General features: G+C 34.4%; 6 protein-coding genes and 1 long non-coding RNA gene across 13 annotated transcripts; 4 read left to right on the plus strand and 3 right to left on the minus strand.

Annotated features, from left to right (window-relative positions):
• Window positions 1–11,251: 11,251 nt before the first annotated feature.
• Window positions 11,252–16,925, plus strand: LOC128216019 (beta-1,3-galactosyltransferase 1-like; the record flags this gene model as incomplete). Its single annotated transcript, XM_052922614.1, has 2 exons — window positions 11,252–11,300; window positions 16,017–16,925. Coding segments are annotated over 2 exons (822 nt in total), but the record flags the coding sequence as incomplete, so codon positions are not given.
• Window positions 16,926–43,374: 26,449 nt separating this feature from the next.
• Window positions 43,375–69,670, plus strand: LOC128217498 (glutamate receptor-interacting protein 2-like). 3 transcript variants are annotated; one of them, XM_052924661.1, is made up of 19 exons: window positions 43,375–43,501; window positions 46,366–46,422; window positions 49,980–50,057; window positions 50,471–50,534; window positions 51,310–51,455; window positions 51,907–52,069; window positions 54,005–54,150; window positions 54,926–55,073; window positions 55,488–55,672; window positions 56,745–56,948; window positions 57,558–57,750; window positions 58,365–58,582; window positions 58,820–58,883; window positions 59,191–59,336; window positions 60,545–60,686; window positions 61,317–61,459; window positions 62,261–62,292; window positions 62,746–63,534; window positions 65,024–69,670. In XM_052924661.1, the coding sequence occupies exons 1-19, from the start codon at window positions 43,453–43,455 to the stop codon at window positions 65,348–65,350; spliced, it is 3,294 nt and encodes a 1,097-aa protein (XP_052780621.1). In that variant the 5' UTR covers window positions 43,375–43,452; the 3' UTR covers window positions 65,351–69,670. The 3 variants fall into 3 exon arrangements, with proteins under 3 accessions (XP_052780621.1, XP_052780622.1, XP_052780619.1); XM_052924659.1 differs by having other exon boundaries at window positions 43,413–43,549; XM_052924662.1 differs by lacking the exon at window positions 56,745–56,948 and having other exon boundaries at window positions 43,412–43,549.
• A 4,777-nt stretch (window positions 69,671–74,447) lies between these two features.
• Window positions 74,448–88,509, minus strand: LOC128216020 (ceramide kinase-like). The gene is made up of 12 exons (XM_052922615.1): window positions 88,362–88,509; window positions 86,679–86,960; window positions 85,666–85,794; window positions 85,467–85,533; window positions 82,782–82,924; window positions 82,027–82,101; window positions 81,506–81,658; window positions 80,905–81,010; window positions 80,196–80,293; window positions 78,842–79,092; window positions 77,777–77,982; window positions 74,448–77,354 (listed from the first exon to the last, which is right to left on the minus strand). The coding sequence occupies exons 1-12, from the start codon at window positions 88,507–88,509 to the stop codon at window positions 77,246–77,248; spliced, it is 1,767 nt and encodes a 588-aa protein (XP_052778575.1). The 3' UTR covers window positions 74,448–77,245.
• Window positions 88,510–102,406: 13,897 nt separating this feature from the next.
• Window positions 102,407–105,418, plus strand: LOC128216632 (uncharacterized). Of its 2 annotated transcripts, XR_008258105.1 has the most exons (5): window positions 102,407–102,619; window positions 102,900–103,080; window positions 103,580–103,680; window positions 103,870–103,975; window positions 105,238–105,418. It is a non-coding gene; the product is annotated as an uncharacterized LOC128216632 (long non-coding RNA). The 2 variants fall into 2 exon arrangements; XR_008258106.1 differs by lacking the exon at window positions 102,900–103,080.
• Window positions 105,419–110,476: 5,058 nt separating this feature from the next.
• Window positions 110,477–114,952, minus strand: LOC128218438 (uncharacterized). Of its 2 annotated transcripts, none has more exons than XM_052926104.1 (3): window positions 114,875–114,952; window positions 111,730–111,794; window positions 110,477–111,516 (listed from the first exon to the last, which is right to left on the minus strand). In XM_052926104.1, the coding sequence occupies exon 3, from the start codon at window positions 111,405–111,407 to the stop codon at window positions 110,730–110,732; it is 678 nt and encodes a 225-aa protein (XP_052782064.1). In that variant the 5' UTR covers window positions 111,408–111,516; window positions 111,730–111,794; window positions 114,875–114,952; the 3' UTR covers window positions 110,477–110,729. The 2 variants fall into 2 exon arrangements, with proteins under 2 accessions (XP_052782064.1, XP_052782065.1); XM_052926105.1 differs by having other exon boundaries at window positions 111,726–111,794.
• A 66-nt stretch (window positions 114,953–115,018) lies between these two features.
• LOC128216569 (probable oxidoreductase PXDNL) lies at window positions 115,019–130,669 on the plus strand. Of its 3 annotated transcripts, XR_008258088.1 has the most exons (7): window positions 115,019–115,244; window positions 115,751–115,834; window positions 117,566–117,723; window positions 118,847–118,958; window positions 119,547–119,692; window positions 124,679–124,894; window positions 127,448–130,669. XR_008258088.1 is itself a non-coding variant. In XM_052923163.1 (6 exons), exons 1-5 carry the CDS (start codon window positions 115,183–115,185, stop codon window positions 119,575–119,577), a joined length of 456 nt encoding a protein of 151 aa, XP_052779123.1. In that variant the 5' UTR covers window positions 115,019–115,182; the 3' UTR covers window positions 119,578–119,692; window positions 127,448–130,669. The 3 variants fall into 3 exon arrangements, 1 of the variants encoding a protein (XP_052779123.1); XM_052923163.1 differs by lacking the exon at window positions 124,679–124,894 and having other exon boundaries at window positions 115,742–115,834; XR_008258087.1 differs by having other exon boundaries at window positions 115,020–115,834.
• Window positions 130,670–134,682: 4,013 nt separating this feature from the next.
• LOC128218493 (uncharacterized) lies at window positions 134,683–143,491 on the minus strand. The gene is made up of 8 exons (XM_052926168.1): window positions 143,385–143,491; window positions 141,318–142,100; window positions 140,952–141,082; window positions 140,063–140,230; window positions 139,525–139,721; window positions 138,690–138,778; window positions 137,759–137,908; window positions 134,683–137,020 (listed from the first exon to the last, which is right to left on the minus strand). The coding sequence occupies exons 2-8, from the start codon at window positions 142,098–142,100 to the stop codon at window positions 136,907–136,909; spliced, it is 1,632 nt and encodes a 543-aa protein (XP_052782128.1). The 5' UTR covers window positions 143,385–143,491; the 3' UTR covers window positions 134,683–136,906.
• Between the last annotated feature and the right edge of the window lie 688 nt (window positions 143,492–144,179).

The raw sequence follows: 144,179 nt of genomic DNA on the forward strand, positions 1-144,179 counted from the left end.
CATAGAGTATAGGTTGTCGTGTCCGGGCTGTAACTTTCCCTTGTATGGACAGATTTTAAAATAACTTGCCACATGTGTTCCACATACCAAGACGACGTGTCGCCTGCAAGACCCGTGTCCCTACCTCAAAGGTCAAGGTCACACTTAGTGTTTATTCACAATGGAGTGCTGCATATAAGGACATAGAGTATAGGTTGTCGTGTCCGGGCTGTAACTTTCTCTTGTATGGACAGATTTTAAAATAACTTGCCACATGTGTTCCACATACCAAGACGACGTGTCGTGTGCAAGACCCGTGTCACTGCCTCAAAGGTCAAGGTCACACATAGTGTTTATTCACAATGGAGTGCTGCATATAAGGACATAGAGTATAGGTTGTCGTGTCCGGGCTGTAACTTTCTCTTGTATGGACAGATTTAAAAAAAACTTGACACATGTGTTCCACATACCAAGACGACGTGTCGCGTGCAAGACCCGTGTCCCTACCTCAAAGGTCAAGGTCACACTTAGTGTTTATTCACAATGGAGTGCTGCATATAAGGACATAGAGTATAGGTTGTCGTGTCAGGGCTGTTACTTTCCCTTGTATGGACAGAATTTAAAATCACTTGCTACTTGTGTTCCACATACGAAGACAACGTGTCATGTGCAAGACCCATGTCCCTACCTCTAAGGTGAAAGATACACTAAGTGTTTATTCACAAGGGAATTCTGAATATAAGGACATAACAGTGTAGGTTGTCAAGTATGGGTGGTATTTTTTTATGTTCAGAGGCAATTTAAAATAACTTGCCATATGTATTTGACACGTAAAGGCAAGATAAACTTTTCATGTACTGACCTTGTTCGTAGGTCAATGTCACATTCGGGGGCATTCGTCACATACTGTGACAGCTCTTGTTTTTTGATAATTTAGTACCGAACCAGAGCGTAAATAGAAAACCTTCGATAGCATCGTTTTTATCCCTATTCTTTAATTTCAAATAAAGACGGGCGAAAATATGTCAAGAAATATTTTTTCGTTATATTCGGAGTGTCGTTATATCCGGAGTCATTATATCCGTAGTTTCGTTATATACAGAGGTGCTTTATCTGGAGTCGTTATATTCGGAGTTTCGTTATATTTGTAGTTTCGTTATATCGTGAGTTTTGTGATATCCGGGTTTTCGGCTTTTTTCGGAGTTTTCTGTTTGTAAATACCTCGTGAGCGTTAAAAACAATTAACTTAGACTCATTTCAAGAATCACTAAAATCTGGAAAATAGATAGTAATTCTATACCGATGACTGCATATTTGACGGTTGAAAATTCATTTTTGCACTTACAGATGGATAGATATTATCATATGATGCGATCCGGATTTTATCGAACGACGGTAACTCGAAGGTCTTTTAAAATGCGACGTAAGTACGCTGTTTAATCGTCATAATAAAACCACATTTACGTTGCGTGATGTTCCATCCGAAAGAAAGGGTACTTACTGAAATATGATCGATAAAGGTGGTGCTGATTAGTATATAGCTCATAGCGTGCGTGTTTGTATGGGAATATTTGGTTATCGTTGTTTTACATATATGAAAGATCAATTGTAATATTCAGCCACTTCATCTATATATGTTCACCCTTACAAACCAATTCAAAAGACTAACAACGAAAACCAGTATGTGAGGTCTCGTAAAACGGCTTAACCACCAAAGAGACTTATGTTCTCACTGACAGTTCCGTGTGTCTTGAAACAAAAGCATTGTCAAATATTTGCTGCTTTTAGTTTCCATTTAAGTTTACAGATGCTCCAAATTTTTTCTTCCATTCTAGAAGAGAGATTTTTCCGAAGCCTAACAGATAGAAACAATGCGACTGGTTTACTGTATTTAGAATGATATATTTTTTTATCAAGAATGACCAGAACAAATATATTTACGCTGATGTCAAAAGTACTAAATACTGCATAGTATATGTAGTGTAAAACAAATTACAATGACACGATATGTAAGATTTGTTTGAATAAATAATCTGCCAAATAGATAGACTTGATCAGATTTCATGTTAAAATACCGCTAATTGAATGTTGGAAACTCAAAGGGCTTAAAAGCACTATGCCCTATTTATGATGTAATAAAAATAAATCATTAATGTCTTTCTGATTGCATTGCGTGATGTTGCCTCATAAACAAGGGCCAATCAACGACACACTGTCTATAAACATGCTGATGAATTTGCATAGTGCTAATAACATGTTCGATTTAAATGCATTCTCTAGACGGTAAAGGTATTCGATTTCTGTTTTCAACAAACATGATATTGCAATGGTAACATTCCGCATTATGTTTCCAAATAATTGTCTGTTATTCTAAAGTATTTAAAACTCTACATAGGCGTTTTGATTGATTGCAATGCTGATATTTCGAAAACGGGTTTAATGCCTCTAAAACTTAGTTAAGTTTGTATATTATGAAACACAAACCGCTCTAGTAAGAGATGTTTGTTATATTCCTTGGTTTTAGTTCGAGTTCTAGTTCTGAAGATCAGGGACACATTGTTCGCGACGGTTATGTCCGTTATTGTAGTAAATGGATGGCATGATCATATATGTCTCCGAAGTTATAAAACGTTTTACATATATTGATACACTCTAGTTTGTCAGAATATTAGGTAGTCCATCATTCGAAACCATATCAACATCATAAGAAACTATGGCATACCACGTAACCAGGTATAACGCGGCACACCCGATAGCAATCATGGTTATCAATAAAACTATCAGTATCAAACATAAAATCAACGGAAGGCGAAGTAAAATTTGAGTGCTAAATATTACACCTGTCCCTAAATTTTCATTATCCCTTATTGCGACTCACTTTCAAGTGTTTTTCATAAAACATAGTTTTTAAAGACTGAACCGATTGATCTCCTGGGTCATATATTGTTAAAGAACTTAAATTAGACCAACTTCTTCGATATCAACTGTAAATGATTGTGATTTACGTGCAATACACACAGTAATAAATATTTGAAAGTATAATAATTGTCAAGTCTTAAACATTAAGAAAAAGAACATGAAGTATAAAACTTCTAAACGTAAAAAGTCATTTTGAAGAAGAGTTTGTATGTGTGTTTTGATTATTGTATGAATTATTTCAACTGGATAACTGCACAACTTGTAACATAAAAATAAATTATATATAATCATATATTTCAAAAGAACATTTGCTTATGCCTCAGTGAAATGAGTTCCTAAAGTTCTTGATCTTAATTAAGTACTAAAATAATAATTATTTGTCCGCCCATAAACGAAAAAATTGTATATTAACTCAATGTCATGTTTCAGATGGGATATGTTAAAGTAAGATGTCAAGGACTTCTATACTTTTATGGTTTAACTTGATGAAAGGTTATTGATATTTCAGCAGCTTCTCCCAACAACGCCTTAGAAATTAGCCACTTATCTAGCAAGTGTTGAAATTAACCATGACTACATACTTACACAATACAATGGTTTCATTGATAATGTCCGCAAATAATCATGATAATACTTAAATGACTTCCTGTTCTAGATCTTTGTTATATACATATAATTAATAAAACAAAAGTTAATTACTGCACCATCTAAAAAGACACAGTTATTCTATCCTTTTCTTGCGTGATCTGTCAAATATTCCATTTTTAGAGAAGAGCTCAGTTATTTGCGGAGACTTAGGATTCATAGTCATGGTATTGCTTTCTCTTATATGATCGTACGTTAGCGACTAATACATTTAGACCTTTAATCACTCTTGAAAATAGAAATCATGGAACAACTCTGATGATTATGTTAACATGATAAGTAGATCGATAGTTTCAATTGCCTTTCTGGTTACACACTCTAGTTGGCTACTGAAAAGAGACTTAGTAAAACCAGTTATGGTTTATTCTCGATTCCGGGATTAACATACTGTTTATGCGTTTCACCACACTTTATTTTGTATGTATGTCATGCATTTATGTAACTCAAATCCTTATTTACATTGTTCAATGTATTCTGCAATAAATACTGGTTAAACAAATTTGCTACTCGAATTCTGAGGAGAAAAGCCTAGGCGATCATCTAAACCCTTCCAGAGTTCTTCTAAACATATTTAGACTGTAGAATAGTTGAACATAAACAATTCCACGTGTAGTTGTTTACAAAATCCACTTAAATGTACGAGAACTAAATCTGGACATGAATGTATGTATATGTGTCTGTGCGTGCAGTTTGTACGTTTGCATATCTAGTTCAGTGTCGCTTTGGCCCGTGGCTTGTATTCGATTTTTACTGCTGGGCTTGTACCTGTGTTAATTGCTGGGCTTATACATGTGTTCATAGTATTTTGAAGAAACGAGATACGTGATGGATGGAAATGCCCACATTTATAACAAAAAATAGTCAAATAGTATAATATAACAAACATGAACTGTGGGCAGATAGACGGACAAATGCATCCTCGGCACCCCAGCGTATCTAAACCTATGATTATGATACGATGGGGTGCCGAGGATGGTACAAATGGAACTTCGATAGCGTATGAGGATCGAGTTGCTTATGACACATAGACATTGGACGATCAATATACTCGCCCAGAAATAAATTTCTTGCAATCCACTTCGTTTTTTTACTTTTCAATTGATGGATTGACTTACCGTGCTTTTAAAACTTCTTCCTTTACACTCATTAGAACAAACGCCGCCTAACATCGACAAGGAGGGACCAGAATCAATGAAGGGCAAAAGAAAATGAAGATTCATCGCTAACTAAGCAACCAGTAATTGATCGTGAATATGCTCTTCCTTTTAATCAATATATAAACTATATATAGCTTTATTCGCAATGCAGATTAGTATCACGAGTACAAAAAAACACAAGAATTTCAACAACTAATCATCTCGTTTTAGAGAACAATAGAACTTTAACTTAAGAGATAAATATGCCAATAATTGTGTCCGTTTGTCCTTTAGCTGCGTACAATATAACAAAGTCATGGTAAGGTTTTGACTTATGTTCATGTCTCTGTGGTTTCAATCGGATAGTTAAAATAGCTTAAGATCCTTGGTCTGCGCTTGACAGTGGATTACCGTGAACTTAGATAGGGATGTTTTCGAACATTGCCATCCATTAGCCAGTGGAAGTAGGGTTTTATTTTCTAGACTGTTTTTGATGGAATATGTTAATAGTGAGACCGCCATTCTAGTCTTATTTGCCTTTACTGGGAAATTAAAGGTGTAATTGAAACATTTTTTCGTATACATGTATGCAAATAAAGAACCTTTTACAGGAAAAATGCTTGCAGCGATGTTAACTGTCTCTAAATGCTTCATGACTATAAGCTGACTGTATAATAGCGGAAGCCCCAACTGTATTAATAAAGAGAGAGAGAGAGAGGGGGGGGGGAAGAGACAGGGGGAGAAAAATATGTTGTGAGAAAGTCCCTATATGCTGGCATTTTAGGTATATTTGGTAGGCTGACAACCTTAATGAATTTAATATGTTTATAAATATTAAGGCTACTAGGTATTTCCTTACTCATTGAAAACTATATTCGTTCAGTTCGTCATTTAGATAACTACAACCGTACAGTTATGTGGTTACTTAGTGGCTGGTATTCTCAGGTTTAAACCGGGGCCTTTGTGCAGTTAACCCACTAGAATCATTTGATTAGATAATTAACATACTTACACTGAAGTTCCAGGGATAGCGGACAAATTTAGATTCTTTAAAGACCATCGCAAATGCTAAACAATGATAAGATATATTAAAAAATGTCTTTAAATGGAAGACGAGCAGCGGTCGGCTATAAACTTAAAGTGCTATGCTTATAAATACTAGTGGATTTATTGTTGTTGTTTTTTCCTTGCGAAGAGGACGCACGATGATGAAATGAATTCAATTCTGTCATCTATGAGGAACGAAATTGGTTCTATGAGAAACTACGCGACAGATTTGATTGAACTTGTCTTTTATTAGGCGGGAAAAACATTCAAGGGCAATTGTATAGTTCAGCTATGAGCAAATCAATTCCTCTCAGTTAAGTATTTTAGAAAGTTGAATTTTCCCAATAAACCTTTAACGCAAAAATGTCTGAAAGTAAGATATTTTGCAAAAAAAATTGTCTAGAAGATCGCTTTGTTCAGTTATCTGAGTGCATAGATTTGAACCTTAATAATTTAGACAATAGCTGATTGCATCTATTTGTGGAGTTAATTTGAACCCACGGTGCGCGGCCTCCTCATCAGAGAAGCCAATAAACTAACGAGTATTTTCCAACACAGTGACAGGAGGAAATCGTACAACAATAACAAGACTCTGATCAGACAACATATAACATAATAGTTAAACACAACTTTTAAATTTGAATAAAATACAACCTATAATTTTAGCCAATGAATTACAGACATGCAAACATTAAGTACTAGACTCAATCCTTCCGCGGGTGTTTAAATATGAACCTACTGTCACTCACCCGATACACAGTCATTGCGTCAAATTTTGCGTTGTCAATGTATCAGCCAATGAGGTTGTTTTCTAAGTCAGTAAGAAAACATGAAGAATTTTTTAAAGAATAAAAAGGGCTTGTTCACTACGCGCACTCCGCCCATTCTTAATCTAAAATATACTGTATTTCACCTAATTAGTACATAGTATATTTATAAATATTGAGGTTCACATTAGAACGGTCGCTGGAAACTACAGTGGTCATACCGCCACCCAAGTTCAAGCGTTATTGATGAAACACAGCTTTTAATGTACATAATGATGCAGCCTCAAGTTAAGAACATTATTATTCAATCAACACAAGGAATTAATGTCGAGAATGTTATTTAACACAAGAGTCGAGTTTAAGATTAGATATACAAAAGCGAAATAAAACATGATAATCTCAAAACATTACATATTCGCTTTAGAAGTAGGTTTTTGGTGTTTCAATAGCTCCTTCTAGCAATGGCTTCAATCAAATCACTGCACAGCAGTTTGTAACATTATTTTAAAAGTACAAAAGCTTTTGCCACACTAAAATGAGTTTTTGTTGTGAATCCGTGTTAATTACTCAAACGGAGAATCATTGCTGTTCCGTCTGTAAAAGTGCTCTCCTTGCGTGACCTGTCAAATAATCAATATGTTTCAGAGAAATGCTCAGACTAATTATAGGATAAAGACAACTGCATGTATTTATACTCTCTGTATTTTTGTATGTTCGTGCGTAAACGGCTATACATCCAGGCATATAATCAATCTTCATGACAAATATCATGCCGCATTGGAATACCAATGGCTTGTAACAAAACACAAAACAAATAAATTTCGGATCTTGGGGCGGGCCCAAGTAAAACAGTTACGCCCCTAAACTAGCCCCCCTCTAACGTCGAATCCTGGATTCGCCCCTGGGTTTTGTCTAGTTTTAGTGAATATCTGTTGTCTTAGTGCAGTTTACCGACTATAATCATTTTATTAGATGATTAACCTGATCATGCTGGAAACTGAAGTTCCAACGATTGTGGACAGATTAAGACTCTTTAAAACCCATCGTACATGCTTAACGATATTAAAACACATTAACGGACGTCTATAAACGGACGACAAGAAGCGGTCGGCTATAATCTTTGAGCGCTATGCTTATAAATACTCGTTAGTTTATTGTTGTTGAGAGGCGGCATGATAATGGTAAATACCAATTTCTCGTTATAAGGGACTCGCTCATGTTTTGGCACCAAACTTTTTCCCCGCCGCTGCTTCCTATGACAATTAAACAAAGAACAATAAAACAAAGAAATTGGTCGGCAACCACAAAATACAAACACGTTCATTAAGTCGTCTTCATACGTTTGATAATCGAACGTTGTTTCACTTAGATAGTTGGCGTTAATTATTTTAATAAACCAAACGCTGGTTCATACTCACATCAATAATTGTAACTGCATATCTCGACAAGTGTTTACTTATACATATACGCTGGTACTCTTAAAAGTCAATATATTAACAACCAGCAATTGTCAAGTGTGTCTATATAAGTAGAGATGACAATATACGATTTAATGTGTTAAGTAGCGAATGTGTTAGATTCTGAAATCCACCGTGATATTTCATAAAAAAAACTTCAAACGTTAGAAATAGCCGTTAATAATTGCTTTAAGTATTGTGTCTGTATTGGATTCAACAATGTATCACTTTCAAGTAGTTTATATCATCAAATTCATATATCATAATTATGTTGATAAAAGACAACTTGAATTGAACCTGCAACCCGTGTATTTACAGTCCAATGTCAAGCAATAAAGCAGCTAAACTACGGATCTGCCACAAATAAATTAAATAAATGTGACACACTAAATACAAACTACTCTGATTTTCTGTTTATTGCATAAAATAGCAAGCAATTGTCCTGTCTATAAAAGACGATGATTTTCATCTTGTACTGGCGTGAGCTGTCAGATATTCCGAGCAGCTTTGCATCATTTCCGGGGACTTAGCATCCACAGTCATGAAATATGTTTCTGCATCTCCATTTTTAAATACCAATGTTCGTACATCACATGCGAACACATCAAGACCTATACACATTCTTACCTTTTGACCTTTTTCTTGCTTATTGTAACACTTTTAGTGGTAAACCATTGGTAGTTTTCTTTAAATTTCACTTAGAAACAAAGTATTTTTCAGTAATTTGAGAAAGGTTCACTACGATGCTTTACAAATATTGCCCTTGATCATTATAATACCACGTATCATAATACATAAATAAATAAAGTCTTTCCGCTAATCAAACGCACGAAACAACCTACTTCCAGAGATTTTGTATTGCTTTCGTATTGCAGAATGCCCTCCATCCACAAACTTTGCTTGACAGTTTCTAACTGCTTTCTAGAATAAAAGCTTCCTACAAATAAGTGTTAGATAAAGCGGCAATCTATGTTTTCCTGTCCCTTCCTTAACCGGGAACTGTAATCACTTTTCTTGCTGCTGTCTGGATGTCATATCGATCCTACCGCCAATATCACTGCGAGCCATGTAAACACTGTTCCTAGGTCGAAATGGTGTTTGGTGTTTTCCAAAGGAAAAACAACTCGTTCATCTAAAACGTTGATGCCTTTGTGACTGGAATAGTTGTTGTTGATTGGACTTAGAGTTTTTAAATTATTCACGTTGCAATGATACTAAAATTGTGAGAATAAATATAAACTATCGAGGATTTCATGAATACACAACCAAGCAGAAAAAGGTACAGTACAAATACTAGTCTATTTGTATTAATAAGCTCCAGTTAAGCAATATTTCAAATTTAAATGCAGATGTTTTACATTGACTGTTAATGGGTACTTTTAAACAAATATTAATATGGCGTAGAAATTGGCGTTTGAATCTGTCTCCTAACATAGGAAAAACAACTAATACGGGTAGTGAAAGCCATAATAGTCACATTGGTCCCTCGTTAATGTTATGGTCAAGGCAACAGCCTCAAGTGTACAAAATCTGAAGCTAAATAATGATCAAGTAAGTTTTTAACCAATAAATGATAAATTAATTAACATTATAAATACCGCCTTGGAGCACAGAATACCATGCTGGAAAATGTACGGCAAAACAAAAGCAAGATAATAGTTATAGGAAATTGAAAACATAATTGAAAGGCCGCTTTGAAAAGCCGCTTTAGTATTCTAGTAAGTAAACAATCAAGTTCTATATGTAATAAATAACTTGATTTTAACTTACCATATTGGGGACTTTTTTCTTTGTTTTTGATTATACAGTATCTCTTCGATTGCTGCTTCATGTGTTAATTTTAATGTTTGCCTATTGTAGGCACTTGGCAAAATTATGATGTTATAGGAAGTGCACATTATTCAAACTATATTGTTCTTTAGACAACGGACATGTTATACAGATCATAGTTTTAGTGCATTTCTTGCATATTCTGAGTCACGATACTGCAGACGCGATCCTTTATATTACGTAAATGTGTCAAAACGACCACCAATAAATTGTAATAAACAACTCTGGGATATCTGTAATCGACATTAGATTCCTATAATTCCTAATAAACGTTTTCTCGTCTGAAACATTTTAAACGGGACACTGCCTTAAGTATCAAACTTTGTCGTAATGGTAATAATGCACCAACATAGGCCTCGATGGGCATATGCTGCTTGCTTAATTGTTTTCGGTATTCTTAATTGCCAATATGCAGTAACTGTACAGGATACGGTACTGATGTGGTTAAAACTTGATAAACAATAACAATACGGAACAAACAACAGAATGAAGACTTTAAGGTTGAATGAAAGGAATGGATATCAGCAAACAGTGAGTAAACGTTGAATTGTTTATTAGCATTTCTCGGCCGTAAGGGCGTCTGAAATCAACATTTCTTCCTAATGAGCTGAATAAAATTAAGATTTGCAATTGTTATTAAGCTTAAACCAGAAATCCCATTGTTCATTGTAAAATTTGTAATATGAAATAAAGGAGTATCGGAAACATGCTCTTTAGATTTATGATTGTTTAAAAGTTGAAAAATTTTCTTTCACCGCCAAAGTTTTCCCAAGATCGATCATATTCTAAGGGTAAACACAAGAAGTAAAACGCTAAAAAGTTAACACATTGTTTCGGACTTATTTTTTGTGAAATACGGTCCTGCTCTTTTCCCTTGCCCTTTGGACACTGATCATACCGCTGGTTTAACACGGCCGAGTATCTTTTTTTAAAATAGACTCATGTTTGAACTCTTAACTCATTAAATTACACTAATTCTTTTGCAAGATATGATAGGTATTCGTAAATAATACGTATGTATTTACCTTATTAAGATTTATACAAGCAATACATCGTCATCATTACCTATAGCGACAATAAATCCTAACGATCCAATTGATATCAATTAAGCTCACGATAATGACAGTATATGATAGCAAGGAAACCTTCCTTATAATTAGCCATTTTCGGATCAATATTTTGCTGTAGACATTTGCAAATGTTAGAGGCTGTTATATATTGGTGCAATGCTTAGAGTGTTGAACCACCCTGCTCTGATATGCGATTTATGTTAGGGTAGAGCTACTCCATTTATTGTTAGTGGTGGGCGTAGATTGTGTTTTTGTTTGGAGGAAACAAAACAGACTAGTAATGCAATTTTATGGTGTAAACGGCTATATTTCTACTTTTGTTAACATTAAATGGTTCACTTAAGTAAAAAATATACCAAGGGGGCCATCCTTGTAATTAAACTTTTCTGGATCAATGCTGTATACGGGACAATTCGAGAAATGAGATAATGTTAGTGCTTTCTAAAGTAAGTTAGTATGCACCAGCCTGTAATCTGATAACCAATGCTTCAGATGTTTTTTTTAGATGGGCGTCGCTTTTTTAGCGTTTATTAAGCTCAATAATACACGTTTGAAAGTAAAAAAGGAAGTTTACTATGTGTGTGTTTATGTTGCATCAATCAGCCAAATATAGCAATATTAACATAACTTTCAACATGCATTTAACAAGCAATACAATTAGGCAGAAACACTTGCTATCTTATTGGACAAATTTATTTTCGAACACTAGGTTCATTTTATTGACAAAGTAAAGATGCACTCTTTCTCCCAAATCAGATGTACCACACTTAATTCAATTGTTTCAATTTATCGAAAAGGATGAATACATATCGAAAACAAGGTTCTTATGAAGGATACCGTGTTGATTTTCAAAGAAAGGTGCATAAAACACGGTATTTCTATCTTATGAGACGATAGTAGATCACTGTAAATATTTTTACACTCACCAGTCATTTAATATTTGTGCGTTTTCAGCTATTAAATACACGGTAACAATCTTGTTATCAGTAATAAATATTTTTCATAAATGCATTATTTAGTTAGTAGTTAAAGGTTTATCCCTCAAAATGTATGTTTGTTAAACATGTGTATTTCCTGATTTTAAATACGAGTGTCACTTTAATATTTCTTCTAACATTAAACTGCATCCTGCGTTTCATTAAAACAAACTCAATTGATTGATAGTGTAGTGTTAAAGTGATGTATTATATTATTGCAAAATAATGTGCTCCGTTGTGTGGATGAATAATTGATTAAATTATTTCTTTAATTATGCTTCAATGCATAATACTCCTCTAAAACAATAAAATGTTGAATAAATTGATAACAAACTATTTCAAAATGCTAGACCGCAGGCATTTTATGTATTTAGTTAAATATGCAAATATTTGTACATGATAGCAACCATTAACTGGATTTTATAGATTCACAAGAATAAGAGACGGAAAAGATATATGATCTTAATTTGAATATTCTTCGTTTCCTACAGATGTTAACATTTATATGGTCCAATACGTTTGAAAAAAAACAACAACAGAACAACAACACTGTTTCACCTACAAGTGCTTTTCATTATCATAACACTTAAAAAACTGTATTAAGATCATTTAGACAAGTAAGGTCCAGTCTATCTATCAACAAGTATGTTTATATATGAGTTTAACAACATTTATAACTCAATATATTCAAATACCAAACTCTTACACTGATTGCCTACACGTTGCTAGCAAAATACTCATTAATCCTAGTTTTATCATTTTAAATATGATCTAAGACCATATTACTTGTACAACATAATATTTATTTGAATAAATTACAACGCCGATGACATTTTATATTCATTTCTCTAGATGATACATTTATCCCCCGCGCAAATAGAGCTCTTGCTACGCCAATGGCTTATCACGTGATATATGTGATAACGACTCACTCGTTTGTCGACAGTATCAATGTATATATTCACAGCGCTGCATTGTTCAAAGTACTTTATCAACATTACTTAATGTTCGTGAGCGAAATCGGACTTTGCAATTGAGATGGAGTAAATTGGTAAATAGTTTTGCGTTGTTTTGATGTGATTTAAAACTAGACTATAATTCTCTTCAATAAGGCATTGATATGATGCCATATATCTATTAGGATATAAGCTAGAAGTTGATTTAAGTAACGTTATTGCGGTAAGTTCTACGATTTCTGTAAAAATGCACGTTTGTAAAAAAAACATTATATGTATTTCATAGCGTTTTTTAGTTGATTGTTTTTCATTTATTTATTTTTTTCAACATCTATTCTGATAAGGTTAAGATTTTATATGTTTTCAATGTAAGTATTTCATGGCAAACTCTGCATTTCTTATGATTCATTCGCAACTTAATAGATGAATAATATTTAACAACAATTTGTGAAAGTCCGGAAATGTCAGATACATCTGTGTGAATGAATACTGGTCAGACCAGAACTAATGGTTTCATTCAATTCCAGAGCTACTTAGACGTATGAGCTTTTAGTAACGTTGAACTGTACATAGATGTGCTTAAGTTTTTTTTGGAATTTTCTGCCAAAAAAAATCATGGAACATTTCCACCGGAACAAGAGTTTGTGTATTCGACGTACCTAATTTATCTATTATTGTCGACTGAGTTTGTTGGTTCTGTACATGAAACACATATATTAACGGGGCTAGATATGACCCGATTGTGATAACTGATCGAGATTAGAATGACCATGATAAAACCCGTTAGAGTGTCAAACATGTTTTCAGGCCAAAACAAATTAATACAAGATAACCACAATACTGATCAATACTGATATACTGATCATAATACCGTGTAACTCAGGTATTATTTCAATCCTAGTTAAACATGAAAGAAAAACATATTTAAAGCCCACAAACTGTATTTGTCGTAGAAATAAAGTATAAACGACAACCAACATATCCACAGTAAACCAAGCGTACATAATGGATTCAAAATGGACACCGCATAACGGACAGACACATGCACAATGTAAATGTGCACAGAAAAAATACATCAATTTCATTGAACAATGATAGTTTATCGGTGGATATTTATATTTATCAGAAAACCAGTTTGCTTGTTTTCTTTAAATCGTATGTTCAATCAAGCTTGTTGAAGCAATGTTTGCCACAACAAAATATTGATTGGTTGTGTTTTCCCATCAACAACAAACACACAATTTACCTGATCACGAGACCGCAATTAGAAAAAAAATGCAATCGTGTTTAATCTGAAAAATGAACGTCTTCATGTTTTATGAATTAACAGGAAAATGGTGTTCAGTACATGGACAGTATATGAACATACTTTCTATTATATAACAATTAAAAGCAATTAATGTTCATGAATAAGAAACTCTGTCTTCTTTATATATATATATAAATACATTAAACACAAAGAGTTAAAAGCTATTACACTGGGATATTAGTTTTCATTTTACGAGTCTGGTAAGAAAAACAGTTTTGAAAGAAGAAATAAAATTGTTTCAATCGAAAGCATACATAAATTTTGAAAACAAATCAAAGGCAGAAAAAACAATCAAAAGTCAGATTGTAAACAATCGTTTTAACCGAAATGCTTTCAAAACAAATGCATGATTTAAAATCTATAATCTTTACCATCGACGATACATCTCATTCAAAAACAACAACATTATCAACAACAACAGAAAACAACACTACTTCAAACGCACTTTTTACAGAAAAACAGGAAGTTAAGAACATTTTATTTAGGTAATATAGTATACATTACAGAAAACCTACGTACTTCCAAAGTCGGAAGTGTATGCATGCGCTTGTTGGATAACATATGTTTATTGTTAAAAACCATACATAAATTCAAAGTCCGTGTAAAGACGCAATCTATATCCTGAATAAGATATACCACAATTTATAGTAAAGTTTTAATATTCCAAAAAGGATGAATAAATCTCGAAAAAAATGGTTCTTATGAAGGATACCGAGTTTAATTTAAAAGAAATTAGAATAAACGGTATTTCAACCTTAAAAGACTATAGTAGATCACATTAAATCTTTTAGCATTCACCAATCATTTTGCGCTTTCTGCTTTTAAATGCACGGTTACAATCTTGTTATCAGTAATTTATATTTTCCATAAATGCATTATTTACTAAGTTAAAGGTTTATCAGTCAAACGTTGTGTGTGATATACATGTGTATGTATTAATTACGAATAAGAGTGTCATTTTAACCATTCACCTTTCATATTATATCTAATTAATACCGCTTACTGTTAAAATCATTATTCGTGTAGGAAAAAATGTATTCGCTTAATCAAGTTTTCAAGCGTTTGTTTGGTTATTCGACAAATGATAAAATATAAAACACCTTTCTTTCATCGAGTAATTTTTTAAATAAATGTTGCAGTAAAATAAAAGTCCTAATTGCCATTTATCATCATTATTATATTTGCCAAGTACATCTAAAGACTGTTCAGTCATAAAACTGAAAGATATGTCTTTGTAATCATTGTTCAAATAGTTGCGTTTGCTTGTTTATACACAATTAAATAATGTTACTTAGGATGTATATTTTATATCTGCGTTATAAATGCCAATATTAATACAGCAGTCATCAAAACAAACCAAGACGGTATGGAAAATGGTGTACTGCAACCATGTTCTTAAAGAGTTGATGACTTGAGTGTGGCCATGTTATGGACAACTTTGACAAAAAAGAAAGTCATTTATATGAACGAATTTGATTTCGCTTTTCAGATCCCAATACTCTATGACTGGCACAAAGAGTTGACCGATGAATATGAACTGGAAATGTACCATGCGCCGGAAGCTCCCCGTGGTGTATAATGTTCCCAAGGCTGTCGTACGCGCAACGTTTACTGGCACTTATATTTTTTGTCAGTTTCATTATGGTATTCTTTAACTGCACGACCGTGGATTTCAGTGCAGCAAGTAGGCGTTTGTCATACATGGAACAATACTTGCAAAATACTTTAAGGGGTGGTAATACAGTACAGGATTCTCAAGAGTATATGGATAATATAACAGAAATGAATGGACAACAGAAGGGCTGGGACCAGTCAACTCGTACACCTCCTATTAATCCTCACGAGTTCAAGTATCTCATCAACCCATCATCTTTGTGTTACCAAAAGAATTTAACTTATTTTGTTTACGTCCATACTGCACCAGGGAATTTCAAGAAACGTCAGACGATTCGTCAGACATGGGGAGCGAAAACATTGATGCTCAAGTACAAAATGCGAATTGTGTTCATTATGGGGGTAGTGGAAGATTCAGTGACTGTGCAACGAGTGCATTCCGAAAGCAATCGCTATGGTGATATAGTTATGGAGGAATTTCAGGATAGTTATAGGAATTTGACATACAAAGCCATTGCTGGGTTAAAGTGGATCTCTAGCTATTGTTTGGATGTTACATATGTCATCAAGTCTGATGACGATATTCTCATTGATATGCATGCTTTAATGGAAACCATGAATTCAAAGGAAGTAAAGAAATATGGAACTAGACGGTTGATTATGTGCAATCAATGGCTTAAAATGAAAGTGATAAGAGACAAAAAGAGCAAATGGTATGTACCAAAAGAGGAATTTGATAAAGAATATTTTCCGCCCTACTGTTCTGGTTCCTTGTTCATAATGAGTTTAGATGTTGTTTTTGCGATGTATGATATGTCTTTGAACACGAAATTCTTCTGGGTGGATGACTTTTATATCACTGGATTACTAGCAGAAAAGCTCAATTTGGAACACAAACGTCTGAATGACAACTACATGTTGAACGCTAGAGCTGCTGTTGAAAAGTTTGACAAAGATGAAAAGCGAGAGCTTAAGTTTTTCCATGTTCATAAATTGACAGACATATTCAGAATGTGGAAGCGTCTACGTTCAGAAAAGAATCGTTCCTGTGATAATTGTTTTACATGGGTGCCGCCTAGATGACGGATGAGCAGCTGCAATGGACACAGAGGAGTGGAACGATCAATATACTCACCTTAAATAAATATCTCACCATGCACTCTCTTTTAGCAATACTTTTATTAATGTATACACCATACCAATAAAGCCTTTAACGCTCTCTTTTGATAATTAATCTTGCAAATTTCCAGAGAAAACTGCCCATGAACAACAACAAGGAGGATTATCATAATTGCAAGCGCAGTTGTTTCCTTTATCCATTGAATACGTATTGTTAAAACTAATTTGGTGCATCTTTGCAACATACCTGTTATATAAAAAAAAGTTTGACGATTTCAAATTTCACATAAAAACTAGGTTTGTAGTGCGTGTTCCAATATGCCTATTCGATGCCCCTTGTAGGTATTAGCTTTTTTAATAACACAAGCTAAATGTCGGTCTCACATGTTATTAACGTGTGATATATTTTGCATAGAAACATTTCTACAGTTCAATGTTACTTGAATAACATTGTTATAACAATGATGTATATTCAGAAATGCTATCTTACATGTGCGGAGTTTGCCATTCCGTCGTTGTAACAGACATGTCGATAAAATTATGTAAACAAGTTAAATTGATCTATTTTAATTATTTGAAACATTTATTCAGTTCGGTTCAAGTTCGGTTCGAGGCAGAATAGAGTGTTATAGAGGGCGCATGTTAATCGGATCTCATGTTGAATATAATTTACATAATTGAACGTTGATAAGGTTTTATAACTCGATGCGCTATTGAAGTTGCAATGAAGAAAAGCCCCATTAACATCTTTCTGACTGAGCTGTGTGATGTTGCATCTTAAACAAAGGTAATAACCACGTCAGGCCCATACAGAAATATGATGCATTAGCATATCTAACTGTCGAATGTCGTACTTGCAAAGCTGTTAAGTATGTTGGTGTATTTTGTTATCGATTGACGACAAAACAAACGTCTGGCAATGGTTATACTAAACTTGTTTTTACTTTATTCCAAACATGATTTTGCAATTTCTTTTTTAATAATTTAGCCAGAGCGTAAATGGAAAACCTTCGGTATCATCGTTTTATCCCTATTATTTTTTTAATTTCAATTAAAAATTGGCGAAAAACTGGCCAGAAATAATTTTTCGTTTTATTCGGAGTTTCGTTATATTCGGAGTCATTATATCCGTAGTTTGATTATATATAGATTCGCTTTATCCGGAGTCATTAAATTCGGAGTTTTGTTATATCCGTAGTTTCGTTATATACAGAGTTTCGTTATATCCGGAGTTTCGGTTTTCGGTTTGTAAGTTCCTCGTGAGCGTAAGAAACAAACAACTTTAACTCATTTCAAGAATTACTAAAATCTGGAAAATAAATTGTAATCCTTCGGTAACTCGAAGGTCTTTTTAAATGCGGCGTACGTACGCTGTTTACTTGTTATAATAAAACCCCATTTACGTTGCGTGAAGTTCCATCCAAAAGTAAGGGTACTTACTGGAATATAACTCATAAAGGTGGTGATGAGTATAAAACTCATAGCGTACGTGTTTGCTTGATTAGGATACCATGGGAATATTTGGTTATTGTTTTGTTTACATATATGAAAAAGCAGTTGTAATATTCAGCAACTTCATCCATATATATTCACCCTTAAAGATCAATTCAAAAGACTAACAACGAAAACCAGTATGTGAGTTCTCGTAAAACGGCTTAGCCCCCATCGGAACTTGTTCTCGCTGACAGTTACAATGCGGTAACATCAATTGTATTGTAACAATAGCTGTGTTTTAGAAACAGCAACATATTTAAGTATTTGCTGCCGGCCTTGTAGTATAGTTTCCATATAACTTTACAGATGCACCAAATATTTTCTTCCATTATAGAAGCTCTTCAGATTTTTCAGAAGCGCAACATATAGGAAGAATTCAACAGGCTTTCTGTACCTGAATGATATAATAGTTGATCCCGAATAACCAGAAAATAACATATTTTACGCTGAAGTCAAAAGTACCAAAGACTGCGTAATATATATTTATAGTAAAACAAATTACCAAGACACGATGTGTTCACTTGTAAGATACGTTTGAATAACTATTGCTCTGCCAAATAGATAGACTTGATCAGATTTCATGTTAAAATACCGCTAATTGAATGTTGGAAACTCAAAGGGCTTAACAGCAGTATGCCCTATTTATGCTGTAATAAAAATAAAACATGCATATCTTTCTGATTATATTGCGTGATGTTGCCTCATAAACAAAGGTCAATCAACGACACACTGTCTTTAAACATGCTGATGAATTTGCATAGTGCTAATAACATGTTCGATTTAAATGCATTCTGTAGACGGTAGAGGTATTCGGTTTCTGAATTTCAACAAATATGACAAAGCAATGGTAACATTCAGCATTATGTTTCCAAATAATTGTCTGTTATTCTCAAGTATTTAAAAATATACATAGACGTTTTGATTGATTGCCATGCTTATATTTCGAAAACCGGTTTTATGCCTCTAAAACCTAGTTGAGTTTGAATATTATGAAACACAAAACGCTCTTGTAAGAGATGTTTGTTATGAATATGCCTTGGTCCTAGTACTGAAGATAAGTGACACATATTTCGCGACGGTTATGTCCGTTATTGTAGTAAATGGATGGCATGATCATATATGTCTCCGAGGTCATTAAACGTCTTACATACGATATTTGAATTATTAAAAAAGTCCATGTAATTCTAGATCACCCCTCGCATATTGATACACACAAGTTTGTCAGAGTATTAGGTAGTCCATCATTTGAAACAATATAAACATCATAAGAAACTATTGAATAGTACGTAACCAGTTATAACGCATTTGGCATGTGATCATGACAGTATTCAATACATTTCTGAAAGTTCTTTTCTTTTCCGAGGGCTTGGACTTTAAGTTTTTTATTAGTATTTGCACTAATTTCCCGAATTGGTTTCTCAAAAATCATTTTAGGTTGGTACATGTTATATTCGTAGTTTTAAGTAGTATACGACCCATGGTTGTTCTGTAGTTTAAGACTCGGGAAATAATTTGCATTCGGCAATCCTGTTGGTTTCAGTCATGGATCCGTCATTTGCTGAAGTGCATTCTAAGCAATAATTTCAACTATTACCAAACTTTCTCAGTCAATGAAAATAAGTACATGTACATAATAAACAATGTGTGTTCAGAGTTTGACACTTAAAGGTGCCCCCCCCCCCCCCCCCCACACACACACACTCATACATATAGTCACCTGTTATAGACTAAACGAGGTGTGGACGGTATTACCAGGAAGAATAGTTAATTAAGTATCATAATCCATTAAACTAGTATTATGAAACTGTCGTCTTATCCAGTGTGGGTAAGATATAAATTTTCAGGCACGGAAATAAACTAACGGAAACGCATGTCCGTTATACAAGAAACATATTGTTTAAATGAACCGGAAAATGGCCTTATCAATGTGTTGAAAATTAGTACAGTGGATGCGAATGTGTTGAAAATTAGTACAATGGACAAGATTGTGTTGAAAACTAGTACAGTGGACCCGAATGTGTTGAAAATTAGTACAATGGACGCGACTGTGGTGAAAATTAGTACAATGGACGCTACTGTGCTGAAAATTAGTAGAATGGACGCTACTGTGGTGAAAATTAGTACACTGGAAACATGGTGAAAATTAGTACAATGGACGCGACTGTGGTGAAAATCAGTACAATGGACGATCGCGAGACTGTGGTGAAAATCAGTACAATGGACGAGACTGTGGTGAAAATGTGGGACAATCCCAGCAGCCAAACAAGGATATAAATCTATACAAACAAGATTAAGCGGTACTCCGGATAGCACATACAATTATCAGTATAACTATCAGAATCAGCATCAAATAACCGGAAGGTGAACTAAAGTCTGAGTGCTAAATATCACACTTGTCCCTAAATTTTTATTACCCCTTATCGCGACTCACCTTTAAGTGTTTTGATAACATAGTTTAAAAAGACTGAACCGATTGATCTGACAGGTCATATTTTGTTAAAGAACTTAAATTAGACCAACTTCGATATCAATTTAAAAGTTTGTGATTGAACTGGATAACTGCACAACTTGTAACAAAAATAAATTATATATACTCATATATTTCAAAAGTACATTTGCTTGTGCCTTACTGAAATGAGTTCCTATTTTTCTCGATCTCAATTAAGTATTAAAAGAATAATTATTTGTCCGCCCATAAATGGCAAAATTGTACTTAAACTCAAAGTTTAATAAACTCAAAGTTTAAGATTGGATATGTTCAAGCAAGATATTAAGGACTTCTATACGTATATGGTTAAACTTGATGAAAGGTTATTGATATTTCAGCAGCTCCTCTCAGCAATGCCTTAGACATTAGCCACTTATCTAGCAAGTGTTAAAATTAACCTTGAGTACATACTTACACAATACAATGGTTTCATTGATTTTGTCCGCAAATAATCATGATATTACCAGTCTGTCATACTTAAATGATTTCCTGTTTTAGATCTGTGTTATATAATTACTAGAACAGAAGTTAATTCCTGCTCCATCTAAAAAGGACACAGTTATTCTATGCTTTCCTTGCGTGATAGGTCAAATATTCCATTTTTAGAGAAGAGCTCAGTTATATGCGGAGACTTAGGATTCAGAGGCATGTTGTTGCTTTCTCTTATATGATCGTACGTTAGCGACTTAAACATTCAGACTTTTAATCACTCTTGAAAACAGAAATCATGGAACTACTCTCTCAATGATGATTATGTTGACAAGATAAGTAAATCGATAGTTTCAATTGCCTTTCTGGTAAAACGCTCTAGTTTGCTACTGAAAAGAGACTTAGAAAAATAAAACAATTATGGTTAATTCTCAATTCCGGGATTAACATACTGTTTATGCGTTTCACTACTCTCTATTTTGTATGTATGTAATGGATTTATGGAGCTCAAATGCTTATTTACATCGTTCAATATATTCTGCAATAAATACTGGTTAAACAAATTTGCTACTGGAATTCTGAGGAGAAAATCCTAAGCGATCATCTAAACCTTTCCCAAGTTCTTCTTAACATATTAAGACTGTAGTATAGTTGAACATAAACAAATCCACGTGTAGTAGTTCTCTTAAATGTACACGAACTAAATCTGGACATGAATGTGGGTGTATGTGTCTGTGTGTGCTGTGTATAATCTGTGTGTGCTGTTTGTACATGTGAATGTGGTGTTAGTACGTTTGCATATCTAGTTCATTGTCGCTTACGCCCTTGGCTTGTGCCTCGAAGCAGGGCTAATCTTTGATTTTGTTAACTGCTGGGCTTGTACCTGTAGTGTTCATTGTGTTTTGGACTACGTGATGGATTGAAATACCCAACATTTTAACAAAAAGTAGTAAAATAGTAAAATATAACAGACATGATCTAAGGATGGATATACGAACAAATGCAACTTTGATAACGTATGAGAACCGAGTTGCTAATGCCACATAGACGTTGGACGATTAATATACTCTCCCCAAAATGTCTTGCAATCCAATTCGTTCTTTACATTCAAATTGATGGATTGAATCACCGTGGTAATAGATTCATTCTGATCATTATTTCCACACAGTAAAACAAATACGCCCTAACATCGACAAGAAGAGACATGAAGTAATGAAGAACAAAAGAAAATGACGATTCATCGCTTACTAAGCAACCAGTAATTAACCGTGAAAATGCTCTACATCTAGAAGTATATAATCTTACAGTTATATTCGCAGTGCAGATAAGTATCACAAATACAAAAAAACAGCAATTTAAAAACCAACAATAACTTTCCCGTTTAAGAAAACAATAACCTTTTAGGAAAAAAGTTGGGCATAATTTTGTCCGTTTGTTCTTTTGCTGCAGACCTGAGTACAATACAACTGTGGTAGCCATGGTAAGGTTCTGGCCTCTGTTATTATATCTGCGAATTTAATCGGATAGTTAAAAATGGTTTAAGATCCTTTGTCTGCTGCGCTTGACAGGAGATTACCGTGAGCTTAGATAGGGATGTTTTCGAACATTGCCATCCATAGCAGTGGGGGTATCGTTTTATTTTCTAAACTAATTTTGATTGAATATGTAAATAGTCTAATTACCTTTACTGGAAAGATAAATATGTTATTGAAACACGTTGTGTATACCTGGATGGAAGGTCATCACGTCCTGGTAACCAGTAGCCCCAACTTTATTAATAGTTTGTTTATGCGTGTGTGGTCTATAAATGTTTTTTGTACGTCGAGTGTCTCTCGTTAAGTGTCCGTTAGGCCTTTGCCTAGAGTCTTCGTTAAATATTTTGCTTGTGGGGTTGTCCCAGTTTTATCCATTTTATTAGCAATGGCCACCTAGAATTTAAAGCTATTCCTAATGCAGACTTCTCTTGAGTTCGAACCATATACAGCCATTTATTAAGTGGAAGTCGGGAGAGAGAGGGAAATAAAAAGGAAAACATATGTTTTCAGAAAGTCCCTGTAAGCTGGCATTCTTACAACATTAATTTTATGATCTTAATATGTTTTAAATATTTTTGAGGCAACTATGTATTTGTGAACTCGTTATTTAGATCACTACAACCGTACAATAATGTGGGTACTTAGTGGCTGGTATTGTCTAGTTTAAACCGGTGTCTTTGTGCAGTCAATAATACTCGTGGGTTTATTGTTGTTGTTTTTTTCTTGCGAAGAAGCCGAGCGATAATGGTTAAATACCATATCACGTTAAAGGGGACTCGCTCTTGTTTTGGCACCAAACTATTTTCCCGATAATGAATCTGAAAACACTTTTATTATAGCTAGTTTTCTCTTTTATACGGAAATTACAGAAAAAGTACACTTACAGTATTTAAAGGTATAATTTAAGTGTGGAGCGAAACAACGTACAGGCAACGAAAATTGAGAGAACTTACAACAAAACCACACGCCCACAATGACTCATGCACATACGAAATGATTACTTTACCTTTCAAGTCTTTGGTTGAATATCGTTATCAACGCTATTCAATAGCTTGAACTTTAAAGACAACTTTGACCATAAATCAACATTGTTAAATGGTTAAGTCGTCAGTTTCTTAGTTTTAACACTCCTAGTGATTTTCCACAATTTATTATGTTATACAAAAAACATGAGCGAGTCCATTCCAAAACGTTTACTAAGGAGTAAGTGTGTCACATTAAGACCTACATGTCCTATACTTGTGATGAGTTCTATCTAAATTGTTATTTGCATATGGTGGTGATTGAACCCATACTTTCTGGCTATGATTGTGGACACTTCGCGTAACAGCTTGCACAACAGCGATATAATATAAGAGTTTATATATTCGTTTCAAATAGCCAGTTGCACTTCCCACAACATTCTGAAAGTTGTCCTCGAATGTTGGATACTAGCTCCTGGATACATTTTTATTATGAATATCCTGACCCTGGTCGTTCCAGAAGCTAGTTCTGCCTCTTGGAAGATTAAAAAAAATGAATTCTGTCATCTATGAGAAACGGCATTGATTCTACGTGAAACTACGCGACATATTTGATTGAACTTGTCTTTTATTAGGCGGGAAAACATTCAAGGGCAATTGTATAGTTCAGCTATGAGCAAATCAATTCCTCTCCGTTAAGTATTTTTAAAAGTTGAATGTTCACAATAAACCTTTAATGCAAAAATGTTTGAAAGTAAGATATTTTGCAAGAAAAAATGTCTAGAAGATCGCTATGATCAGTGATCTGAGTGCAGAGATTTGAACCTGAATAATTTAGGCAATATATGATTGCATCTAACCTTTGTGGAGTTAGTTTGAACCCACGGTGCGCCGCCTCCTCATCGGAGTAGCCAATAAACTAACAAGTATTTTCCAATGCCAGTATGAAATCGTACAACATTAACAAGACTCTGATCAGACAACATATAACTTAATAGTTAAACACAACTTGAACTTTAAAATTGAAATAAAATGCAACCTACATTTTAGCAAATGAATTACAGACATGCAAGCATTAAGTGATTGCATCTTTAATACCTTTGTGGAGTTAATTTGAACCCACGGTGCGCGGCCTCCTCGTCAGAGAAGCCAATAAACTAACGAGTATTTTCCAAAGCAGTGCCAGGAGGAAATTGTACAACATTAACAAGACTCTGATCAGACAACATATAACATAATAGTTAAACACAACTTTTAAAATGAAATAAAATACAACCTACATTTTTAGCCAATGAATTTCAGACATGCAAGCATTAAGTATTAGACTTAATCCTTCCGCGGGTGTTTAAAGGTCCATCTACTGCCACTCATCCGATATACAGTCCCTGCGTCAGATTTTGCGTTGTCAATGTATCAGCCAATGAGGTTGTTTTCTAAGTCAGTTAGAAAACATGAAGAATTTTTTAAAGAATAAAAAGGGCTTGTTCACTACGCTCACTCCGCCCATTCTTAATCTAAAATACACTGTACTTAACCTAATTAGTACATAGTATATTAATTAATATTGTGGTTCACATTAGAACGGTCGCTGGAAACTACAGTGGTCATATCGCCACCCAAGTTCAAGTGTTATTGATGAAACACAGCTTTTAATGTACATAATGATGTAGCCTCACGTTAAGAACATTATGTTTCAATCAACACAAGGACTTAATGTCGAGAATGTTATTTTACACAAGTGTCGAGTCTAAGATAAGATTTACAAAAGCAACAGAAAACATTATATTTTCAAAACATTACATATTCAAGTAGGTTATGGGTGTTTCTATAGCTCCTTACAGCAATGGCTTCAATCAAATCACTGCTCAGCAGTTTGTAACATTGTTTTAAAAGTACAAAAGCTTTTGCCACACTAAAATGAGTATCTGTTGTGAATCCGTGTTAATTACTTAAACAGAGAATCATTGCTGTTCCATCTGTAAAAGTGCTCTCCTTGCGTGACCTGTCAAATAATCAATCTGTTTCAGAGAAATGCTCAGACTCATTATAGGATAAAGACAATGGAATGTATTTATACTTTCTGTATTTTTGTATGTTCGTGCGTAAATGGCTATACATCAAGGCCAATAATCAATCTTAAAAACGGTGATCAAGTAACTGGTGTTTCACCGTTGATGCTCATGTAGACAATATATTCACTTGCCTTTCGGTTAAAAACTCTAGTTTGTATAGGATGTAGGTTGTTTTGTGGTTTTACGTAATGTACTTCTTGACTTTTTAGAAACCTATGAGTTCGTCTAAACATATTGAGACATTTAAAACATAGATACCAATCGCGGTATGCTCTCAAACATAAGTATGTTTAGAATCATTTACTATAGTCATTACATTACAATTAAAGAAGAGTTAAGATAACTATATGCCCTCAGTAAAACAACAATACTTTGAAGTAACAAATTACATGCTGCATTTGAATACCAATGGCTTGTAACGAAATACAAAACAAATAAATTTCGGATCTTGGGGCGGGCGCAAGTAAAACAGTTACGCCCCTAAACTAGGCCCCATCAAATCCTGGATTCGCCCCTGGGTTTTGTCTAGTTTAAGTGAATAACTGTTGTCTTTGTGCAGTTAACCGACTATAATCATTTTATTAGATAATTAACATGATTATGCTGGAAACTGAAGTTCCAAGGATTGTGGACAGATTAAGACTCTTTAAAACCCATCGTAAATGCTTAACGATATTAAAACACATTAACGGACGTCTATAAACGGACGACAAGAAGCGGTCGTCTATAATATTTGAGCGCTATGCTTATAAATACTCGTTGATTTATTGTTGTTGAGAGGCCGCATGATAATGGTAAATACCAACTTCACGTTATAAGGGACTCGCTCATGTTTTGGCACCAAACTTTATTTTCTCTGCTGCTTCCTATGAAAATAAAACAAAGAACAATAAAACAAAGAAATTGGTCGGCAACCACAAAATACAAACACGTTCATTAAGTCGTCTTCATTCGTTTGATAATCGAACGTTGTTTCACATAGATAGTTGGCGTTCATAATTTTGAGAAACCAAACGCTGGTTCATATTCACATCAATAATTGTAACTGCATATCTCGACAAGTGTTTACTTATACATATACGCTGGTACTTTTAAAAGTCAATATATTAACAATCAGCAACTGTCAAGTGTGTCTATATAAGTAGAGATGACAATATACGATTAAATGTGTTAAGTAGCGAATGTGTTAGATCCTGAAATCTACCATGACATTCCATTAAAAACTTCAAACGATAGAAAAAGCCGTTAATATTTGCTTTAAGTATTTAGTCTGTATTGCCTTCAACAATTTATCACTTTCAATAGTAAATATCATCAAAGTCATATATCATAATTATGTAAATATAAGATTACTTGAATTGAACCTACGACCCCTGTATTTACAGTCCAATGTCAAGCCACAAGGCAGCTAAACTACGGATCTGCCACAAATAAATTACGTAAATGCGACACACTAAATACCAACTACTCTGATTTTCTGTTTATTACGTAAAAAAGACTGCTATTGTTCCGTCTATAAAAGACGATGATTTTCATCTTGTACTGGCGTGAGCTGTCAGATATTCCGAGCAGCTTTGCATCATTTCCGGGGACTTAGCATCCACAGTCATGAAATATGTTTCTGCATCTCCATTTTTAAATACCAATGTTCGTACGTCACATGCGAACACATCTAAACCTATGCTCATTCTTAAACACATATCAATGAACTGACTTCTCAATTCTACAAGGTAAATTATTCATTATCATGCCTTTTTAGGTTAAGCTGTATCACTGTAGTATCAACCGGGCCAAATTCTTAAGAAAGCAGTGTCAAAATTAAACGAATATAGTTTACAATATCCTCTTAGAAGTTTTGTAGAAAAAAATGAACTTAATTTGGATATGTCTTTAATATACTAACAAAATGAATAAATCATGCTAATCAGTTGTCAAAAAAGAGAAACATGTATAAACAGATTGTTTGCAGACGAACAGACGGACACGTATATAACTTAGATGGGGTTTGAGAGACTACAAAGACGTGAGACGATCAATATACTCACACATAATGTTATCGCAGTCGAGTTCATTTCTAGCATTTAAATCCATTAAACACCATGGCCATAAAACGTTTCAAACTATGTTTGAATTTATACTCAAAAGGGGGTTTCCAGGATGTATTTTAATGAATAATAAATATTGAGTAGAAAATCTGCCATAGAAAATAGAGTAAATAAGGAGCAAACAAAATAAAGCATATTTAACATCAAAGGACCTTTACTCGAACGATTATAATGTAATGTATGCATGGAGTGCGACCAGTTAGAATTTAAAAAAGCTATTACTATTATAATAAACACGACTTCTCTTGTGTTTGGACCATATACTGCCATTTATTAAGCAGTAGAAGTCTGGCTTAAACTGGTGTTGATAACACGCCAGAACAAAGATAGCTATATGATCATTTCCTGCATGCGAATCAATAGAATACATTTGATGCTGTACAACATAATATGCAAGTTTTAAAGTTACTTTAATAGCAACACCATGGCTGTACTAGATAGATGAACGAGAGAGAGAGAGAGAGAGAGAGAGAGAGAGAGAGAGAGAGAGAGAGAGGGGGGGGGGGGGGTGGATAAACAGGAAAACATATGTTGTCAGAAAGTCCCTTTATGCTGATATTTTATGTAATTTGGTAGGCTGACAACGTTAATGAACTTCATATGTTTTGAATATTTTAGAGGCCACTATGTATTTCTGAACTCATTGAACAATGAATTCGTTCTCTTCGTTACTTAGATCACTTCAACCGTACAATAATGTAGGTACTTAGTGGCTGGTATTGTCTAGTTTAAACCGGTGTCTTGGTGCAGTTAACCGACTAGAATCATTTGATAAGTTAATTAACATAATTATACTGAAGTTCCAGGGATTGTGGACAGATTTAGACTCTTTAAAAACCATCGCAAATGCTAAACAGTAATAAGATATATTAACGGACTTCTATAAACTGAGGACACGAAGCGGTCGGCTATAAACTAACAGCTCTATGCTGATAAATACACGTGGATTTAGTGTTGTTGTTTTTTTCTTGCAAAGAGGCCGCAAGATAATAGCTCCTACTAAAAGTAACTCATTCATGTTTGGCACCAAACTTTTTTCTCGAGCGAACCAACGTACAAGCAATGAAAAGTGACAACAAAACCACACACACACGAGGACTCATGCACAAACGTAAAGATGACTTCACCTTTTGTTGAAAAATGTAAACAACGTTTTTCAAAATCTTTAGAGACAATATTTGTCCGTATAACAACATGTTGAAGGGTTAAGTCGTCAGTATCTTAGTTTTTACACTCCTACTGATTTTCCAGAATGTATTATGTTATACAAAAAACATGAGCGCATCCATTTCAAAACGTTCACCAAGCAATAAGTGTATGACATAAAGACCTGCATTCCATATGCTTGTGATGAGTTCTATCCAACTTGCTATTTGCGTATGTTGGTGATCGTACCCATACTCTCTGGCTCTGAATGTGAACACTATCGCGTAACAACTAGCACAATAGCGATTCAATATAAGTGTCGGTAAAATCATTTCAAATACCCAATAACACTTCCATCAACATTCTGAAAGTTGTCCTCGAATGTTGGATACTAGCTCCTGGAAACATTTTTATTATGAATATTTTGACCCTGAGGTCGTTCCAGAAGCTAGTTCTGCCTCTCGGAATAATGAAATAAATTGTATTCTGTCATCTTTGAGAGACGGCATTGATTATATGAGAAACTACGCGACAGATTTGATTGAATTTATCTTTTATTAGGCGGGAAACATTCAAGAGCAATTATACAGTTTAGCTATGAGCGAATCAATTCCTCTCAGTTAAGTACTTTAGAAAGTGCAGTTTTCCCCATACACTTTTAAGACGGAACACGGTTGAGAACCCACGTGACTTGTTGTTAAAGTGCACGGCAAAAACTGTAAACAAAAGGTCTCGGTTGATGTAGTTCTTTTTAAAGATAATTTTCTTCATTCTGGGAGACTTCATGTCATATTAAAACCATAAACCACGAAGTAAAGAGCTCTTTTCACGGTTTTATAGGACTTTCTCTAAAATCCTTAACTTTTCTTGAAACGTTTGACCACCTAATTTCTCGCAGTTGAAAATTCGGCAAAGTACGCGGTTCCTGGCAAAAATATTACTAAAATTGGGGTAAGCCGTAAGTACTTCATACGAAAATCATATTTTCAGCAAGTTTTATGCACTTCGAAGTTTTCAAAGGCTATGGTTTTATTTCAAATATAATGATTTTTGTGTAAATATATTATTTTTCTGTACAACTCGTAGTTTTATCGCCACTAAAGTTCAAACGCTATTGATTAAACACAGCTTTTAATGTACATATTAAATGATGTAGCCTCAAGTAAAGAGGATTTGTATTCGATCAAGAGAAGGACTTTATGTCGAAAATGTTATTTAACACACGAGTCGAATTTAGGATTAGATGTAAATAAAAGCTAAAGAAAACATTATAATTTCAAAACAGTACATATACAATTTAGAAATAGGTTATGGGTGTTTCTATATCTCCTTACAGCAATGTCTTCAATCAAATCACTGCACAACAGTTTGTAACATTGTTTTAAAAGTACAAGAGCTTTTCCCACACGAAAATGAGTTTTTGTTGTGAATCCGTGTTAATTGCTAAAACAGAGAATCATTGCTGTTCCATTTGTAGGTAAGCTACACGTTAAAACACTACAATTGATTAATACGATCATTTAAGATTTTCCGAGCTTCTTCTATTGATATACTGATGCATACATCCGAGGTTATTTTCAATAAAAATGTCCGAGGAGTTACAAATGCATATTCTTCTTTCCTCCATGTCTTCCATTGTTATGGTCACTCAGTGATGTATTTTTCTCCTCTATTTAATGCTTTATCTTTCTTTAAACAAAGTTGTTTTATCAGGTTTATTAAAGTTCAAATCTATGATATCAGATAACAGAACATGGCTAACTTCTAGACAAAATTTCTTGCGAAATATTTTAGTTTTAGGCTTTCTGGCTTAAAAGGTTTATTGGGAAAAACTCAACTTTCTAAAGTACTTATCTGAATTGATTCGCTCATAGCTGAAATATACAATTGCCCTTGAATGTTTCCCGCCTTGTAAAAGAAAAATTCAATTAAATCTGTCGCGTAGTTTCTTACGAATGTCGTCTCTCTTAGATGACATAGTTTCTCATAGAACCAATATCGTTTTTCAAAGATGACAGAATCAATTATTTCATTATTCCGAGAGGCAGAACTAGCTTCTGGAACGAACTCAGGGTCAGAATATTCATACTAAAAATGTATCCAGGAGTTAATATCCAACATTCGAGGACAACTTTCAGAATGCTTTTAGAAGTGTTACCGGGTATTCGAAACGAATATACAGACACTTATATTGAATTGCTATTTTGCTAACTTTATGTCATACACATGAACACGTTTATTTTTTGTAAAATGAACAATTTCTTTATTTTATTGTCAACGGAACTATGGGCGGTGCAGGATTTGACGTTATAAGGGGCGTCATTTAGGCGCGTTACCTTTCGATTTTCGCCTCTCTCCAATATTCGAAATTCATTGCTTTAAAGTGTTGGCAGGGAGTTTCGGGTTCTCACCTTGTTGCTCACAGTTTCTGTCTCCTTTTTCTCTGTAGTGGACCTCCCTGCTCTCTGAATTCTGTTTTATTTATAATGTAAATCATTGATGAACTTGTTCGGGACATTTAGAAAATTACAATATAAATGCGGATTTAACTACCAAGAGAGCTTCTAGATTTGTTATCTGATTGATAGCAACATTTCCATACGAGTTTGCGGGAACAATTACCATTTCTACGTTTACATTTAAAACCAGACGAAACTGATGAACCATTTGTTCGATGATTTCTTTCATAATATCTGCATACAATAAATGTCACTTCAATTGTGTTGCATATATTCATGATATAAGTAAGCTGCACTCTCACAGATTGAACGTTTTGACAACTTTTTTATTGTTTGTCTTGGAACGAGAAAATTTTTGCAAAAGGGATATATTACTTGGCCAGAGCAAATGAGGTGAATCATTACATTACAATTAAAGAAGAGTTAAGGTTACTATCTGCTCTTAATAAAAAAAAACAAGACTTTGAAGCAACAAATTTTATGATTCATTGGAATACCAATAGCTTGTAACAAATGACAAAACTGGTCTAAATGCAGACGAATAATAACATCCTAGACGACAAGCTATAAATGACGTTGGACGATCGATATACACGCCAACAAATAAATTTCTTGAAATTCCACTTCCTTGAATTTGAATTCCAATGTATGTATCAATACACCATAGTAATAAATAGAGCTTATAAAACTCTGTTTTTAACTTGAATCTTATAAAGCATTCGATGATGTAGAAAAACACATCTTTACATGACGATTTAACAATGGTAGAGGGTAGACAAACATGCATCGTCGGACACCCCCGATGCACATTACGCTATGCATGAAGTGTAACGGAAGGACGTACCGTGGTTGTCGACGATGACAAACAGGGAGAGCAGAAGAGTATGAAGGTTCATCGCTTTCTAAGCAAAAAATGATTTATGCAGCAACTAACAATTGGAAACGGGTTCACTGTGTATTTGCTGTCTTGTGTACGAAATGCCTTTTGGTATCACAAAAGAAAAAAAATCAAGACTATATAATTCGTGATGATCTTGTTATCATGAAAACAATAACCTATAAATTATGGGATGCAGTGGCCCAACCTTTATCCGTTTATTCTTCTGCTTTTGACCTTTGTACAGTTTAATATCCATAGTATGGCTCTGGATACTGTACTTGTCTCTTTGATTTTAATTAGATGCTTTTAAATATTTTAAAAGATTCTTTGACTTTACTTTACTTTACTGGAATAGTGCCAGCTAAAAAGACATTGCCTTCCATTTAATAGCCAGAGAGTTTAAACTGATCTTAATGGAATATTTGAACAAGCTTATAGTCTTTCCCTATAGCATGAGACTAGGCTACAACATTAAAGTGGCATTAACTGAATACATATATTATGAAAGACATCATCGAAAAAAAATCCTTCAGCAGTTTCCTCAAGTTTTAAATGTAAACGTAGAATTGGTAATTGTCCTCGCAAACTCGTATGGAAATTTAGCTAACAATCAGATCACAATTCTAGAAACTCTGTTGGTAGTTAAAACCGCATTTATATTGTAATTTTCTAAATGTCCTGAACCAGTTCATCAATGGTGTACATGATAAAGGAAACATTATTCAGAAAGCAGGGAGATCTGAGACAGAGAAAAAAAGGCACAGACGGTGTATGAAACAAATTGAATCGCCTGGTCCTAAGTCCACAATTGAGACACCATATACCCATTAGCGGATCCAGGGAGGGGGTCGCCCGGCAAGCGACTTTCCTTAAATCGTCTATTTCAGTAAAGAAGAAAAAGAGTTATAAAATACGCCAAAAATGTTCCATTTTGGACCAAAACATGTTAAAATGTTCTTGCGGGAGCCCCCCCCCCCCCGCCAATACTTTAAAACAAATGAATCCCGGTTCTGGTGGTGGGGCGCGCGTCAAAAGGTTGTACCCCTAAGTAACGCCCCCTATATCGTCAAATCCTGGACCGCCCCAGGTTCCTATGCCAATAGAACAAAGAAATTGGTCGGCAACCACAAGATACATACCTGCTTATTAATTCGCTTAGATTGTTTGCGTCAATTATTTTGTGAAACCAGACGTAGAGATGAAAACATACGACTTAATGTATATTAACTGCTCAAGTAGCACACATGATATTTCATTATAAAACTTCAAACGTTAGAAATAGCCGTTAATATTTGCTTAAAATATTGAGTCTCAGAATTGCAGTCAACAATTTATCACTTTCAACACTTTCAAGGAGTATATATCATCAAAGTCATATATCATAATTATGTTAGTATAGATTACTTTAATTGAACCTACGACCCCTGTATTACAGTCCAATGTCAAACCATAAGGCAGCTAGACTTTGGAGCTGCCACAAATAACTTACATAAATGCGACACACTGAAATACCAACTACTCTTATTACATAAAATAGCAAAATAGTGTTCCGTCTATAAGAGACGATGATTTTCATCTTGTACAATCGCATAAATATTGTACTGGCGTGAGCTGTCAGATATTCCGAGCAGCTTTGCATCATTTCCGGGGACTTAGCATCCGCAGTTGTGAACTATTAAAAATTAAAACCCCATGGCTATAAAGCGTTTCAAACTTTGTTCAAATTCAAACTCACATTAGGCTTTCCATAATTTATTTTCATGAATAAATGATATTGAGCAGAAACACTGCCATAGAGAATAACGTAAATCAAGAGCAAATGAACACCGCATTTTTCATCAAACCACCTTTACCGGAACGATTATATAATGTAATACATATGTGATTATATATTCAACAACCGGTTACGTGTTCTTGGTTTATATGGAAGCCTTTAATGTATACCAGGGACTGGTTTTGTGTTGTTCGTTTACATAGGGGACTTATTTGTTCATATATTAATCAATAATTGTATATACACGGAGCGCTTAAAACCTTTCATAATTGCAAAAGAAACATTTGTATCACCAAACAATTTCACAACACTGCAAATCGTCCTGGCAGACATTTTTCGAATTACGTTATGACTTTTCCCTGTAACCCAAATAATTATTTATACAAATATTTTGATACTGTGTGGTATGTCTGTGTTGGTGTGTACTTGGTGTTTTGGTTCCTTAATGTATGCTTGGCCTAAGTCTGTTTGTACCTTGAGTTTCGCTTGCTAAGTGTATGACTTTAAACAGGATCTTCGTTAAATATTTGGATTCGATAAGTCATCAAATAGAAAAGTAATTATAATCAGAATAAACATGACTTCTCTCATGTGCAAACTAAAATATGGATCAAACATTGCCAAATATTAAGAAGCGGAAATTTTACTGAGGCTGATGAAATATTGGAACAAACCAAGAAGTGACGTATGGTCGCTATTCTAGTCGTTAGAGAAAAAATGTCATTAACAAATTTCTGATTGCTTTGCGTGATGTTGCATACAGAACAACGAGTAATTCTTGGAAGATGCTGATGAATTAACATATATATCTCAATTTTGTATTTGTTACACATGTTTTGAAGAACGTTGAAAGTTTAAATAGTACAGTGTTTCCTCTTATGTTATTAGCATATCCCAGTTCCACTGCATCTTTATCAACTAGAGCTAGCTGTCCCGAGAGTAATTTATACACCCTCGTACCGCGTCAGCGTCATCCATCTTCGAGCTGTCAAATATTCCATATTAGCTAAGACAATCCTAGTATTTTGGGATTTGGGATCTAGAAAATTCAATTTCTCTGCAATGATTATATCTAAAACGCGTCTGTTCTAGTGTTGTCGATGATTATAACCAAACGAAAACGGCCCTGACCAGCATGATTGAAATTGGCAGTTCGTTGTCGGGGTTGGTAGATGTATGTGATAAACTGATGCGATCTTGGGCCATGTCTCAAGTCCAAGTTTAGACTCAGAAAAGTACTTTTATAATAATTACAAAGAACCCGGATTTTATTGCATTCGTTTAATGAAAAAATAAATGTTTATATTTTTACAATTTCAAATCGTTATTTAAATTCTACAATTTTCATCATCAGAACTCAACTAGTAAAATGATATTTGCAGGTGTGCCACTTAAATCTGACCTTCGACTTGAAGATTTGGGAGGAAAGATTAGAATAATATACGTCACTTTATCTTTAATAATGTTTTCTTTATTTGTTTCCAGTTTTAGTACAATTATTTTTTTGTATTATGAACCTCTATGATCACACAGTTTTAAACCTTTTATTTTATAAGGCAGACTGTGTGTGATGCTCATAGTTTCAAACAAGACAGTATCGTATCTTAGAAAAAGTGTTTTTTTTTGCATTAAGTGCTCTGAATTGTATTCCTTCGTCTGCAGATAGAGTTGGGACCTCTAATCATTGAAGGACTTGGGGTTTATCTATTAGTTTATTATTATTTGTTTTATTATTAAGTTTCCTCAAGTTACATACTTTGATAGGATTTACTTTTTACGTTTTTTCTTTATTCAGGATTGTTGGGAAAAGAGCGAGGTTTGTGCACGTAAACTGGCTTAAACCCTCAGTAAATTTACATTTTACAGACCTTTTCAAGGCGGTAGCTAACAATCCTTGATAAACATACCTAGTTTTTTTTATAAAGTATATATGCACTGTGCTGTCTGTTGAGGTTTTTTTTTTTGTGTGTGTGTGTGTGTGTGTGTGTGTGTGTGTGTGTGTGTTTTATGTCTTTGGCGTTTACCCAGTGACATTAAATGGGGTTTATGTTTATACTTTTGGCTACTGGGCTTGTTTCTGTACTTTTTCACATAAGTATTGAGACTCTTCGTAATCATGGCTCCAGACTAAAATAAAAGCAACACCAATTGGCATATTTCCGATTGCTTTGCGTAGTCTTTTGTACAGAATAAAAGTGTTTAACCGGGACAGTACCGGTAAAGATGTTAATTAAATAATATAACATTTACGTTTTAATATCAACTTCTCATACAGTTGTTTCTACATTGAATGGCATCAAAAACAATATAATTGATATTATATTTAATATTTCTTCTTGAAATTGCCTGTATTCTTTTTTATGTCTTGGTAGAGATGAAAACTAATTTTCACAACTAACTTTCCTTCGTACTGGTCAATTATCAAATACATTTTTTCGAATGTTTCATTTACTGAAAACACTAACAATGGCGGATTATAACTAATTTTTAAACCATTTTAAATGCTAAAAGATATGAAATCATGTTTGTGGAGACGTCTCTGGGTGAAAGAATAAGCAGTAACCGGTAAAACAGCTGTTTGAAACAGTGGCATCACCAGAATCATTTGAACTATAAGCCCAAGAATTCAACATGTGAAACAATTTATCTTGGGTGTCTGAATACGTTATATGGGTTTGGGAGCAGGTGGGGTGTCCCCTGTCGTAGGATTTTTTAAGAATATTGATGCGAAAAGCTACAGAAACAAGCCCAGTAGCGAAAAGTTTAAACATAAACCCGGTTTAATGGCACTTGGAAAACGCCAAAGACATAGAACATTAAATCACAACAAGAAACATGGAAGAACAAAAACAGTTTGAAAGAAACCATTTGCAAGTATACTGAACACTGACACTGAGACAAATTACGACAGTCTTTTAGCAAAGAACAGTTACATGGATATACAATGCACACGCCATTAGCCTTCGACCTTTATTCCTGGTATGGATTTTAAAGCACTCGCTATTTCGCATGAACCTAAATTAAACTGTACACCCTGGCGTACAGATCTATTGTACGCCACAATAAAGTTATGCATACTGGTATCTATATATGAATTGAATGAATACTAGAGAACACTATGTTTAGAAATTGATGAATGTATTTGCTATGCCATCAAAAAGGACGCACGCCTACGGTCAATACCGATTAAAGTGTTTACTAAGAAATTTAGGATCCGTCACGAGTCGTCATATAAAACATCATTTTATTCACCTTGTTCATGATTTTTTGCGTAATTAAATGATGCCGAATATCAGATTGCTTTTATCGCATGCCTTTTTCCGGCAAATTAACAGAAAATACCTAACTGATTTATATCTTCATGCGCGAATTATGAGAGCCTGACATGGCAATGTCGTTGCCCGAGCAACTTGTGAGATAGATAGCAGACATGAACTATCCGAAATAATTTCAAATAAAATAAACCGATCTTTTTTAATCCGTTTTTAAGTAGGATACATAATGAAATGATCCAGTAAGAATCACAACAAATATTCTTTACTGTAAACAAAATTTGCTTTCTATTTTAAACATCCGGTTAAATAAGGTCACAATTTTGTAAGAGGTTTATAAATGGCATCAGTTCCAGTTGCCGAAAATGGTGAAGCCGGGTTTCACGAAATCGAGAGGAAATTTCCGATATTCACGATCACATTTCCCTCATATGATTTAAATGGGAAATAAAACTACATCATTCAAATAAATCTTTATAATAAAACAAAATGAGAAATAAATGTCCGGCTTGCTGGAATATTACCAATAAAGCACTTATTGTTTCCAATAAAATTGTTTACAAATATGCTGAGTCATATTGTTACAATACGCATGCGTAAAGCAGACATATAAGTGATTGTTATACTGCAAGGTATTACAGTGCATCACATCAAACCGCGCATGCATGCAACTGTAAGTGGTGCATTCGGAGCTCCTCGGCCATTTTTTGATCGAAAACAAAAAAAGTTGTTTGTTTTCGATAAAAATGGCCGAGGAGCTCCGAATGTTAGTGGTCGTTTCTATTATAAATATGCTGGCGAAGAGTAGACACTGTGGTCGTTTTAGAAGATAGTATGGTCTGTCGGGTTAAGGAAAATAAATTAAATTCTGTCTCCTCCCTGAGAAAAAGATATTGGTTCTATAAGAAAGTATGAAAAAGTTTTGATTGAATTTGTCTTTTATTAGACGGAAAACGTTGAAGGGCAATAATATAGTTCAACTGTAAGCAAATCAATCTATCTCAGTTTTATACTTGTCAATAAGTACATGTTAAGTTTTCCCTAGCTAGATGTCTAGACCTTAGATGTTTTGCATGAAACATCGTCTAGAGCTTCGCTATGTTCAGTTAGTCGTAAAAAAAATAATTGTTTGTTTTCACTTACCCGACCGACCGTATTTTTTCCTCACTACCCTACACTTTTTTCGCCGTTATATGGATGTTCTTATCGTAATTTCTTTTCTTTTTTTAAATGTGCATTTTTTGAGTGAACATGGTAACATTTGACCATTTTATTTCAAAAAAAGTCTACAATACAGATTGACCCTGTTTGGTACAGACTTCCGGTTCCAAAAAGAGAAAAAAAATCAGAAAAAAGTAATGCAACCGACCTAACCAATTGTTTTGGAGATGTTTGTGGAAACAAAGAACCATTTTGGCTCTGTCTGAGTGCATTTATTTCAACCTTTATTATTTAGACATGATAATTGTTTGTGGAGTTTTTTGCTGTTCTTCCATGTTTCTTGTTTGTGATCTTTTGTTTTTATGTTCTATGTCTTTTGCGTTTACCCAGTGCCATTAAACCGGGTCTATGTTTAAACTTTTTGCTGCTTAGCCTGTTTCTGTAGCTTTTCGCATAAATAATGAGCTGAATTATTCCTACCTTGAGTATTTTCAACACAGTGCTTATCATATTGCAGTTATATGTTTACACTCAACGACAAAAGAACGTATACATACATTTATATATTCTGAATATATTTTACCTAAGAGGGGCTTATATCTATATGAAGATATCCATATCTATTGTTGCCAACAATTATTCCTCTCTCCAATCGTTTTCTGTAATAACACGTTCTGTTTCCAGAAAATATGACAAAGACATAACCATTATATTAAAATGTTTCGAGAAAAACATTTAAAAAACATCTGGAAAATCTAAAGTGTATATCTCATGGCTACACATTTATTTTAGCTGGAAATGTAGTCTTAGTTTATAGCATATTTCATTTAGATTTTAACCTACATTTCGGCCTCCAATAAGTATCATATACTTGTTATATGCCTAGTTTAAAGGCGTTGTTTAAGCCTTCTTTAAGTGACCCTTTCCCCTCCCAAATATGTGCACACAATTTCTGTGTATTGATCTTAATCTTTATTGCTTTTTATTGTTTATCAGATCTCAGATCTGAGTGTCCTGCTGTACAGTACTGTAGGTTTTATTAAAGAAATTAACAAAACAACTTATCACACTAGGTTTATTTTGTTCACTTGTTCAAATAATGTTAAAATTATTATTACTGGTTAAGAAAAGGATTAGATTAATGTTATATATAATAGCTCCTTAAAATGATTTATATTATACAAAATTAAATAGAATGGAATATGATGCATCATATATCCACGTTATCCGAGCAACATGTGACATACATTGCAGACATGTAGTATCCGAAAGAATTTGAAACAAAATATATTTCCAGTAATGTTCATTCCGTTTATAAGTAAAATAAATGCTGAAATGATATCCAGTCAGAATCCCAACGTATATACTTCACTTTTAACAGAATTAGCTTTCTTTTTAAAACATCCGGTTTAATAGACAGTGTGTGTATACCACGTGATAAATTGCGTCAAATATGCTACTTCGGAAGGCAACATTTTGTTTAAAATGAAAACTTAAATCAAAGATAACTTTTCTTTTACTACACCATTTTAAATAAAACAAAGGGCTGTCTATGCCGCTTTGAGAGCCCGTCTGCGTTTTATTACCGAAGTTTGATAAGGTGATTACTTTCATCAAACACTTCGACAAACCTGTTTCCAAATTAATGTTTTGACCGTGTTCCGTCAGACGGCCGTATTGTGAAAAGGTTTGTCGAAGTGTTTTAAGAAACTAAACTCTCAATCAAACTCTGGTAAAAGACCGAATGCGGGGCTCCGTAAGCGGCGTAGACTGCGCTAAGTTTCATTTAAAATGGTGTAGTAATAGTAAAGTAAACTTTGTTTGAAGTCTTCATTTGAAGCAAAATATTGTCTTCCGACGTAGCATTTATGACGCAATTTATCACGTTGTATACGCACACTGATAGATGAGGTCACAATTTTGTTAGATGTTTAAAACGTCAGTTCCTGTTCCAAAAAAAAAATGGTATAGTAAAGGTTTCACGAAATGAAGTGGAAATTTCCAATATCACTTTTCCCTCTTATGATTTAAATGGAAAATAAACTACATAATTCAAATAAATCTTTATAATAAAAACAAAATGAGAAATAAATGTCTTGCTTGCTGGAATATTACCAATAAAGCACTTTTTGCTTCCAATAAAATTGTTTACAAATATGCTGAGTCATATTGTTACACTACGCATGCGTAAAGCAGACATATAAGTGATGGTTATACTGCAAATATTACAGTGCATCACATTAAACCGCGCATGCATGCAACCGTTAGTGATCGTTTCTATTATAAATATGCTGGCGAAGAGTAGACACTGTGGTCGTTTTAGAGGAAAGTAATGCCTGTCGGGTTTAGGGAAATAAATTGAATTCCGACTTCTCCCTGAGAAAAAGATATTGGTTCTATAAGAAAGTATGCAAAAGTTTTGATTGGATTTGTCTTTTATTAGACGGGGAAACGTTGAAGGGCAATAATATAGTTCAACTGTAAGCAAATCAATCTATCTCAGTTTAATACTTGTCAATAAGTACATGTTGAGTTTTCCCTAGCCAGATGTCTAGACCTGAGATATTTTGTATGAAACGTCATCTAGAGCTTCGCTATGTTCAGTTAGTCGTAAAAAATAATTATTTGTTTTCACTTACACGAACGACCTTTTTTACTCCCTATCCTATACATTTTAGCTGTAATATGGATTTTCTTATCGCAGTCAACCTGTTAAAATTTGATCATTTTATATCTAAAATTGTCTACAATATAGATGGACCCTGATACCTACCCTATTGGTTTGGAGATGTTTGTGGAAACAAAGAACGTTTTTGGCTCTGTCTGAGTGCATATATTTGAACCTTTATTATTTAGGCATTACCTGAATTCTTCCTACCTTGAGTATTTTCAACACAGTGCTTATCATATCCATTTACATACACACTCAACGACAAAAGAAAGTATACATTTATATATTCTGAATATATTTTACCTAAGAGGGGCGTATATCTATATGAATATATCCATATCCCTTGTTACCAACAATTATTCCTCTCTCCAATCGTTTTCTGTAATAGCACTTTATTTTTCCGGAAAATATAAAATATAAAGAAATAACTACCATATTATAATATTTCGAGAAAATCACTAAAAACATCTGGAAAATCTATAAGTGTATATCGCATGGCTACACATTTATTTTGGCTGGAAATGTAGTCTACGTTTATAACATATTTATTTTAGATTTTAACCTATATTTCGGCCATCAATAAGTATCATTCTTAATTGATAATTGCCCATTTTAAAGTCCTTTTTTAAGCCTTCTATAAGTGACCCCCTCCTCTCCCAAATCTGTGTATAGCACACAAGTTCCGTGTATTGATCCTAGTCAGAATTGCTTGTTACTGTCTATCAGATCTTAGATCTGAGTGCACTGCTGTACAGTACTGAAGGTTAACAAAACATCTTATCATACTAAGTTTATTTTGTTCACTTTTTCAAATAATATTAGATTTATTATTACTGGTTTAGAATAAGAAATAGATTAATGTTATATATAATAGCCCCTTAATATGATTTACATTATATAATATTAAAAGGAATGAACTTATGATGCATCATATATCCACGTAAGCATGATAGGTCAGGGCATGCACATGATTTTCAGGTAAGACTTTTAGCCAGTCTTTCTTTTTAGCGTTCTGTTATAACATTTTTGGTGCGTGTTTTCTTTTGTATGTGAAATTATCGTGGAAAACGCACCTTAGCGCTTTCTCCATTTAAATTCGCACGGAGCATGCACCAAAACCCCATAGCAAATTATCAAGCAGGCCTGCTCTTCAATAAGATGGCCTAACTAAGTTCCGGGTTATGTTGACTGACTATTTAACTTTATTTTTATCATTTTGCCATTTTACAAGGGCACAGTATTACCTTAAATATGGCTGTTATAAAAATGTATGCAAAAACATATTATTATTATATCAATTACATTTCGCAAATAAGACCTTGAGCTTAAAGATAGCAAATCATTTGCATGTGGTAAAACAAATGAAATACTACAACGTGAATACAGGACTGAGGCTTTGCATGATATATTCCCTAACGCAACATCTGCACGGTCGACACTAACTTAGATAAAGCACTTGAGACACTTAAAGCCATAATAGTTATATCAGTTGTCAAAGTGTTTGATTATGTCATTCATTAATAAGAGGTTCTACCTTTAGCCGCTGTATCGCTAATGTCTAATATATTTGGTGTTTGCATTTTAATTTGGGTCAATGACAATTGAGGATTTATCAAATTTACTATACATAAATACTGTAATTCTGACGAATGCACCAAAAAACGCCAAATAAGTAAGTTAGTTAGAGGTCCAATGTTGATGATCTCCATAAAATAGAGTGTGTGGGGGGGGGAGGCTCGGCCATACCTCGGCTAGCCTAATCAAAGGGATCTAAGTTAAACTGTAGGGCAGGGATGGAAAGAAAAAAAAGAAATATTAATAAAGCAACACAATAGAATTATTGGTCCCAGCTGTGAACGAAGGCCTGCAGCAAACGGTCTCCCGCATCCATTCCCAGCCCCCCCTGCCTCGTTTTTATTCAGTTTTTGGAAGGCAACTACTACACACTTGTGTTTAAGCACAGACGCAACTTTCGATGTCCACTCAGCGTAATCACGGACCTCCAATGTAAGGGGACGTTAGTTTGTAGGAGATTTATCAACTATTAGTGTAATGTAATCAAGCATTGCAGATTTTACAATTTAATATAATTTCACAAAAACTTTGTCCTAAAAAATGAAAGGAATTCAGCTTAAATACCACTGAGTTTTAGCAGATTTCAGCAACATTGGGCTGAAACATGCCGCACTGGAGGCCGGGCTGCCTTCGCGGATCTGGTACAGATGGAGGTATGAGCAAGACAATGGTCAATAATGCTGCAGTCACAAGCTTTAGAGGTGCACACCCAAATTAAATACTCGAATACTGTATGAAATAGAACATCTGACTGACCTGGATCTTATTATATTATTTTGGATTTCATTTGAATGGGCCAAGGATTTTCTATGAAACACCACAATAGCTCAGTGGGAAGGCGCTTTATTTCAGGCAGGAGTTTTCCAACTGCTTCGTGACATCATGACCTACATGTACAATCCGTCGTGACAATAACATGGTACAAGTAACTCTCTTGTCTGCACTTTGTGTGTAGTAATCGGAATCTTGAAATGCTCAGTACTGGTTTAACCCATTTAAGGTGTCTCCCATGTATTGATGCACTACATGAAAAAATAAGGGCTAGCATAATTCCCCAAGAGTGACAAGACATTTCCTTGTACTTTTGTATACTGTTGGTGTCACTTTAATTCATGATGATGTTTACATTGCTAGGTCAGTTACCTTCCATGCATTTTTGTTGAAAAAAATCTCTACAATTAGTTTAGTCTAAAATAATAGACGTGTTATACAGGATTCTTCTAATCCCTAACGTCTAAACGGGTTTGTGCAAAAACTGGGGGTGTTTGAAAAATATTAAAATTGAATAAAGTGAAGTATTTTATGGTTGAAATGGATAATAAAGGTTTATATTCATATTTTACCATGCAAGTGCAAAGCTATTTTGCACAAAACAAGCATTTAATGCATCAAAAAACATTATTTACCTTTCCCATTAAACGAAAGTTGACTGACATATATATATATATACAACAATTATGCCAAGCAGAACAACTCGACCCAATCATAATAACTCGGCCACCTCCGACAAGCCTTGAGATAGACCTCGCAAATACAATTGTAACAACTCAACCATGGCCAAAATGTTCCGATTGTTGTAAAATTGTGAACTGCAGCCTTGCATGTGCCCTTCATGTATGTATCGTTATGTTTTGACAGAATGATATGAAGAAAACCTGTCAAACTTATAATAATTTGTTGGATATTTATTGTTTGTGTACGGAACTAATATAAAATAACATTATCTGGTAGTATTTCTTTTTTTATGATATTTTATAGACACAAAATGCTTTAATCCCAATCGGAATAACTACCCACTTTTCGTTCAAAACAATTTGTATGTGAAGGATTTATTATTTGGACTACAATCAGTAAGGATTATTAATTTGATAAATAATTGACCAAATGGAATAAAAATTTTTAATTTGTATTAAATTCACATGTAAACAAATTAATAATTAAATGTTTACTTTTGGTATGGCTAATGCACCAGTCAATTGTAACCCCCCCCCCCCCCCCCCTCCTGGTCCGGGGAATAGCAGGGACTTTGATTTTCAGTCCAGCCAACACTGGGTAAAATATATGCCCTGTGGGGACAAACTGATGGTAAAATCCCTGCCAAATGCCCCCACATCCCAGCGACCCTATGTTAGGCTTATTCCCCACTATATTTTGCGCGAAAACAAAACCAGTGCTGGGCACTGCGGGGCCACCTGGAAGGTTAAAAACAAGGCCCATTTCCCCGGCTATCCCCAGTATACCCCCGGACCTGGGGGGTGTGGCAGTAGTTACAATTGACTAATGCATAACCTCTATACTGTAGCCTCCTTTGTTAGACCTATTAACATTTAGGAGGGACTTCTTAGTTCATCTCCTGCCCCGTTTTATGTAAGGATAGACTCTATTAATGCTTATTTTTCTCATTGCATAAGATGGGACCCTATGTATGAGAAAATCTTAAAAGACCCGATCAAGCCGCTGTAAAATCCACCACTGAAATTAATAACAGATCTCACCAGTGTTGTTTATTTAAAATCCCTTAATATTGTAATAATTTTTTATTATGTTTTTTTTTACTTTTTCTTTTTCCAAACATTAGATATATTTGCCAACCATATCAAATTTTAAAATTAAATAGAATGTTAACAAAGGCAATGATGACTCCTATGAGGACTTAAGTGATTCAAGATGGCGGATATGCTATTTTATTGTTTTTCATGTTATGAAATGTTAGTGGTGTTGATTCTAGCAGTTTTCTCAGCATTATTTTAAGTATAATACCTTCCCAGTAGTTATTTAACTAAATTGTAAAGTTCTGTGAGTCATCTGTTAAAAGAACATCTGTAATAGCAAAAATCAAAGTACCCCAATGGAAATATTGTAGTACAGTAAAACTTTGGTCGTTCAATCAGGCGGTCGTTTAAGAACTGGCGATCGATGGAGGACGAAGTTTAGTCCCAGCCATGATTCCTTTTTCATATAAAATATACTGACGATTGATCGATACCTAAATAAATTGAGCACTTGAACACCATTGGTGGTCCCAAATACTCAAATCATGAGCAAAACCTCTTGAATACCTCGAGGTTATATTTTACACATTTTCCTGTGTTCCAAAATAAACAACGGCCTGGTGTGAAAAATTTTGCAAGTTTTAAAATTGCATTCACAAATGAATGGAAATTTGATAAGGTGTGAAAAACAGATCATTAACGTTTTTGGAAGGGTGGGGGGGTCAGCAAAAAAAAACCTGCCAATTATTATTTATTGGACATCAAACAAATTTACAGCGGCACAACCTAAATTGCTTTACATGTATATACGTTTGGTTAATCTTTTATAGGCCAGACGGACAAAAATACCACACTGTCAATGCAAATGAATTTTTCTGAATTTTAATCTTCATTTTTTGTCAGGATGTTTGGCTGTTAAAACATGTTCTAAATGATAATAACTGAATCAGATTTATAGTGTGGAACTTATGTGTGACTGTCTCTAATTTCAATGTTGTGTAACAAATGCTGAATTCTTATTTCAGAGCCTATCCAGTATCGGCCAGCAAACACAAATGGGTTTCCTGTGTGTGCAGAGGATGGTGAGTGCATATCATGCCTTGTTTAAAACTCACAGTAGATCAATTCAGATATAGTGTATGCGTCATGTGGATATCTGACAATGAGTATCTTGGTACTCGTTTACATGTTGGGCATAGACGGGTAAAAGATTTGGTCCTGGGTATCCCAATTGTCAACTGTCCGCCGGAACCTGTACATATCATGCCAAAGAATGAACACATTTGCTCCCTATTTTAAAGCACAGTGAAGTAAAAATGTTATCTGAAAAAAAATATGTATATAGATATAGTTTGGAAGTGTTTTTTCCAGGTGCAATTTCATGAATGCAGTTTGCAAAACTTCCTTCATCATTATCTAGTTGAACTTGTACAGAATATGCTTCCCTGTGATTGACTTATAATTGGTGCTAACACTAGCATCTAAACATGGCACTAATGAGAGGAAACGACATAATTGGTCTTGTATGTCAAGTATAAAACATGTCTGATGTGTGAAAATGCTTCACCACTTGTGACTAGATAACATGTATATACTATTGGCTTTAAGATAAACATGCAGAAAGATGTTAAGGCTATTAATGGTACATGTTCTGGACATGTAGCTGATAATTATTCAGGGGGGAGAATCGAGCTTAACCTTAGCATTCAAACAAGATGGCGGCGCCCATGTAAAAGGTGAGTTTTTCGGCGATTTAAAATTTTGGAAGCCAGTTTAGACACTGGCATATTGTGAAAAACCTGCTAGAGAAAATTCCACACCCATTGGTACTTGGATCTCCATGAAACATGCTGTAGTTTTGTCAAACATTTGGACATCGGCATCGACTCGAGAGGAAAACGAACTAAAAGGCACGGCTAAGGTTAGGATTCCTCGATAATATTGGCCTGTTTTGACGATTAGCAACACTATTCATGATTGTTGTGTCAAGTTGGTGCACTTTAAATGTGTATTGATCAAAAGTTATCCGTCTAGAAACCCGTAATGACGTATTTGCTTCAAAATTAGTATTTATGCACAATGCTAAGGAGCAGTGCACGCAAATAAGTGGCTAAGGTTAGGTGCCATTTATTGAGAGAGGCGTTCATTACCTACGGTAATTTTGTTTCGTGTTTGTATCTGTTCTTTCTGAGAGATTAAAGGTTTCCGTAACACTGTGCGACATCATCATTATCCAGATGAGGTATTTTGAAACTGCCAAATCTGATTTCGCTGTGTTTTCATATAGATACAGTTGAGAAAAAAACTACAGTGACGCGATGTTGTGGATGAAAATCGTCTATTTTGTAGTTTTTGGTGTACCTGCTTAAATTTGAGGATGCATTAAAACAAGTAATAAAGAAATATTCATATTCATATTTAATCAATCGTTACCAGAAGCGAAACTGATCGCACTTAATTAGTACTTAAATTGTCAACGGTAGATCGGTCTTGTCAAAAATGTTGACAAAATATTGTAATGATGATAAAGGTTTAAAGTAGATGAATGATGTTTCCTGTATACTCGTATTTGAAAATAGTGTCTGGCTCGATCAAACATAGTTTAAACGGTTGCAGGCATAGGACGAATACTTTACAGGTTGTTAAATAGGGCCGGTCTAGAACTGTTATGTTTGTTGTGTCACTAAACCCTAGTTTCTCCTGACATGATAATACTCTATTGTTTAGATCTTCATTTGTGATTTAAGACAATCTTGCTGTACGTAAACGCAAGCATGGCTAACGCTATTTAGCAACCCGAGACAAATTTACCGTACGCACAGCTGTCATTAGGTCTAGAAAATGACACAGCAGGATCCAGATAATAAGATTCTGAACTTGTCTTGGAGGCAGAATCGGTAAATGCCACAAGTCGAAGGAGTGAACTGAATCTCCTTAGACCGAGCCTGGTTTGACAATTTGTACCAGTAAGTTAGCAGGAGTCTTACGATAAGATATTTTTCTAACTTCCTTTGTTTTTTGGGTTTGTTTTTTTTCTAAAAAAAGTGCAACTTTAGGAGAAGAGCTGGATAGACTCGCACACAACGATTTTTGTTTTTAGGAAAACTTGTTTGTTGTTGGTACAAATTGCCAAACCAGGCTCGGTCTAAGAAGATTCAGTTCACTCCCTCGACTTGTGGCATTTACCGATTCTGCCTCCGAGACAAGTTCAGAATCTTATTATCTGGATCCTGCTGTGTCATTTTCTAGACCTAATGACAGCTGTGCGTACGGTAAATTTGTCTCGGGTTGCTAAATAGCGTTAGCCATGTTTGCGTTTACGTACAGCAAGACTGTCTTAAATTACAAATGAAGATCTAAGCAATAGAGTATTATCATGTCAGGAGAAACTAGGGTTTAGTGACACAACAAACATAACAGTTCTAGACCGGCCCTATTTAACAACCTGTAAAGTATTCGTCCTATGCCTGCAACCGTTTAAACTATGTTTGATCGAGCCAGACACTATTTTCAAATACGAGTATACAGGAAACATCATTCATCTACTTTAAACCTTTATCATCATTACACTATTTTGTCAACATTTTTGACAAGACCGATCTACCGTTGACAATTTAAGTACTAATTAAGTGCGATCAGTTTCGCTTCTGGTAACGATTGATTAAATATGAATATGAATATTTCTTTATTACTTGTTTTAATGCATCCTCAAATTTAAACAGGTACACCAAAAACTACAAAATAGACGATTTTCATCCACAACATCGCGTCACTGTAGTTTTTTTCTCAACTGTATCTAGATGAAAACACAGCGAAATCAGATTTGGCAGTTTCAAAATACCTCATCTGGATAATGATGATGTCGCACAGTGTTACGGAAACCTTTAATCTCTCAGAAAGAACAGATACAAACACGAAACAAAATTACCGTAGGTAATGAACGCCTCTCTCAATAAATGGCACCTAACCTTAGCCACTTATTTGCGTGCACTGCTCCTTAGCATTGTGCATAAATACTAATTTTGAAGCAAATACGTCATTACGGGTTTCTAGACGGATAACTTTTGATCAATACACATTTAAAGTGCACCAACTTGACACAACAATCATGAATAGTGTTGCTAATCGTCAAAACAGGCCAATATTATCGAGGAATCCTAACCTTAGCCGTGCCTTTTAGTTCGTTTTCCTCTCGAGTCGATGCCGATGTCCGAATGTTTGACAAAACTACAGCATGTTTCATGGAGATCCAAGTACCAATGGGTGTGGAATTTTCTCTAGCAGGTTTTTCACAATATGCCAGTGTCTAAACTGGCTTCCAAAATTTTAAATCGCCGAAAAACTCACCTTTTACATGGGCGCCGCCATCTTGTTTGAATGCTAAGGTTAAGCTCGATTCTCCCCCCTGATTATTGGCTGATGTTATAATGTTTCCAAGAAGATCTATGAGATAACATAATGATGGTCATAGAGAAAGAAATAATGAGAACTTAGCATTGCTAACTTGCTTTGGTACTGCATCAATATATTGATTAAAGTTTGTGCTCTAATCAACATGGTCTTAAAATACGGAGTTCTTTTTAATATTAGCTCTAATGCCTTGGAAAAGCTCTGTTGACGTTTATTTATCTCCTTTCAGTGCGAGATGACTCAAGGACCACAACTCTGGTTGACCTCCGGAAGCTGGAAGGTTGTGGCCTCGGGCTTATCATCGCAGGTAGGTGTTATGTGTGCAATGTTGGAAATATAATGTATAACAGCTGTAATCAGAATGAGGGACGAGGGTGGGGGTATATTGTCTCAGGTCATGAACGGGTCAGAATTAATTTTTAAATTTCTATTCCATATGGTTTTGAAATAGATTGATTAATATAAAATTATCAGTGGTTTCACATGCAAAAGTTTGTTAAATTAAAGATTATTTCTCAAATTAAAGTGTCTGTGTACGTGTACTTGTAAAATACTCATCTGTCTTACAATTGGAATAAAAATATCTTATTCAAAAGTATTCCTTAAAACAATCTGCGTTAAAATATCTTATTGAAAAGCAGTCCTTAAAAATGTTAACATTTATAGATTATGGATTTCATGGTTATATTAGTTATGACAATGCCTGTATGATGTTTTCAGGTGGCCTGGACAAGCATGTGAGGCCTCACATTTCCAACCTTAGACCTGGTGGTATTGCTCATAGGTAATTATTTTCGGATCAAATTGGTATAAATAAGCGCTCAATGACCCGCAACATAGGCAACCCATTGTTTCTTGTTGATCTACATGTAGCTTACTCTAAAAATGTTACTTAAAGCTTATCTGTTCTTTTGAGAGAAAAATCTTGGCATTTTTATAGCCTTGTATTTGATGGTGACAACACTTAACCTGGTCAATAACTAAAACAAAACGTAAAGATTATCAATTAAAACTTTTAACACAAGCTGCCAGAGACCATGTGCGCACATGTGTAGTAAGGCCCATAACTTGAGTCTTAATAATTGTTGACTTATACCCTTTTTGACTGAAAGAACTAAAGATGAGTGTTTGAATCCTCTTGTAAGGCTGTTGTTTGATAAAATTATTAACCTCATTCTATACGAGGGCTGTCCCACTAAATCGTAGACTGAAAAACATAAACATTTAGACGACATCACATTAGGAAAAAACACTGCATCTTATTAAATCAATGCACAACAAATAAAAAAATCAAGAAAAACAGTATTGTTTAGTTCAGTGTTCATACATTTTTTTCATATAAGTATTACTTACTGGCGCAGTCTAATAAACAGACGTAAGAAAATTCATGTGTTCTGATTAAAGTGTTCTGAGCATATTTAAATAGTTATTTCTAATACCCGGTACTGAAAATATACATTTTTAAGTGAGGACTATCTTAAAAATTGAAAAGTTCAAGCTCAGACTCCGTTGAATATTAAATACAAAGATCATTGTTCTAATGTTCACCCCTATTCTAGGTCGGACTTACTGCAAGTAGGAGATATTCTGCTGTCTGTGAACGGCATCAAGACTAGTGCAATGAAACATGAAGAGATTATTAACCTTCTCAAGAATGCAGAAGAAAATGTCCGGCTCGAGATTGAATATGAACTGCCGGAATTAGGTAAGATAGGCAAGCTACAGAGTTTTTTTCTAGTCTTTACAACAGGGTTCAATTAAAGGTCACTTCCCTCCTGAATGGGATAAAAAATTACAAAAATTTATAATAACATTGCTTATTTTTATTTTAAAGTTCAGCTCACTACTTAAAGAACCCTCATACATGCATCTGGTATTTTATTTGGTTTATTTGTTGCCAATCAAAGTAGACAACTGGATATTCTTTTCGAAAAAATGAGAGATAAAAAAAATCCCTTTTTTTGCATGTGGTTGTGATATATTTTCAGCATTTTACCCTTATATGTTTTAATGTTTGAAGAATAATTAATCCCATTGTTTAAGTGCCAACAGATGCTCTGTTGGATGCAAGTTGTTCCAAAGAGTTCAAGTTGGATTCATGTAGCTTAGAAGATTATAACATACCATTAATACAAATCTGATATTGATGATTTCAGTACCAACAGATGTGTTCTCCGTGGGATGTAAGCAACATACAGTCGTCCTGGACACAGACAGTCATAGTTTCGGTGTCACTTTGCGGGGAGGAAGCTGTCAAAACCGGATCAAGACCCGTCCCCTTACTGTGACCCAGGTCCGACCTGGAGGGGCTGCTGACAGGTAAGGGCCAGACTTCGGCTGAAGAATTTATTTTTTTACATATTTACACATCTATGAATATATATATGTATGTAAGAGTGAACTTCTCCTTTTCCTGTTTTTGAAACATTTCAGATATTTTTAGCTCGACTATTCGAAGAATAAGGAGAGCTATCCTAGTCAGTCAGCGTCGGCGTAACCACTTATGTTAAAGTTTGCGTACCACCTCAAATATTTTCAAAGTCCATTGACATACTGGTTAGCGACCTATTATTTGCCCGTTCCACTTTTTCGCCCACCCAGTTAAAACCGGTCAAAACAAAATACTTTACACAAATCAGTCTGGAGTTTCATTGCTGAATCATTTTTGACAGATATCAGCTGTTTTTTGCGTTCAAATGTAAGTAGTATGTGGAATTCGACACAAATAAACATTGTTTACACTTCTGTCCTTGTAAGTTGCACGCGGGGATGACATCATCACGCGCGCACACATTTGCATGAGGCCCTGTAAGGATTGTTTAATTTTCATTATACCTTGCACTATTAGACGACATTATTCATTTGTCATTATAAAGTATAAAACCGGTGTTAAATTATTCAAATACCATAAATTGCTGTATTTAAAGTTAAATTTTAAAAAGCAAATGGTTAAACCTGAAAACGGTGAAGTAATTTGCCGAAATTTTTCGTCTAAGGGAAGCAAGTCAAATTTGAATTAATCATTTCATTCTTGTACGAACATGCGTTGTCCTTCTTCAGAAGTCTATAAATATGCATACATTGTAAATCATGTTTCAAGAAGGAATCCCAGTAGTTTTTTTTTAAATTTACTGCAAAGAGGAGGCTTACCGAGTAGGTGTTGTATCATTTTAAACATACATAAACAGTATGTAATAGTTAACATTTTATATTTATTGATCAATTGCCGTTTAAAACGGTCGCTAGATTGGTAAAATAAAATAAAAATGTTTGAAGATATAGTTTAGAGAGAAATATATGAAAAACATCATAAAAAAAGCGAATTTATGGGGTGGGCGAATAATTAAAATTAAAAACAAATTACACAGTTTTTGTCGGAAGAGCCAACCTGTCTGAGTGTAAAGTTTTATCTTAATAGCTATCTTGTGTCAAAAGTAACATAGGAAAAACTTCAATTTCCGGACGAAAAGGGGTCGCTAACCAGTATGACTTTGAAACTTTGCACACTTGTTCAGCATCATGCCCCCAACCTGTACACAGGAGGAGGTAACTTTATCAAGCATTTTGAAAAAATTATGCCTCTTTTTCTACTTAGAATTTACGTTAAAGTTTGCGTACCACCTCAAATATTTTCAAAGTCCATTGACATATGGCTTTTAAACTTTGCACACTTGTTTACCATCATGCCCCCAACCTGTACACAGAAGGAGGTCACTGTATCGAGCATTTTGACACAATTATGCCCCTTTTTCGACTTAGAATTTAAATTAAAGTTTGCGTACCTCCTCAAATATTTTTCAATTCAATTTATGTAAATATTTCAGCATATCATGTATTGCATTGAAATCTAATCAAACAGTGATCCATGCATGTTTCGCCAAAACTTTTCAATCCGCACACCCAAAAGCGGCGGAATAGTCGAGCGCGCTGTCTCTGTGACAGCTCTTGTTTACAAATTTACACAATTACTTTTTGGTTTTAACTCCTTTTTTTGGCTAACACCTCTTTTTTATAACTGCACCCACAGGCTTTCTAACGCCACATCGGGAATGTATTATCGTCAGGCCATAATGCACCGAATAAGCACTGGCTAACCTTAAAAAAAGAAATTTAAGAAGTAATTTTCAAAAGGAAGATGTTTATTTATGTTCTGAAACAACATGTAGTATTGTTATGAACAAGTTTCTTGAATCATGTTTCATGAATAATGCTCCTTGTTATATTTATTATTCAGACTGTTCTTGTGCATTGCAGGGAGGGCTCTATGAAGTCAGGGGACCGTATTTTGGCAGTGAATGACTTCAGCATCGTGACATTAAGCCTCACCGAGATGAACATGCTACTGAGTCAATGCTCTGGGGAGACGTCTTTTACTGTGGAGTATGACGTTTCAGTCATAGGTGAGTCAAGAATGAGTTTCTGTTTCTTGCATTATGTCTAATAAAGTTTACAGGTATATGAATAGTGTTCCACCTCTTTCTATTATATGGGTTTGTCCTATACAGGTCTTTGCACAAGAAAAGGGTCAAATCAGCTTATTTATCCATGCCACAGTGGTCGAAATTAACACAAACCCGCACGCCATGCACTGGTAAAATGTCTTCCGGGCTTACTCAAATTCTGAATTTTATATAGCAGGGCTTGTTTAAAAATATGATGCCTAGCAATAGTATAAGAATTTTGGCTTGTTCATCCAAAAGTCTTAATTTCGATGACTGCTATGCTACTACCTTTTTGAATTAAGTATATATGATTTGTTTCGATATTCGTTTTAGTCAGTGAATATATTTACACACAAAACTTTTTGTCTTACTTGCCTTTATAAAGAAATTCTGTTCACATTTTCATCTTTATATGGCGGATGTAATACATAAAAATGCAATGCAAGATATATCGTCGTCATACAAAAGTATGCCGAAATCAAACACAATGTTAAAACATGACAAAATCACACCCAATGTTAAAACAATAAACCAGAAAATTTGTATGATATTTAAATTATAATGTTAATGCATAGTCTTAGAAAACTATTAGAAAATAGTTTGTTTAAACTATAAATGTTGTTTCAACGAATGTTTATTTGAAAGAATGTTTTCCACTATTATTAGAGAAGAGCTGAAAGTTTGAAATATTTGTTGTGAAGTGTTTATAAATGTACAATGTATCTTTTTCCAGACACTGTACAGAAGGCCACTGGCCCGTTATTGATAGAGATAGACAAAACCCCTGGTGCTGCTCTCGGCCTATCTCTGTCCCATGCCCGACATAACGGCAAACAATGTGTCTGCATCGAGAACATTAGACCTATGAGTATAGCAGACAGGTAATTGAGGCACTGAATTATTCCAGTGTGTATGGTTTTCAAACATAATCAAGACTTATATTTGTACTTGACTTAGATGAGCCAAATGTAGCATTATATACCTAATGTCTCTAGGCTGGAAAAATATCTTCTTGTTATAAGGAAATTCCCAGCTTATACCAGTAACCTACTTATGAGTTGACTTAATCAATGAGTTGATGTTATACAGATCCAATATGTGTAATCTTCCAGATGTTTTTTTAGGCCTAGAAAAAACTTTCCAAAAACGGCTTATTGTTTAACATGATTTGAAAAGGCTGAATGACTCTATGGGCCATTATTTCAATGCAATCATTTTTAATCCTTGTTAAAGATTCATATCCATCTCATTTCACCTATTTTATAAATTGAAAATATTTTGTATCTATATTATAGGTGTGGAGCTCTCCACATTGGAGATCACATTCTGTCTATTGATGGTGCCAGTGTGGAGCACATGACGGTTGCCGAGGCTACACAGCTACTCAAATCCTCACCTGGGGACAACATCAAGATGGAGATTCTACCTGTGAGATTAGTGGCCAAGAAGATGTCCACTGACACTGTGTTCTTTAATGCTGGTATGTATTTATGATCAAAAATGCCATTGTAAACGTCCATCCTGATCATCTTTAAGCTGATTTTTAAATATTTTAATACAGTCAAATCTCGCTATGTTTCAGACATTGGGACCTCAGGAATTCCTTCCAGATAAGAAACACTTGATATAACTATAAAACAGAACATGTCTAACTGAACCCAAAATATTTAAAAAAAAGCTTGACATAACTGGAACAACGAGATGACAGAGTTCAACGTAGCGGATTTTGACTGTGTTTTCTTATTGATTCCCATGAATGCAGTCTGATTATTCTTTGAAGAGTTATTAGATGTTGAATTCATTCCCTAGTGATTTCATGTTATCAAATGATTGACCTTCTGTTCCCAGAATGAATAAATTTCATATTCGTTTTACTTGAATTGTATGTACTTCATGCCCTTCTTAAAAGAAATTGCATGGTGGTCGTAGTAGGAAAATTGTGAAGTAATACAGCATGTTCTCGTGTTGCATGTCCTTCTAGTTTCATCTGTCTTGTTCCTGATGTTAACATCTTAAAATCTGGACACCACATGTTTGTTAAGTACAATGTAACTGTATGTGAAAATGTAACACTAGTGAGGTTGTGAAATGCTTTTTATATGTGTACATATACAAGTGATCTACTGTTTGAGTGTTACACTGTCCATGTATGTATATATTGGACATCATTTTGTTTTTGTGTATTGTAAATTTGTGATGGATGCCACATTGATACTTATGATCATGTACTACAAGATACAAGAATCTTCATTTAAAGTCTCACGTCTCAATGAGCTACATTCTAACATGTATTATATACATAACAAAACAAGACATAACAATCAACTTGTGTCTTGGAAATACTGCGAGTGTCAGTCATCCTTAAAGCTCACAACTTTTAAACTCAGCTTCAAATTTAATTGGTTGGCTACATGTACAAGTAGAAATGCAGTTTCACATAGTGTTTCGTAACCTCTCTTATATTGGCCCCTTAATGTTCTGATAAATCTACTAACCATCCGGCATGAATCCACCTCACTGAACTCCCTCACCTCCTGTTGTCACCTTCACAGGTTTCCAGAAGACAACGGGAATTCTCCCGTCTATTTCCTCTCCCATGTTAAACAACCCCTCTCTCTTCAACGGTATCGGTACCTCCCGCAGTTACAGCATGCTGGGATACGCGGGAAGATTGTCAACAGACATGCTAGCCAAGCGGAGAAAAAGCTGGATGAAATCCGACAGGAAAATGGATAAACGACTAGGGGGATCATGTGGTATTTGGTTTTAGTTGACATAGATGTGTTTTACCTATAACCTTGTTGTTTATGTAACAGTGGAAATAGGTCTAATGTCAGGGTGTTGGATTTTCAGTACCAGTTAATTGCTTTAATTTCACAAGGGTTTTTTTTGGCTTTATTTTCGAGTCAATCATATTTTGAATTATGACTTTGCCTTATTATGTATGACAAACCTACCTATGTGTTGAGAGTAATACATCTATGGTTGATATTATCATAGAGTCCCTAATAATAAACACTGTGTTAATACACAGAACACAAAAAGAACCTTTTGAAATTAAAGTATTTTCCAATATCCAAATGTTTCGCTTTTTTAGATCAAAAGTACAAGGGTGATAAAAAAAAGTTGTTGCCATAATATTACTTTTGCCATAAATGTTTCAAACAAGATTCAAATTGAAAAATCCTTTTTCAAGACTCATGTAGCCTTTTAATTTATAGAAATAAATATAGAAAATATAGAAACATATCAGCTTTAAACTGTGTATTCTTCTATGAACACATTTTTTTGTCAATTTAGGCATCTTTAAAACAATGTCTTCACTATGTGGTAGTATTAAATGTCTTTGAATTGAATTATTCCAGCATCAGTTGCGTCAGCATCTACCTCAGTATTTACGGCCAGTAACCAGGTGTGTCGCATGGAGGTGTGTGAAGTGATGCTTTATGGGGAGCCCGCAGGCTTGGGTCTTGGGCTGGAATCCACAGGCCTACCCAATTGTATCCTCCAGGACCCACCCATGGTAACCAGGCTGGAGCCCCACACTGCTGCAGAGAGGTAACTGATATGTACAAAAAAAGTCTACTAAGTCGTTGATGTTTGGGAGAGCTTAAGTTTGTTCAGTCTTTTAATAAAAGACTTCAGACCAACTTGAAAAGACAATGCAAAAGCTTTATTTATTATATGGTCTGGTTTTCGTCATTGTCAGTATTCCATTGATTGACTGAAAAAATAAGAACAGATAAGTGTTTGCCAAAACTACCCCAAAAATGTTGAACTGCCATTGTCCAATGAAAAGTGTTGATCATGTGCTGTTATAAGTAGCTGAAGAAAATCAGTTTGTTCTTTCCTTATTTTCACTTTCAATGAGGGTACAAATTTATGAGGGTACAATTGATTTAAATAGTTTACCATTTCTGTGTCCTTGCATGTTAAGCACTCCTCTTACAGTTCTAGTTAATGTTTTATTTAGTCAATCCTTTCCATCTTGTATGCCATATTTTCCTATTCTAAGATGTGGCGCCATTTGCCTCAAGGAGACAGAAAGCTCACAAGGTATGGCTCAGACTGCTGTGAAGGCATACTGGAGAAGATCAACTAAATACTTATATAATTACACTGACAACTTTCTTGTGATTGGGTTTTATGCCTAATTGTTTTCCTATTTCCAGATGTGGAGTAATACAACAGGGTGACAGAATCCTCACAGTGAATGGTGCAGACTGCTGTGAACATACACTCGAGGATATAAACCAGATATTGATGGAGTGTTGGCAGCACGTGAGACTTGAGGTGGAGTTTGACGTGGCAGATGCAGTTATGGCCAGTAGCGGTGTGTTTGTAGTGAAACTACCCAGAAAACCAGGAGGGATAGGGATAACCCTTAGTGGTATGTTAGTGTGGGTCCAATATTTTTCTTTTGTTGTTTAGAATTAGTCTACAACATTGTTCTAGTGCTTGAGGAACACAAAAGTTACTATATAATATACTATAGAATATCAAATGTTTTACCATTTTTTAAAAAAACTGTTATTTTAATCTTTAAAAAGTTTGATTCTAATGAATTGCTGTTGATGTAATTAGCTGATCTTGCATGAGATAGAGAATGTTTGTTTTGTTATTTCAGCCAAATCAAAGTTAGGAAATCCAATACTCATTACAGAAGTTAAGAAAGGGAGCACTGCGTACAGGTAGCAAACATTGACATTTAAGAATATCAGTACTGTAATTTCAATGAAAAATGTATCTGCATAATAAAAAGGTGTTGCTATGTTGTCTTATAAATTTAAGCAAGTTTGTATATTTTGTACACAACTTGCTAAGAACTTTGTTTCAGTCATTAATGTTGTAAAAGTCATGGTATTTAACTTCTGAACAATCAACCCTATAACTGTAAGATCTTTTTAAACAATAATTATATCTCCGAAATATAACATCTACAGATAATTTAAAGTGTATAATTTGAAGAACTATTCAAAGTACCCTTTACCTTTTAAGATGTGGATCAGTCCAGTCTGGTGACAAACTTGTATCCATCAATGACATCCGGACAGACAACCTTAGCATAGAAGAGGCCGCAGCATTGTTGAAGGGTGATGAAGAAATCATCAAACTCAAGCTAAAACGGGATGACCCTTGCTTTGGTGAGGCTTCAGATACCCAAAGAATACACATATATTTTGAAAGCTTTGTGTGCTTCATGTCTTAAGTTGCGTTTATATAGCCAGATTTACCCTCAGGTGCAAATTGGCCACAGGGGCAGATATGTGCATATAAAGGCTATATTAATAGGTGAATTAATCCTTAAGGGCAAATTTGCCCCTTGGTATTTCATGTCATATAAACACAAAAACTAGTTCACGCCAAGGGTTTCTCGATTTTGGAATGTTTTTTGTACATAATCTGTCATAATTTCAAAGGTATAGGATGTAACTTGTTATAAATGCACAATTATGTACTGTACTCATACTTTGTCCAAAATCCTCAGCAAGATCTTTCTAAGAAATAGGACTGATGTTTTGATACTTTTGGTTCTTTATGTTTGCCTATTTAGTCAACCTTGATGCTCTTACAAATAACAAAATGGAGAGATAACATTATGTTAGATTAAATTCAAAATCATGAAACGGGTACAATTTCAAAGTTCTGACGATCTTAGGTACAAAATCTCTCGTAGAATTCTCGATAAAATTGGTATTTAAATTACAGATACTGATCACTGTCTACAAAACATAACTCTTTGTGTGGAATTAAAAGTAAGATCATTCAGAGTTCCTTGTTCAGATGCTGCAGTAAACCAACTTTTTTCAGAACTGTAAATTGTGTAAAAGTCTTTTGTTTGAGTACACTAAAACTTTGACGGCTTCAATACTGAATGATTGAAGAAAATCTGCTTGAAAGGCACATTAAATACATTCAAAAATTTACTTTGGGTATGGTTTTGCATGTAATTCAGAAAGGTACAGTTAGTTTAAGTGCAAAATTTATTCATTTGCCACAGTCAAGAACACATTACTAAGCGTCTGTCATCTTCTCAATATTAAAAGAAACCTCACAAGTTAAATTGAGTAGACAGTGGTCGGAATTTGCACAAGCCTTACACTGGTAAAATGTTTACAGGACTTGGTCAAATTCTGATTTTATATTGCAGGGCTTGATACAATTTTCAGTAACAAATAGTAATGTAAGAATTCAGCATTGTTCATACAAATGTCTTCATTTTTATGACTGAATTAGTTGTACAGTACTCATACTTAATAACAACTGTTTATTTTAAATGATAGTTTTTTCCCTGGAAACATATTTATTTTTTCTCAAAACTATTTATAATACCCATTATTTCATTGTTTAGGTGACCATGGAGAAGACCTGATATCGTACACAGTGGAGCTAGAGAGGCGAGGGGGACCCTTGGGAGTGACCATTACAGGCACCGATGACCCCTCTGACCCCATTGTGATATCCGCTCTTGTGGATGGGGGGTTAGCAGCTAGGTGAAAAGAGATCTAGCATGAATGAAATAACCCGTTTTGTAAATGGCTAGAAGTTGTGTTATTTTGGTGTTAACTCTTGAGTGTCTTGTTTGTTAATTTGAAGCGTAGTTTCACTGAGTTAACAATATGTGAACTCTTGAACATTGAAGTAACATGTGAACAAATTTCAGAAGTTATCATGAATATATTTTTTTAAAAGGACTGACAGTAGTTTTAAGGCTTAGTTTTCAGAAATTGTCTTAAAAAGCAAACTGTTCTAAGGCCACTTAATTATTTTGCTTTTCGCACCTGCTAAACAAAATTGGAGCTTATGGGCAAAATTGAATCGAACAATCCATTCTTTTAAATGAGTTGAAGAAGGTGACTTATTTTTTTCCTTCATTATTCATCATTTAGAATGATAATTCTGAATAACTATTACTGTCTCAGTATTCTGGGAGTTGAAGGAGACATAAATTTGATAACATGCATTTGCGATTGCTCAAATGCAATGTTAATAAAAAAGAAATGAATTTTCTGGAAAAATACAAAACGTCAATGTAGTGTGGACTAACTGTTTAAACCCTTAATCATGAAGAAAGACTTGATTAGGCAAAGTAACATGCAATAATGAACACATTTTGATTGCAGGACTGGTGCTATCCAGGTTGGTGACCGGGTGCTATCCATAAACGGAGCCCAAACCACAGGGAAGTCCCTCACAGAGGCAACCACTATGCTCGCAGAGGCTGGTGACCTTGTAACGCTCAAAGTCGCCAGAGTTGATAAACCAAGTATGTACATGTTATATTCATAATGTTGAAGAATTAAGTACAATTTTATGCAAGAGTATGCACATGCACATATACCTTCTATTAGTCCGCTATACCCTTAAAGTAGCTTTGGAGCTTAAAATGCTCAAGATCAACTTCAGTGTGTGTATACCACATGATAAATTGCTTCATAAATGTATAAATGTATTCATGATTGTAATAGTTTGCTTTGAATGAAGACTAAAAACAACGATAACTTCACTATTTCTTTACCATTTTAAATGAAACATAGCACAGTCTACGCCGCTTACGGGTCCCACCTTCAGTCTTTTACCAGAGTTTGATTGAGGGTTGAGTTTTTTAAAACATTTCGATGAACCTTTTCACAATACGGCCGTCTGACGGAGCACTGTCAAAACATAATTTTTGAAACAGGTTTGTCAAAGTGTTTGATAAAACTAATCACCTTATCAAGCTCTGGTAATAAAGGGGGGGGGGCTCCTTAAGCGGCATAGACTGCCCTTTGTTTCAATTAAAATGGTGTAGTAAAAGAAAAGTTATCTTTGTTTTAAGTGTTCATTTTAAGTAAATTGTTGCCTTCTGACATAGCATATATGACATAATTTATCACGTGGTATACACACACTAAACTTGCTCTGTCCTTGAAGCTCTGACATGGTTAAGAGCCTTGTTTAAGTACTACAGGATTTTTGTAGAATGTTAAATAAATACATGTTGTTCTGAAAAAGTAAAAACTGAATTCAGATGTGGATATTATGTCTATGAATTTTTCGGTAAATAATATCCTGTGTTTGGTTTTAGGGTCAATGAGCGTGGGCAGTACAAGAACTCTGGTAAGTAAAATGATTTCTCATTCTTGCATCTTACTACTTTGAACACACTTTTTCATATAATTATTTGGTTGTCCAGTTAGCGCAATGGTTAGCGCACTCGCTTCTCACCTAGGCAACCCCCTTTCATTTTTAAGCTTTAAAATGATTCTCATATGTTATGTATTGAGTTTGATTTGTGGTCTCCAAGACGGACAAGTAGATTTTCACCGTGTTTTCTGGTTACCCCACAACACAAACCACACTCTCGCGTAAAATCATGTCAATAAGAGAGATAAATATAATGTTGTAATAACTTGTATTACAATTGTTGTAAAAAAAAATTGTTAAAATAAACAATACATCATATAATGATGAAGAATAGAAGAATGTCCCATTATTAAGGACGAATGGTTTTTAAAAAATTCTCCTTTGAATTGGTTTAGTCTATGGTGTTGACACAATTTATTATCACAGGTTGGACGAAACTTGGCCAGTAAATCCATAACCCCCGTCAAGAGCATAGATAGTGCTCTTGAATCCTGGGATAGCTCGGGAGGTGACGCCCATGCCTGGTCACACAGATCACACCGCCCTGCGAAGAAATCTCAGCCTAGCAGTGCAATGGTTTCAAAATTAAAAGATTCTAGAAAACGTGTACGGCCATATTCTTCTGACTCGACTGACACGGGTGACGACGTCGGTAAAAAGATATCGGACATGCAGATTTCTGATGAAGCCTGGGAGGGAGATCATGATAGTTTAAGCAGGAGTGATTCTAGTCCGGAAGAAAATGACTGGGTGAAGGCGTTTAGGCGCTTTAAAGTGCAAACTGACATGATTGAGTTACCGACGTCAGATAAACAACCAAACACGGGTAGCCTTGATCGGAGGATGGCGAAAAGTGGTGGAAATAAAAAAGAGCGACAAAAAGTGCGTAGAAACTGGTCTCATAGTACGAGTCGTGGTGCTATAAGCCAAAATGAGCTTAGACCCTATGTTTTAGATCGTAGACAAAGACGCTGTGCCAGTTCTTCAAGTGCCAGAGATATAAACAATATGCCTTTACAGGATCAATTAAAAACTGTGATGTCTCCTCAGCCTATACAGCTACACAGGGTAACGCTACTTAAGGAATCAGCAGGGGAAGATTTTGGGTTTGGGGTTTCAGACAGTGTACAGAGCAAGGGTGTCTACATTAGTGCAATTCGACCTGGTTCCGTAGCAGATGTCATGGGACTGAAAGAGTTTGACAGAATTTTACAGGTACTTAAAATTACTTTATTGAATTGCATTTTAGAGCAAATTCAAATATAAATCTCAACAGTTCTTCCTCATTCAAGGCCTATGTTTTAGCCTAAGATTGATGACATTTTTTTGTGTGTTCATGCTGTATGAATACATGAGGGCATGCAAGCTAGTCTATGAAGCACTTCTTCGGAAATTTCCAAGCTATCTCTCTTATATTCATATAGCACAAATGAAATGAATGCAATCAGTCCATATATTTATATTTTGAATAATTATGATTTAAATAAGTGAAGTCTTCTGCAGCTTACTTTTCATTGGCCAAGAAAGTTTATCAACAATATGCAGTTGTATAGGAGAAAAGCTGTTAATTGTAACATGTTACCTCATATTCCATTGGATAAATGATGTTGTGCTTATCCAAATGGGGCACAATACTGATATAAACAATGACTTCATAACTACTTATCGAAGGTTTGTAATTGATTATTAAGGAAATGTTAAATGCACATGAAATTCTTGCTTTCTCAAGAATATGTCTTACAGTAATTATTTCATTTCAAAATTTAGGTATGTTCAGAAATATTGGTTGAAAATGTTTCTTGGTACTGTGAAATCATTAATGTTTGTGGGGCATTAATGTTCGTGGTTTTCGTGGGTTGGGTGATCCACGAATTCAAGATCCCACGAAATATAAACCCTTTATTCACTTTTTCAATTGCCTTGTTACGTACATACTCTAGTATATTATTTACAGAGGCCGCAGTATACAGTGTTAAAACCTGTCTCACTGTATAACTTACGATCATTATTCTGTTAATATATTATAACTGCCTTTAACAAATAATGAACGAAATCAATTAAATGTGTTTTATGCAGCAAATGACAGTTATAAGCACGTGTTTAAACGTGTGCTGTAAATAAAAAACTCCAAGTTTACAAGATGTGCGTGATGAGTGTCTGTACTCGATTTTTTTTATTTAATGAAATAATTAATCGATTACTAGTACATTGAAGGTTTCTAAGCACCGAACGTGACAATATACGCACCTTTTCGGTGTTTTCACAGTTTGCAAAATTCTTAATTGGCATTCAATGGCTTCCCCTATCTGTATTTATGATCAGGGTACATCCTCTTTTATTACCTTTATTTCCAATTAAATCGATAAGTGACATGGGTATATGCACTAATTGGCATGTCGTACCACATTAGCGAGTGTCATAAACCGAGTGACGTAGAAGACGGAAATCACGGGCCAGCACGTGGATATTATGCAGACGATCTAGGACGATCGCATCTTCGATTTTTTTTTTTTTTTCAAAAATGAAAATCCACGAATTCAAGTACCCACGAAATTGTTTTTTTTTCGGCAAACCACGAAATTTCATGCCCACGAACATTAATGATTTCACAGTATTTAAAATTTATTAGAGGTATATTATGTGTACGGTATGCGTTAACAACATGAGATTGATATGATAATTTTTAGCTTTTTTTCTTCTTCAGATTAACAAGAAAAGAATACGAGATTATGACTGCAGTGCGGCCATTCCCCTAATAGCTGATGCAGGAAACTGTTTAGACATTGTCGTGTGTAGAAATCCCTTAACTCAAAACAACCTGGTCTTCAAAGGGCCAAAAAGCAGAAAACCCCTTCCTGAGCCCCCAGAAGACAGGAAGTCAAATGATCGCTTGTCATATGACAGGAAGTCATCTGATTGGATGTCATGTGACTCAGAGAACAAATCAACAGACAGCATTCCTGTGTACATGAATGTGTACAGTCTGGACACACCAATTGCTAGAAGCGAAAAATCGTGTAAAACAGTCTAAAGATTACAGCATTACGTGTAATAGGGATAAATATCTGTAATATTATAATTAATAACTACCGTATATGTATTTTCATCAGTTAAATTCCTATGTGACCATCTTACCAATACAAGCTGTAATTACACAATACTTTTCAAAGCCATCATACATATACATTTAAAATTAAAATCATATGTAAATGATAATCAAATTTTACATCTATGAAACAGTGCATAATTTATTACCACTTTATTCATTGTTTTTTATACATTTACTATATAACTTATATAGATGTTGTAAATTCTGCAAAATTACATTTACATTTCCTACACAACAATATTTATGTGTTCACTATATTGCCATATTCTCATTTCTACAGATCTGAGTAACTTTATTACATTACTTTTTTACATTACAGATATTAATGTTTAGTAGAGTTTTCATATTTAAGGTAAAAATATTAAAGTATAAGTAGAGTTTTTTATACTTCTTTTTTTTTATGACTTCTTCCACAAAGCAATAGGACTATGTCAAACTTTGACTGTTAATATACATGAAGTAGATTGGTCATTTTCAGGAAATATATGCCGCTCATGAAATGCAGCTCAATGTTCACTTGATTAAATATATTGCGATCCAAAAATGATCCTTCTCGTGTTTTTAAAAAGATATGAACATACTTGCATTTTAGATAACAGTGGATTGGTACTTTTAATCCTTTGAAAACAATTGTTAGTTTGTGAAAATAGGGAATAGGTTTAAAAGAAAGAAACATTGCATGTTGATCTGGGGGCTGTTTCAATATTAAATCTGTAAAGATGTCACAAATGGAAATACATCCATTATTTTTATTTCCCATACTTCATGTTTATTTTCAATGTTTAATTCATACAAATATGTAGCAAAATAATGAAACTATGCCGCTATGTGATTTCAATTAATGACTAAAATCAACTGCGATATTTATTGGAACCGCCCCTTACTCACGTACATTTTTGTGCTACTCATACCTTGCCATTGCAGTGTTATCCGACTAAACTATGTACATTCATCTCTTTGTACTTGATTGTAGCTAAAAATATACATTTAGTAGTAAAGGCTATTTCGTTTAAACATATAACCCACCACAGGAAGGCCCTTTCAAAATGGAATGTTACCCTTTAGATGTTTATTTAAACTGAAAAGGTCGAAAAACGAACAGGAACCTCCCCCTACAGAATCTTTTGCCTTTCTGGGGTTTGATTGTATGTTTAAATGGATTAGCCCTAGAGACGTACTTGATTTTAGCTACAAATATAGATCTGGTAGTAAGGGATGATTTTATCCCTCGTAGGACACAGTGCTAGTGTTATTGGTGCTGAAATATATAGTCAAACAGTGCAAAACTGCTGAACCACTCGCGGGGGGAAAAGGAAAACAGTTTGAAGTGTAAACGAAATAGTCGTTTTTTGAACTTGTTTTGCCTTGAACTCCCAAGTGAATGAAATACTCAAAATATTTTTGTTATATTCTATAGTTATTATTAGCATTTAGACAACTGTTGCATTCTGTAACCCCATTATCCCGGTTATTGCTGTACTGGTTACTATGTACATTGTAACAATTTATTTATACCTGTGTTTAAAGTGATTGTTGGTACACCTTACGATACCTGTTAAGTTTTTTCGTGTTTCGTATCTTTTATTTAATTACACATGATTTTGCATTAAGTTGAATACATTTTATAAATGATGCACTTATTGTATAAAAATTATTTCGGGACATTTGAAGAAATGAAACAAAATATTCATACTTTCATCAAACAGCAAAACTTGTTAATTAATACATGGTAAAAATGCGCATAACACACATAGAAGGAAATGAATATATTTCTCAGAAGTTTTTTGTTTTCCTAAAATTAGGATTTCCCCATTCATAAGGACTCCAGCAATCATGCTTACCATTATCAAACTAGTCATTTTACATACAAACAACTAAATCCAACACTTTCAGAGAGAAAAAAAATGTGCCGATGCCTTCACAGACGATCAAGACAATCGTAAATTTTGCTCTTCAAAGGAAGCTAATTTGAATATTAGAAACTTATATTGATGCCATATCCATTAAGATTAGTGTTGATATTTCTGACAATAGGGTCTGTGCCAGTACCAAATAACTTATTTTGCATTTAACATTCTGAATATTATAACTTACTAAACAGTCAAAACATATTTACTCTTTTATATGCAAACTTTTGGTTGCCTTATACAAGTTTCTTTAACTTATTGGACAGGGAAATGTATTTTTTATAGCTATTTGGGCATTTCAGTGAGTGATAAAAGTGGACATTTTTTTTTAATCTCATCAGTTTCATATAGAAAAAAAGTTGAAGTATTGCCATATCCTTAGTGTTGGCAGGGGCATTGTGCAAAACATTCATAACCTCAAAGCCATTCATGAAATTTAAATAAAACTTAGTACACATGATGCCAAAGACAAAACCACTTTATAGCAGGAGCAAACACTCTGGCTTAAATATATATTGAGTTATGTCCCTTGTTTGACTAAAAAAACACAGACGAGCAGTGATGTTTGTTCCCCTGGTTGCTGAGTATATTTACAGTATAAAAATGATTTATGCATAACTGACCTTGGTTTCTGTTTATTTGCCAGTCAGATGCTGATACTTCTGTTATGTAGGTCCCAAAATGTTATTAACAATGCTGGGCCCATCTCAATCAGATATCTTGGCCGTAAACCTTAGGCTTCTAAAGAGTGCTCACTGATACTACTGTTAAGCCAGGGGCAGATCATTTCTACAAAGGTCCTTACAATATTTTTCATTGAAACGCAATTGAAGCCAAAAATGATGCTATGCCTTGAAATTTATGATCTTAATTAAGCCTTACAATCGTCCAGTAAATCGTATGAGTGGGTCAGTAAATATTTTGGACCACATACACAAAATGTTTTCTTGTGTAATTATTGGTGAACAAATTCTTTCAGCATTTAAAATTCTTATCTTTGTTGCAAGCTAATGTTATTTTGATTGTATTTTTAAAGTTATTTGTTTATAAGTACTTTCATTATGGTTGTATAATCTACAATTGCTTATTATTGTTAATGCCTTTTAAAAGCATTTTTCAGTATGAAAATCTGTGTAATTTTGTTTTTTTGAGAACAGAAAGCCTATTTTTCGTTTATATTTAAATCAAACCAGAATATGGCTTATTTACTTTTCTCTGAAATAAAAGGGTACTGTTAATGAGAATTATAGCAATGCCTTTATATACAGCCATTTAAAGGGACTAGACACCAGATGATACAATAGGAAGAAAAAAATAAAATTGTCCAAAACATACATAGAATTGATATCATTGTGTAAAATGCATTGCATGTTACTTTCTGATGTATCACTTCACTTACGACACATGCATCTTTCGCAGTTTTCGAAATTTACTGATTTGTCTACCATGTAAAATCCAGTAAATTTAAAAAAGCTTTGGTTTATTTATCTGTACTCATTAAGTAACTTTAACATGCAAAATATACCAACTTTGTGGCTACCGGGAAGACTGAACATTGCAAGTAAGCATTAAACTGCTGCAAAACAACAGGAGATCCATATTGGTGATGATCAATGGTAACTTTGAAAGTGGTTAACTCGACTGAAAATGACGGCCAGTAGATAAAAACATGTTGACTGATAAGAATGTGAAACAATCATATGACTTGCATGGTGTCAGAAAAAAACAATCTGCACTTTTTTAATCTTGGAAATGATTATGTGTTATTTTTAAACAGGGAAACTCAGCTAAGACAGTGGCATGATTGTTTTAATCATGTAAAATGATTTATCGACGGCCTCATACTAGCTGGCATTGTTGCCTATATTATTTTACATCATGTAAAATGATGTATTATCCGCCTCCTACTTGCTTCCATTGACAATTCTAGGCTTGTTTTGAGGAAATAATGTATTTGTCGATTTTGGGACCATATGGTGTCTAGTCCCTTTAAACTTGAATTGTTGTTTAGAAATCTGTTACTTAAAGTTGTTATTTTATTAGCTATTGCCTTAAATATTTTTCCAAATCGTACCAGACAAGATTGTGTAACAATTATGGTTTGTGCTATCAGTGTTGTATGTATTTTTCAACTTTTTCTATTTAAAGATTTTTACACAGTATACTGATATTTATATGGACACTTCACAAAGTGTGCAGTTTTTATAATATACATGCATGTTACATTGTTTGAAACGAGTCATGTGTAATACTTTTTAAATGTATTATTTCATCAAATACCTTACCAAATTATTATATAAGTTATTGGTAATTACCAATTAAAATGTAAACTACAGTCCTGTTTTGTTGTACTTCTCTTGCCCAAACTTTTAGTTAGAATGACTCTCATAGATTTCAAGTTGCAAATACGTTCAAACGGAGTTGTTTTATTATTAGGATCAAACTCTCCGCACAAGAATAGTTTCTCCTTAGACCATGAAACGTCCGTGGCAGGTTGTACTTGCATTATGTTTCAGGATCAAATGGTCATGGTCACATCCATAAACTCAACAAAAGGTTAAGATCATATCTACAAAAAAGGTTGCTTGCCCAGTAACAAACGTATGGTTTGAAGTAGAATTATGAAATATTGTGCGTAGGTTGCACTTGACCAATAGATGATCATTTGTAGTTTCAGTATCAAGTAATTCAAAAGTAAAGGTCTTTTTCCCCCATTTTTGTGTGTGAGTACTTTGTTGAGGGGAGGCTTGGTTAAGCAAGGGTAGAGCTTTGTTGGCGTAACAGAATAATGTCGAAGTCACTACTGAATAGAAATGATGTTCGTATAAATATGGAAATTGGATTGTATTACTGGCATTATTCTTTGACTCGGAATGTAATCAGTAGAAACTTGACGTCATAACAGGTATATCAATTAAGTGAAAAAAAGAAATTATGACCCCTGTCCACCAAATGTGCCTTTGACCTACCAATATAGGTTGACACACCTTCTCATTGTAAACATTTTGTGCCAAGTATTTTTAAATCTCCCAAGGCATGGCCAAGTTAGAGACCAGACAAGCCAAAATACCAGGCATCTTGACCAATGGCCCTTCAGTGTGACCTTGACCTTTGACCTACTGGTATGTACAGGCAAGCAACATGGCTACTTTTCACAGGTGAATGTTTCTGCAAACTTATTTAAAAAATCCCTCTGTGAATTGCCATGTTCAAGCCAACGTAAGTAATTTTGACCAATGATCATTATGTGTAATCTTGACCTTTAACGAACAAATATGGGTCTTGCACCTTACATGTCTGTTTCTAATGGTGAGTATTTGTGCCAAGTTATTTTAGAATTTCCCCTATGCACGTCCAATATATAGTCTGGACAACCCAAAATGACTCTTTCACTTTGAGCTCTGACTTAGCAGAGGCGACAGGCAATATTAAAATGAGCCATCGACAGCTGTTGGGCTCTGCATCATACATCCAGATTTCTGTGGTCCTGACAAGCCAACATATAATGAATTTAATTATATAAATTTGAACTTGAGTGCAATATTCTGACCTTTGACAGGCAGACATTGGTCTTGCATGTGATTATGCCAGCTTATCATGTTGAACATTTGTAACAAGTCGTTTTAAAATCCCCAAGTGGATGGCCAAGTAAACAAGCCATGATGACATAGACAGACAAACAGAAACACTCCATTCTTTAAACCAACCATCATTGTGGCAACTAAGTTCAGCTCACCACAAGCAGGCTTGAAAAAAGAGCAATCTTTTGGAAAATGATGTGCAAGCCCTAACTAACAGTGTGGAGCTAAACCAACGAGTATGGCATTAATTACAAAAGACATGAAAACAAGATATTTAACAATATAGATTTATTTCCAATTAATTAAGTCCATGAAACAACAGAAAGTTCCTATCAAAATAAATACTGAACCAATAACATATTGATTCTAATCACAGTTTCAAAAGTACAATATAAAGAGTGCACATTTATACAACATAAAAACAAAGTATCAAACCCACATCCAGTTAGAATCTTACTTTAACTAACAATTTTTGTTTCGTTTAAATCTTTCATATGTTTTGATCAGGTATAGTTCCTGTCAAACTTAACATTAATATGAGTAAACATACAAAATAGTCATGACTTTAACAATCAAGTTAACCTCCAAAACTGAGGCAAATTATACGTTTGTGCTTAGACAATAGCTGTAATGGAAAAAGATCACTTACATAATTTTTTTGATCACAATACATGAGTAGGGGGCCATTTTATCACTGAGCATTCAATAAAATACTATTACTTTGTAAGATCAAGAATTTCAGTTCAATATTTAGTGTGTGTCATATCAAATAAACTTCGCCTAAACTGACCATTAAAGCTCTTAGTTTAGAAATAGATATTCTAACAACTTAGAAATATTCATTTGAAAAAAGCAATCGTATAATAAGATGTGCGCACAGACATACACACACCAATGCATGCACAAACACACACACGCATGCACATTAATGTACAGTCCAGCACACACACACACAGGCACGCACGCACATTAGCGCACACACATGCACACACACAGGCGGGTGCATGCACACTCACTTAAACATATAACACATAAACTTAATAATTAAAACATGTGCATTGATTGTGAATGATGATGAAAGTTGCATTTTTATTTTTATTATTATTATTTTATATTGTAAAATTTACATAATTCTCTACATGAAATAGCACATGGCTTTACAACTGTGAAAACTTGCACAGTGTATAACCCTTCACCAAATCATTCATGAAAATTAAACACAAAATTGCATTGATACTTCTTTGATCACTAACTGCAATGATTTCAAACAATGAAAACAATTTTACATGAAAACAAAAGCCAAAGTAATTCACATGATTAATCAGAAAAAAATGTACATTCATTTCAAAAAACCAGTATGTATAATGAATTATCAAAATAAAAACTTTTAACAATACGAAAATATCACTAAAACAATGCTGATGTCAACAATTTCAAATATTAGTCAAACATTTGTCTCATAAAATGATTAATAAAACATGACCTGCCAAAGTGCTACTATAAACTTTTCAGATTTCAAGAAACAATATATCCTTCAGTGTAACAGTAAAAAAACAGTACCATATGGAAATGCAAACTCTGTTCCCTTTTCACAATTTGTCAAGAATATAATCCCAGGATTGGAATTCTTATGTCATCTTAATTCATTCCTTAACTTTAGTGAAATGTTCAACTTGCAGAATTAAATAAACAGAAAAGTATAAATGTTTTTGAAATAAAAATAAGCATATTCAATAAAATCAATGAAAATAAAGGATTTCAGATATAAAGTTTTTATATAAAGTGACCAGTGAGATACTAAACTTCAGAAAAAGACTTAAGCTAGGAAATGACTTAAGATGTTTTGTGAAATGGATACCACTCCAGGGTCCGTATTACAGATGCATCTAAAGAAAATTTTAATATATTTCAAATTAAGTTTAAATATTGGAAGTGTTATATTTCTTGAAAAAAATAGTTATTTAAAATGGATTTTCATTTTAAAAAAACTTAAGTTTCCATATTTTTATTGAGGGATATAGACTAAGCTTAACACTTTCAACCAGTGAAATAAAATTAAGGAAAATCTTGAATTTAAGGAAAAGGTAAAATTTTAACTTAAGATGTTTCTGTAATATAACCCCAAAAGTATATCAGTCAGATTGATGGGCCATGCTACACAATTGCTAATTGTCAATAGTAACAAGCGTTCATAGCCTCACGTTAATATTTTACTATTTTTAAATTTACTCAGACAACATGTACTTAAGAACTATGACAATACATTGTTTTCTTTGACAAAATCAACTGTGTAATGTTACAACATGAACAAGCAATGAAACTGTACATCTTATTACAGGGATATTTCAAGCAAGCGAGTGCCATCTCAACTCCCACAAATTGACATATAGAGAGATAAAAAGTACACAACAATGAAATGCACCTCTATAAAGACTAAGCACCCACAAACTTGTACCGTCCAAGATACTAGGCACAACAAACCAGTCCATTAAAAAATGCTCTACTTAACGCAATATTTGAAGAATATCATCCAATACCCATATATTAAAAACTGAACAATATAGTCTATAATTGTGTATAGTTTAATTTACTACATACATTAATTGCAAAATAGTAGTACACCTTAGGCCATTGATCTGTGAACAAAGCAACATTTAGAAGATACAGGTAAACAAGTGCTGTATTAACTGCTCACACACTTAAAAAGTATCAGCTTTTAACACTCACTGAATTACTTCAGGTGTGATTTTAAAAACTAATTGTATATTTATGAAATTAATAAAATTGCTTCATTGTTTTGTTCACAGGTATATGACCATAGGTGTACAATTGAAAAGAAATCATCGACATGCGGAAAATGTCATATGTTATTTGTAGATAAGCACACATAACAGTATGACAAAAGCCAAGATCAGAATATAGAGCTTAAAAAAAAAACATGGAATTTTTTTTTAAAGCACATTAAACTATTTAACAAAATCATAGACGCAACACACAGTATAAACATGATCATTTACATTATATATTGAAAACTAACACATTGTTATCATTTATATAAATTAATCCATAAAACAAATACAAATATTCTCAATCTTAAACACCTTTATCGAAACATGGGCCAATTGCTCAGAACTTTGTTAAAGTTAACAACATGACAAAAACATTGTTGTTAACTTTCAAAGGTAAAGTATTTTATAATGTGATCATGATATTTAATTTTTGAAAGAACAGCTGAAACAATTATCTAAATCTTTGTTAGAAATACTGCAGATGACAATTGTGTCCATAAAATTTTGAGGAAGCCAAAATTTAAAAGGTTAACTTTAGTGGTGTTAACAACCAGGCTGCTCTTTACATAGTTCTGAACAATCCTCAACTACATGTATCCTTTATCATGAACACCTTTATCAAAGTAATTAGTATACTGTACAAAACAGCATTTTTAAACAAAAAGAAATGTAGTTATAAAGAATGCAAATACATACATCACACATATCGTTTGATACAAACTATGTTATTTTTAAAAAAATTAACAATATGTATACAACAATTAAATCAAACATATTTTCATAATTATTGCCTTGTTCACTTCATAAAATATGTCATATATACAAATTTGTGACAAGTAGTCTTTGCATTGATACCGATACCGATTATAAACTTCCTTAATATATTGTATAAGAACACTTGTTTGAACTATACAACATATTTTTTGCATTGATTTAATAAAGAAACTATGTTAACCATATTTTTGCATTGAAACAATAAGAAACTATGTTAACCGGTTGTTTGCATTGAAACATTAAGAAACTATGTTAACCAGTTGTTTGCATTGAAACAATAAGAAACTATGTTAACCGATAATTTGCATTGAAACAATAAGAAACTATCTTAACTGGTTGTTTGCATTGATACAATTAAGAAACTATGCTAACCATATTTTTGCATTGAAACAATAAGAAACTATGTTAACCGGTTGTTTGCATTGAAACAATAAGAAACTATGTTAACCAGTTGTTTGCATTGAAACAATAAGAAACTATGTTAACCGATAGTTTGCATTGAAACAATAAGGAACTATCTTAACTGGTTGTTTGCATTGATACAATTAAGAAACTATGCTAACCATATTTTTGCATTGAAATAATAAGAAACTATGTTAACCAGTTGTTTGCATTGAAATGATAAGAAACTATGTTAACCCATTGTTTGCATTGAAATGATAAGAAACTATGTTAACCAGTTGTTTGCATTGAAATGATAAGAAACTAATACAAATAAGAAACTACATGTATGCTAACCAGATTTTTGCATTGAAACAATAAAAAACTATGTTAACCGGTTGTTTGCATTGTTACAATTCAAAAACATACTTACCAGTTGTTTGCATTAATACAATAAGAAACTATGTTAACCAGTTGTTTGCATTGATACATTTAAGAAACCATGATAACGTGTTCTTTGCATTGAAACAATAAGAAACTATGTTAAACAGTTGTTTGCATTGAAACAATTAAAAAACTATGCTAACCAGTTGTTTGCATTGAAACAATAACAAACTATGCTAACCAGTTGTTTGCATTGAAACAATAAAAAAACTATGCTAACCAGTTGTTTGCATGGAAACAATAAGAAACTATGTTAACCGATAGTTTGCATTGAAACAATAAGAAACTATGTTAACTGGTTGTTTGCATTGATACAATTAAGAAACTATGCTAACCACATTTTTGCATTGAAATAATAAGAAACTATGTTAACCAGTTGTTTGCATTGATACAATAAGAAACTATGTTAACCAGTTGTTTGCATTGAAACATTTAAGAAACCATGATAACGTGTTTTTTGCATTGAAACAATAAGAAACTATGTTAAACAGTTGTTTGCATTGAAACAATAAAAAACTATGCTAACCAGTTGTTTGCATTGAAACAATAAAAAAACTATGCTAACCAGTTGTTTGCATTGATACAATTAAGAAACTATACTAAAATCAATTGTTTGCATTGATTCTATTTGATTTAGTAACTGACTGTTCATAAAAATCAAATAACCACATAAATCAAGAAAGATTAAGATATCATCAGTCAGGTAACTACCAAGATAATTTGATTTTTATCTTAACTAGGGCCCTGTTTCATTAAAAGATCTTAGTCCTTACTTAAAAAGTCTTAAATTTCGTTAACCTGACTATGTTTTCAATTATGATACTGCCAAAAAATTATTAAAGCTTATATTTAGCAACTATTGAGCAAAATTAAAATACTGAGATCATTTCTCTTTACGATTAAGATCTTTAATGAAACAGGCTTCCATAAACAACATGTGTACCTGACACAATGTATCTTTAATATACAGATTATCAAAAAACACACAAATAAATTATTCAAAAAACACGAAAAATACAGTCCGCTTCAACAAAATTATACAGCATAATTATATTAAAACATGAATTTATGCACCACACATAATTATCTACAGCTTTTCCAAATGATAACATTTACAAAAGGATTTACTGGATGATGAAAAAAATAGCATTATAAAGATTAACATAAAACAATAAAGTCATATCCTCATGATCTGCAACCTGTCTTTAATAAATTATTGCAGTATTGTGGAATGTAAAGGCTCGCTGGAAAACTTTTTTTAACATTTTATACTATAACTTTTATAGCATGATTAGTAGTGTCTTTAATACAGGTGTATATCAGATAACAATCACAAACTTACAATCAATCAATTTTAAGCATGATAAGCGGTGTTTTTCTTATACTTAGAATAAAAGCCAAACAGGTCAATTGATTTATAACTTAAAAACAGCAAAAATCTATCATTTCAATCTGTTACCAAAATATCATAATGCTGAGTTTAAATTCTAAGTCTTTGTAAAGCATTAGCAGAAAAAATAAGACAGTTTTTAAGCTTGAATTCATATTTCTCAAATGCTTATCTGCATTTCTGCAACTAGATGTACATGTGTAAAGTTCTCTTGAATTGGTGCAGCACACTGTTTTTCAAATATTTATCAGTTAGAGCACTCACTCATTGTGCTGGTCCAATCAATAGATCCAATAGATACTTGTAGACAGCTGCATTCCAAACAACCAATCAAAATCAGGCTTACAGAAAACAAATTCTGTTTCTTAGCCAATCAAATACAGCTTCACATTTGTACAAAACATTTGTACAAATAATATGCAGCTTCTCATGACATCAAGCCTGTCCCTCCACCAATGATGTGTAGCTTTACACAGTATCAAGACTGCATCTCATCCAATGAAATGCAGTCTTGCATTTGTAGCTTGCTCCTCAGCCAATCAGAAGGCAGTTCACAGTCTGTCAAATGTGGGTGTACAGCAAGTCTTACACTTCTGATCTTCACTTGTGTTGAGATCTTCTACACCTCGGGCAAACAGGTTGATCAGCTGGCAGTGAACTCTGCAAAAATTAAATGAGAACTCTAAATGTTTAAGCCCAAACATGAAAATCTTGTGTAAAAGGAATAAAATACCACTTAGTTAACACAAAGAAGTCACCAACACTCCTCTAAATAATCACAAAAATCACATGTCACGCATAATCAAGGTGCATGAATCAACAAGTATATTAGCCTTAGACATTGGGCTTATGTGCATAATCTCATTTTGAACATGAAGCTAACCCAGTTTATAATACCATTGGCCTAGCAAAGTACCTTATTGAATTCATATCTTGAAAGTTATTCAAGTTATAGCAAACAGAAGATCTTGCATTATGAAACTGACACAAGGCTATGACTTTATTTCCGAAAAGTAAAAATGAACATCTTACCATTATTAACCCATATTAATCCAAATGAAATAAGGAACATATTCCCCTACCTGACACTGATCTTGGCCTGATCTATCACCTCCCCATCACAGTTCCACACGCTCGTCTTGGAAGTCTGCCGTTTCAATTTTACCCTCTTCCTGTGTGTCGTCAGGTCCTCTGTACTGGCGAGGCTTTCCAGGTCCTCATCTTCCGTTAGGGGCCGGAACGTGAACTCCTTCACACGGTACATCTGTATGAAGTCTAGGTTGTGACGCTGAAACAGAAGAATAAGGAGACCATGCTTTATGGGTGATTTTGTTAACAATAGTTTTTGAATTTGTGTAAGTGATAGCCCATTGCATAACATGACAATTATTAAAGCCTGAATTACAAGCTTTAAGTATTGTCTATAAAGGTATGTGAAGCAAATTCACTTTAAATATTGTGCACAATAGGAAGTTTTTCACATCAACGATGATGATGACACCAAGGCTATGGCAATATTTCGACTTTTAAAAAAACACTATTTAAACAGGCTTATAATGTGAAGTTAACTCAAAGCAGTGAACATAATATCACAAAATTTCAAAAAGTAAGTGTTGCAGTCTGAACATGAAATACATGCATAGCATAGCTAACTAATTCAATCCTCTAAAAGTCAAACACAAGGATAAAATTCATACATCCATCGCCCAAGTCGGCCAATCCCTATGAGAGGACATTTAAATGAACCTACTCCTATTTATTCATGAAAACGTTTGATAAAGAATTTTTAGTCATAATGAATGGCATATTTAAACTCCTAAATGCGAAAGCAATATTTCATCAAATACAGCAAAGTGTCTTGTCTCTGGCCATTTTGAGAATACTGCAAGGTTTAAAAAATCTGTATTCAATAAGAACATTTCCTGGAAAAAACACTCAGCAGGAAGAGAAAAGTCATAATTGGTATTCAATCCATTATATATATAAATTATATAAGAAAGAAATACTTTCATTTCCAACCACTCCTGTTTTCAAACTAAATAAAAAAAATCTGCATTTTAATTTCACTGCTCACCCTAATTTTCTTACGGCCAATCTGTCTTTTATATTAATTGATATGGCCTATAATGTAAAATAACAATGCTCACCTCTTCTCCTTTAGCAGTCCTCATCAGAAACTTGAGGAAATCTAACCTAGAGCAGTCAGACACCAAGATGAGGTCCAAACACCCGTCCCCAAGGTGACAGTAGGGGGACATACCAGGGGGGCTTAGATCACAGCTACAACTCATTGTCACACTGTTCACTGCTACAAACTTCCCAACTACTGTTCGCCAGTTTGGGTCGGAAGTAGAGTATTCCGATACCGATAAGGACTTGTCAGATATCGAACATTCATCTGAAATACATCAGGAAAAAACATCATTTTAAACATGCTACATAAAGGATTTACTTTGAAACTGTAACTAGAGCCATCACAAGGGGTTGCAATTCGAAGGCATGTTATGCAGTTATTGGCAACTGCTGATTTATATTTTATTAGTTTGGCATGCCATCCTTGACAAATGTATTGTTTTCCATCAACTGACTTATTCCAACAGAGTATGGAAGGGGTTGAACTTTGTGTATTGAACTGTTTTTAAGTTGTTAACATAACAAAACCACAGATGTCATCATTTCTAAGTATACAAAGGCCCATAAATCTCACGACATTTAAGCATTAGTTCCATTACTTGTCACAAAACAGCATATTATTACTGTGAGGAAGTTAAGATAGTATTAATTTGATCCTAAACTGGCTGATAAGTTATTAACAAAAAACATTAAAATGTTGATGGACAGACAGATGGATGAACAGGCTGATTACTATAGGGCACCTTCAAACTTTTACAGGGCCCTAATAACAATGCTTTGCTTAAGTTTAAACCCTGCGTTAAAGCAGTTTACAATCACTAACATGGGTAATATAAAGAATGTTTCATCTACATACAGCTTAAAACTAGGGTTGAGAATCGGTTTCAGTTTGACTATCGATAATCAGTTCGACTCAAGTAACCGATAATCGATAGTACGATCGGTTTTGGACAAAACCTTAATTGTAGTTTAATTCTTGCACAATAACTCATAATACACTAGGTTTATGGTTTGTGTATTTTAGAAGTTATTTAGTGCTGTTGTTGATTTTGGCCAAATTGTTAATGATAACAACTGAACACTTCCGATTGTATAAGTGAACTCAAAGGAGAAAATTGACGGAAAAAAACCCGAACTTAAATAACAAAGGAAAAAAGATAAACAACTCACCAGTTAAATCGATGATCGATTATGACAAAAAACAATTGATTGTCGCCAATTTTAGGTCTAACCTATCAATTTTCAATTATAATCAATTATTGAAACATCACTACTTAAAACTGAAATTAGCTTGTGAGAAGAGGTCACAGGAAAACAAGAAAAGCTTTAACTATTCCCTTTAATTATTTAAGAAATAGTTGATCCTACCTATAGGAGTAAGTTCCCCGCCTGCAGTGAACTCCACCCCAGAAGAATTACGGGACATTCCCGATGTGCCCTCTCCCGCCTGTGAACATGTGTCACAACTGGAACATAGGCATTCTTCATTATAAATAAAGACAAAGTGAAAAACAAACAAACAATAAATAATATGAAATGACTGCCAAAATTTGTCCACCCTTCCAAGTTTGTCACATGGTTAACCTCGACAATCTATTCAGCTAGAGATACATGTGGTAATTGTCTTTGAAAACATGTGTGCCAAGCCTTATGTTATATCATTGTAGTTCTAAACAATTAATTCTTAATATATCTTCAACTTTTTCAAATTATGGAAATATTAAGATTTCACACTATATTAACAATGAGTTCATACGCAATAATGCTATGATAATTCACAAGACTGTTTTATAAACAAGCTTGAATGTCTATCCCTGCATGCACATGCGATATAAGCAATAAACAAGAACGGAGCAGAATGAAACGCCAACACTTTTTTCAAAGCCAGAGTTATAGCAAATACATCTGAGTATTGTCTTTGGCAGCATGTGCACAAACTATTATCTGAGTATTTTAAATATTTTTTGAGTAATGGCCCAGGTTAAAGAAAAAGACACAAAGATGCTGACAGAAATAAAGATGACAAGGGGATGTTTTTATCGTTGTAAAACAAGAACATATAATCTGATAGACTCACCCAGTGTAACACTTGACTTCATCGGTTGGATGACTATCAGGGTTTTCTGACAAACGATACTTGATCTCCCCATAGTAGGAGTTGTTGGACAAAAATGACTTGGTGCCTGAAGTAATGAAAAAGGATTAATAGAAAATCAGTTTTCCAGTTAAAAGAGGCATAATAAAATGATTGTTAAAGCCAGAGTTTTGGGCCTTGCTGCTAACATGTGTATTGTTTCTGGCAACAAGTGAACATTTCAAAATGTTCATGGCCTCAACAATGTCCAAGATATATCTATACCTCGGAAACAAAACAGCTAAAAATATTCTCACTGTCATGAGAAGGTCACCATGCATAGGCAGAGATTGTGAAGCTGTTTGCCTGATGAATTAGAACTATGGAGTTTAACTCTAACCTGGACAGCTGTAGAGTTTCAGTCCTATCAAGTAAATATCATCACAGTCTTTGAAGGTCCCCCATGTATACTGTGTATCAAAGCAACATGAAGGTGAATACCTGGTTTCTAAGAACTCCTACATGGAATGTAACACTTACCTGACCAACTGCAGTGTTTTGCTCCCATGGAGCAAATATAAATAATAAGGAGGATAGCACTTACCTGACCAACTGTAGCGTTTTGGTCCCATCCATCGAATATTATCACTGTCCTTGAGAAGGTCCCCCATATATCCGTACCCCAGCATTGTGACGCTGTAGCGGATAAACTGGTTGTTCACATTCACCGAGTTGACGTCTATACCAATCTTGTCACCTACAAATGTCATTAATTTTTATTAATCAATCACTAAAGAAGGCATATTAAAGGAGGCAATTTAATGTAAAATATGAAACATGTCAAAAAGATGTTTTGCCTACAATTTTGCATTACTCTACAATATTTTTGGTTCACAATTACCAGATTGGCTCTAAGAAATAAATGATAAAAATTGTTAACAGAAATTTAAAACAAATACTATGTGTCACATTGAAATAATTTTCTCCAATATTATGCACATACAATACATGTAGATACAAGTTTACAATACTCTTTCTGCTATAATTATAGGCTGTCAGCCTTAGCATAAAATGTTCAACTACTGCCAATCAAAGTGAAACAATCAATACGTAATAAAATATTACCAAGTATTATGTGTAGTGTAGAGGTGACAACATCACTCCCCCCTGTAGTTGTGTGCACAATAGTGTTTGTGGAACCTGAATGATACAGATACAGTTTACATAATGTAACAACAACTGAGTTTATAGAATATAATAATGTTGTATTTAGACTTCTGATTTGCAAAAAGGTAGGCACTGACTTAAAGCAGTAGAAGTTAACCAAATGTCAGTTAGACACCTGAAAATATTATTATATATAGAAGTAATTGCTTCTTGTAAATAAAGCCATAATTTTACCCATTTCTATAATATTGTTTAAACAAAAACATATTAAACAATATATTACAGTAGCATGTTTTATAACAGATACAGGTCAGGATTTTCACTAGGAAAACAGCTTGGGGGTCCTTTGACTCTACACGCTTACATGCTTCACTTTGGTTTCCCAGTAAGTGGTTTGCTCACAACAAATGGTTAATATTGGGGTCTCATGGATGCACAATGATTTCAAAATGACAGTTCTTCAAAAATTGAGTCAGGGACACACTTCTTCTGAGTCCCAAAACCCCCCGAAAGGATCAGTCTTCAATCCCAGAGATCATGGGCTCTATACCTACTAGGGAAACACTCCCTTAGCCTGTCAAAAAGGACACAGTACTGTTTGCTAACCAGGCAACAGACTCTAGAGGAATGATTCATATCATATTTAGCTGTCTTCACAATGAAACTGAAATAAATTAGTCTAAAAGTCTTGATCTGATTATCTCAATCTTCACCTGCAGGTATGATTCCTATTCGGATATCGGGGGGCACAGGTTCAAATCTGCCCGTCTCCTCGATGCCATTTTCCCGTGCTGTTCTGGTCAACAGGCCATTAAGTATCTCGGAAAACATTCCATCCCCACCCACACACACCAACCTAGAAACAAAATGACAAATACAGGGAGGTATTGACAATAATTGGATAAAACATGGTTAAGATATTACCACTCACAACTGTAACTATTAATTGCGATTTACTTTTTTTTGGTAAAAAACTAACTTATATCAAATCTTCTTAACAAGGTTTAAACAACAATTTGCTTTTAATGGGTCTGGGTCTAATGAGCCTCAGACTCGAGATATTTCTTAAACACAGCCTCTGAGATTCTAACAAAAACCAAACCTTGCACATACATAAACTATTTCAGGAACATTGACATTATCTAATACAATGTATTCGCTGCTGCAATGAATTTGATAAGCAAAACATTTGGAAACAATGGTGTGTTATTAATACTTGAGACAACTATTGATTTCACGTCTTTTGGATTTGAGTCAAGTGTTTTTGAAGATTCAGATGAGCAAATATATTAGCAAGTTATTTTTTCCCCCCATTTACATCACAACCTTGAAGCTTTTAGAACTTTTTCCTAAGCACTTTCTGTACATGTATATTGATTATCCGAACATAAATATTTCACAACTGAAATGTCATTTCCAGCCAGACAGAATCAATACAAATCATATAATAGCACATAATTTGTTGACTAGGTCCTCAAGGACATATTCTTCCCAGAAAAAAGAGAAGTAAACAAATAACAGTATGTTAACCCAGCTGGAGATATGAGGTATTGAATAACTTGACATTGTTGTTTTATAAGAAATGCATGATCAGAATGTGTTTCACCAGTGTTTAACCATTTCATGATCCGCATCAATGTTACCAGTGTTTAACCATTTCATGATCAGCATCAATTTTACCAGTGTTTAACCATTTTATGAGCAGCACCAATTTTACCAGTGTTAAACCATTTCATGATCAGCATGTGTTTTACCAGTGTTTAACCATTTTATGAGCAGCACCAATTTTACCAGTGTTAAACCATTTCATGATCAGCATGTGTTTTACCAGTGTTTAACCATTTTATGAGCAGCACCAATTTTACCAGTGTGCAACCATTAAATAATCAGCATGTTTTTTACTAGCGTTTAACAATTTCATAATCAATTTTACCAGTGTGCAACCATTTCATGATCAGCATCAATTTGACCAATGTTCAATCATTTCATGATCAGCATCAATTTTACCAATGTTCAATCATTTCATGATCAGCATCAATTTTACCAATGTTCAATCATTTCATGATCAGCATCAATTTTACCAGTGTTCAATCTTTTTATGATCAGGATCAATTTTACCAGTGTTCAATCTTTTTATGATCAGGATCAATTTTACCAGTGTTCAATCATTTCATGATCAGCATCAATTTCAGCATGTGTTTTACCAGTGTTTAACCATTACATGCTCAGCATCACTTTAACCAGTGTTTAACAATTACATGATCAGCATGTGTTTTACCATTGTTTTGCCTTAACATTATCAGCATCCTTTTAACCAAAGTTTAACATTTACATGATCAGCACCATTAAACCAGTATATGATCAGCATCAGTCTTTCCAGTGTTTAACCATAACATGAACAGCAATGAACTGCACATTTTTTTTTGCATTGTTTAAGTCTGTTTAAGAAACAATGTCCTAAGGCATAAACTGAATGATATTTATTGTACAGATGGTTGAGCTAAGAGATCATTTAGTTGACCTTGTAGTGTAAATATGTTTTTAGTTTTCTGACAATAATTAAATGTACATGTTTCAAAATCATGGACTTGAATATTGCTGATTTTGAAATAAATCAACATACATGTAAGATTGGTAAATCAGGCAAAACTAGGACAGACCATAATGCAAATAATGTTCCAGTTTATGATCCCTTGAAGAATTTTAATAATAGGATTTCATAATGCTTTACCACAAAAATTATGGATGCAGTGAAATGGACATGTATGCATTTGCATGATTTGGGCCTTATCTTATTATTATATATCTTATTTAGGTTCAAAGATGGTAAATTCCTGTAATGAAGACAATAAGAGCCATCATATCTGTTCCCAGATAAATATTTTAAAGGGAATCACTCATGTTTTTGGTCCAAAAATTAGATTTCCTGAAAATGCATCAGAAAACACTTTTTATATAATAATTTACTTTTTGATACTTAAATGGGAGAAAAAAAAAAATCTGGTTTCAATTGGGAGCGTGGGTAGATATTTTAACCTTTTCCCATATACATTGGTAATATCATGTGATAACGTGATCAACAAATCAATTAACAAAGGTTTTAAATTTCAAAATTGAGGTCTTCAAAGACGATAATTAAGCAGATATCAGCATTTGTCAAAGGGTTCACATATATTTTAACACTCCTAATGATTTGCCACACTTATTTTTGTAATAAAAGTAATATTATTGTAAAAAGTGCATTTTACAAGCAATGCAAGTTCCTTTAATAGTCTGTGGCTTTGAATGAAAAAGTATGATGATTTTCTTGGAAACACTAGCCAGACAACAACTTATAAACTCACTACCTATGGTACCTCACTGAGACAGTTGTGTTTTATTGTTGATTTTAAACTTACCCATCAACATTATTGAGATCAAGAGAATCCTGCACAAGATCTTTTGCGTGGTTTTGTCTCTCTGTCTCTGTAACAAAGATACATGTCTGAGTTAAGAACTTAATCAACTTCATCAAACATGACATCATTGAGCCAGTTTACCATTACTTTAATCAGAAGAAAGGTTTGATATTCTACAAACACAAATATATCTTCTCACCTATTAGGGTAACGTCAATATCTGCCAGTTCAAAGAGGGGCAGTACCTTCTCCCTGTACAACTTTACAGCCTTTTTCTTTCCAGAAAATGGATTTACAAACACGACGAGCTTCTGTGGTCTGTTAAATACTGTTTCAAATAAGAAAAAAATTATTTTGATAATGAAGAAAATAATTTTTTTGAAAAGCTGAAAGAACAAGAGATGTTAGTGAAACATTTATGCCCCCTTGGGAGCCAAATTGTTAGTAGGATTTGGACACTTAAATAAAATATGGACAATCAGAAAACCTTTTTTCAGCTTACAGTCACACTGACCTTGACCTTTGACCCACTGACCTCAAAATCAATAGGGTTCATCTGCTGGTCATGACCAATAAGCCTACCTAGTATGAGGTCCCTGGGTCAAAGCGTTCTCAAGTTATTGATCGGAAACCGTTTTTCATGTTAAGGTCACACTGACCTTGACCTTTGACCCACTGACCTCAAAATCAATAGGGTTCATCTGCTGGTCATGACCAATACACCTACCAAGTATGAGGTTCCTGGGTCAAAGCGTTCTCAAGTTATTGATCGGAAACCGTTTTTCATGTAAAGGTCACACTGACCTTGACCTTTGACCCACTGACCTCAAAATCAATAGGGTTCATCTGCTGGTGATGACCAATACACATACCAAGTATGAGGTCCCTCGGTCAAAGCGTTCTCAAGTTATTGATCGGAAACCATTTGGTATTCCGACCGACCGACAGACAGACAGACCGACCGACCGACATGTGCAAAACAATATACCCCACTTTTTTCAAAAGGGGGCATAAAAACAGATTTGCCAGTTAGAAAAACTAAATAAAAAGTTGAGTTGCGTGTTATTTTTTCTAACAATTAATTCCGGTGAAATTTATGATACTACCAAATACTCATCAGTTCTTATGGGTAATCACACTCCACATATTGGGTCATACATCAAAATACTGTCAAACAGTCAAAACTTAACAGTTATGAGACAAAACACTTACTAGGATTTTTCAAAGCTTCTTTTACAGCTGTGATCCACTGATGACAGAGGTTACTGTCTTTACACTGGAATGAGACTTGCTTGTATCTCCATTTATGATTTCCTGGTTGGGATAGGACAACCACGGAAAATCCCAGAGGGCCCAAGGGCTGCATTTCAATAAAGAAGGGTGCATTCTCGTCAACTTTGAAGGATTTTCGTAGGGATAAAGTTGAAGATTTAGTTGGAATTTTAATGGCTTTCACTCCAATTATTTCACGTAAATCTATACATGCATCATGACCTGAAATAAGAATCGACAAACCATACAGGTTAAAATGTAAAATGAAAATGATTTAGATGAACAAATTGATTTTCACTCGAAATAACATTGTCTGGGACATGAAAGTACATAATGTAAGACTCAAATGTTGCCTAAAACATCCAATCAACCGTCAATACAAAAATTAACACATGAATTGTACAGGGCGAATAGTACTTAGTATCCTATTTCTATTAGTTAATAGTTTTATAAGAATGTTAAAATTAATTCATTCATGCCCTCTAGTCATCAAGGTTTCAGAGGCAGGGGTACCTAAGGTACTGCACTTCTGTCTGCCCTACACCAAGCAATTCACATCAGAGCTAGAGATGGTGCAATGAAGAGCTGCTTGGTACAAGTGTTAATGGTATGGGAAGACCAGTAGGGTTACAGACATGCACAACAAACTTGAATGGGAGTCGTTAGATTCTAGACTCACTAAAATCCAGCTCACCATGATGTACTGATTCTACTAAATGATCTGATAAATATCTTGGCAGCAGTATTGCATCCACGTGTACAAGGTCACAACACTTTTTGGAACTTAAAATACTTTCATCCAGGACTAAAAATTGCAAATACAGTTTCTTCCCTCGATACATTGGCACCTGGAACTTTACCATAATCACTGCTGAGGCTCCTGATTTGGTACACTTGAACAGGAGCTTAGATGGATTAAGAAACCAACGATGATTAGAGCTGTACTGGTTGGGTGAATTCTTTTTAGGCCCCAAACTTTCCATGTTGGTCTGATGCTAAGGAACTGATGCAGCATCAGAACTATTTCTTTTGCCCTCTTTTGAGTAACTTGCCACTTCAATCTATTCTGTCACTTCTAATTTCAGTTTTTAAATGTTTTTAAATGTTTTTACTTTTTCTTGCTTCTAGCTGAAAGTTAATAGTCAATAATGACAGCCTTTCATACAATGTAGATCTATGTAGTATTCAAAAGCCTTGAGGCCACTATAATTAACTAATACCATAACTGTTCGGCAGTCTGTAATAATCTTAATTGCAAATGCCTAGTTCCACAAGACAACCACAAAAATTTCAGGCTATCTGTGACCAAAAATGTAAAATAATGATGCCATGTGATTGTTGTGGCTGCTGCCCTCACAATTGCTGAATATTCAGTTGACTGCATCCTTTAAAGTCTTGCCAGGCTGACACAAAACAAATTTGTTTAACACATTCATTAATTTATTAGGCATATTTACCGAGAAATCAATATAGTTTACAGGTACCGTTAAGTATAGATCGACAGGTGTCCTCTATGCTGCAGATACTGAGTTTGACCGAGTTTGTCTAGTATTTACTAAAGACTTGACAACAGGAAAACAGTTTGACAGCTGTAAACAAATGGCAAATACAAAATATACTTACGTAGTAAAGGATCAAATAAGTTATTATCCGGAACTTTTGACTTATTTGATAATTCCCATATTAAAGTAAACTTTGTTAGTGTTAATATATGTTGTTTATTTTGATGTTCAACAGAGGAAGTAAATAAACAATTTTCATTATCGGCCATTTTTTTAAATTTCGGATAATCTCGGATTTGTTATTGTATTAGTCAAAACGTACAAACAATCAAAGTCATTTCGGTCCGTTTCTGTCAATCGGTAGTTATAATGATAGTATGATTACTCTGGGAGTAGAATTTGTTATTGGTCACAGGAAACATCAATGAAACTTATGCTTTTACAAATAAATTATCAACATATAAAAGGTATGCCTGAACTGATTAATGTGATGCAGCTTAGAAAATGAACTTTGTGGCCATGTTTTCCATGTATTCGGGCACGAAACGCCCAGCATTCCTTACAAAATGCTTGATGTTTAATGATTGAGGTAGTGCAACTTTATTCTAATGACGATCTTTAAATTGTTAATATATATATTCAATGCTTTTTAGCCACGTATGGTTATATGGGACAATTATCGCCCCTGTCGGGTTTAATTTGAGACCCGAAACATTAACAGATTTGTTTAGAGTAGAAAAGTATTTTTATTATTCTCAATTTTAATAGGTCTGTGACCTTGAATTTACTTCTGAGCAGCGTAAGCTTTATACCGATTATTTTGCTAATTCATTGCCCAAATTAGAGTCTTAATCTCACCACAGGGAAGTGTCATCCGGTTATTTAAATTCATTTAAATTAATCGAATGTGTACCATTATATTTACTGCATATCACATTCCCCCAAGGTTTCAAGACTCTATAGGTCAAATAGTTTTGGAATTTTGAATGGCATAAGTTCGCATAATACGGAACCACGGACGGACAAGAACAAATCTCTATATACCCCCCCCCCCACACACACACACACCATAAGTGTGGGTACAACGGTCACCAATTTGCAAAGGAATTAAATAAGTTCTTAAGAAATGAGTAAACCGAATTCCTATTGGATAATGGAAAAACAGTGCAAGTTTAACTTTAGGAATGAAATTATTCCAACTCAGTCCGTAACAAATAATGACACAGAAAACAAATGACTAAAGCATGAAATAAATTGACTCCTCCTAGCGCGGATGTTGTCCTTTTCTTTTCTCTAGGTCCACTTCGTTCTTGTCTGAGAAGTGGTGAAACATTGACGTCCTTAAAAGGCTCATGATTTCGCATCTAAAAACACTTATTTTCTAATAAGTTTACTTTTTCGGATTTAGTATGGATTTCTTTTCTGTAATTTTCCTAAAATATGTGCATTGTTTGAGTGATGTTAAAGCTGCCCTCTCACAGATTTACCGTTTTTCCAACTTTTTTAGTTTTTGTCTTGGAATTAGCAAAATTTTGCGTCAATATCTGCAAACCAATGATGAAAGACTATTGGCAAAAGATCATATCGCAGATTTTCATATTTCCATTCCAAATTTAATGTTTTATGGCTTAAACCGTTACTAACGGTTTAAGAAAATGCATAAAACATCAATTTGGGAGAGGAAATATGAAAATCTGCGATCTGATCTTTTGTCATCAGTCCTTTATAACTGGTTTCCTGATATTTACGCCAAAAGCTGCTTGTTCCAGGACAAAAAATAAAAAAAAGTTGTCAAAACGTTCAATCTATGAGAATGCAACTTAAAAAATTGACCATATAATTCTTAGACTTTTCTACAATAATGTTATTCCCGGTTTGGTACAGAATCCCGGTTCTCAAAATAAGTGAGGCCTACCTACCTTCCCTATTTCTTTATTTATTTTGAGATATTAATGGAAACAAATGACAACCATACACCTAGCATGGTGCTAATCGAACTCAGGATGTCCCTGCCTGATATCATTAATAGTTGTTGCCATGTGATTCCTGCGATCGCTGGTAAAGGCCTCGAAGGTGCTGTGGCATGGATGCCAAAATCACCTGTTAAATTGTTAAGTGACATTGAATCTAAACTACTCAGGCCTTTTAGAGATTTTCTGACATTTTTAAACTGCAAATCGTTGGTAGAGGATGCTTTTGATAAATCTGAAGAAAAATAAATATACAATAAATATTTCAGTATTTCATTTATATCATACTTATTTATGGCGGATGGTAGATATTGTTACTATAATAATGTCTATATTGAAATACCTTGGGAACTGAAAATGGGAAATACCGGAAGGGAAAGTAACTTAGTTTTATGTCGTTGAGAGGTGTTTTGTATGACCCAATGGTATGGATATAACGCAATACAATTGGATAATTATGCAGGTATATATATCCCTTTGACTAAAAAGCGGATTATGGAACTTCAGTTAAACCAATTAAAAATCTCAAACGTTTTGTTTATAGTGAAGGCATTTATGTAATTGTTATTAACTCATTCCATGGTATTCTGACAATTTTTTTTTTTATTATAGATTAAAATTATTCGAAGCGTCCTTAGGGGAGGAACCATAAACACTTCTAAATATGTGTTAAAACCTATTTTTGGTGTTCTTTGGGAATGGGGCATATACTGCAAGTTCCGCATATACGGCGTGCCCAAACTTGACATCAACAGAGTGGAAAACAGCCGAGTGGCACTAGGTGGAATACGGACAAATGGACGAAGTGGTCGTGGGTTCGTGCTCAAATCACTCGTAAATTTAGGAAGGGATCTAATGTACCCAACTTTACTTCCGAAAGATATACCAAAAAGGATTGCAATTGTCTAAAATACACAAAAGTGCACCATACTCGGACAAGTTAAATGAAATTGCTGCAGAGACATCCAAGTACACCCAGCATAACGTTAAGAGTAACGGTGTATCACGTGAGGCTACGGTTTTTGATACGCATGGACACACTTTCCAACAAGGACAATACTAAATAGGATCGCCTTCACAAGCTTTTAAAAATAATGACTAGATGTAAATGTATGTTAACAAATTTGTATTTCAAAGATATTATTCCACATTGTGCAGAGGAGATCACTCTGTTGAGATCGCCCAAAAACATTTGGGGAATTAGTATAGTTTGACCTTCAAATCGGTTCTGTAAAAAAAAGCAAAACCAATTGTTACTTCCCCTCATTACAAAATTTAAATATTTTTGTGCGAAGCCGTGTGACGACAAGAGACAAAAAATCCACCCAATATCACCATAAAAACATCAAGGGGTTTCTCGTAATCGGTGCACACCCGTCTTATCTTAGGTATGAGTCGTATTTTTAGCGCCAAAGCAAAGCAAACAATTTTTTTTGGCCCTTACCCTTCCCTACGCACGTGAATTTGAACATGAAGTCGATAATCCATTTTCACAAACAAGCTTTTTAGACTCATCTAAGCCTGTAAACCATAGTGACATAAATATATGAAGTGATTGTTCATTTTTCCAACCACTTGGTCATCATAAAGCTGCTCACACACAGATTGAACGTTTTTTCAACTTTTTATTTTTTGTTTTGGAACAAGCCATTTTTTTTTGAAAAACCATGGAAACCTGTTATGTAAGATTGCTGAAAAAAAATCAAGATTGCAGATTTTTATATTTAAATTCAAAAATTGATGTTTTATGTACTTTTCTTAAATCGTAAATAACGGTTTTAGTCATAAAGCATTAATTTTTGTAACAGAAATATGCATGTCTACGATCTGATTTTTTGTCAGCAATCTTAAATCATTCAATATTTATGCTAAAAGAGCTATTTACCCATCCAAAAACATTTCATCCTCAAGATAGCACAAGTTTTAAAATCTGTTCATATAATCAATCATATGGCAAACATATAGTCTAAAATAATAGACGTGTTATTAGGGATTAATAGACGTGTTTTACGGGATTCTTCCATATCATTAAGTGAAGGATTTGCCATATCAAAAATCTAAAAAAAATCTGTCAACATACAATTATTTGGACTAGGCGAACACATTGCTTGAAACCCAGCGCTTGCTAAATATTATCAAAAAATATTCCAATGAACCTTTATACACATATAGCCAGAGTTATAAAACAACAGCCCAATATATAAAAATGAAGTTATACACACTTTTTGCTTATTAATGACTCATTATTTGATTGGTTAGTAGTTGTTAATTAATAAATGTTGACCAAACAAAAAACATTTTTCGATATCTTTGACCCAATTAAAAATAAACCTGTTTTATAAAATTGACTCCAGATGTTTAGCCAGTCCTCTGGCTTAATAATTGATCCATTTTCATACCATTAAATAATAAATAATTGCATGTTCAACAGGAATTGTTCTATTTTTGTTAACAGGAAAGTCTGGTGGCATCTCAAGGTGTGTGACCAGCGAGTGGTGTTCATCAGTTAGCCGATGTCATTGCTGTGCCCTTTTAGCAGTTCTTTGGACTCTGGTTTTGGGCGAGTATTATTTTGATTTTATATCCAATAAAATGCTTTGTATGCTCCATTAAGAAATTCATGAAGCCTATAGTCACTTCTTTATCCTTCTGTCTTGCTATACTTCTGTTTCCCCATGTTAAAATAATAATCATAGCTAATCCTGGAGCAATATTGGTTTAACCAATTGACCGATTTTATTCTCCTGCCACATATTCCTCCCCCACCCTCAACTAAGGTTACAAACTACTAAATTGTGTTGGGAGTTAAGGCCCCTGTGTTAACCTTGTTGCTAGAACATGAATCATGAGAGGGTGGACTGATACAAGTGTTTCTTCTTACACTTGCTTAGCACTATGGTTGGTTGGTCTTGACAAGCAGATGAATTCTTTTTTGGGGGCAATTTAATAATCACATTCATTTGACAGTTTTTGTTTCCCTTTGATAGACAGGTTCAGTACACATATCATTTCCAATTGCAGGCCTCCTAGCATTGAAACCTTTAAAGCTCTTTATTTTGGTGGAAATCTTTCTTTCAAAAGTACAGGTATTTTGCTAGGAGTAAAATTGCACGTTCATTGAGACCACATCAAACAAACTTTCCTGTTCTTGAAATCAGAGAGGAAAGCATGATATTTTATGCAAATAGGGCCATCATTAAAAAAAATGTTGGTTTGCGGTGCTCTGACTGCCGCACCGAAATTAGCCACGACCCAATTTTTTTATCGCTACTGCTGCTGTTTTTTTTTGTTTTTTTTACATGTTTTGGTCCCATTTCGTTTCTTTGGGCCAATCATGTTTGGTCCTTTGATGCTCTACAGACCAACCATGCTGTACTGCCAATCTGCAAACTCTGCAAGGACTCTGGGAGACCCATTATTAAAAGACTTCCTAGAAATAATTAAAGTGTATCCATGTATCTGAAAAATAATAAAATGGTTCTGTCGTTGAATTCTCAGTGCTGTTATCTAAAATATGCATGCCCCTTACATCAGACTGAGGGTCATAAAAAAAAAAAAATCCCTACCTACCTACCCACAAAAATTGTGGGTAGGAGCACCGCAAACCAACATTTTTTTATTGATGGCCTAGAATAATGCAACTTACTAGGTTGCAGTCTGTAGCGTATTTGAGACCTTTATGGTTGCCTATAGCCTATAACAGCTGCAGCTAGAATTGAATCTTAGATGGGAAATAAAAAGATAAGTGTAGATTTTTTAAGCAAGTAAAATGCAATTACCGGTATAATGAAATACAAATTTATTTATGGATTGGTAGAAATAAGCCATATCAAATATGTAACTAAAATCATAAATCGGCCTCAGTTTTGTCTCTAAGGAATTCACACTGTTGACTGTACAAATGATATATGATTTTCAATCAATAATCTGATAAATTAGCTTAATGATTTAAAAAAACACACTCCAGAATGCTTCTTGAAAACATTGACTATGTTCGCTTCAATCATGTTACATATCATACAGATCTCTTATATTGTTAAGCAATACTTGACAAAGACACGACCAAAATACCTTATATTCTCTTTCGGCCCAAAACATTCCATAGTGTATTTTGATTATCTTCTGAGTATTTTCTCTTCCTTAATGTGGCCTGTCAAAGGGTATATATTTACCCTTGATGGGGCCTGTCTGAGTGAATAATTCCCCTTGATGTGGCCTGTTCCAGTGAGTGTTTTCCCTTGATGTGGCCTTCCGGGTATTTCACCTTAATGTGGCATGTCTGAATGGAGTTTTTCCCCTTGATGTGGCCTTTCGGATGAAATATTTCCCCTTGATGAGGCCATTTTTTACAGCTGCAAAATAAAAAATCTGGTTCTCTTTGTATTTGTCATTCTTATTTCTAGCTTGTCTTCATTTCAAAGAAAAGCATGTTGAGCTATTATCAATATTTTTTCTGTCTTTCATTGCAAGTATTAGCAAGCAAATTTATTCCAGCTTCAACTCCTGTCTTTCATTTTTTATTTTAAAGCATTGAACCTTTTAATCTTTTGTTAAAAGAATGTTTACCAACATATTAATTTCGGCAATATCTTTCAGCTTCAACTCCAGTCTTTTAATGTGAGATTTATTCTCGCATATGATGGCAATATAAGATTAAAAGAATGTTTGCCAGCCTTTCTTGGCAATTGAAGTTAGCTTTAAACCTTTTATCTTTGATTTAAAGAATGTTTACCAACATATTAATGTCGGCAATATCTGCCAGCTTTATTAACTGCAGTCCTTTATGTGAGATTTATGCCAATTATTTTCCACAATATCTGCCAGCTTCATCTCCAGTCTTTTTATGTGATATTTATGCCAGCATATGATAGCAATATAACGAATGATTGCCAGCATATGTTGGCAGTAAAAGTTAGCTTTAAACCTTTTATCTTTGGTTAAAAGAATGTTCACCAATGTTTTAATGTCAGCAATATGTGCCAGCTTCAACTCCAGTCTATTTATGTGATATTTATGCCAGCAATTGATAGCAAAATAAGGTTAAACGAATGTTTGCCAGCCTTTCTTGGCAATAAAAGTTAGCTTTAAACCATTTATCTTTGATTAAAAGAATGTTTACAAAAATATTAATGTCGGCAATATCTGCCAGCTTCAACTCCAGTCTTTTTATGTGATATTTATGCCAGCATATGATGGCAATATAAGGTTAAACGAATGATTGCCAGCATATGTTGGCAGTTAAAGTTAGCTTTAAACTTTTAATCTTTGATTAAAAGAATGTGTACCAACATATTAATGTCGGCAATATGTGCCAGCTTCAACTCCAGTCTTTTGATGAGAGATTTATGCCAGCATATGACAGTGTGTGTATACCATGTGATAAATTGCGCCATAAATGCTACGTCGGAAGTCAAAAATTTGCTCCAAAAGAAGTCTTTACTTTAAACAAAGATAACTTCACTTTTCTTTACTATTTTTAATGAAACTTAGCGCAGTCTAAGCCGCCTACAGAGCCCCGCCTTCACTAAACACCATATTAAACTGCTGTATTAAAATGAAGGCTGGGTTCAACAGCATAGACTGCCCTTTGTTTTATTTACAATAGTGTAGTAGAAGAAAAGTCTTTGATTTATGTCTTCTTCTTTTTTAAGCAAAACGTTGCCTTCCGACGTAGCATATATGACGCAATTTATCACGTGGTATGCACACTCAAATATGGTTGCCAGCATATGTTGGCAATAAATGCCAGCTTCAACTTTTCTGTCTTTGGTTCCAAGAAATTTGCAAGAATTTGTAAGCAATATGTGCCCAGATGAGCTTTAAACTTTCTTGTAATGCTTCAGGTACAATTCTTTTTTAACAAAACTTTTTTTTTATTTTGTTAATTTTTCATGTGATGGAGCTACAATTCTACTGTATGTTCAATAGCTGCACAAAATAAGAAGAGGTAAATTCTGTTTCCAGTGTTATTGTAAAACAAGCATTCAAGTATCAAGTACACATACACAAGCATCAAGTGCATATTATTAAGAATATAATTAAATTATCTCCATATAAGCATAATCATGTTTGCTGTATGCTAGCTTCAATCCTTTCTTTTGTGTTCAATGTTTGCCAGTATATGTTGGCAATATTTGTGAGCTATCAAATTTCTGTCTTTTGTTGCGAGACGTTTGCCAAGATAATTTGGCAATATATATGAGCTTTAAAAACACTTCTGTATTTATCACATGACTGGTTAGGTGACCGGCAACATGAAATAACAGTCAACAGAAAAAAAATCATCATGACCTCATAAATACCGTAAATTCCCTAATTATCACATACGTAGGAATGTCCATGAAATGTCCTGAAATATAATATTTCCTCTAAAAGTAACCCTTAATTAATAATATTGAAGATTAATTTAATAAAAAACATGATTTAAGGTTGACTTTAAATTACATATTATACTGTATTACATGTCCATGATAATATATGCCAGGTATAACCCTTCTGTCTTAGGTTAAAAAAATGATTGTCCGCATATGGTGGCAATAAATCCAAGCTTCAACCCTTCTGTCTTTAGTTGCGTGATATTTTCATGAATATGTGCAATATGTGCCAGCTTCCTACCTTTGTAAAGCTTCAATTGTTTATCAAGCAGCCTACTTTTTATTTTATTCATTTTTCATGTGATCCAGATAATATTCCATTGTCAATCAAATCAAAAAGCATTATTGTTAAAGCTGCAGTCTCACAGATGAAATGTTTTGACCACTTTCTTATTTTTTGTCTTGGAATGAGCCAAATTTTTGCGAAAATCCATGGAAACCAGTCATATAAGTCTGCTGACAAACATTTAGATTGCAGATTTTTATATTTAAGATAAGAAAAATGATGTTTTATGCCCTATTTTAAACTATTAGTAACGGTTCAAGCCATAAAACATAAATTTTTGAAAAGATATATGTAAATCTAGAATCAGATTTTTGTCAGCAATTTTATATCATTGGTTTGCATATATTTAGGCAAAAATTTGCTCTTTCTAACACAAAAAATAAAATAAAGTGTAAAAATGGTATATCTGTGAGAGTGCAGCTTTAAGAGGGGCACCCATTTCGAAGCATGTGGGTCACAGCCTGGATCAAGCTTTCTTGGTACATGTATGTCAATTAGAAATGCAGGAAACAAACTAAGCTAGTCTGAAGGTAGTTTGTGATATTGAATTCAGGGATAGGTAATTTAATGAAAAAATTGAAGCTACTCTCTTGATGTACTTTGTCAAAGATTAAAACGAAGATATAATGAAGTACATGTATGTCAAAGCATATAGAACTGGTAAGGGTCTATATTTATCAAATCATTATAATTGGTCAAGAATAAAATGTATTTGTATTCATACCAGTTTTGATGCATTGTAACTTGCAGTACTTTTTCCTTTCCTGGTGATGTTCTGTGGTGCGGCAGATCTCTGAGGCCGGGCTTAAAGCTGCACTCTCACAAATTGAATGTTTTGTCACTTTTTTCTTTTTTCTCTTGGAATGAGCCAATTTTTGCGAAAATCCATGGAAACAGTTATATAATGCTCCTGACAAAAAATTTAGATCACAGAATTTTATTTAACTTCAAAAATTGATGTTTTATGCATTTTTCTTGTTTATAACGGTTTACGCCATAAAACATTAATTTTCGAACTGAAATATGAAAATCCGCGATCTGATCTTTTGTCAGCAATTTTATATCATTGGTTTGCATATATTTACAAAATAATTTGCTCTTTCCAAGACAAAAATTAAAAAATTGTAAAAATGGTAAATCTGTGAGAGTGCAACTTTAAGAGGGGCACCCATTTCGAAGCATGTGGGTCACAGCCTGGATCAAGCTTTCTTGGTATGTTAATTAGAAATGCAGGAAAGAAACAAAGCTAGTTTGTAGGCAGTTTGTGATATTGAATTAAGGGATATGTAATTTAAAGTAAGAGTTGAAGCTTCTCTCTCAATATACTTTCTCAAAGATTAAAATGAAGATATAATGAAGTTTGTCAAAGCTTATAGAACCGGTAAGGGTCAATATCTATCGAATCATTATAATTGGTGGAGCAAAACAAAAAAGTATTTGCATTCATGCCAGATTTGATGTATTGTAACTTGCAGTACTTCTTTCCTTTCCAGTTGATGTTCTGTGGTGCAGCAGATCTCTGAGGCCGGGCTTAAAGCTGCACTCTCACAGATTGAATATTTTGACAACTTTTTTTTCTGTCTTGGAATGAGCCATTTTTTTAAAAAAAACCATTGAAACCAGTTATATAAGACTGATGATAAAAAATTAGATCGCAGGTTTTTATTTAACTTCAAAAATTGATGTTTTTATGCAGTTTTCTTAAACTGTTAATAACGGTTTAAGCCATAAGTGTTTTGAACAGAAATATGAAAATCCGCGATCTGATCTTTTGTCACAAATCTTATATCATTGGTTTGCAAATATATACGCAAAAATTTGCTCTTTCCAAGACAAAAAATAAAAAATATGTAAAAATGGTTATCTGTGAGTGCAGCTTTAAGAGGGGCACCCATTTCGAAGCATGTGGGTCACAGCCTGGATCAACCTTTCTTGGTATGTCAATTAGAAATGCAGGAAACAAACTCAGCTAGCGTGTAGGCAATTTGTGATATTGAATTAAGGGATATGTAATTTAAAGTAAAAGTTGAAGCTACTCTCTCGTGTACTTTCTTAAAGATTAAAATGAAGTATGTCAAAGCTTAGAGAACTGGTAAGGGTCAATATCTATCGAATCATTATAATTGGTGGAGCAAAAAAAAAAGTATTTGCATTCATGCCAGATTTGATGTATTGTAACTTGCAGTACTTCTTTTCTTTCCAGTTGATGTTCTGTGGTGCAGCAGATCTTTGAGGCCGGGCTTCAAGCTGCACTCTCAAAGATTGAACGTTTTGACAACTTTTTTTTCTGTCTTGGAATGAGCCATTTTTTTTGAAAAAAACATTCAAACCAGTTATATAAGACTGCTGATAAAAAATTAGATCGCAGATTTTTATGTAACTTAAAAAATTGATGTTTTTATGCAGTTTTCTTAAAATGTTAATAACGGTTTAAGCCATAAACATTTGATTTGAACAGAAATATGAAAATCTGCGATCTGATCTTTTGTCAGAAATCTTATATCATTGGTTTGCAAATATATACACAAAAATTTGCTCTTTCCAAGACAAAAAATAAAAAATATGTAAAAATGGTTATCTGTGAGAGTGCAGCTTTAAGAGGGGCACCCATTTCGAAGCATATGGGTCATAGCCTGGATCAAGCTTTCTTGGTATGTCAATTAGAAATGCAGGAAAGAAACTAAGCTAGCGTGTAGGCAGTTTGTGATATTGAATTAAGGGATATGTAATTTAAAGTAAAAGTTGAAGCTATTCTCTCAGTGTACTCTCTCAAAGACTAAAACGAAGATATAACGAAGTATGTCAAAGCTTATAGAACTGGTAAGGGTCAATATCTATCAAATCATTGATTGATGGAGCAAAAAATGTATTTGTATTCATACCAGTTTTGATGCATTAAAACTTGCAGTACTTCTTTCCTTTCCAGTTGATGTTATGTGGTGCGGCAGATCTCTGAGGCCGGGCTTAAAGCTGCACTCCAACAGATTAACCATTTTCTAAGACAAAAATTAAAAAAGTTGTAACTGGTAAATCTGCGAGAGTGCAGCTTAAAGAGGGGCACCCATTTCGAAGCATGTGGGTCACAGCATGGATCAAGTTTTCTTGGTATGTCAATTAGAAATGCAGGAAAGAAACTAAGCTAATGTGTAGGCAGTTTGTGATATTGAATTTAGGGATTAGTAATTTAATGAAAAAATTGAAGCTGCTCTCTTAATGTAGGGATAGGTAATTTAAAGTAAGAGTAGAAGCTTCTCTCACAATATACTTTCTCAAAGATTAAAACAAAGATTGGATCTAAAAAAGGTCAATCTGTGAGAGTGCAGCTTTAAGAGGGGCACCCATTTTGATGCATATGGGTCACAGCATGGATCAAGTTTTCTTGGTATGTCAATTGGAAATGCAGGAAAGAAACTAAGCTAGTATGTAGGCAGTTTGTGATATTGAATTAAGGGATAGGTAATTTAATGAAAAAATTGAAGCTGCTCTCTTAATGTACTCTGTCAAAGATTAAAACGAAGATATAATGAAATATGTCAAAGCTTATGGAATTGGTAAGGGTGAATATCAGATTCTATCGAATCATTATAATTCATGGAGCAAAAAAATGTATTTGTTTTCATACCAGTTTTGATGCATTGTAACTTGCAGTACTTTTTAGCTCGACTATTCGCAGAATAGGTGGGCTATACTACTCGCCCCAGCGTCGGCGTCCGGTTAAAGTTTTAGGGCAAGTTGGGATTTGCACTTATAAGTCCAATACCCTACATTCAATTGACTTAATTCTTCATGCAGTTGTTCAGGACCATCACATGATGAGGTTAGATAACTCCATATCATTCTTTACACAGATTATGGCCCCTGATTGGCTATGGAACTCAGGTTAAAGTTTTAGGGCAAGTTGGAATATTTATTAATAACTTTTATATCCTTTGTTCAATTGACTTAATACTTCACACAGTTGTTCAGGACCATCACACAATGAGGTTACATAACTCCATATTATCCTAAATACAGGTTATAACCTCTGATTGACTTAGGTTAAAGTTTTAGGCAAGTAAAAGTTAAGGGCAAGTTGGGATTTTAATAAAAAAAACTTCTATATCGTTCATTAAATGCACTTAATAAAATTCAAAATTATTTACGACCATCTTACAACAAGAAACATAACTGTTTAAAGCCTAAAAACAAATTATGGCCCTTGAATTTTTTATTTTTTTTTTTTATTTATTTTTTTTTTATTTCCTTTGAAAGGCATATTGTTTTAAGCCTAAATACAAATTATGGCCCTTGAATTTTTTTATTTATTTTTTTAATTTCCTTTGAAATGCATATTTGTATATATTCTTAACCACATTTTCATAATGGTAAATCAAGTTATTTGAATGAGTTGCGTCATTGTTTGGGCGGGCCGGTGGGAGGGCAGCATCAAAGTCACCTTATGTATCGAATAATTTTAGTTAGGTTTGACATAAAGAGACCAAACTTGGTATTATTACATCGTTATTGTATTCTAAGACAAAGCGGCGCAGTTGAGCGCGCTGTCTTACGACGGCTCTTGTTTCCTTTCCAGTTGATGTTCTGTGGTGTAGCAGATCTCTGAGGGCGAGCTTTAAGCAGCACTCCCACAGATTGAATGTTTTGACAACTTTTTTTATTTTTTGTCTTGGAATGAGCCAATCTTGCGAAAATAAATAGAAACCAGTTAAACAAGACTGCTGACAAAAATGTTCAATGCAGATTTTTATATTTAACATCAAAAACATATTTTTTATGCATTTTTCTTAAACTTTTTATAATGGTTTAAGCCATAAAACATTAATTTCCGAACGGAAATATGAAATTCTGCAATCTGATCTTTTGTCAGTTATCTTATGTCATTGGTTTGCATATATTTTCCCAAAAAATTGCTCTTTCCAAGACAAAAAATTAAAAAAAATATGTAAAAATGGTAAATCTGTGAGAGTGCAGTTTCAAGAGGGTCACCCATTTCGAAGCATATAGTCACAGCCTGGATCAAGCTTTTTGGTATGTCAATTAGAAATGCAGGAAAGAAACAAAGCTAGTGTGTAGGCAGTTTGTGATATTGAATTTAGGGATAGGTAATTTAAAGTAAAAGTTGAAGCTTCTCTCTCGTGTACTTTCTCAAAGATTAAAATGAAGATATGATGAAGTATGTCAAAACTTATAGAACTGTTAAGGGTCAATATCTATGCAATCATTATAATTGGTGGAGCTAAAAAATGTATTTGTATTCATACCAGTTTTGATGCATTGTAACTAAATGCAGTACTTTTTTTTCTTACCAGTTGATGTATTGTGGTGCAGCAGATCTCTGAGGCCGGGCTTAAAGCTGCACTCTCACCGATTGAATGTTTTGAAAACTTTTTAATTGTCTTGGAATGAGCCAATTTTTGCGAAAATCCATTGAAACCAGTTTTTCAAGACTGCTAACAAAATATTAAAATCACAGATTTTTATGTAATTTCAAAAATTGATGTTTTATGCATTTTACTTAAACTGTTTATATCCGTTTAAGCCATAAAACATTAATGTTCGAGCAGAAATATGAAAAACTGTGATCTGATCCTTTGTCAGCATTCTTATATCATTGCTTTGTATATATTTATGCAAAAATTTGCTTTCCAAGACCAAAAAAAAAAAGTTAAAAAGGTAGATCTGTGAGAGTGCAAGTTGAAGAGGGGCACCCATTTCGAAGCATGTGGGTCACAGCCTGGATCAAGCTTTCTTGGTATGTCAATTAGAAATGCAGGAAAGAAACAAAGCTAGCGTGTAGGCAGTTTGTGATATTGAATTCAGGGATAGGTAATTTAAAGTAAAAGTTGAAGCTACTCTCTATATAATGTACTTTCTCAAAGATTAAAATGAAGATATAATGAAGTATGTCAAACTTATTGAACTGGTAAGGGTCAATATCTATGCAATCATTATGAATGGTGGAGCTAAAAAATGTATTTGTATTCATACCAGTTTTGATGCATTAAAACTTGCAGTACTTTTTTACTTTCCAGTTGATGTTCTGTGGTGCAGCAGATCTCTGAGGCCGGGCTTAAAACTGCACTCTCACAGATTGAACATTTTCAAAGACAAAAATTAAAAAAGTTGTAACTGGTAAATCTCTGTGAGAGTGCAGCTTTAAGAGGGGCACCCATTTTGAAACATGTGTTTCACAGCATGGATCAAGCTTTCTTGGTATGTCAATTAGAAATGCAGGAAAGAAACTAAGCTAGTGTGTAGGCAGTTTGTGATATTGAATTAAGGGATAGGTAATTTAAAGTAAGAGTTGAAGCTACTCTCTCAATGTACTCTCAAAGAATAAAATGAAGATATAATGAAATTTGTCAAAGCTTAAAGAACTGGTTAGTGTTAATATCTATCAAATCATTATAATTATTGGAGCTAATTTCTGTGAAGGGTTATTTGACATTTCGCAAAATTCTGTGATGCTGAATTCAAGGATTTATTTTGCATAGTTGGCAATAGTAAATGTTATGAATGCTGACTTGTCATTTTATTTTAATTACTCAGATATTAATCTTTAATTGAGTTTTTCTGATGATGTAAGGCATAGTGCAGAGATTTAGTTTAGTAACAATATGATTTGATAGCACAGCTTAAGTGATGCTAGTAATCTCCAGTACTTAAGACAACATACCATTCATGTTTCTGTATCATTCCATCCTTCCTGCAGGTCGAGACACCCTGTGTTACCTAGCCCTGACAACCATCAATGCAGGACCTTGCCTTGAGGACATGGATTTGGAAGACTCGTGCAAAGTCATCGAAAATGAGGTATGCCTATGCCTATGGTTTTACTAATATGAGAGTTGAAATTGGTTTTTGCTAGCAGCTCTATTGGGACATCATTCTGTTTTCTTTTCTTACCAAAAACTTGTTTACAGTTGACATGATGAAGTTATGAAATGATTGAATGCATATGCATCTTGCTACATTTTTTATACGTACATGACATTGTTGCAGTGGTCGTGATGTTGGATCCTGCTTGTGGAGAAGTGGCTGAAATATCTCAATTTGGGACTGCCGGGCCTCTGGAATTCACCTCATCATCATCACTGGTGACAACAAGGTATTGAGATAGTTTTCTTAGATTTTAAAAATACAATATTTTGCAATATTGTAATATAGTTTTAAGGCGAACAAGGAAATCAAATAAATTCATCAACTTTGTTGTCAATAAACAGTAAAACTGTGGTTGTTTGAAGAGGTGGTCATTAAAGAAGTGGCCGTCGTTAAATAAGTGGCTATCAGTTGTGGTCAAAGCTTAGCCCTGACTTTTTTTTCTTCTAAATTCATATGAAATATACTGAATGACAGGAAAGGAAATTTGATATGGTGTGAAAAACCAATTATATCAACTAAAGAATGATGGCTATTACTTGATGAGGGCATTTGATAAACAATTGTGAGAAGTTAATGATGAGAATTTAATTGTGATAAATATAAATAAGTAATAAACATAAATATGAATAAAGGGCTACATAAGGGTCCTGGTTGAACATCAAAATCTTAAAATAATTCCTGGAGAAGTCTTGAAAATGACAGCACGGAATTTGCACATAAGCTGGGTATCTCAAACTTCAATGCAGCCTCAAGCTGGCTGGACCAGTTGGAGTAGAGTGGTATCCACTTCTTGTCCATGTGTGGCGAATCAAACAAGACCTTTGAGTTCAAAAATGTAGACTGCAACAGTCGAAAGAAGAGCAAGGAACAGGTGACAGCACTAGTCTTGTTTGTGCAAACATATGTGGCACCAATAGTGGGTACTTCTTGTAATTGGCAAGGCTATAAAACCAAGATGTTTCAAGAATATCAAGACACTTCTCCTTCCATACAAGATCCAAAAATTGGCCTAAATTGATGCACAGTTGTTTACAGAATGGGTGACTAGGATTGATAGAAAGATGAGATGTTCTCACAGAAAGATAGCTCTTGTCATTGACAACTGCAAGGTACATCATAAACTCAAAACATTGACAAAAGCGGAGTAAGTGTTCCTGATGCCAGATACCACCAGCAAGACTCAGCTGATGGACCAAGGGGTCAATACATGCACAGATTTCAGCCTTACTGTTGATGATGCCATGCACCTTATAAAGCATTCATGGGAATGAATGACAGATAACAGGATAAATGATTGCTCTTGTCATGCTAACATCAGATTAAGGTTGTAGCCAGGTGTCCTCAAGCAATCACAGTTTTAGTTTAATGCATTGTTAACAGCCATTAGTTAGTGTCAAATGTAATTGTGTTTCACATTTTCAAAGGCACATGACTTGTTCTTTTATGCTGATTTTGTAAATTTGGCTGATTATCTTGACTTTATTGCAGGCTACTATTGAAGCTATCTTTGAAAGAATCGGAATCTTCAGTGAGACATAATCAATGTCTGTCATTTATGGGCCGCAAGTTGGATGATTTGCCCCTGATGACCAGAAGTCAGCGTGTATGAGAGCCTGTCTATTCGCCAGTGTTAAACGCGCACATAAGAGCTAGATCTTGGAGAACCTGCAGGAAGGAGAAACCTCACCCATGGTAGGTTAGTATTTAAAGCTGAAGTCTCTTGCATTTAAACAAACAGGGTGTTTAATACTTTTACCCGCAGGGTACAAGTGTACAAGCGATGCCATCCAGGATGTTTTCCACTCAATAACTTAAGAATCTTTTGCCCAATCATCACAAAATTTGGTCAAAATGTGTATTGGCATAATATCTTTGACAAGTTTGATAATCAGCCATATTGCTTAAGTCACTTGTCATATTGCAACCAAACTTGGTATATTGAAGGAGTTTATAGAGACCTTTCATGGGATTGTGTTTGGGGCTCTAAGATTCATGGTCAAGATCAAGGTCACTGTTTCTAAAAATTGAAAAATGGTTAGTACTGAATAACTTAAAGATGATGTTATCACGTGATATTACCGAGGTAGGTGTACAACTTAATTATGTCACACGATTAGAGTAAGCCTTTGTAGCTCAGTGAGTGCGACCCTGGACTACAATTTTGGCGACACAGGTTAGAACCCGGTTTCCGACACAATTTTTTTTTTACATTTTGGTACTTTTTTTACAATTATGATATCAAAGCGTAACACATTCTATTAGATAATTGTCCTGAGATTAGTTACAGAATTATTTTTTTCGGGGTGCCAATACTTGAGAAAGCCCCTTTAAGTAAGGGTTGACATATTGTGACCAAACTTGGTATATAGGAAGAGATTATGGAGACCTTTCTTTTGATTGTGTTTGGAGCCCCTAGGGTCAAGGTTACTGTTATTAAAAATAGATAACAGTGTGGTACTTAAAATATCTTTAGTTAGGGTTGACCTATTGTGACCAAATTTGATATGTAGGATGAGTTTATGAAAGACTTCCATGTGATTGTGTTTTGGGTCCCTAGGGTCAAGGTCAAGGTCACTGTTAGCAAATGAGAAAAAAACAGTTGAAACTGAATCTCACAACAAATCTTAAGTTCTGTTAATTATTGAAAACCTCGTTTTGTCACATCATGGCGTTCTTTGTCTACTTTTTATTTTTACTTTTTTAATTGCTTTATCAGGCACGTATAACATTAGTGTATTCATTTCTTAGACAAAGCGGCATAGTCGAGCCTGCTGTCCTACACAGTTCTTGTTTGAACGTATTCTTGTAGTTTTTTGTTGTCATCTATGTCTTAATTGTATCATACTTTAATCTTTTGCCAATCTTAACAATATTAGAATGAAACTTGTGATCAACGACCATCCACTTGTGTGTGGTAGGGCCCATCGCTTAAAACACTTCAATGGTAATATTCACTGATACGAGAATTATGTAATAAGGAGACAAGTAGTGCGCTGAGGTTCCTTTATTGAACACATAACAAACATTAAAACATATAAATTATTTAGCTATGTATATACATAAGGCACAATGTACACAATGATCTCTCGCTGTCATATACATGTACATAATGCTATATTGTGTCTCTATTATGACATGAAACATGAATATTTATTTATATGATCATTGGTGATTTATTTGACCATTTGATTACTTACATGCATATAATTCTCTATTTGTAAATGTATAGTCTATTGTATTTGTTAATAAACTAAAAAACTAAAAACTATAAAAATACAGAAAACATTTGACCTTAAACCATCAAATAAAAATAAAAATGTTTGCCAGTAAGAGGACGACATTTACCCATTTATGACTAAATACACAAACATTCACATTAATACCATGTATTTTAATACTATTTGTGACAGGTTTTTTTTTAAATGCTTAAGTATAATTGTATGAAATGGTGTAAAAATCATTATTAATAAAAGGTCTTAAACCAAAAAAAATTAAATTCTTATGTCATAAATACTGGTTTGTGTTTGAAACTGGTTGCCTTATTGAAAATATTTTTTGATTTCAATTTTACCATTGTCAGTCATTTGATTAGAATGTATAAAGCCCTATTGAAAATAAATTTTAATTTCAATTTTACCAGTGTCAGTCAATTGATAAGAATGTATAAGTCTTCTTCAAACGAAGTTTTTTTTTTCCAAATGTGACTTCACGGCCACTAAACGCCAGCTCCACCATTTAACGGGGGTGCAAAGAGAAGGAGCTGTCAACATTTCCGTGGTGCAGCTGTGCCCTGTGTTTACTTCAACATATTTTATTTGATAATTGTATTAAACAGATATATTTCAAAAATATATTTTGCTGCAGATTGGCTATGATTTCATTTCAGTATTTTTTCTCCCGAATTGGACTGGTGCATATTTTGAGATCTGCTGGCATTTCAAGTATACTTCGTTGCTTACATGCACCGTAAGAAAATTCTGGTGCATGCAAATATAACTGCTATGTTTAGTACTTATACCAGAACACAACAAAACTAATTAGCACTTCTTAAAACGGAAATATGCAAATTATAATAAAGGTGGTGGCACTGTTGCTCTTGTGATGGCATTGTCGAGTAGTGGTGGCGCTGTCGAGTCTGTCTTGCGCCCGAAGTTACATAAAGATTTTTACTTGTAACACGTATCTTTTTGCAAGATTAGTGTTCATAGGAGCTGCATGCCTTAGTTAAAGCCATGCACCGAAAAATACCCCTAGCATTTGTGGCATGCCTCTAAATTCATTAAAATATATTTATTTTCTTTATATTGTCAGGATTTCTTCAATGCACTCTTTTCAGGGTTGGATCCAGAATTTTACATGGGGGGGGTGTAACTCAGGGTGTACCCCTTTGACCTGCGCCGCTTCATCAGAAATGAAATTTATAGGGTTTAAAGTGTTGGCAGGGGGGGTTGGGGTCCTCCCACAGGGGATTTTTGACAATTTTTAGAAATGGTGCATTTTGTGCGTATTATATTACTTTTCTTCTATATTGAAATAAGAAGGATTACAGCTCCTATGAACAGTATTCTCACAAATAAAGATATGTGTTGTTTCAAGTCAAAACCTTTATGTTATTTCCGGTGAAAAAAGTACTCGACAGCGCCACCAGTACTTGACAGCACCATCACTAGAGCAACAGCGCCACCACTTTTATTATTATCTGGATATTTAAAAAAAAATATATATTTGCATGCGCCAGAATGTCCTTACAGTGTGTAAGCAATGAAGTATACTTGAAATGCTAGCAGATCTCAAAATATGCACAAGTCCAATTCAGTAGAAAAGCTCCTGGCACCACAGTTTGCACAATATTGAAACGGTATCGTAGCCAACCTGTATTTTAAGTGTTAATTAAGTTACCAAATAAAATTTAAATCATACTCACATTTGTAGAAGTACCAAGGAAGTGTTGACAGCTCATTTTTTTGCACCACCGTTAAGTGGTGGAGCTGGCATTAAGTGGCCGTGCACTTACACTATTCAATAAAGTTTGAATGAACAGCAAAAAATGTGGACTGCGGTAAATACTGCTCATAAAATACAGTCTGTAATGATTGAGGTTGGTTCTGCACATAATATTAATAAATACGATCTGAAACAAGGTTAAATATATCAATGTGTCCAATCATTACGAGGTGTAGTGGCAGAAGTAACGTTGGTTAGTGGTTGAATAACGCCGGTTTGTGGATGAAAACAAGACCAGAGGTAAGTAATTTAAATGTTTGTTCATGAGGATAAGTGCAAGATGACCTCCGTTTACAGTATTATTCCGTGTGTGTACAGGGCACGACACTAACTTTTTTATTTGGTGACATGCTGAATCACCCACCTAGAAAATTTGGGTGACCGGTAAAAAAATGAGGGTGTGTCTTTCAAAAATCTGACACTCCCGAAGCCTAAATCCACATTACAAAAATATCTGAAGAAGTTCAAAATTATTGTCAGTTGTGTTAAACTCCGATCTCTGGACCAAACATTGTTATCTTATTATTTTACTTTTTGTTTTCTTAGTATTTTTCAATTTAAACAATGTAATTTCTTTAGAAACAGTTTTGAACATTTTGAATAAGAGTGTCGCTTTAAGTAATGTTGTATGATGTGATGGACTTGTCATATTTTGCAGTGAGGTAAAGCTGGTTGCACAGTCTTTTTTCAAGTTCTATTTTTTAAAGCAATCTACCAACTGAATTTGTTCAATTTGACAATAAATCTGTACATTATTGCTCTGTTTAATTTAAAGATGCCATAAGAATGAACTCCTAGTGAAATTCAGTAATTTTATATAGTGTACCATATTCACAGCTGCTGTATCTGAATTTTTGAAAATCACACTACCTAAAAGTATTCATGTTTATGTTCTTTTCATATTTTTTGGTAACTACTTAATCAAAGTTTATTTAAAAAAAAAACCACATAATATATTCAATATCTCCCTATATCAAAAAGAATATAGACAGTCTGAAGTATGATTTCTGTCAAAAAATATATTTTCCAGCAGTATTGCTTGACAAGGGAGATCACTGCTTCAGAAATTATCAATACTGATGAGAAATTATCCAGAAGTCTGTAAACAGTGTCCAGGTAAACATTAACCCCACAATTTTTTTAATCATCAAGCCCTATATTTTCATCACCAATCAGGCTATCTCAAAGGAGTTTTTCGGATCCTGGATCGTTTTTCATCGCCTCGGGGGATTGGGCTATCTTTATTTCGCACACTGTAGCAAACAGTATTAAAATACACTACACATAAGAGATTTCATACAGACAAAAATTATCTTGCCATTTTATGTTCTTTTTTTTCTAACTTTTAAAGTTTTAAAGTTAGTGGATCATACTTTCCATATAAAAGCTCTTGTTTTTTTCCCTGAATAATTGGAGAACCAGTGACATTGTGAAGGAAACTGAATACATACATGGAATAATTACAGGAGGTCATCTTGAACTTATCCTCGTGAACAAACATTTCAGTTTCTCGAATACTTGAATAATGAATTTCTTACCTCCCATCTTGTTTTCCACCACAAACCGGCGTTATTCAACCACTAACCAACATTACTTCCACCACTACACCTTAAACAATTGGACATACAGTGTATATAGTCATTCTAAAATGCCGTCCAGGCTTTTTTTTTTAATGATGGTTAGCCTGGACCAGGCTAACCATCATTAAAAAAAAAGCCTGGACGACATTTTAGAATGACTAACAGTGTATATAGACAATAACTGGTAGAACACTGAGATATCTGGTATTTTCAGGTTTACAAGTTGAAAGCTTGATTTTGTCTTTGTGAATATCAATTTCTATGGTCCTTAAAACATGAAACATTTATATTTCTCATCATGTGCAGTACCTTTCAAAATGCTACAGGTACACCTGATGTCATCATTATTCAAAAATAGGATAATACAAAAATGTATATTTAATAATTTAGCACTTTTTACATAAGATTTGGCTGAGGTAGGTTTTGTGTGCTATAAATAACTAGGAGGTAGCTGAAACGAGGTAGTCCTCCGTTTTCCAGTGAAATGAACTGGTAGCACAACGGTAGATCTGGCTCTTCCAGCGAGGTAGCAGGCGCGCATACTTGCAGATGTTCAATGGCTGTGATATCTTGATTTTGCAGTTGATCCTGATCGGGCTCTGAGTCATCTGCAGGTTGATATGTCTCCTGGCATATCGGTGAGTTTTCAGGCGGTGGGGTGTCTGTGAGGAGGTTAGTCGGTTGCTGGTTATGTGGTTGAGCTATAGGTGTTCTTCGGCCATTCTGATTCCTTCTTGGTCCCATGTCCAGGTACTGATTGGCAATTGGGGGGGAAGAAAGATACCTCTGTTGAATGCCTCTATGATTTTGCTCAGGAGGCTGGCTAAGAGGCAACTGTTTTGGAGAATTTATGTCGCTTTTTTGGCCATTTGTAGTATTAGATTTTGTATGTTTTTCTGACGCAGCAGTAGAACTTTGTGCCGATGCCTCATCTGATAAAACTCTTGGGTCATCAAGATGATTTATTTCCCCTGATGTTGTTTCAGTCGATGTGCTTGAGGCTTGAGCTTGTGTGGACTGGCTTGCCCTCGAATTATTTCTGTCAGAATCTGTCACCTGTTTATTATGGGACATGTTGAGGCTTGTCAAAGTGCAATCGAAAACTGGGATTTAGTTGTGTAATGTAGGAATGTCACAAGATGAGGTAGACTGGTGTGGGGACCACTGCACTGCCAACTAAAGTCTGAAGTAAGAAAAAAAGGTTTGCTATAATAAATGTACCTACAAACTTGATTTGTGAAGGGAGTTGAGAATAAAAATGTTTTATGTGAGGGGAATTTCTGGAAGAACAGTTTTAGTTTTATCATAATTGTTCCTGATGCTTTTATGTTTATTTTGAAATGAAATGTATTTATTCATTTGTTTCAATTGATTCCAAGTCTGATAACTTACCCACCTCGTAATTGTGTAAGAGTGTTCTGCTAGCACAGTGTGTATGCTCCATGTACAGTTGAACACAAACTGAAAAAGAATGTAATAAATAGAATGCATACTGTAAAATATGTCATATGGAGGGCTTATTGCAAGAATGTTGAAACACCTTCTACTGTGGGTGTATACCACGTGATATTAATTGCATTATAAATGCTAGGTTGGAAGGCAATATTTTGCTTCACATGAAGACTTTAAACAAAGTTTACTTCATTATTTATTCACCATTATAAATGAGACATAATGCAGTCCATGCCGCTTACAGAGCCCCACCTTCGGTCTTTTACTAGAGTTTGATTGAGAATTTAGTTTCTTAAAACACTTTGACAAACCTTTTCACAATATGGCCATCTGACGGAGCACTGTCAAAACATTATTTCAGAAACGGGTTTGTCAAAGTGTTCGATGAAACTAATCACCTTATCAAACTTCGGCAATAAAATGAAAGGGGGGCTCTTTTAGCGGCATAGTCTTTATTTTAAGCAGAATGTTGCCTTCCGATGTAACAAAAATATGACATAATTTATCACATGGTATACACACCCTTTTCTATCTCTGTATAGAGTAACACCTGTCTTGCAGTAATGCTATGTTTACACTATGTTCCCGGTGGCCACAGCAGCCCTGTTTCAGACCACTGTGGAGAAAACGGGATAAACATGAGACAACGCGGGGGAACGAGATATGCAAATGTGACAGAACGTTATTGCTGTGCATGCCGGGCCAGAATTTTAAACTGTCAAAAAATTCGCCACAGCAGCCACGGTGTGGATGATACACGTAGTAGGTCGTAGTAAAACAGGGTATACGTAATGACACGTGACAGTACGTTATAGGACGTTACACAACTTATAAATCGTCCGTAGGGGGGCGGGAATCATATGTAATCCCCGGCAACTAAAGTTCCTTTCCAGTTTTGTCACGTTGTGCTTTGTTTTGTCACGGTTTTCACGGCAAGCTAGATTTTATTTATACTGTGGACACAAACGTAATACAAAGTTCTACGGTGTTCACGTTCGATGCATAGGAAGCCTTGACAAAACGTGGAAAAGGCATCAGACCTGAATGAAGACGTGAACAACGTGAGGGATCCCATCAGAACGTAACGGACCGGGACACAACGTACATGCATCCCTGGTAGACCGCGCCCGGACCTTAGTGCGCCTTGGACGAACCACTTTTTCGCCCCTACGGCTTGTCACGGTTACCTTGATAAAACGTGAGGAAACTTAGCACAACCTAACAAAACTTGTTTATGGAGACAAACATGGCCAAAATCACACGGCGCAATACGTTTCGGGCAAACGGGGCTGCCGTGGCCACCGGGAACATTGTGTAAACGTAGCATAAGCAATATGTGATATTTGTTTAATTCTCATAATCTTCATTGATTTAACTCCATTCAGGGAACTGACATTTGCAGTTCAAAAGGTGCATACACAAAATAAAACTTATGCCCCCATCACACTAGGCCACGTCCTCAAAAATCTGGCAGGACAGAGTCAGAACTTGGTCATCGTAGAAGGAACGCAGAAGACACTGATAAGGACATCGTATGGACTTTATGGATGTGAAGGACGTGAGCGGACTTTGAACATGTTAAAAAAAAACAATGTAGTGAGGACTTGGTCGAACCAGGACGTAGAAAGAACTTATTAAGGATGTATTAACGATAGCATGGACTTAATGATGACTTAAAACCTAGTAGGAACTTGATTGACGTAGTGCAAGTCTGGTACTTCTTGCTATGTCAATGGAGTTCTCACCACAATCTCTCGACACTTTTACTACGACTATGGTACTTTAATGCCACGTTATAGAAGACCTAATTTGGTTTGTTAATATGTTCTTTCGGTGCTTAACACGACTAAGACACGTTTGTATCAGGTTCTTACCACGTCCCGTCAGGTTCTGAACAGTGTTCATGTATAAATACGGGATTCAACTCCCCTATAACTTCATTTTATACCAACACAAAATATGAATGAGAAATAGGACGGTTATAAATAGAACATGGTAATTCCATCTCGATCACATTTACAAATAAATTCAAGTCATGAAGACGTGATAAGCACTTGGTAAGCGTGTGGTGCATTTAAGAACTTGACTGCAACCTCGCAACCTTCGTCAAAATTGCCAGGACATAGTGTGGTCTTCATGGTCTTCATCTACTCAGTGTGATAGGGGTATAAAATAAAATTAGCATCCTTCAGGAAGATTACTTATGATATTAGGAACTGATAGTATAATATCTAGAATCATGTCATAAATGTCAAGTTATATACATGTAAATTGTTCATGTTTACATTTAGAGGTAAAAATTGTGACCAAATGATAAAAAAATACTAATAGCAATGTTAAAGGGATTTTGTTATTAACATAGCAAAAAACATTGTTTGACCTGAGTGTTCATTCAAACTAAAATGCAGTGAACATTTAAAGATTACAATGTATACAAATATTTTCCAAATACCATCAAATTGCCATTGCGGGTGAGAGTGGTCAAGTGGTTTAGGTGTACGCCACTCACTAAGGAGGTTGTGGGTTCGAACCCCACCAGGGTTACTTTCTCATGGCCTCTCAAAATGGACACAGTACAGATTTCTGTTCAGGAAGCAGACCCCAGAATGATCTTATAAGCTATCAGCTTTTGTCACAATCGAGCTAAAATAAATTAGTATAAAACAAATTTCCATCTATATAAAATAGTAAGAGTTTGCATAGTAGTATATTATAAATGTCAAACACTAATAATTTATAAAAAAAGAATTGTTTTCACTTGCTTTTCCAAAATAGTGAAAGAATATCAATAAATTAAATCCCATGCTTGATTGTGCCAACAAGGGTCTTTTAAAAAAATCATTATTTTGGGATTTGAGTTCAGACCCTTCAAATTTTGAGTAGATTGCATTAAGTGCACATTTGAAGATAGTTTGTCAATAACACGGAGTTGAAGCTCTTCTGTAATCATGTTATTTAACCCTGATAATTTGTTTATTACGCAGTTTCATGCTATTTGTGATTACCGGTACATTTTAATATAATAAAAATTTCTTAAACTCAAAACTAAGTTTACATAATGCTTGGTCTCTGCTGTTAGAAATACATACCGGTTTATTCCACAATTCATAGTTTATGGATACTTAACTCACTGCTCTTTAAATATCTAACCATAACACAAGACCCCGGAAGTATATGGTTTTGCGCGCACATGCGAATTATACAATACAATTCGTCGTTTATCTGTCTTTGAAGGCTGTTCAATAAAAAAAAATTAACATTAACATTTTATTTAGTGAAATTTAAACAAAATATTTATATCAGAGATTGTGCTCTTCATGTGTAAGATTTCATTGTGGTATAACAACAACAGTGTTATTTTCATAAACACCAGGGAAAGCTAGGTTTTCGCACCCAAATGACACCAAACAATATAACAATTATGCTGTTAATGATTCCAAATCAACTTTTAAATCTAAAGTAATCTTAAGATTTGTTCTTATTTTTTCAATGAAAATAACTACATTTAATTGAAACTAAGACAAAGTTATCATATAAAAAAACTTATATTCGTTTTATTTGTTGTTTAAGCATAACCGTTGCAACTTGATATCATTTGATAAGCTATGAATTTATACACTGCTGTGCATGATGCAAGGCTTTTGCCTAGGTATTCCTGTAGCTGCTAGTTCACTTTATATCATGTAAATAAACTGTACATATTTACACCTCAACTTCCATTCCTTAAATGAACTGCCTTTTGGCAATTGCGTTCATCATTTAATGAACGCAACATCTTCGAATATGTTCGGATCGCAATTGATCGCATAACAATATACATGAAAACTATTGATCTTGTTATTGTTTGTATAATGTCAGCAGGTTCCGTAAATTATAAATCAACATTTTAGAAAGTGTTAATATATTATATTTTAAATGTATTGTTGCCATAAGTGTTTTAATTTTACGTTTAAAAGTGATTTCAGGTGGTTGATCTTTTCCCGCGTTATTGTGATGTCATTTGAAAAAATGTTTCCGGTTACAGTCGGATCGTTCTATTTACAGAATTGGTAAGAAAGGATTAATAAATGGTTTTCTTAAATAAAATGAAGTATTTTTTTAACAATTCTTGAATGAAATAAGGAACCATTGGTGTAGATATAAGTAATGAATTGCGGGGTTGATGTCATTATAGAGGGTATGAATGCAATTAGGCTGGTCAAAGTACGCGTGGAGCCCAATTGCGTTCATACCCCGATAATGACATCAACCCCGCAATTCATTCCTTAAATAAATGCACATCGACTGGTTCTTATTGAACCCACAAACTAATATATATATAACACTATTTACAAAATAATTCAGTTTATAAAAATATACTGTGTTGAGTGTCGAAATGGCAGTATTTTTTAACTTTCAATTGATATGTATCACGTTATCGATACAGTACGACTTGAAATTGTTTAAACAATCAAATAATTCTATATTTAGCTAAGTATTAGTTAGGAATAATATTTGAATATTAAAGATATTTTTATAAACAATTTCTACAATTATTACATGTACACTAATGATTGTAAGAAGGGTGAAAGTCAAGGTCACTGTTAGTAAAAATAGAAAAAAAAACAACAGTTAATACTGAATTTAACAACGAACACTGAAGTTCTAATCTGTCAATCATTGAAAACCTGGTTTGACAGGCACATATTACATCTTTCTTGTATCATTTCTAGGACAAATCGGCGTACTTCAGCTGTTGTTGTCACTAATGTCACAAGATGTAAAAGGAAATATACCTGAAACAGCACTTTGGGTTGCATAGTTTTTATTAGGATTTATATCTACCACAGTGCCCAGACCAGTTGCTTAATTACCTTTTAATCCTAAACCGAGATTCTTGAGTTGAAAAGGATGAATGAATCTTTATTGTGATCATTACAGTATTATATAAATTAGATAAAGTAAGTTAGATAAAGAAATAAAGGTTTCTTTTCAGTCCAATTGCGTAATGAGTTTCATGAATGTCATAGTGAATTCACCATCACTAGCTGTAACCATTATATGTATGGGTAAAGAAATGGAGGTGCATATATAGTTTATAGTAGCTTATTAAAGTTGCACTCTCACAGATTTACCGTTTTGACAACTTTTTTATTTTTTGTCTTGGAATGAGCCAATTTTTGTGTAAATATCAGCAAACCAGTGACAAAAGACTGCTGACAAAAAATCAGATTGCAGATTTTCATATTTCCGTTCAAGAATTAATGTTTTATGGCTTAAAGCGTTACTAAGAAAAATGCATAAAACGATATGCATCCTTTTTTAACTTAAATATGAAAATCTGAGATCTGGTTTTTCACAGAAGTCTTATCTCACTGGTTTCCATGCATTTCGCATAAATTGGCCAGTTCCAAGACAAAAAATAAAAAAGTTTTCAAAGCGTTCATTCTGTGAGAGTGCATCTTTTAATAACCCTCTGGTGGGTTAACTGGGTAGTAACCAGTATTGTTGTCTTGTTTGAGAGAACAACAAAAGATGTGTCTTTGGTTGAGTACGGGCCCACAACCTCTTGGGTGAGCGGTACAGGCCTATGCTGCAACACCACTTACACCCTCTGAAATCTATATTAAATCTTTGTACGTATCCAACATGTCGTGATCATACCAGTTATGTTCTGGTGTTTCAGTCCTATTTCAGGATCCAGAAGAATTCATTTTAATAGCTGGGTTTTTTGTTTAAAATAATAATGTGATAAAAGTTTTTAACAATGTATATAGGTGTAAAAAATCTTATCTTTTCAGTTCCTTACCAGCAGTTATAATGCTGTGTACAGAGCTCCAAGCAACTGTTAAAGACAATGTCATTCTAGAATGTTCAGCCATCGGAAATCCACAGCCTGTCATTACCTTGGAGAAATATGGCGGCATTCTTTTATCTGGGCGATACCGACAAATTCATGGTAAAATTAAATGGTCTCTCTTTATAAATATGAAGATTAAAAGGAGTAATAACTTGTCTGTAAGACAGGCTAGCATATTTATTATGTCTATTGTTTTTACCCTGTCAGTCAGTCCGTCCATCTGTACGTCACTCTTTCTTTTAATAAATATAGAACACTTGCACCCAGGAACTTCATGCTTGGTATGTTAGTTGGTCATAACTAGTAGATGACCCCTATTGATTTTGAGATCATTTTGTCGAATGTCAAAAATCATTGTGATCTTGAGGAAAATAAATAGTTTCCACTCAATAACTAAAGAACGCTTGCACCCAGGAACTTCATACTTGGTATGTTAGTTGGTCATGACTAGAAGATGAACCCTATAGATTTTAAGATCAGTAGGTCAAAGGTCAAGGTCGCCGTTACCTTGAGGTGCAGAAATGGTTACTGCTCAGTAACTAAAGAATGCTTATACCGAGGAACTTCATAGTTTTGATCAGTAGGTCGAAGGTCAAGGTCACAATGACTGTGAGCTGAAAAATGGTTTCTGATCAATAATTGAATAACACTTGTGCCAGGAATTTCATCCAATTGGTTTGTCTCCATTTCAAAATTACAATGTCCATCATTTATTTTTTCTCAGCTACGACCACACAATAAGGGAGACAAAGTCTTTTTCAAAAAAGCAATCTCTATTTTTTATGTGTTTTCAAAACTTGTCAGGGATAATATGGTGCTTCGTTTTCTTGACTTTGGTTTAGTAATTTGCAGCTAAAACATTTTAGCTGTTCCTGAAAACTGACTGGATCCTTATATAGATATAGGCTGCAGGGGGTTTGGTCCCTGATAAGGGCCTAAATTATGAAATATGGTTAGAACTATTTTGATGGGACATCCAATTAATGCAATTAATATTAAAGAGTTATGCCTACAACTTTGTGGCTGAATTTGCTTGCTTTTGGATGAAAAATATGCAGGTCTTGACCCTCACCATAACTTATTCAAGATTTTTAAATCAAACTTGGTATACACGTTTCTAGAGACAATATTTGATTTAATGATTTGATGCCCCTTGTTCAACTGGAAAAAGAACAGACGAGCCTATTGTTGTTTGTGTGAGATGTTTACTGTTATATTTAAGGTAACTTGTACCTGGACAACATGACCGTCGAGGATGAGGGGACCTACATGTGTAAGGCCAACAATGGCCTGAATGCTCTGCAGCCTGACGGTATCAAGATTATCATGCTCAGGTACTTACTTGTGAAGTGCTAATGGCAGGTCTGTTTTTCAAAAGCCATTGTTAATATGCATTGTTGTTATTATTAATGCCAAGATTTTTGTTTTTTCAAAGAAAAATACCATTGTTTTGTCTCAGCCTTGGTGCCGTAGTTTTATTGCAGCTATTGTTGTTATTGTGCCAATAAACTAAAAATAATGTTGGCCATAACATATAAAAAAAAAATATTTAAAGATATAAATATGAAACTTGGTATAATTCACACTAACATACATGTTTTGCTAGTTTGATAAATCTGATAAAAAAAACAAAAACAGACAAGCCCTGGCACATGGCTGTGGTTCTCTTGTTTTCGTTTGCCGCGTAAGCTGCGTCACATGTCTATAATGAAGTGGGGGGGGGGGAGTTAAAGACTTTATATGGTACATAAGACCATTTGTTTATATAACATGTAGCAGCTGTTTTCAAATCCTTCAATCTCTGTTGTTAAGGAGAGAGAAGTCCATGTTTTAGCTTGGGTGTGTGTTAAATGGGTTTACAAAAATAATATTTTTCATAACAAATTCTTGTTTGTATAAATCTGATGCCGTTCTTATTACAGAGCATCCAAGTACTTGAGTAAAGCAGTGTGAGGTCAACATTAGTCTTGCCTGGCGTATATAATGCTTGTGTGTGCAGTGTTTGGTAGACCTGAGCCTGTCGTTACTTGGTACCACAGTGGCAACTTTCTTGGAAATTTCACTGGACGTAAGTAGACCAGTGTTAGAATAGAAGTACAGTGGAGACTCACTAAACCGGATCTCCACAAAACCGGAATCCTCGGGATATCGGACTTTTTTCAGAGTCCCGGTTTTCCCCTTCTATTTTCAATGTAAAAAAATCCCTACAAAACCGGAATTCCGGATACCGGACAAAATTTGTTAGTTGTCAACGTAATTTTACCTCACAAAACCGGACGTTTATTTGTTCAAACATGTCAAAATAATTTTGTGTATTAGGAATTCGCGAATCGCGTGTCACTTTGTTATGACAGCCTGTGCGTCGTTAAATATTACACCTGTGATGTTGTGTTAACTCGATAATCGATAATGATGATTGCGCTATGGATTGACTGTCTCGCGATAATCAAACGATAATCAAACTTTAAAAAAGAGAAAAGAAAATTGATTGAAACATTAATTTGTTTGTTGCAGAAAATAAAGAACTAAAAACGGTTATTTAGTGATCATTTTGGAGGGTTGTTTTATCTAAAGACTTCTATGATTGAATCGAATTAGAGTGGTGCGTTAATTAAACTATCAAACATACTAAACAAGCATTAAATTATGTGAGTTGTTTTATTTCAAGACTTGGAAAAAAGAGGATTATAAAAACTAGGGATGGCAACAAGTACCCGAGTACTCGAGTACTCGATCGAACGTCCGAGTACTCGAGTACCAAATCACTACTCGAGTACTCGGAAAAAAAATCAAAAAAATCTATAAAATTCACCAAATACACGATTTACAGAAAAAAATATCAGATCTGGTTAGTTGCCAATAGGACAATTTACGGTCCCTCTAATCCCCGCTGTGTACACAATTGACCTCAATCAATTAGTTGACATTTGTTGCGATAGTTGCAAACTGTCAACAAAGGACCCCTATTTCAAATTAGCACTGATGTCAATTGGTGAAGTTTTGGTAGCGGTACTTTCACCTACACAATTCTATTGTTTACCAATTAGAGACCTTTCACCAAACAATGGACGCTAACGAGCGAAAGAGTATCGACCGAGAATAGATTTCTTAATGGGCGTATTTTAACTATTTTTGCAATGATTATCACAATTAATTGGTTGATATTTTAAATCAAGAATTATGAATATTAATGAGATAAACAACAATTACAGAGTACGAAAAACTATCATTTAAAAAATTATAAGTTTAAGTAAACAACAACTGAACTTCGTATTGAATTTTGTTGACTATTTTTATGTATGCTATTAATTTTCGTTCATTGTAATTCTGATTGTTGTTCATTTCTGCAGTGCGTACTTGAATAAAATGAAACGAATAAGACAAATTAAAAGCCTGAAACAACATTTGTTTTCTTTTTATATCATTTTTTGTTAAAATACGTAATGGAAGTTTACTTTAATGGTGAAAATGACCAATAATACGACCAACGCACAATATACGTCATTAACGATACATGTATTCACAATCTTGTCTTTGCGAACACATTCAATATTTCCGAGTAATCGAGTACCCGAGTACTCGATCGAACGATCGTCCGAGTACTCGAGTATTAATTTTACTACTCGTTGCCATCCCTAATAAAAACGCAGAAATGTTTAATTATGCTTATCACTTATGCAAGTGCTTTAATCATGTAGCAACCTCCATCTAAACGTCGGAGAACTGAACTGTCCCTGAAGACAAAAGCCTTTAAAGGTTAACTCAGTTAATATTTTGAGTAAACTTACTCCGTACATCCAATCCTCACTAAACCGGAATCCTCACTAAGCCGGAAATTTTGGCCAGTCTGGACCTTGTCCGGTTTAGTGAGTTTCCACTGTACTAGTATGACCAGAAAACTCTTGTTTGGAAAAAAAGTACCTCACTTTGCAGCATGTCACTCGGGCACAATATCTGGTAATGTCTCAACTCACCCTTACCAAAACAAACACTGTTTGTGCTGACGAGACTAGTTTATAGAGACTTCTGGTAATTTCTTGCACCCTTATAACAGGATTAAGCTACCTGTTTTTAGCTCCACTGGCCGAAGGCCATGGAGCTTATGTCGTCACAGATTGTCCGTCGTGAGTTCGTGCGTGCGTGCGTAAACTTTTACTTTAAACGACATCTCCTCTGAAACTGATAAGCGGATTTTGACAAAACTTCACAGGAATGTTTCTTTGGTGGTCCTTTACCAAATTTGCTTAAATGGTTCCGGTCCATTGCACAATATGGCCGCCAGAGCTAAAAATAGCAAAATCTTTAAACGACATCTCCTCTGAAACGGTTCGGCAGATTTTGATGAAACTTGACAGTAATGTTCCTTGGGTGGTCCTTTATTAAAATTGCTCAAATGGTTCTGGTCCATTGCACAATATGGCCGCCACAGCTAAAAATAGCAAAATCTTTAAACGACATCTCCTCTGAAACGGATAGGCAGATTTTGATGAAACTTGACAGAATTGTTCCTTGGGTGGTCCTTAACCAAAATTGCTCAAATGGTTCCGGTCCGCTGCACAACATGGCTGCCAGGGCAAAAAAATAGAAAAACCTTTAAAGAACATCTTCTCAGAAACCGATGATCAGATTTTGATGAAACTTAACAGAAATGTTCCTTGGATGGTCCTTTATCAAATTTGCTTCAATGGTTTCGGTCCACTGCACAAGATGGCCCCCAGAGGTAAAAATAGAAAAACCTTTAAACGACTTCTCCTCAGAAACCGATGATCGTATTGCAATGAAACTTGACAGAAATGTTACTTGGGTAGTCCTTAACCAAAATAGCCCAAACAGTTCTGGTCCCCTGCACAACATGGCAGCCAGAGCTAAGAATAGAAAAAAACGTTAAACTACATCTTCTCAGAAACCGATGATCAGATTTTGATGAAACTTTACATAAATGTTCGTTAGGTGGTCATTAACCAAAATTTGTTAAATGGTTCCAGTCCACTGCACACCATGGCTGCCAGAGCTAAAAAATAAAAAAAACTTTATACGACTTGTCGTCGAAACCGATGACCTTTTTTCGATAAAACTTGACAGAAATGTTTGTTTGGTGCTCCTTTACTCAAATTGCCCAAATCATTTCGGTCCACTGCACAACATGGCAGCCAGAGCTATTAAAGTAAAAAAAATTTTTAAATAACTTCTCCTCAAAAATTGATGATTGTATTTCTATGAAACTTGACGAAAATGTTCGTTAGGTGGTCTTTGCTTGAACCTTTTGGCCAGTGGAGCACAGGCACTGATGTGCCTCTTGTTGTTTATTTTTGTCCCATTATGTTTTTTTAATGTACACATATCTTTTTCTATGAGTATTCAAATGAATTCTTTTTACTTTTCAACCACCAAAATGCAACAAATTTGAACGTATAATCAAAATTAAGTGCGCACAACGTCATTAAAAAATTGCCACATAACTTTCTGAATACCTAAAATTCTATGTTGCTCTTAAAGCTGCACTCTCACAGATTTACCGTTTTTTCAACTTTTTTATTTTTTGGCTTGGAAATGGCAAATATTTGCATAAATATCTGCAAACCAGTGGTAAAAGACTGCTGACAAAAGATCAGAGCGCAGAATCTCATATTTCCATTCCAAATTTAATGTTTTATGGCTTAAACCGTTACTAACGGTTTAAGAAAAATGCATAAAACATAAATTTTGGAGCGGAAATATAAATGCTGCAATCTGATCTTTTGCCATCTGTGTTTTATACACAGATATTAACGCCAAAATTTGCTCGTTCGAAGACAAAAAATAAAAAAGTTGTCAAAACGTTCAATCTGTGAGAGTGCAGCTTTAAATAAACTAATGATTTGCATTTGTTATCTAAGAAGTTTTTAGTTTAAATAGTTTTCCCTGTAATGCATCTGAAAACACGTATTATCGTTTTACTCAATGATATCGAAATTGCAGAAAAAAAATATTTTGGTTTTAGTGGGTTGCGAACTAATGCAGGTTAAATCAAGAAAAAAATAGACAAAACAAAAAGTTAACCACAAGACAATGCAGACTTTCTTTAATCTTGTTGATATTTTGACATCTTCACCATACATTGATAACATCACAGGATAATGTCAATCAACCAATCATGCAACAACAAAGCTTTTGACGCTTATATAAAAATTGTGGTCTTGAAAAACTATACTTAAGCAAATAGCAACAGTTGCTGAAGTCTTCCAGCTTTTAGTATTTTTATTTTAAAGAGACTCGCTCATGTTTTGTAAAATGCACTCTTTTTTTTAATTACTGAATAAAGTGTGGTAGTGTTAAAACAAAAATACCAAAAGCTGGAATCCTTCAGCAAATGTTGATATTTGCTCAAATATCGTCTTTGAAGACCACCATTTTCATTAGTGTTTATAACACGATTAAAAATTAATTATGGGTCTGGTTTTGTGTGATTGGTTGATTGACATTATCAGGTTATGTTATTAAAGTATCCAACATATCAACCCGGAGGCTTTGTGAACTAGCCAGCTGTTTTCTAAGTTTTTCTTGACTTGACCGGTGTGGGGTCGAACCCCACTTAAACCTAGGACCTTTGGAATTTATCAGACATTATATATGAGACTGTATCATAGTTATATACTCATTTTTTTCTCTATTTAATCTCAACTGGCACTGAGACTTATACAAATAAAGAGTTGTTAGACTTTAAATACAAATCATCTTTAGGACAACCACAATAAAGTATTTTTCATTTACCAAAAGCAAATTTAAATACATGTATGGATTTTGGCTTATTGAGTCAGCTGAAATGGGGCCTGATGTTTTAAAGAGTTTAATCTTATGTTTATGTTGTCAACATGGTGAACTTTTAGTGTACTGTGACTAAATTCGTTGGACTAGGTAACAATTGTGTCTGATGATAAGGACTTAAATGCTGATTTTGCAAAACATGATGTAAAAAGAAAATGGATGAAATATCAAAATTAAATGCCCCAGGTATGAAAATTGAATTACAACTCCTGTACAAAACTGTCATGTACTTTAATTATTCCATCTGCAGTACCACATATCAGTAGACGGTCATGCCTAATCACTCATCATCCTGGGAGGGTTTCTACATCTACTACAAGCCATACCACAGTAGTAAGCCCTTTCGAAACGCAACCCAACTTCAGTCCAGCATGTGGGTCCATTTACTTCAGGACATACTGCCGGGACACAAATGCCTCATAACGTTGCAGCTCCTTTAGTAATCAGGCAGTTATGATAACAACTGGTTAGCAAGACAATCATTTTTAGCTTTACTATTGAAAGAATATGGAGAGCTATACTACTCACCCAAGCGGCGGCGTAGGCGTTGGCGTCACACCTTGGTTAAGGTTTTGCGTGCAAGCACACATAGGTTAATATCTCAGCAACTACTTGAGGTCTTGCATTGAGACTTTATACAGTGGTACTCAACCATCCAACCTACTTAATTAAGAAAGTTAGATAACTCTTGTTTGCATTTAATACAAATAATTGCCCTTTATTTTTCAACTTAGAAATTCTGGTTAAGGTTTTGCGTGCAAGCACACATAGGTTAATATCTCAGCAACTACTTGAGGTATTGCATTGGGACTTTATACAGTGGCACTCAACCATCCAAGCTACTTAATTAATCAAGTAAGATAACTCTCATTTGTATTTAATGTAAATAATTGCCCTTTATTATTTAACTAAGATATTCTGGTTAAGGTTTTGCGTGAAAGCACACATAGGTTAATATCTCAACAACTACTTGAGGTATTGCATTAAGACTTTATACAATGGTACTCAACCATCCAACCTACTAAATTAAGCAAGTTAGATAACTTTAGTTTGCATTATATTCAAATAATGGCCCCTGTTTTAGACATAGAAATTCTGGTTAAGGTTTTGCTTCTTACCACTTTTAAGTCACTACCTCAGCGAATATATCATGTATTGCATTGAAACTTTACACACATGCTCCTTTCTTCTTTAATCAAGTACTGGTAAGATAACTCTTTCTTTCATGCTTTACGATGAAATATGGGGTTTTAACAGTGAAATAACAACAGTGAAAATATCAATTTGATATTTTCACTGCAAAATAAGGAGTGAAAATATCAATTTTCAGAACTACTTTTAAAATCTTTTGTTGTTACATGTACTTGCCTTGGTCAAAACAGAACACTGGACTTCAGTAAATTATGTCAAAAAAGGTTAAAAAAATAAAGAAATATTTTATTAATTTAAATAAATATATAATTGGAAATTAACAACTTACCGTTTATTACCGGTTATCCCGTTTATCAAACATTTTACTGATCTTTGAAGCTGAATGTTCGAACATTTGCTTTCATTCCAAACAAATTACAGACAAAAACAACTGTTCGAACATAAATAAAAATTTATAGCATCGATCAAATGTATTTTGAACTGTTAACCGTTGTAGTACGTAAAATGGGCTTCCTGGACAATTCACACAACAATTTATCGGATAGATCCGATATTTTTTACCCCACCCACATCTCAAAATGTGTCAACAAACTAGCGTGGCATTTACTCATCTGGAAAACAAACATTTAAAAGCGATACAGACTGGTCTCTGACAGTAAGATGACTGTATATTAACTTACTATAAAAACACGCGTATATGTAGTCTTAAAACTAAGAAGAATGGTTAAAATCCAATGAGTATCCACATTTGTTTTGCTAACACATTTGACCTTCCAAATTTTCATCCTATAAATAGCGGCGTAGTAATTTGGTTAAAATAAAAAGTGTTTTCATTATTTTTTGGAACATTTGTGCACTAATAATACTTCATTTTTTACTGTTCATAAAGCTTTGCAATAAAAAACGAGCGAATACTAAGCTATAAGAATGAATAGCAGAGAACTATTTCTCAGCAAACCGAAAGTAAAAAAGTTGACAGCTATAATTATGCATGAGGGGCGCCCTACGGGTAGCGGCGTAAAGCCCACCCTTTTCAAAAAGGGGGTAATTCAGAAATAAATAAAAAAAACAAATAAAACTCCGAAAATAAGCATAAAAGAAACAGAAAATTTGTTTATTTCAGTGTAAGATCGTATTTAATTTCACTCGTGATCATAAAAAAACTACATTTTCACTCGTGGCTTCGCCACTCGTGAAAATATGTTTTTCTATGACACTCGTGAAATAAAATACGATCTTACACTGAAATAAACAAATATCCTCTATATCTTTCATATTATATAATTTTGCCCCTTTATTATGTGACTAAATTCTGGTTAAGGTCTTGCATGTTAGCACACATAGAATAATATCTCAGCAATTTCTTGATGTATTGCATTGAGACTTTATACAATGGTATTCAACCACCCAACGTAATTGAATAACCGTAGTCAACCACCCTATGTAATTGAATACCCAAATTAGATAACTGTATTTTGCAAATAATGGCCCTTTATTATTAGACTAAAAAAATCTGGTTAAAATGTTCCATGTAAATACATTCATGTTAATGTATCAGCACATCATGTTTTGCATTGAAATCTAATCTAACAGTGATCCATGCATGTTTCGCCAAAACTTATCAATCCTACACTGAAAAGCAGCGGAATAGTCGACCGTGCTGTCTCTGTGACAGCTCTTGTTTTCATTATATTTTGCAAAATATATTGTCAACTGTTCAGCAGGCAACGGTAGTAATTAGTTTAGCACTTACTTCTAAATAACCTCAATTGTTAACTCTTTGAGCAACTTAATTTTTATCTGTATGAATGTTTTGATAGTTTCTCAAAGACACCAAACAGTGACAAACCCATTCATTCCATTTCAGGCCAAGGCTCTTGAGACTCCATATATCATCATCTTGCACATGCCCACGCCCAAATACATGCCAGACAGCAAGGATGTTGATGATGGTGAATCCAATCAAAATGAGATTCGTCAGCTAAGCTTAAAGCAGTGAAGAGAGATGTTGTAAATAATAAATACCCAGATTTGCTCTTAGCTGGTGATTGTGGTCATGTTCATGTGTTGGTGGAAAGAGTGACAGCAGCTAAGGAGATGGGTAGATAGGAGCAAAGAATAGTAACTTTATGCGAATTACAAAAATGGAATGGGAGAGATAGCTAGCTATTGTATGGCTACATGTTACGACTTCTGGACAGATGACAAACTGAATTGTTAATTCTTATATGTAATTTTGTCTCGCCTAGTTCTTTTTATATAGTATATGCACTGTGTTGTTTGTGGAATTTTGTGCTGTTGTTTCATGTTTCTTGATTGTGGTGTTTTGTTTTGTGTTCTTTTTCTTTGGCGTTTATGAAAGGGTTGTATATGACCAAGTTGAATCATACTTCAAAGTAAACAAGTTATTGTATAAATTTCAGACTGGGTTTAGAAGTGCCTCATCAGATACATGTCTACAGTCAAACCTGTACTAAGTGGCCACCCTTGGGAAATGATCAAAGTGGCTGCTTAAGACAGGTGGCCACTTAATCCAGGTTTAACATTTCGCCACTTTAGCTTTATTCAGAGATGGAGTATGTATCTTAACCACCACCTCACACCACAATCAGTAACATTTGTATCAATATAATTAAAGAAGGTTGAATACAAATACATTTGTATAGATAAAATAACTTTATTTCAAATTTATGAATAAAATACATTAGATAAATGTTGATACAAGGCATAAACAAAACACTACAGCCGTTTTCTAATAACTTTATACAATCGACACGTTCTTTTAGAGTCAAACACTTTCGATTAGTATTATTTTCAGCCATAATCAAAGTAAAAAAAATATCAAGAACAATGCATTGTAAATATCCGTTCGTAGAAATATAAATCCGTGCCCTTTGAAAAATAATATTGAAGTGAATAAAAATCGTAACTCATTTCACGCCTTCGAATGACAATGCAAACTGTGAATTCATAATAACCGGTGTTTTGTCGGTAATTATTAATTAACTTCGTAATTATTTAATTATCTTATTAATTGTGTCAATTCTGATGCAAACATTCGCACACGTGTAATAAACATGATTTTCTCAATGAGTAAACACGCATGGCAATCGTGTCATGCAATATTCATTTTCATTGGATGACGGAGATACCCGAGGCCGTCGTTCTTTTCCGAAACTTCTATACGCAATTAAAGCTGTGTATTGGAAAATTTATAAGCGGAAGTGTCAGTGACAAGGGATTAGTGGCCGCTAATTAGTGTTTATATGGCTTCATGGGGACAAAAATTAGTGGCCGTGGCCGCGTTAGACAGTTGGCCGCTTAATGCACGTACATTATATAGTAAAAACGTACGGGGGGAATTTGGAGTGGCCCGTTAAGGCAGGTGGCCATTTAAAGCAGGTGACTGTTCAACCAGGTTTGACTGTAATTCATTTAACAGATTTCATAAGGATGGAAATGGACAAAGGTCACGTAGTAGGTATGATTCTGTTAGACCTCCAAAAGGCTTTCGATACTGTCGACCACTCCACCCCTCTTATGAAGCTTCGATCAGCAGGACTTGGTGATGACATTTTAAGATGGTTTGAATCCTACCTTACAGGTAGAAAGCAACAGGTTGATGTCTCCAGTACACATACTACTACTTCTACTTTTACATGTGGAGTTCCACTGGGTTTCATACTAGGCCCTCTTTTATTTTTTATTTATGTAAACAATATGTCAGCCGTGGTTAAAAACAACCTCTTGTTATATATACGCTAATGATTCTGGCATACTTGTTTCAGGTAAATGTAAGTTTTCTGTGGAAACGTCATTGAAAGATGACCTGCATCTTGTCAGTCAATGGTTGGTTGATAATAAGTTGTCACTTCATTTAGGCAAAACTGAGTCAATTTTATGTGGGTCTAAACATAAAATAAGGTCAGACTTGACACTTGATATTACATGTAATGGTACCACTATTGAACCAACTTCTGCTGTTAAATATCTTGGTGCAACTATTGATCAGACTCTATCTTTTGATTCTATGGCTTGTTCTATATTAAAAATGGCTAATACAAGATTGAAATATCTATATCGAAAGAAAGGTTACCTTACAAAACACACCAAGAAACTCCTTGTCATGGCCTTAATTCAATGCCATCTTGATTATGCCTGTTCTATGTGGCATCATGGTCTGACCAAGTTACTTAAAACCAAGCTCCAAACCACACAAAATAAACTTATGAGGTTTGTATTGGATCTAGATGCAAGGTCTCACATTGGCCCAGAACACTTTAAATTACTCAACTGGTTACCTGTCAACAAACGTGTAGACCAGATTAGTTTGGGTTATTCTTTAGAATAAAAAATGGCATAGCCCCGGACTACATGGGAGACAATTTTATCTCCCAAGATACTGTGCACACACAAAGGACAAGGTTATGTCAGAAAGGGGCTTATGCTGTTCCAGAGGTCAAAGGTTTTGGGTTAAAGTCCTTCTTTTCTGGTATTTCCTTATGGAACAATGTGCCATCTTGTATCGCACAGACTAAGAAATTACCTGTTTTTAAATTGCTAGTAAAGAATCTTTTTTTAGATAATTCGGCATAATTAGTTATGTTATTAAAAGGTTTTGTTTGTTTTTTCATTTATTTATTCAAAGATTTTCAGTAAAGGAACTATTTTAACTTCACCTCGCATTTTATAAGTACTACATACTGTCATATTCATACTATATTGTTATAATTATATTTAACTTTCTCAACTTATAACTTTATGTTACTAAATTATGTAAAGTGACTTTGATACAACTATGGCAATATTTATTTTAATGCATAAAGACTAACTTTTAATATATTTGTGCAATTTTGATTACAGCTATATTATTACTTAAATATGCAATGCCTCCCTATGCTAATTTAAGCCACCAAAACAAAGGACCACAATGGAAATAAGAGTTTTCTCTTTTGTGTCATCCTTGGTTCGGTGTGCCTGTCATGGCTATTGAAAAGATCATGTATGTATAATGTTATTTACTATACATGTTGTTTATTTTAAATGTCCATGTATGTGCATTCCTTACTGAAATAAATCTATCTATCTACCCTGTGCCATTAAACAGGGTTACTGACTACTGGGCTTCAACCTGACAGAACTTTGCTCTCTCACCATAGGAATAATTACAATAACATTAACCAATCAAAAAGCCTATACCTGTCATGAGATTGCGTTTGGACCCTAAGGTCAAGGTCACTGTAAACAAACTGTTAGAAAAAACAGTTATAACTGAATAACTTGAAATTTGGAATTTTGGAAGAGTTTATTAAGATCTTTCATGGAATGCGTTTAGGGCCCCTGGGGTCAAGGTCAATGTTATTGAAAATATAACAAGAGCTGTCATAGGACAGCACACTCAACTATAATGAAAGGCATTGAAATTATAAGTGAAAATCCCAACTTGCCCTAAAACTTGAATAGGATGCCAATGTTGGGGCGAGTAGTATAGCCCTCTTTATTCTTTGAATAAAAAATATATAAAAAAACAAGAAAGAATAAAACAAAATAAATACACAAGGGCCATAATTTGTATAACTTTGGATAATATTGAGTTTTTAAACCTGAATGAAGATTGAATGAACGATATTGGATGTAAGTGAAAACTCAACGCTGCCCTAAAACATGAACCAAACTTTTTAAGTCGATCATTATTTGTATTGAGAATAATATGGAGAAATGCAACCATAATTGTGCGATGGTCCTGAACAAGTGTTAGAAGTATGAAGTAAATGAATGAAGGGTATTGAAGTTATTAGTGAAAATCCCAACTTGCCCTAAAACTTCAACCAATCGCAATGTGCACTGAAACTTGAACCTATGTTACTTAGTCAATCAGGGGCTATAATTTGTATCTAGGATGATATGGAGTTTTGTAACCTAATTGTGTGATGGTCTTGAACAACTGTTTGAAGTATGAATTGAAATGAATGAAGGGCATTGAAATGATCTAGGATGATATGAACTTATGCAGGCTAATTGTCTGATGGTCTTCAACAACTGAAGTATGAATTGAATGATGGGTTTTGAAGTATAAGTGAAAACCCAACTTGCCATAAAACATGAACCAGACACTGACGCAGAGACCGGGACGACTTAGAAGTACATCCCCTCCTTATTCTTTGAAGTCGAGCTAAAAATGGTTGAAACTGAACCTTAATTACAATGAAGGCTGAAGTTTTTCCTTCAATCATTGCAAATCTGTTTTTGTCTTCTTGCGGCATTTCTTAGTAATATATTATGAGGGTTAAACAAGAATTAACAATCGTTTTGTACTTCAGAGTGCATTTAGCTGTACGCAATAATCCTCTGAAAATGGAAGAGGCAAGTTACCATGCATCTGGTTGGAGACGCGCTGTTTTTCCCGATGAAAGTTTGAATGAAGCAGATGATTACAGAGTAACAAAGTGGAGAAAAGACTGCTTTAGTTTTCAACTGGTGCTTTTGGTTGCGATATGATTTGTTGATATGAAATAGATAATTGACAGAAATATGATTCAGAAGTGCAAGATTTAGCATGGAACATTAATTGTTGACTTTTTGAGGTATTTTTTAAAAATTTCTAACACTATAAAAATGGTGTAATTTTGAAAGACAATAGATCAAAACTTATCAAAAGTCATCTGCTGAATGGCTCAATTGAGTTATAGGATTTTGTAAGTGGCTCGTCCCCTTTTTGTTCAGGGGGATGGTCATGTTGAAACAAGGGCAAAAAACAGTAGAGAGAAAGTCCAGCTGGTCGGGAAGTGGACCAATGCATTTATTTTTTTCATTTCCATTCATTTAAAGGCACAGCAAAATAAGGGCAAAACACAGTATTGTCACAATATATTTGGAATATCTGCAAATAAGTCTTGCATCAAGGCCAAATGGCTTGGCGCACAGCGCTCTTACTACGAGTTATTCAGACTTAGGCAATCTGTTGCTCTGTCTTCTTTGACCAACATCAATAATGATCTTTGGTAGCGCTGCATTCAGTTAGGACCTGTAATTAACAGTCAACGATATCACCCAATCAATGCTTACTTGCAATTTTTACAACACTGGATCATGCAATTGCACCAATTGAAAGTTTGCCCATGTTTGCTCCAAGTGTAGGAAGCCCTTTTTTGTCCTCGACCACAATTCAGTCAAGCTGCTTTTGGATGTTCCAGACATAGTAGCAACAAGATGGGGCCAAATGCCATGTACCAATTATGTTTTTGATTTTTTTAAGCACCTTCACCAGTTAAGCTTTTTTAACCAATACTTGCATAGTTCTGACAAGATTCTTTCAAAATTTATTTAAGACGGATTTACATTCTGTTTTAGTTGCAATATACAGGCCCAAGGCAGGAAAGAAATGCTATTTTTTATTTTATTAAATTACCCTGCACCCTTATTTTTCAACCAAAATGAATAAAAAAAACCCAGTCATGCTGCAGGGCCTATAAGTAGGAACCCATTTAAGAATTTTATTGTATCGCCAATTGGTCTTGTTCCAAAATAATCCACTGCCACGTTTAAAATGATACATTATATGTCATATCCAGACAAAATATCAATGATTATACAGATCAGTCATTAACTCTGTACAATGACTAAGTTCAGACAAGGCGGAAGAGCTTATTCAAAATTTGGGACTGAGATGAAACTTCAAATGGACATTAAGTGCATATAAATTATTGCCCATTCACCATGAAGATTTTGACCTCTTGGGATTATTATTTTGTTAAGACCTTGCCGTTTGATGCACCTATAAGTTGCACGACGTTTGAAGATTTAGCACGAGCTCTGGGTAAACAAATAATTGCATATCACCTTGCACAATAAATGAAAACTTTTGGCCTGCCTCATCTAGACACTTATCTAATACACTAAAAGATATTTAAATAATTATGAGCCATTACACAGGTAGTTTAAAGTGTCTCCATCATGGTAACCTAGGGTCGACCAACACAGCTCGTATGCCACGAACAGCGTCCTAAGCTAGCGTCTCAACTAGTGTCTTTGACTGAAAACTCTGATTGTTCTGACAATTATAATGATGGGACTTGTATCAACATGCTCTCGGTAAATAATGACATTCAAGACTACATGGAATTCCTTGGTATTATACAAGGTAGATCTTTTCAACAGAGACGCACCTTCAGGGACTTTAATGCCGACGTCAGTTTTATTATCTTTCAAGCTGACAACTCGTGTGCACCGCTTCTGAAACAATTCCTTAACAAAAACAAAAAGTCAACTGTTAAGTGTAATAAAACACGCTCAAAATGCTTACATGTTTAACTATTTAAATGTCTGTTCTGATGATAAAGCAAATGTCTCAAGGCCCCCGAGTTACACCTCCTCTAACGTCAATTCCTGGAGCTGCCCCTGCGTTGTGACATCATGACCAAAAAATTCACATAAATAATGTATGTATAAGTTCTATTTGATAGTATTGTGTAACCCTATTAAAATAGTGCCTCTTCGTAATTCCATGCTGTAGGTACGATTTTAATGTGAATACTACTGGATGGAATTTCATTAATCTGCATATATAATCCGTATTATATCATGCATAGGACACACTTTTTTACCCCCAATTCTCGTCTTAAAAATTGCCTGCATCCTTTCTATGCTATTAGAATTTCATCTGTTTTTTTCCAAGTCCATTTCAGGTCGAAAATATCGGACCGGGGAAGAACACGGTAATAGTAAGTATCTGTACTGCGTCACCGAAGAGAACAACTGACAAAGGTAAAATGACGCAAGTTAACACACGCAGAAAGACAGTTATCGAAATATGCCTTATATACATTTTTTTTTAATTCAATATACGTTATAAATACTTTACCAACCTCAATTTTTTGCGGCTCCGATTTTAACATTTTTCCGCTGTGTCCTATCTTATATATTAGGGGTTTTTACCCGGTTTTTTTTTTTCAACTATTTTTTTGCCTGCGTGCTATCTATGCTAGCTTCCTATACATGATATAATACGGTTTAATGGTGAGTGAGAGGCATCCTCGGCACCCCAGCGTAACATATAACCTATATATAACTGGTTTTATTTCATGAACAGTTGAACAACACAACTTAAATAGCTTAAATTTTAATTTCATATATCCATTAACATAATTGCATCATACATACATTGGTTTAAGACAATTTTCAAAACAAATATTCATCATGAAGTTCATAAAAAACAAGAGCTGTCACAGTATGTGATAATTGCCCCCAAATGTGACATTGAGCTATGAACTAGGTCAGTACATGAAAAATTAAAGATCAAAGATCTTGCATACGACACACAATCTTTATATGCCAAACACATGTGCCAAGTTTGTTGTAAATCTGTCCTATACATGACAAAATTACAGCCCGGTAATTCTATGTGCATAATTACTTGACAACCTACACTCAGCATTCCATTAGAGTTAGGGACAAGGGTCTTGCACGCAACACGTCGTCTTGGTATGTGGAAGACATGTGGCAAGTCATTTTAAAACCTGTCCATACAACAAAGTTACAGCCCGGTAACTTCAACCTATACTCTGTGCCCTTATATGCAGCATTCCATTGTGAAAAAACAAAAAAGTGTGATCTTGGAATTAGAGGTATGGACGCGGGTCTTGCACGCAACACGTCGTCTTGGTATGTTGAACACATGTGGCAAGTCATTTTAAAATCTGTCCATACAAGATAAAGTTACAGCCCGGACACGACAATATATACTCAGTGTGACCTTGAACTAAGAGGTAGGGACACGGGTCTTGCACGGGACCTATCGTCTTGATACGTCAAACACATGAGGCAAGCTATTTTAAAATCTGTCAATACAAGTGAAAGTTACATCCCGGTGTTATTGAGCCGAACACAGGGACGGACGGTGCGATACATAAAAAAAAAAATACATAACATAAACCTAATTAAGTTTACACATGTATTATTTACTCTTATGATATCAATATTGCAGAAAAAAATAATCATAGTATGAAGTACTAGGGTTTTAGTGGGTGAAAACCAATGCCTGTTCAGCCAAGAAAAAAATGATGCCTTAAGGGTCGATAGTGATGCAAAAGTTGATAGAGGGACCAAAATTTTATATGTTTTGAGGTTCCATGTTTAACAAGCATTACTCATATACCCGATGCAACACGAAAAGCTGTTTAGGAGTAAAGCTTTTTTTACGAAAGAATTTTTTATCAGATTTCCAATCAAAAAGCATTTATGTTTTTCCGGAAATGTCTTAATACAAAAAGAATTTGTGAGTCAAATTTATCGGAAATGCCCAATCAACAATGTCTTGTGGCTTTGTGTTGACTGCAGCTATTTTAAATAAGATATATGCATTTTTTGTAATCTGGAAATGTATTCCATCCACAAAATTTCATTATTTTTCTGAATAACTTTCTTATTTGACAAGATATCATCAAGATCTCTCAAGACATTGTTTAATAGAAAATCTGTGGCATTTTGACATACAACGAAGTACTGATGTTGACGGACTTTTCTGTAATAGTGTGCATGCTTTTTGATACAAAATCTGTTTCAATCTTTTTTTGTAATTTTTTTTTAACTCCTAACTAACCCAAAACAAGTCCCCAAGAATAAATGTTTTGCTCCCTCAAAAGAACATTTTAATTTTTGACCTTCCCCACCCACTTTGCATCACTGCCGGCCTTTAACACCATAATCACTAGGCCACCAGGACTTATTTTTGGTCCAATAAGTCAGGATTGAGGATAAACTCCTCCATAAGTCTGGGTGAAATTTTAGGCATTAATCTGGGGTTAATTTGCACAGTAAACTCATATAATATGTGATCAATTTCAAGAAAAGAATCTCTCACTATGCATAATGTGATGTACCAGGTAAATACATTTGCCCCGAGTTGTAAACCGATTTTTTATGAATCGGTTTTTGGTTAGATTTTTTACTATTACATAGGGTGATTTAAAAAATCTGTTTTTGGTCAACTTGATGCCAAGTAAATACGGTATACAAATGTGATGCATATTTTGCCTTTAAACAATTCATTGATAACATCACTCATAATGTCAACCAAACAATCTTGCAACGTCATTAATGCTAATGAAAATTGTGGTCTTCAAAGTCAATATTTGAGCAAATATCAACATCTGCTGTGAACCATCCAATTTTCATATCTCAAGCTGAAGTGATTTCAGCTGTATTTCCCCTGTGTACCATGTTTATATATCAAGATATAGCCATTCTGGCTGTATTTCCCCTGTGTACAAAGTTTATATCTCAAGTTTTAGCGAGCCCAGCTGTATTTCCCCTCTGTACCATCCTATGTTCATGTTGCAGGTTTTGCTGGCTTTCCCCTCCGTTGTCGTTTCTGTTTCAGTTCTGCCTCCCATTCTTGTCTGTACATCGTGTAAAGTCTCATGGCAGCTTGGGCATCCTGGATCTGTAACCAGGAAGAAGACATGGAATTAAGAAGTCAAATATATAAGCTGGAAACTAACAAAATATTTTGCCTTCAGTAAAGAAATTGTATTTTTCCAATTTAAACACTCTTCAAATTTCATGTTCACAAAAAAGATGGGTATGGCACACATCCAAAGGTAAAATTTTTGGGAAAGGTTGGGGTTTTCTTTGGCTTTTGCAGAATAACAATGACATCCTTTAATGATTATGGCTATTAGTGTCGAAACTGTGAGAATTTTTCAATGATAAGCCCTGGGGTATGGACAGTAGGATGGTAGGTGGGGGGTGGGGATGGTATGCACAGTATGCCAATTTCATGTGACTTGGTATGCACAGGGCGCTGGTCAGTGTGTCCATTTCATGTGACTTCATTTTCATTAGATGTATTTCGTCATTTTTATCTCATCTGAATATCTTAAATAGTAAATGTGCTGCTGAAGTTACACTTTAGCAGCTAATAGAGCAACTGTCTCCTTTTAGAAACATTGATAAAACTGTTTAGTAAGTGCACAAGCATTTATTTTTAATTATGTCACAAAGGTGTCCCTAATTATTATCTACACATCAAGATTATGTTGTTGTTTTTTTCAATCTGATAACAGTGATATCCATATATATGTATAACGCTCCAAACGCTTCATTTTTGCAAACTACTTCTTCTAAGTTTTACTTGATATCTGGGAATGCAAGAATACAATGTACACATAATCTTTCTTACCGAGTTATGTTCCCCTTCCTGGACCCTGACAGCTAGCACCTTCTCCGACAACTTCTTCAGGGACGGAGTTTTCCCGCCTGTCAGTTGACGGAACTTTTTAAACCTGGATGTGTCTCTAATACGCTTTCTCGGGTGACTCAAAAACAAAACCTGAAGTAAACAATCATGCATGATGCAAACACTGTTCTGCCTCATTTCTTGAAATAAAAGAATCTCAGTAAGACCATTGGATTAAGTAGCAATATGATTTTAAAAACCCTTAACCTCATGTCAAACCAAGCCATATTAGGCCTGCCAGTGTATGGCTTATCAGTACATTGATTTTCAGTTGCCGATAGAGATAATGAGCCCCTATATACTGCACCAGAAATATTGGAGAATATTAGAAAATTGACCCGTTTGCAACATATTATTCTAGTATTTCTTTTGGTTCTATCAATGATTGATCATTATAAAGTTGGTAGGTAATTAAATCCAGTGATATAATTTGTATTCTTTTCCCTAATTTATTTTGGTGAACTATTTATAAACAATCACAAATGATGTAAACAGTTTCGATGTATTTCATATTTTAATACTCTCAATTGACACCTACACATTACAAACTTTTTTTTGTAGTATTTCTTTTAATTTAGTCAATTATGAATGAATATAAAGTTTGTTGCATATTAAATTTCAATAAAGGGGCCATTTGGAGTATCAATCATGCAGTAAAAGATAGCATCACATTATTGCGCAATTATGCGGTAAAATATATCATAATTCATCTGATTTCTTTTTACACATAATAATCAGCACATGCTTTTCTTAAAAAACATAAAAATCTACTTAACTGTTAAGTTGTTTTTCACCACTTATATTCAAGATTTAAGTTGATTGTTAAATGAAATGTTTGGAACACAACTGTTTCACAATTCCATTCAAAACGTACCTGTAAGTCATTAGATATGGCATGGCCAACTAGGATCCTGTCTTTCAGTATGTCTGCAACATCCTTCTGCACATCCTCAAAGGTTGAAGCTAAAAATTCATCAAAACAAAGCTCTTCAGAGGATGATCATAGAGAAGGCTTAAGGAATCCAACCCAAAAATAAGCTAGCTCTCTGATAGCTCCATTTCCCTCCATGTTGATGCCTGGTCAAGTCCCATACTGTTTTGGCTTGCTCCTTTGAAAGATATTTGATGGCTGATTACTTATATGTAAAATCTATAACCAAAAGTACATCTTACATCAAGTTATTACTGTTTGTACATTGTATATGTCCTTTCCATTTTAACTGAAATCAGACGTAACCTAATAGCCCTTTAAGCCTGAAAACTTTGGTCATGTATCATTTTCAGTAGAATCCTTTTATTCTATTTTCCTGCACACAACTCCTTCAAATGATACCAAACTAAAATGGGGTCACCAGGCATCAAAAATTCACATATTTGTTTGATTGGTTTCTTACGACCATATCTAAATATGGTTATATATGGCATGTATGATGTATTAGTAAAGCTTAGCGATGCAACATTGATAGTCCATTGATTTTATTTCAGATAAGGTATGCTAATTGGCCCTTTTAACAATCAATGGACAAGTGCTTCAGCCTAACTGAAAGACAATGATACGCAAATAAAGATGACAACATCAGGACCATGACAATGCCAATTTCTAACATTTCTGCAACCTCCACTAATCAACACCTTGAGGATCCAGCAAGAGCTAGAGCTAAATTATTTGGCATGTTTCAATGTAGCAATGCTAGAAATTTTCCACCTACCACCATCTTGAAGGTCCTCTGGCCGGACACCGCTGAACTGTGTCCGGTAGTCTGTGACCTTCTCCTTGGGCATGACAAAGGAGTCATAAACTGGTTCTCCGTGCTGATTAACTATGGACACACGGGCCAGCACACTGTCAGCACCATCTTCTCCAACCCCAACCATCTCACAGTCCATACCAACCACTTTTGTCAACCTGGTTTAACAACATGACTACATTATCACTATTGGATTTATCCATATAGTTCAATTTAATATCGGTTTGATCATTTTTATTTATTGAAAAATTAAGATGCATTATTACTGCTACATGCCATGTAATATTTACCTAAATGTACATGATTTTTATTAAAGTTTTGTTTAACATTTCATAATCCATGATTTACAACGATTTTTAAGATACTTCTAGTTTAACTTGTTAATATCTACCATAAGACACAATAGCATTCTTATAGTTTTAGTAAGTGCTTCTAAAAGATTACATTTTTTTACTCCTCATTTAAAAATAAGGCTAACATATGATATTTTCAGTCATACCCTTTGTAAGCATCGGCTTTTACTAGAGGATTACTAGATTTACTAGAGACTGCAGTTCCCTCCACCTGATCAGAAGGCATATCAGCAGAAGGCTGGGATGGAACACTAACAAGGGGTTTCCGGTCCAGCAGTATCTCGTCTACATCGTCAAACCAGATCTCAGGAGTACTGCAAACACACAATATGCTACATCATTGCACATGTTATGCTACACATTTAAATAAATATGATTATCTGATTTTATTTGACATAATGATATCAATTCAAACTTTATTCCTTCAATAAAATAAACTTTAAACAGCATTGAAATTTGTTAAAAAGCAGTGATATAGAATCAATTATGATACATATCTTTATATTAGTTCACATGACTGTCTGTCATGTTCTATTCAAATAAGCCAAGCCATTTAAGGATAAAACAAGAGCTTGTGTGGAGCACGTGCAAACTCTTCGAGTTGTCCAGGATTATTTTTCAGACCAATAAGGGGCATAACTCGCCAATTACTAAATTCAGAGCAATGGTCCTTTCTCTACATGTACATTTGTCCCTAGCAAACATGTACACCAAGTTTCATTGTAATGTCTTGAATGGTTACTGAGTTATGACCAAGGTTATATATTTGCCATGAACACCCACCGCAGCCGTCCATGAAACCAAGGCTATGACAACACCTCAACTTTTCTCTGATAGTTTAACACTAAAACATTTCTGAAAATGTGTGATTTTTGTCGTCCATAAAATTAGTGAACAAGAGTAAGTGAGGACCCTGGCTCATGACTATCACAAAATTGCAATTGGTAGTTTCTGCACTTAAGCTTTCGCTAAGAATTTTTGTTCTGGAAATTTACTTTAGAAATTATATCAGTACAACACTTTGACAAGCATTACCTGATTTCATCTTCCTTTGCCTTCAAACTGGTAGATTTCTGCTGCTCTTCCACTTTCCTTAACTTTGGGTTTCTCAAAGCATGCTGTGGTAGCTTCCTCTTCTTCTTGTTCTTTCCTTGGCCTGCTAAAGTCTACGCAGAGAAACAGTAAAATCACTTTTAGGAGCCATGCAAATTTTGCATTATAACATCAATCTTTTTAATGAGTTCTGTTAATGTTTGCTACTTTTTTAAACTACATGCAATGAACTTCTCGCTTAGAAATGTATAGTCTCATTATCTATCCGCCTATATCTGATCTTCGGAAGAAAAAACAGGGTGTATATAAGATTATTCAATTCAAAAAGTATTTGTGAAAAAATAATACCTGTTGCAACTGTTTCCAGTTTTTGGTGGAATCTTCCGCAGACTTTGGGAGATCAGATACACGCATCTTCTTCAACTCACTTATTTCCGCCTTCTCTTCATCTAAACCTTGTTTCTTCTTCGACACACTACTTTCTGCTATTCCTTTACCTAAACCTTGTTTCTTCTTTGACTCACTACTTTCTGCCTTCTCTTTACCTACACCTGGTTTCTTCTTTGACACACCACTTTCAACCTTCTCCTTACCCAAGCCTAGTTTCTTTCTCTCCAATCTTCTCAATTTCTTATCTGTCTGCTTCTGTTTCCACTCCAAGCGCTTCATTTTTTTCTTACAAGATTTACTGCTTTCTGAGTCACTTTTAACTTTATGAACCACATTAGATGGCTTCTGTCTCACATGGTTATCAGTCTTTTTAACAATTGCCTTGTCACTACCTTCTTTGTTAAGTTTACCACTATGTTCATTAATATGCTTTTGCTTTTTGTTTTTAGTTTGTGGTGATATGCCGTTATTTTTAATAGATCCCCCATGGTATGCACTACTGGCTAAATTGGTACTAACTTGGCTTGAACCATTCCTTACTATATCTGATTTCATTATGTCTTTGAGTCCAATGGCATCTTTTGGAAGACCAGCAGCCATTTTCTTAATATTTTTTCTGTTCTTTTTATTAGACTTGGCGAGATTTTGACTTTTGTTAACACCTCCTATGCCACCATTGCGTTTGCCTTCCTGCATTTCTTTGTTTGACTGTGGTACTTTCCTTGCTCCCATTTTATTCATCTGAAACACAGAAACAGACAATAGCAGGGAGGTAGATTTGGGTATCCAAGTCGGTAGATTGGATTAAAAAGCTATAGATTTTTAAATCCCTTGAATTTTAACTAAAAAACAATGATGGATAAGATGTTAACAAACAGTTAATGGTTGAATATAAAACGAATATAAACCTTTATCATCTATAGTTAATGGTTGAATATAAAATGAATATAAACCTTTATCATCTATTTCAAACATAAAATACTTCTCTAAATACAATTTCAATTTTTTTCAAAACCCCTCTGGCTCTGTTTTGCACAAACCAATTTAGACGTTAGGGATTGGAAGAATCCTCTATTACACGTCTATTATGCACCAGTCAATTGTAACCACGCCCCCCCCCCCCCGGTCCGGGGTATACCGGGGATAGCTGGGGAAATGGGCCGTGTTTTTACCTTTCAGGTGGCACCGCAGTGTTGGGTGAATGAGGTGGTTTTGTCTTTGCCTTAAATATAGCGGGGAATAGGCCTTACCTAGGGTCCCTGGGGTGCGGGGGCATTTGGCAGGGATTTTACCATCTGTTCGTCCCCGCAGGTCAGGGATTTTAGCTGGGGTTGGTCCGACCGGAAGTCAAAGTCCCCGCTATTCCCCGGACCTGGGGTACCATAGTTACAATTGACTGGTGCATTATTTTAGAATAGTTGCTTTTCATTTTGACATTTGCAACCAATAATTTCTACACTTGAAAATTTTAACTCTAGGTCCTATGAAACGTTATTTTTGGCTTCTGAAAACCCAGCAAAGGTGAAGTTTGCATTTAAAGCTGCACTCTCACAGATTGAACCTTTAGACAAATTTTTTATTCTTTGTCTTGGAACGAGCCAATTTTTGCGAAAATCCATGGAAACCAGTTATATTTGACTGCTGATTAAAATTAGACGGAGATTTTTATATTTAAGTTCAAAAATTGATGTTGTTGTGCATTTTTCGTAAACCGGTAGTAACAGTTTAAGCCATAAAACATTAATTTTCAAACAAATATGAAAATCTACAATCTGATTTTTTGTCAGCAATCTTATATCATTGGTTTGCAGATATCTATCCAAAAATGTGCCCTTTCCAAGACAAAAAATAAAAAAGTTGTTATAATGTTAAATCTGTGAGAGTGCAGCTTTAATGACTTCGTTTGTTCATAGATCATTAGATGAGCCAAATGTCTGATAAATTTGAAAACAAAGCAAACAGCTTAAAACAATCACATAATGGATACACACTTTAGAAATTTTTATTTAGACTCAAAATCAGTACCTCTGTTGATGTGATGAACTTTAAACTGCTTGATTGGTTGTTTTTTATCAATAGTTAGTGGGACACATGGGCGCAGCCATCTTCGTTAAAGAGAGACACAACGAAACACTCATATGTTTTAACTATAGCGCAGTTATCTCCCCTACGCTGTACAACTTGACATTACGATTTGGAAACAGCTATGGATCGTTGTACATAGCAATAGCGGTTGTTGGACTCACCGTTGCCATGTTTTTTTTATGTTTACGTAAAACATTTTAATATGTATCCTTTTGAAATAACATAAATTTATGCTTACGTTTTCATTCTAAGCAATTATGTGTGTGTGTGCGTACGTGTGTATGTTCTTTCAGAAGGCCACATTGTAAATAAGTTGTGTGTTATGTTTGTTAGTTATATCATTATGGCTATGTCTTAATGTATTACCTTCTTTAAATAAAGTTATTATTATTATTATAATTGTTATTATTATTATTATTATTATTATTATTATTATTATTATTATTATTATTATTATTATTATTATTATTAATATGATGTTCAGCCTATAAGCATATATCGCAGATCTGACGAGACGTGACATCGACAAACCATTGCAAGTACAGCTCACGATGGTCTTTGGTCATCCGCTGTCTGGACTTGAATCAGGATTTAACATTTAGTATCAGATTTATGTACTATATATCCAATAGCAACAAGTACCGACATGGCTGTATTATTTTTCTGGTCTTAAAAAGGAGTACTCAGTGAAACGCATTTCAAACAGAACCAACGTCTGTTTAATTGACGTTTTCG

Source organism: Mya arenaria, chromosome 14 (assembly GCF_026914265.1).
Source record: "Mya arenaria isolate MELC-2E11 chromosome 14, ASM2691426v1".
Classification (NCBI taxonomy): Eukaryota; Metazoa; Mollusca; class Bivalvia; order Myida; family Myidae; genus Mya; species Mya arenaria.

Bases quoted from the DNA above. Each gene is read 5' to 3' on its own strand.
- LOC128217498 (XM_052924659.1), top strand. From the start codon at position 43,453: ATGCCGCACTGGAGGCCGGGCTGCCTTCGCGGATCTGGTACAGATGGA. The intron at 52,070-54,004 runs GTAAGGGCCAGA...TGTGCATTGCAG, and splicing joins CCTGGAGGGGCTGCTGACAG to GGAGGGCTCTATGAAGTCAG. The intron at 57,751-58,364 runs GTAACTGATATG...TCCTATTTCCAG, and splicing joins CCCCACACTGCTGCAGAGAG to ATGTGGAGTAATACAACAGG.
- LOC128216020 (XM_052922615.1), bottom strand. From the start codon at position 88,509: ATGGCCGATAATGAAAATTGTTTATTTACTTCCTCTGTTGAACATCAA. The intron at 85,795-86,678 runs GTAAGTGTTTTG...TATTTGAAACAG, and splicing joins AGAAGCTTTGAAAAATCCTA to TATTTAACAGACCACAGAAG. The intron at 77,355-77,776 runs GTAGGGGAATAT...TAATTTTTGCAG, and splicing joins CAGGCCAAGATCAGTGTCAG to AGTTCACTGCCAGCTGATCA.
- LOC128218438 (XM_052926104.1), bottom strand. From the start codon at position 111,407: ATGTCCCATAATAAACAGGTGACAGATTCTGACAGAAATAATTCGAGG.
- LOC128216569 (XM_052923163.1), top strand. From the start codon at position 115,183: ATGACACCAAACAATATAACAATTATGCTGTTAATGATTCCAAATCAA. The intron at 115,835-117,565 runs GTAAGAAAGGAT...TTATCTTTTCAG, and splicing joins TCGTTCTATTTACAGAATTG to TTCCTTACCAGCAGTTATAA. The intron at 117,724-118,846 runs GTAAAATTAAAT...GTTATATTTAAG, and splicing joins GCGATACCGACAAATTCATG to GTAACTTGTACCTGGACAAC.
- LOC128218493 (XM_052926168.1), bottom strand. From the start codon at position 142,100: ATGAATAAAATGGGAGCAAGGAAAGTACCACAGTCAAACAAAGAAATG. The intron at 140,231-140,951 runs GTAATGCTTGTC...GTGTGTTTGCAG, and splicing joins GCAAAGGAAGATGAAATCAG to TACTCCTGAGATCTGGTTTG. The intron at 138,779-139,524 runs GTAGGTGGAAAA...ATGAATTTTTAG, and splicing joins AGAGGACCTTCAAGATGGTG to CTTCAACCTTTGAGGATGTG.